Raw genomic sequence first — 140,549 nt, forward strand, 5'->3', positions numbered from 1 at the left:
CCTTCCTCAACACTAAAAACGCAGCATCGTTCAGCCATTTCTTTTTAGAGGTCGTGCACTGCTACAACAGAACTTAATGACACTGTTGCATAGAGCACAGCAAACAGAAACGGGCAGGGGCAAAGATGCTAAGGACCTGGCTGTGCTTGGACGAAAGAAGACGCTGGAGTTTCCACAGTCAATCAACTGAAGAGTGACAAGCTCAAGGTACGAGCGCTGCTGCGATCTAGCCCTTCTCCATGCCTCAGTGTTCTCAGGTATTGCACTAACTGTTTCACCTTTAGAAGAACCCCAGCCTGTTTCAACTCTCCCGCAGCAGATGGTGAGTGTTTTATATCCGTCACCCCGCCACGCGGGCTGGAAACTGATTAAACTTTCATCTTCTATGACTTCAGTGTTCCAGCCTCTCGATTTATGTTTAAACACACGTCCTGCTATCTCTTTCATAAGAGGGGAAAAAAAATACATAAAAAAATTTAGGGCGCATCTTCAATAACAACTTCATGTCATAAAATAAAGCTGCGGCGGTTTCACTTGAGGCTTAGACTCAAGACAGGAAGATTAGAAAGATATTCCTCCTGGATCATATTACAGTCTACATTTTAAAGCAAAAAACTTACTAGGCTGGCTAAAATCCAGCTCTCCAGAGCCTTGAGCCAAACTGGTATCAATTATCCCATAAAGCAAACCATTAGTACGGTGCTGATTTGAAAACAGCTTTGCTACTACGGTTTCCTTAGAGGGAAACAGCACATTTGATGCCCACAGCAATAAATTACATCTGACATTTAATCTAAATACAAACGGACCCAACGTAAGGGCCAAGCCTTTCCATAGTAATAGGAAGGAAACATCAAAGTCTTCATCTGACACCAAAGATTTTGGTAGGTTATCCGTTTACAGGAAGACTTCAGAGATTGCAATCCCATAGCTTGGAGCCTATGCTCATACCACGTCTAAAATCATTCAGGAGCAGAAATGAAGGTAGCAATGAAGCAACAGTTTAAGAACCTAACGAGGCAGCGAAATTAGATAGGCTTATAGAGCTTTAACAACCATCCGAACAGCCCAGAAAGGCACCTCAATTTTTAAGTCACCGATTCTCTCGTTGCTGTGGGCTCTGAAGCCATTTTCTGTCTTTTACTCTGATTTTAAACACAGAGTACGCAGTATTAATAAAAAAACAATACTCAATTTAGGGAAAAACATTAACTTAAATGGGACGAGAAGAACGAGGCGCTTTGTGCTAACAAGGCAACACCAAAACTGTTCTTAAACGCTACAACACACCGCAGCATTTTTGCTTTTTATGCCCCTTTTATGGACCTCCAAGTATCCAAAACAGCTCTTGCATAATCCAATTGCATGCTAAATAAAAAAGAAAGCATAAAACCTTATAGTCGTCTATTCTACTTACCGTGCAAGGACATTTCGTGCTTCTTATGACTCATATCCTGTACACATAAGGAGAAAGTTCACCTCGTTGTTTATTCTCTTTCCATTCCCCACTAAATCGGACGCTGTATGTTCACTGTCAAAAATAATCTGGGGTTTAATTAAGGAAAACCACACTATACCTGGGCTGCACTGGTTGGCTACTGGACAGGAACTGTTCAACTCCAACATATCCACACAACATTCCGTTTCTGAAACCTAAGAAAAAGAAAAATCATCGCAATGTGTTTCCCCACGGTTTTCAAGGTTATACAAATACTGCAGTAAACATCCACAGAGAACACAGGGGACCAAACTTTTGCACGAAGAAGCCATTTCAAAGCCTTTTTCTCAGGACGTAGCGCTTGTTACACAAGTCTCAGACCAGCCGTGAGGACACAGGGTTGGTGGGAAGCAGCAGAACGAGAGAAATATTCACAGTGACTGCTGCCATCGTAGCTGATCACATGGCACTGCTACAACTTCCTGTAACACAAGTGTTGAAGATCCACTTCTAGACAGTTCCCAGATGGCAATAGCCCACTGAGTTGCCCTTGTGCTGAAAGCAGAGGGAACGAGGCTGCGAAAAGTTGAGACAACAGGACACATTTTGAGGGCCAGTCCTTAAGTCCCCTCGTCCCGCTTTGTTGACCAGAGACCCACACAAAGTCCGAGCAGCCGTGCTGTGCCTCCTCTCCCTCGATCTTGAAGAGTTTGATACTGAAACCCTTCACCAAAGTTCTTTAGGACGTTGCCAACATTTCTAACTACAACAGACCCACGGAAGAGAAACGCACCATGTCAGCATTAGGCTGCCACTGCTGTCAGTAAAGCGGCAAAGGCGTTCTCGCACACATGGGAAATCCCAAAAAGAACTCAAAATAGAGACACGCTGTTAGCAACGCGGCTGGCAAAAACCAGTTTTCACTGAACGCCCATATCGCAGCTGAAGATAACATCTACATATGGCAAAGCAATCAGCAGAGATGCAAAAGCTTCTTCCTTCAACATTTAGCATGAGAGTAACTTCACATATCCCGAAGGCAAGAAGAGCTTATTTTTTTCCCGTTGCTTTATATAAAAGCCAATTTCAAAATGATTTACAAATTACAACAAGCTGTGACATAAGCTTAGAGATAGATGGCTGTTATCAGCTCTGCAGTTCTTTTGGCAGAACGTTACTGACGCTCTGTATAGGCTTGGGCACATCCACTCTCCGAGTCTGCGCAAGGAAAATAAGTCCGGTGCCTCTTCAACTTGCCTGGATACATTCCCCTAAAGCATACAGCAAGGCTAATCGGTCTTAAGAAGAGAGGAAGTATTCTTGGTCAAAAGTAACTGGATCCGATCTGTATTCACACATACAAATAACCTGGATGTACCTAACGTAGAACAGTCGGCATTATTCTGCTCGTGGGCAAAAATCCATCAAATCCAGGGGTGGCGAAGATCAAAGCTGTCAGCAGAAACGTTCGGGACATGAAAGTGTAATTAGAAGGCTGACTTAAAACTGTCAGCGCGTCACAAGGGAGGTGAAGAGCCAGAAAACCTACAGATAACCTCCTGGAGACCAGTTTCCCACAAGGCACTGCTGGTAAAAATTCTCCCAAAAGCAGAATTTTGCGTCTGACCTTTTCCTGTGAAACAGAACTGGCTTCACAGCTCCACAGTCATTAGAACACTTCTTGGTATCCGTAGTTTGGAGTTTCTGCAGTGGAACTACCTACCGTGCAGCTTGAAAAGTGTTGTCTCAATCATGGAGGTGTTTTTTCCCTCACAGTGCAAAGCTTTGCCAGTTGCATTCCTGTGAGCCTACGGGCACACGACTGGCATGAATTTAACAGGCGCTCACAGCAAAGTCAACCCCCTGTCAACGCTTCAGTTAATGACCGCCAGCATCACTCATTTCTGTTCAATGACAAAGCCTTCAATAAACCACAACAGGAAGGGAAAATACACTGTTTCTTCTAGGTTTGACAGTCCCCATCACGACAAAAACGCAAAGTACCTACCGAACTTTCAGTAGATTTGCTGGCAACTTCTGCTACAAGTCTGGTTAAGAGAAGGATGTACGGCACCTCCATGCCCAGGAAAGACAACAGTCTAAATAAGAACAAGGAAATGGATCGTTAATGACAGAAGTTAGGCTTTCCCTTTGCTAAGGAACTTTTGCCAGCACACTCCTTTTATTCAAATACGAAGGCCTTTAAATTAAATATGCCAAGGGGAACGGCTTACCTTGGTGCAAGACAGAGATTTGAGACATTCAGAATTTTCCCTCCAGCTGCAGAAGGGCAGGCTCCTGGCTATGGCAGATCGTGGTTGCTAAGAAACAAGGAGCCTTATCAGCCTGCTCCAAACTGGGCCACGCAGAGACTGTTCCACACCCAGCATCTGAAAATCAACGTGATTGCAAGAGAACAGTTACTGCCTGGCACCACTGCTGATAAGCCTCCCCGCAGTCACAGGCTCCTCTGCCTGCAGCGCTGAGCTGTGATGGATCCGTATCAGGGCAGAGAGCACACGCCACTCGAGAAGGCAGCGCTGCAATTAATTTCTCCCATGACAGCGCAATCACGAAGCGTTACTGAAGCCTATCTGCTAATAAGTCTTATTTCTCAACTGCCTAAAATCAGACCTCCGTGAGCAGACCGTGCCACCGGCTATCAGCCTTCCTCCCTCCCCCCCCCCTCCATCCTCCTCATCCAACTCCGCACAGCCTAAGCAAAGTCCACACTTCTTAGGTTGGGTTGTTAGGCTGAACTGCTGAGCCCTACGTCACGCTCCATCCGCATTGCTCAGACACTTCCTCTGTTGGTGCTACAGTGTCTGCCTGGTTTTTGCTCAATAGTGTGGGAAGCCACACCTCACAGCCAGCCTACCTGCAGCCTGGTGCCTTCAGAGTCTTTCCTGTTATAAATAAAACATGGAAGCAGACGAGCTCCTCTAGCTAAAGCGTAACACGAGGAAAGAAAGCCTTTGGCTGTAGGGAAAAGCTCTCCAGTGAGTCATTTCCCCAACTAATTTTGCTAAATAAAACTCCAGTGGATGAATTTCAAATTACTCTAAAAGACATTATCACAACCCCTGGCAAGCTGCTTCTCTGAAAAACAAAACCACTGAATGGTTCCTACGATTAACTTCCACTCTGCTCCCGGAAAAAAGCGCGTGCACAGAACCTGCGGCCTCAAATTCACAGCAAAAACAGTTCAGCTTAGTGGGAAAACGTATGGCTACCCTCTGTTATCAGCTAAAAGCTCCAAGACCAAGGGCTGACAATCCCAAAAACCACACTCCAGTGTTACTGCTACAAGTCATTTGTATGGCTAACGAGGACTTGGACAGAGCAGGAAGAGCTCGCACTGCCACGGATCCTTTTCCATTTAAGCATAACAAGGATGGAGATACGACTCCCAGATCAGTGCCCCCAAGCACAGATGTTACCTTTCTAAGCAGCTGCAGCGGTGACAAGACACCTCACACCAACACCTGCCTTAACAAAGAAGGTGAATTCACCTCAGAAGATGAAAGGAGCAGCTTTCCACAGCGCAGCACGTAGCTCTAGAAGCCAAGAACACCCTGCTCGCAGCTCTGTAGGGAACACTCTCTTCCTCAGCGCATTTCAAGCGAACAGAAGCTACTTGTGACCCAGCAAAGGTCTAACATCAAGGCAGTCTTGAGGACGTGCGTGTGGATGGACGTATTTTCAACAAGCACGCTCACAAAGCTTCCCTGACTGCCTCTCTTCAAAAATCAAACGTTGCTGCTTCTCTTCTGGGGAGGATCATCACAGTCAGTAAAGACATTTGTTGATGAATTTGTCATGCCTTTGGAAACTGCATGGATTTTTTTGTCAATACCTGATCTGTAAGCACTAGAGAAACAGAGACGAACAAGGCATTTGTTTAAACAAGTATATTCTTGTTATCTAGAAAAACACTCAACTTCAGGAACACCTTGTGCTGAACAAGAAAACACTTGGGAAACCGGCCACTGCTAAGAGCCTGATCCTCCTCTTCACAAAAGCTCGACACGGGCTGCATCTCCACTCCTCCAATAAATTAAGATGATAATCGACAACACTGTTGCATTTACGGGCAGTCACTCCCAGCCACTACCGAATGTAACAAACTGGAACATATGTCCTGCAGCTGTTCCAGCAGAACTAGGTCACTGGATCTATTCGCTCTCAAATCATCAGCAACTTAATTTCTTTCATTACATGTCTGTGAGAGAGACACACGCTATGTGAACTTTATATACACACCACTGAACCAGCTTCGGAGGCGTGAAAGCAGACGAACAAATTGCTTTCAAACTCCCAAACGCATCAGACTTCCATTGACTCAATTTACGTTTCGCTCCGAGCTCCAGAACCACTCGTTCACATCCTGCAGGGCTCTTTTTCTGCCAGCGAAATATTAAAGAACATCTGTCTGAATGTGGAGGGGTGGAAATCAAGCCACGAAGGCAATACTGGATATCTACTTGTTGGTTTAGGTTTGCACCCATCGATGGTGCCAAGCATCCTTATTCTTCACTTGTAATAATGTGGAAAAAAAGCATACAGCTTTTTTGAAGAACAAAGTGCAGTACTTCCAATCGAGACAGCGACGTTCAGCAGGGATTTGGACCGTTCATTGGTCCTCACTCGCAAAACTGCAGAACTAATAACTCATTTTATTGCTTTCCAGCCACCAGTCAATCAGAACTGCTCCGTTAGCGACCTGAACTGCATTTTGTGCCACAACTTTATTCTTTTTAGAAAGGGAAAAGCCCTACAGATTTTAAGGCTTCCAGCACACACTCTGACTAACCGTGGCTCAGGATGAGGTAGCTGTGTATTTAAATTAAACGAGAGCTTGATCAGGATGTGACACCCACAGCAAAACAATTTACAAGCTCAAGGAATACGTTTTACGTTTGGCAGCGTTTTCTCTTTGGAGTAAGGAAAAAAAAAAAAAAGATAATGTCACGCACAAGCTGGAGCCCAAATTAGAATGTATTTATGCTTGAGACGCCAACACAGTTAGGAGAACACAGACATTTTAATTAAGACTAGTATTTCACACCAGAACTCCACGTTTGAAAGAAATCTCAAGTTGCTGTCAGCTCGGATCTCAAGTGACACAACACGCATAAGCAGAACGCGTCAACATTCACTGAGTAAATTCTTCCTCTCGCTGCCTTTACAAAAAAAAAAGGCAAGCAACTCACGATAAATACCACGCACTTGAATGCTTTCCTCCCACTCCTGGAATCGAGCGCCCTTTCATTGAACTTTGAGTCTACATTCTGCATGCATACAGCTTTGCATCTCTCACCTCTGTTGCCCCGCCTGCTGCTGGAGCACTGCATCAGGGTATTCCTTCAGCTACATGGAAAAAACCTGCAGCAACACACTGCTAAATTTCAGGTGGTCTTACAATTAGATCAACAGATGGGAGCGGAAAACAGCATCACCCCCATTCCACCGCTTGTTACGCTCTGCCAGGACCTCGATTTGGCCGCAATCAAAGTGGTATCAGAGAGAAATTAAAAGGCAGACTCACGGAGCACAGCCTGCAGACTCCTGGGCTCCTCTCAGCAGCACTGCAGCTCCCCAGGGCCACGCTGGAGGCGGACGGTGTGCAGCTGACTGCTAGTTTCCCATTGACACCGTCTCACAAAGGATCTGAGCAGTAGAACAGCTGCCGGTTAGGGTTAGAAAATACCTCGTGGAAACGAGAGCTGAAGTGGGACTTGTTTTTCCAGCTCTCTTAGCATACACCTGCGAAGAGACCCACTACCCCTGCCCTCGTAAATGACTTTACAGCGATTAACGCCACACGCTGCACGAGGCAGCGAGGCTCTCCGCTCCAGCCTCGGCTCCCTTACACCTCTACGAGCACCCGGAGCACGCCGACACCGTTGTTTACGGCCGTTCGGCCAGCAGACAGGATCGCAGCCTGTTATTATAGCGGGCTTTACGGTCTCACCGCGTAAAGAAACGACGACAGGAGCAATTCGGCCCCGCGGCCCGCAGCGCGCAGCGCACACAGGCAGGGCCGGGCCTGGGCCGCGCCCCGGGGCCTCTCCCCCCACACCTGCCCGAACAACGCGGCTCCTCCCGCGGGCTCCCCTGGCCCTCAGCCGCCGATCCCGCGCCCTCCCGCCCCAGAGGAACCCCGTCACCCCCTGCAGATCTCTCCCCACCTGAGGAAGCGTCCTCCGGCAGCACCGCCGGCAGGTTCCCGTTCGTACCCCCCGCCCTCAGGCGGCGCCCTGCCCGCTCCTTCCCGCGGCGCCCTGGGACTTGTAGTTCTCCCGTCTCTCGCCGGCCCTAGGGGTGCGGCGAACGCACCGCCGCTGCGAACTACAGGTCCCAGCATGCACCGCGCCGCGCCCTACCTGAGCCCTCCTCCCCTCAGGTAAATCCCCTCCCTCAGCCCGCTCCCGCAGCGCCTTCGCCGGCGCCGCTCTGCTGCGCGCGGTGCCTCATGGGAAAGGGAGTCCCGCGCCTCCCGTCACGCCGAGGAAAGGGCGGGTTCCGGCACTACAACTCCCTGCGTGCACCGCGCGGGCGCCGCCATTTTGGGCGTTGCTGGGCGACGCGGACGCCCCAGGAGGAATGGCGGGGGGAGGGGACTGAGGCGCTGAGAGGGGAGTTGGTCACCGAGGGAGAAGTGCCGAAGGGCAGGGGCACGTCCACCTGAGCCTTGTGCTCTACGGGAGTTACTGTGACAAAACGACTGAATGAAGTAGATCTAGTCCCTCCTTGTTGCCACTGCAGTCCTCCCAAAATATGTTTCTGCTCACGAGCACATATTTCTCCGGCACGAATGAGGACATAAATGTGGCTCAGGCACATGTGGCTCAGGCAGATTTCTGTACTGACTCTTCCGATCTGACAGCAGGGAAAAAGTGGGAGATTGTGGAAACTTTCATTGTTTGCGTGAGCAAATGTGAGCTACCGTGACAACTGACCGCATCCAGACACACGATTCATAAATTCTTCTCAGATGCTGTCTCCTGTACCTCAGTACTGCTTTTAATTCAACACAGTAGGAATTAATTCAGTGCCGTAAGAATTATTTTAATCCAGTGTCGCTAGTGATTGCCTGGCTTTCAGCTGTCGGTTGAGGCAGCCACCAAGATTTCCCCTATTGGACGAAGAAGCAAGCTGGCCCAGCTGCTTGAGGAAGGATGCTTTGGTAGCTTTGGTGATGGGGACGAGGCCGAAGGTTACTGCAGAAAGCCGCAGTCCTTGGAGCACAGTCTATTTCTCATTGACCAGCGACATTCTTCAGTGAATACCCTGTCCTTATGGAGGAGCTTGAAAAATGGAATCATATGGAGCAAACACAATCTGTGCCCCTACTGACAAGTTTCCCCAGATCTGCACTATTCTACCTCTAGTAAATTAAAGCATTGCTTCTTACGTGTACTCGATTCTATTCAGACTTCCCCAAATTAGTTGTAATCTTTAATCTCCTTCTCTGGAATGGCACTTTTCAGCTGCTTGCCTCTGTCCCATATATCAGGGTTTCTCTTTACTAAGCAAGAAGCGCTCATTTCGCAGTGACGGTTTTGAAGGTCTGGTTCTGATCAAAGCAGTAACAGGATGGCTTAAGCATTTTCTCTTTCACGTCAGCTTTAAAGCGTAGAAGTCTACTGCTAGATTTGCATTAATATTAAGGACAAGCCTAAAAGCTTTCTGCCTTTAAGAAGAATATACATGTTCTTTGTAAAAAATTTAACAGGATTCAAACAATTCGTACCAGATGGTAAACAATACTCCGTTCCACAAATACATTTGCTCATCTGTGCTTTTCCTGGAAGATTACCTGGGTGAGACACAGCAAGGCACTCAAGCAGAATGTTATAGCTGCGGAGCGGATCTGACCTACATAGCAGAAGTAGAAACATCAGTTGGCTTGTCGGGAGAATCACAGCCAGCAATTGACACGATTTCATGGTCTGCTAATCCACTGGCAATATTTCTGTTAAGTGGGAAAACAGCTCGATGTATCACCGATATATATGGCAGCCCTTTGGGAGAGCTGTGTTTCCAATGGTATCGGATGGATCGGGCAGGTTTTACAGTTAGCACCCTGGGCATACCCAGCCGTTCTTTAAGCAAGAAATACAGAAAGGACTCCCTTCTCATCGTCTGAGTTGTAAGAGGAAAGACCTTTTGAGAAGCACCTCTCAGCCAAGCCAAGAGATATCGCAAGTGTTGGCCATTTGAACTAAAATACATGGGGGTATCTGCTGCCATGCGTGGTGCTCCTATCCAGCAAAAGTCTTTGAGTGGGTAAACTGAAAGGGGGTTATTCCAGGGCAGTTTTCATGGATAGCTTGAATTGAGTGTACTACCACCAAAGCAACGTGTTCTGCTATTTCTTTTAAGGAGGGATTTCAATACCACCAGAACAAACACGTGCAGCGCTTCACTTACCAGCTTTGTTTTAATTGTGAGTTCCCTTTCCACGTTTTTTCCCCTCGAGGTTGTGCTCTGGGATGGAAACTGCAATTGCTTTTTATGAAAAACCCTGAACGTCCATGCAAGAGATTGTGGGAATACAAGAAAAACTGTTCAGAGCAGAAGCTGTGGAGCAAGATAAACAGCAGGAGATGTTCCAGATTTCAGAACAGCAGAACAGATGGGCACGATGGCTCTTTGGTTTAGAGCAGGGGATAAGAGAAATGCTCCGCACACAGCCTGATGATGATCAGAAGACATTACAGATGCTGGGATGGTTCTTCTGGCCAAGCTTGCTACCGATTCTGATAGAAGAACTCACATCCAAATTCACCCCATATTATTTTCCTGCCTATGCTGTCTTGAAAGTACCTTAGATGTGCAATTGAAAAGAGAATTGGGATGATTTCTGACGTTTCTATTAGCTAAACCTTTCAATGCTCTGCAAATTGCATTTGTGCAATTGTAGATGTGGTTCTTCTCTCCCTAGGTGTTCGTCCTTTGTAATGTAACAAAGCCTTCCTATGCAAGAAGTGGGAAGTGGAAAAACATAAATATTCATCATTCTTAATGAACCATTTATTTCCGCACGCTTAGTGGAAGGTAAATTTACCAAATATGCATAGCTAAATGAATTAGTCCTAATAAGGTTTAAATCTTGTTCAATTTCTGAGGCTTAGTCAACATTTTCCATACATTTCTCAGCTGAGAGCAAGGGAGGGAGGGCAAAGAGGTGAGGAGGGAGAAACCAAAATGACTCCCGAGGCTGTTGGTGCGAGAACAAAGATCCGGCATCGACTGTATAAATAAACATGAGAGCGTATGAAAGTGGTAATGATTCTCGTAATGTACAGCTTTAATTACTACCACATTGAGAAGAAATCCTCAGCAATGGATTGACTTCTTCTCGGGCTTTATTAAAAAGTGAATTGCATTCCGCAGTGCAGAGCTCGTATTCCTGAGCAATCCTCCCTTTCTGAACACACAGCGTCGTAAAAACACGTCTACAAAAAGCAGGAAAAAATCGGTCCTTCCAGTTGGTGAAGTGTGTGGTCACACACACGTAGAAACTCATCTTCCCTTTTGCGCCGCGGAATGAGATGCTGGGCAGCCCAGGCACATCTGAGCCCTTATCACAGCAGCACAACCTAAGAAGTGCTGGGGGAAATCCGCTCTCCTCACCTGGAGAGCTTCATTATCTGGGAGATGCGAGCGGCTGCGTTTCCTCGCTGCCGTGTGCGTGGGCACAGCTCAGTGCAATCCTCCTTTATCGGGGCCTTTTTCAGGTTTTCTGTTCACAGAAGGATTGCTGAGCCACGGAATTATCAGCTCCCAGCTCAGTACTTACAGAGCGTGCAAGGAGAGCACCGAGCAAGCATGGCTGTGGCGTTCATCGCCAGCGCCCAAGAGAAAAGCCAAGCAAAGAATAAACCAAGAAACAACAAAACCCCCGCTTCCTCAGCGTTCAAGAGATGGATTGTTTCTGAGAGAAGGAAAAAAAATAAGCTACAGCAAAGGAAGCAACAAGGAAACAGCTTTGCGCAACAGGATTTCCTGCCAGGACCTTTGGGTCACAGCCACTGGATGGGGTGGTCCTGGGGCTCCCTGCTCGCTGACTGTGGGGTTTCTCGCCATTTATGGGGCTGTCCCTGGGGGCTCAGGTTGGCAATGTTGTAAATATCTTTCTCATACTCAGGAAATTCACGGCATACTTCAAAAGGCACGCACGGATCTGCAGGAGGAGGAAGGAGCCTGGTGTGGTTTTTTATTGCCTTTATGAAAGTAAATAGCTGCCATAGTTTGGGGGACTGGCAGCGCATGACCCACAGCCTCACGCCTCTATCTCTGGATCTCTCCATGAACGCCGAGGGCAATTTTGTCTTGGCTGTTCTCACAGCTGAAAGCTTAGCAGAACTCGCCTAGTAAAAGCTATTACCGCTTTGTACAAAGCCTCGCTTTTGTGTTCCCTACAAATTCAACTTCAAGCTGTCATCTCGAATAACAGGGGAAATCCATTGGCTACTGTAAAACTTATATTTTGATTTTAAATGAGTCCAGCTTGTGGCAAGAAAGGCTCATAGAGAACGACCAGCTCGCCAGGTCCAGCCGCACAACACACGTGCCAGCCTGTCAGGTAACACGTCCACGGGCACCTAAATTGTAATTCCAACTGTCCTTCTCCCAGCTTCCACCATATCAATGGCATATCTCCATCTCACCAAGGAAAAAGCATGAAGAAAGAAGAAAAAGAAACCCTTGCTAGCATTGGGCTTGCCTATTTATACTGCAGTCCTCCCAAATTAACACCTACTCAGCGGGCAGGGCTCCAGCAGCACGCTGATCAGAGCTCTGATCTGGAGCGGGTTTAACTCTCTGCCTGCCTTATATGTAGCAGAAGATAGAACAACTTCTTTCCTTTTCCCTCCTTCACTTTTATTTAGCAGCTATTTCATGTCATTCCGTGCCTCCAGTTTTCTGGGTCCCGAAGCAATGTGTCATCCAACACGGAGGCATCCAAGGCCAGGTTGGATGGGATCCTGGGCAGCTTGATTTAGTGGTTGGCAAACCTGCCCGTGGCAGTGAGGTTGGAACTGGGTGATCTTTAAGGACCCCTCCAATCTAAGCTACCCTGTGATGCTATGATCCTTTCAGAGTCCAGAAGCAGTGTGCCATCGTTAATGGGTTGATGGCTGGACTGATGGGTTAATGGTCAGACTGGATGATCTTAGCGATCTTTTCCAACCTTAACGATTCTCTGATTCAATCCTCGAATGTAGCAGTGTTTAAATTGGATTTAGTTCACAGTAAAGACAAGTGAACAAGGGAAAGAAACTGAAAAGGTCATACAATAAAAAGAGGAACGCCAGACCCAGTCAAAAGCATCAACAAGAAGATGGCACATCGGCATAAAGCAACAAAAATTTAAGGAATTCATCTGCCTGCTTACAAAAACAGGTTCTAACCCTTCGGTCAATGAGCAGAATGCTTACCATGGTGTAATTGTCAGCATTCTGCATTCGGTGTATGAGTGACCTGGAATGCAAGCTCTAATCACAGCTGTGCCCAAAGTTCTTCTGTGCCCAAGGCCATCAGATTCCCAGGTGGACCTCAGCACCTCCTGGACCTTCTGGACCTCGGCACCTCCTGGACCTCCTGTTGTGCCACTGTGCCTGATGTGCTCCTGGCACCCTGCTCCATCAGTGCCTGGGAACAGGGTGGGGTGAGGCACTGTGTTTACCCAGGGCTTCATAATGCACAGGAAGTCAGCAGAGGAACCAGCAATTTTCCCAACGTCCACTCATGGCTGTAAAATCTCCACTCTGTAAGCCTGGAGGGCGGTGTTTGCGAGCTCCCGCTTGCTGGAGGCACGTCTCGAGCAGTGGCATGCTGCCTCGACGCTGGCTCACTGGGCCCTCTTGCAGTGGGGTTTACTTTGCTCTCAGGATGAAGTGAGCTCGGTTTTCGTTTCTTGGGGGTGGGTGTTTGGGGGAGAGTGAGCACAGGATCGAAATCTCCAAACCTATGATCTCACGCAAAAAGGGATTTCCTAAACAGAAGATGCACGGAGCCATCGTGTTTGATCTCTCTGTTTATACCCCGGATGGTACTTTTCTTTTCCTTTCTCCTTTGGTGCAAATACTGCAGGGACAAACCAAGACTTTCTGTGTGTTGCATAGACCACCTCTCTGAGCACTACAAAAGTGAAGCTACTGCGCTTTCTCTCCGTTACTAATAATAAGACTAAGTAGGATGTTCTGTAGTTTAAAGAAAAACCATGGAGATGACCTGCCTCTTCTGTCAGATCCTCATCCCTCCTTTCTTAAGCAACGCAGCCAGGCAGTGGGATCTCATCTTTATGACATGGCAGCCTGTTTCCAGGACTGTAGTTCTCCAGGGCTGTGATAGCACAGCGTTGAAGTGCGAAGGAGGAGGTGAGGAGTGCCAGTGTCTGTCATCTGCACTGTGTCGAGAACACTTAAATATAAACGATGCAGGCAGTAAGAAGTACATCACAAACATTTGTCCCAGTAAGTTTTGTTGTAGCTTTCTTTGGTGGCAGAAGAAAGCAAAGAAGCAAGGCTGGAGGCACAGGCTCAATCAGCATCCCTGTGCCCAGAGTTCCCGTGCATGAAAGGTCCTCAGAAGAGTTCAAATATATTCACTGACGTCTTTCAGAGAGACAGAGCAGCGATGGGAGGAATCTCTGGGGCACTCAGTTCCACTGTATATTCAGCAACGAGCGTCCACACGACGTCCCTGCAAACTGAGTGCTGCCCATGAATTCAGAATCAGGTCTCTGGGGGCTGCTACCTAAACTAGAACTCAATCTTTCATCCCGCTAACTAGCTGGAGGTTTTCTATGGAGAATACGCAGCAATTACATTCCTTTACTTCCTAACTTTAAAAGATTTCATTCTTCTGTTGGAGTGCAGTTTGCTTCGAAAGAAAGGCAGGGTATGAGATGTTGAATTTTTCATGGAGCCAAAGGTCTGCTCCTGGAAGCTGCAGAGCATCCTCGCTTTCTTCTGAAGTCAGCGTAAGTAGTGCTGTGTAGCACAGGATTAGGCTTGAAGGAAGCGAGTGTCAAAAAAAAACAATTTGCATTTTCTATGTAAACTAGAGGCAATATCTGTATTGACAGATGGAAAGCGGTCTGCGCTGAGAATACAAATACTGTAATGCACTCTGTGTTTTTGCAAGCATAAAAGATTCTGCAATTCCACTCTGTGGAGAGGGACAAACCCTACAATGCTTGTCAGAGTTCCTTCTCACACTGCGCTGGGACAAGCTCCTGTCCACTAAAGCACAGGGACATCACACACTGAAGGCAGGAGAGCTGCTAACCCCCAGGGATTTTGGATCCTCATTGATAAGAATGGTGAAACCAACTTGTGTCCACTGCACATCTGGGGAGATTCTGCCCAGGTTTGGTCTTTCTGGATGCACTATTATGAAACAGCAGCCCTTGTGTTCTATCCATCCCCGGAGGGAACATCAACAGACTCCGGGCCTGAGGACAGAGATGCTCAGATGTCCTACTTTGCTAAAATAGGATAATGAATACATATGTGGAAAATGGTGGCAGTGAATAAAAGGACATCCCTCGTGATGGCCCCTTCCCTTCAGATCACAAACTGAACTGGTGCCTCTCATTGGAGTGCAAAACGTAGGAGTGTCTCTGCAGCTCAAATCCACGTGTCAGAAAGGATTTGGGGGCAGTCAGGCCTGGAGATGAAACTGTAAATTAAAGTTCTACCAAGTCATAAAAAGCACCCTGATGTTCTTTTTAGATCTCCATATGCAGGTAATGGTGATAACATGCCTGATGCATCAGAAGGGCGTTTTACCCCCGTGCCAACTTTGCCTTATCGCACCGGGACTCGGCACACATCTCCACATCTACTGAGGGCACGTTTTGCATTCTTGCCCCACCGCATTCTTTGGGATCAAAGTACAAATCGTTCTCTTCAGCCCGGGCAAACACAGTTATTTTGTTTACAGTATTTCCAATCACACCTGGCAGACGGTCCTACACCCCTCCTATACTCCCTTAAGCAGTGGAATGATGAACTGCATACAGTAGCAAGACAAATAAATATCCAACTGGAAATACCATTGTGAGAACTAAACCTACGGATCCTCCTGAGTTACCTGCTGGCTGTCGTCGATGTGCAAAAAAGCACTCAGCCACCACGTGGAGCTATCAAACCTCCATCAATACTTGAGATACTAAAGGAGTGCAAAGGAAATACAGACCCCATCTCTAAAATACGGATACAAAATGATCACTCTTTAAAAAGGACAGCTGTGATATCACGTCTCAAGTGCGTCCATTGCACCCGTCGTTTCTACGTTGGGTGGGAGGGTGGAAGATAAGGAACTATTTCTTTCTAGGGCTTTACAGACATTTCACTTCTGCTGTTGCAGGATTATGATAAAGCTCAGGGAGGTGTAATTAAGCTTCTGGGATGGGAAAGGGGACGGTAGGTGGAGTCCTACGGCTGTTCAGTGCAGAAGAATAGAGTGTCATTGAGGCCGAAGAGCACTAGTGCCCAACCCCACTGGGGAGTGACAGATTGCCATGTCTGTCGTTCTGTTTGCCTTGCTGAGCCCTGTGGAGAAGCTCTATTGACCTCTGAGGTTATAAAAAGGGACTGCAGGATTTCATCTGTGAAGATATCAGCACAGATCTCCGAGGGCATCAGCATTCACTGCAGAGGAGCCTGTCCCTCACCACCATCGGCACCTTTCTGCAGTGGCCTGTTGGGGTCCCACGTGCTGAAACTCAGCTCTGGCATGGCGAGACGTCCCTGATCAGGTGCATCAGCCATCTGACAGCTTCTCCTGCTCTGATGGGCACCCGCAGCCCGATGCAGGGTGAGGCATCTCTTCTGCTGTGTGTGTGCAAGTCTGAGCGCAGCTGCGGTGCGGAAGGGAAGGATCCAGGCAGCAGAGGGCAGGAGGTTTATTACATAAGCAAAAGTCATCAGGGAATCGAGATATCCCCGCAAACACTCTGACGTCACACCCTGTTTCCCAAATTCAGCACGTCCCCGAGCAGGGTGGGAAGTGAGTAACCGCAGCACCATCACCTGTGTGGGACAACATGGGGGTGACTCACGGTGCAGCACTGAGAGCACACTGCAGCTGCTCCTCACCTTGTTCCCCCTGGCACCTCTCTCGTCCTGCAGTGGTCCCTCTTCTCTGCTACACGGGGACTGTGGCTGCCTCTAGGCTTGTGACAGCAGCCACCAACCCTAGGTTGATCCCTTTCATCTTCTCCAACAGCATGCCCCCCCTGGCAGCAGGCTGAAACCTGGAGCAGCTCAGCCAGACTTTCCATGCAAATCTCTGTAGGAGGACACAGACATTTGGGACAGCCACAGACTTTGCAGCACGGCCTCATGGATCGCTAGTGATCCTTAAACCACAGTTTATCCATTGATCCCAGTCACTTACCCCTTTAGAATTAAGGGGTGGAACAGAGGACCTGACGTTATGTGCAGGGAATGGTTGCTATTCCTGCTATTCGAGAGTGGCCATGAGTGCCTGAATCACACAGCCCCGAGCTGCTGATCAGCAATGGTCACATGAGGTGTGGGCTATCAGGAAAATTACCACGTTGCCTGTGTGCCTTGTAACGATTATCTAATCGTGGCGCTTTCCTGGTGACTACAGGAAGTGAAGGACGGTGCTAAGGTAGGTGCCAGGTGGATCCAGTGTTTGAGTGTTTGAGTGAGATAAACTATGGGGCAGCTGGTTCCAGAGCGGGACAACTCGAGAAGGGCACTGCTTATAGAACTCTGATGGTGTTTCCTATTCCAGCTCCTGTTTAAAGGCTTCTCCCTGTGCTCTGCCATGCTAAGGTGCATGGCTTCCCCCCGGAGATGCTTCCAATGCATTTCTCAATGCCTTCCCGGTTCCTGTGCACCAGAAAGCTTCCCCTGCAGATAACATCCCTGATAACCATAGTTGCTGGAAGGCTTAGTTACATCCCTAAAGCATCTTGAGACAGCTTGATAGAAGCGGTTACAGAAGGACAAAATATAATCACATCAGAACTATCCCACGGTGAGGTCCTGTCTCACTTATCTGATGATTCACCAAGCTTGTTCCCGACGGGATGGATGACATGCTTTGGAATTCCAATAGCCACAGGTACAACCTGCTGCTGCTGAGGCTCCATCGAATGCCTGGCCAGGCAGCTGGCTACACGTGGAGCCAGGGAAACAGCGCTTCTTCAAGCTGTTTACCACTCTGCAGCAATAATTGCAGGAACACTGTAGGATCACAGAGCAAACCTCACAGGGATGGGTTTTCAGGCAGGAATAATGCTGCACACCTTGGAGCTGTGTCCTGCAAGGTTAAGTCCAGTAATTTCTCAGCCATAATTATTGAGTGGCTTTGATTTATCTAAAGCACCGATAACAAGCCAAGGAAACCAGCTGAAGCCACGCTCAGCAGCCTCTGTTCACCAATCTATGCTATGATTGCTTCTTTTTGCAGCAAGGAGCCCAGCTTGCAAGTCTCTCAAAGGCCACATCCCCATCTAGCTGGCTTCTTACATCCCCTGGAAATAGTACACCCTCAGCACTTCACCTGGGATGAGAAGGGCTGGTGAATGGAGGAGAGCCAACAACAGAAAGCTGCAGCGTTTCAATCAGTACTATTGGGGTGCTGCATGGGTAGGCTTCTGGCTGTGGCCACGGTGATGCTGTGTGACAAGGCACACGGTGTGTCCCAGCCCAGGGAGGGGCTGCAGGGCTGGATTGCTGCACGTCACGCACACAGAGGGTGATGGGAAAGCAAGGGCAGAGAAAATGAGGCTGTGACACAGTCAGAAGGATAAAGGGCTTAAAGCGGGCTTGGGGCTGCCTTGAGAGCATGAAAGAGCACTGATCTCCCTCCTGATGATCAAAGAGGGAATTGCTGTAGCTGCACTGAGTGCATAAGGAGAGATCTTGGCTGTATCCAACCCAGAGCGCTGAATGCAAAGCACCTCTGTGTGTACAGCAGGCCTGAACATCACTAACCTCGAGCCCAGTGCACCGAAATGCCTGTGCAGGTGACTCAGTGGGCAAGACCTCCATGAGCCTGACACACAGCCCTGCTGCTGCATCCTGCCAGGCAGCCACACGCCGTGCTGCCAGCACAGCAGCAATACAAACAGAGGGGCACCGTGAGGGGCTGCGACCCTCCTGCTGTGCAGACCCCCTTGCAGATCTGGGAAAGCCCCATCTTCACCCGCTCTCTATTTCTCAACCATTTTTTAAGGGACTCCCTAAATACCTCCCCGAAAAAATCCAGTCTTTTTTTTTTTTTTTTTTTTTTAAGGAATTGAGCCAAGCAAATAATTATTTGCAATGAATGAGAACTAAACCAAACCGTGAAGGTTTTCCCATCCCTCCTTTCCCCATCTGTTTCCTTATCTGCATGCGAATTTAAAGTTGTTGGCTTGTTTCTCCGAGCCACAGATCAGTGCCCTTTGAACCACAAAGGCTCTGCACTCTGAACAGCATTTCTCTGGGTTAATTACTGCCAAAAGCTGCAAAGAATGAAATCCCTCCTCTTGCATCCCATGCAGTATTATTTCAAAAATCTCTATAGGAAGCAGAGTTATACGGTGCACTGAAAACAAGGTGGCATTGCAAAGAATTATTTTAAGAGGTCCAATCTGGGCAAAAAAAAACTATCAGGACTAACTGGAAAAGGAAGGTGTGCCCCCCTACAGGGGAGACGACCAAAGCAACACCTCCCACCCGCCCTCGGCGTGCCGTCACCACTTATCAGGGCTTCCCAAGAGCTGGCTGCAGTGGAAGAGTGCTGGGAGCCAATGGGTGACGCATGGCTGTGGGCAGGACGGGCGGAGCAGGGAACTCACCTGCAGCCAGGAAGGTATAAGAGGCTGCGGCGTGCGGCCGCGCGGCCACTGATGCAGAGCTGCTCAAACCCAAAGGGAGCCAACGCAACAGGAGAAGGCTGGGAGATACAGAGCCCAGCTGGAGAGAGGACTCGTTGGGGTAGCAAGCAAGAGCCCAGAACATGCTTTTCTCCTTCTACGCTGCTCTTTGAACAGGTATTTATAGCGTTTGACCTGCTGTTCACCTCCTTGATGTCTGCTGCAAGGCACAGCTACGTTGGGAACGGTGTAGTAGGGCTGGCACTGAGCTGTAGGGACTCTCAAGTCTGGTTTTATGGGGTGGGAGGAAGCTTTCTAGAAGTCGTCGGGAAGCATAAAATACTTGGTGGATTTGAGGGAAGCAAAAAGCACTTATCTTGGTAGATTTGAGGCTGGGTGGATGGCTGCCAGTGGGACGGCTGAGCTCAGCTATGGAACGGTTTAGTTGTGGTGCTCCAAAGTTCTGGTTGGCAGCGGTGGAAACAGCTGCAAGGGCTGAGGAAGAGCGCTGTGACCGCAGAGGTCTGAATTGTTTGTGTTAAAATGACCACACGTAGTGAGAGAAATTTGCTACCAAAACAAAAGCAAGGTTGGGCAGTGCAGCGGTGGCATCCAGGAGAAACTTGGTGCTGGCTTTCCCACAAAGCAAACCCAGCGAGCATCACCATCACCTCGAGCAAAGGGAAGATGGGGGCACAGAAGCTCGTATGGTCATCTAAAAGTACCCATTGCAAGCAAACTTCCTCAAGTTTACTCTCAAGACACTGCTGCTCTGCTATGGCTGCGTTAGAGAAAAGTACCAAGCAGCATCTGCCAGCCTCAGTCAGTCTGTCATTCTGTGATCTTTTTCAGATAGGTTATGGAACAGATATCTGTGGAAGTGTAGGGGAGGGGATCTGCAAAACAGAGGATTTGGTAAAAGCAAAGAGAGGGAAAAAAAAAAACAAAAAAAAAAAGCAAAAAAAAGAAGCGCCACAAAGAAAACAACAGAGCGAGGGCTTTCCTGTCTTTGTGCCAGCCGGGTTTGGATTTGTAGTTCTGCAATTCATCAGCATCTGCCAGATAGTGCTAAAATATGCAGGCTGAGCTGCAGCCAGGGAAAGACAGACAACAAATATTACAACTTGCTGAAAAGCTCAGATAAAAAATGCAGACTGAAGATTAACTTGCGGAGAGGCTCCGGTGAGCACCAGAGAAGCAATAGAGGAAGTATTTAAGGCAACACTTTGCATCGAAGGCAAAGTTTCCTCCCGTAGGTGCAGCCTGGCAACTTAAGATTGCTTTTGGTTATGGCAATCAAAAGCTAACCATGATGGGAGATGATGTTCATGCATCACGGAGATACTTCTGTGCAACATTAGGAAAAGGCAGGTCTTTCCTATCCCTTACATCAGCCTTCTTGCTAAGACATGGAGTCTGCAGCCTGCGTTGTCGAACCACTGCAGGACAGACTGCAGGCCTATAATTACCGTTTCTGACTTGTCACTGGTAAATCTCCCAGCACAAAGAATCAAGCCCAGCCAGTTCAGTGATACGCCCTCAAAAAATGCTCCCCAGGCACACAGCAGTGCGGCCGGCGCTGAGAACTTCCTCCAGCCAAACACTTGCTTTCAGGGATAAGCACTCAGTATCTGGAAAGCCGTACACCTGGTATCAGAGTGTGCTCAGAGCCGCGTTCCCAGCCCCAGATAACTGGAATTCAAGGTAATACCCAGATTGCTGGAAGGCTGGAGGAGCTCGGTTGTAAATCAATTTGCTGGAGCTGCCGTATCAGCCGCTTAGCTCAGGGCTCTGCTTGCACAAGGAGAGAAAGCAGAAAGCAGATGGCAGCACACAGCAAGGCTTGGGCTGCGCTGGCGCTCCTCCAGCGCTGAGAATAGGGAAGAGCTGCACTTCCCTGGGGAAAGCAGAGCAATAAGGAAACACTGGCGAATTCCCCCTTGTTCTGGCACAAAAGCCATTTCCTCCAACGATTCCTTTCTTGCTGTGTCACGGTGACAGGATCGAACAGACTTTGTGAGATAACAGTGTTTCCTCACTCCCTCGGTCCCGCTGCTGCATGGAAGCGTTCAGCTCCCACTGTGCACCCACAGCCCCATTGGTGCCACCTGGCAGCCCCAGCGCACAGAGCACCCCGAAGAGCTTCACCCTGCTGCTGCTCCACCACTGAACAGTGTTATCTGTCTCTTAGGCCTCACCATAGTATCTGAGTATACCTCCCAGCCCAATAGACTGCTTTAGGGAGGTCCCTGCTTGACCCCATGGAGTCCTCTGCTCTGCTCCCTGCTCAGGTATTGGGCAGCACCACCCAGGGTAGGTCCTTTATGTTTTCTCTGCCCAGAGCGAGGTTTGGGGAAAGGCTGCAGCCATCTTTAGTGCCAGGGTGACTGTGGTGGAAAGGCTTTGGCTGGATGGCGGATCTCTGGATGGTGGATCTCTGGTGGCTGCTCGCTTTGCAGGTTGGTTACCTTCATCTTCATTGTGCGGCTTCGAACGGTCAGCTCTAGCAGAGGTTTTCCAGCCTCTGGAGGCACTGCAAGCCATGAGCTTGCTCTTCAGTCCTCTTGTGGGGTTAAAGATAGGCCTGGTGATGGGTATCTTCGCACTGTTTAAAGCTAAAGCTATGGTTGTCCTTCTCTTGCAGAGTCTCCCAGGGCTCTATTCATCTCCTCGAGCTCCGTCATGTCGTGCTTCACCCAGCTGTGGCACTCCAGCACACCGGACTCTCCCACCAGCCCGGTCCCTGCATCTCCACATGAAATCCCCATTCCCATCAGCCCTATCGTTATCACCTCTCCGGTGGACAGCAAGAGGAAAGCAAGGTCCCCAACTGACAAACCAGGCTCTCCAAACCCAACATCCCCAAAGCCGGCCTCCCCCGTTGAATGCTCCATCTGCTTCAACACATACGACAACACCTTTAAGACCCCCAAGCTGCTCCAATGCTCGCATGTTTTCTGCCTGGAGTGTGTGGCCCGTCTGAGCAAAGGGCTGCCCCCCAACCACCCCGAGGACCAGCTCCCCTGCCCCTTCTGCAGGCAGCTGACCAGCATCCCGCTGGAAGGTGCCCCAGCCCTGGAGACCAGCAAGGAGCTGCTGGCCACTCTGCCCCCCGAGCTCCAGCAGGAAAAGGTGCTCTGGATGGAAGGCACCAAGCTGTGCTGCCGGCAGGCCTCTGACGACCCCGAGAACCCAGACTCGTGCATCTCCATCGACGTTGCCATGAGCAAACCTGAAAGCCCAGAGGTCCCCCCGACGGGGCTGGCAGGGAGGCTGTCCCGCTGTGACGTGTGTGACGACTGGAAGCGCATCGTCCTGCTCTCTGCTCTCATCATCATCCTCTTCTGCATCATCTTATGGCCGGTGCAGTGCGCGCTGAAGACGGGGAACCTCCGCTGCTTCACCAGGACTGTTGCAATGAGCAGGCCAGAATATCTCCCCTCGAAACACACCACAGCAGCCACGCCTGTGACACAGCTCCCATTCCTGTAGCACCAGGCATAACGTGGCACACCTCCCAAGAGCATCCCTCGGTGTGCTTGCAGACCCCACGGTCCCCGCTCCCGTTCTGTGCCCACACCTGGACGCACACACTCACCTCCAGCAGCCCAGGAATGCTCCCAGGAGCTGCCTCAGTTTCCTGCTGCCAAACTCCATGGAAACCTGAGTCTTCAAAGCTGCTGCAAAGGTGTGACGGGCGACAGATGAGCTTCTGGGACTGTTTGCCCACAGGCTGATACCAGGTGACGGTGGCTGTAGCTCCTTCCAGCTCCTTTGGGGAATAAAGGGCTAGCTTCGTGGCTATTCCTAAGAGGAGCTGAGCTTAGGAAGGTAAGGACATGTTGAAGCTGCAGAAGCAGATGAAAATTAACCTTATTCCACATGCTCAAAACGTTTCCGTTGTGGATTCAGCACAGGAGGTGTGAAATTCTGCCTCCTGCTGACAACACATCGATCCACCCCTGCTCCTCAGCTGAGCCGAGCGCTGCTGAATTTCCAACGGAAAATAAAAGCCACCCTATTGCCGTTTTGTTTTTCTCTCTAAGAAGGTGCTTAAAAAAGAGTAAGCACTCAGCCTTAACCTGGAAAGGAGAGCAAACTCGCCCTGAGCACGGCATCACACTGTCCTCCGTGAGCTTCCTTCCCTCTGCTCCCAGGCCAACTGTTACTGAAGCGGCAGAAGTTCCACTTTCTGACAGCTCTACCCTCCTCATCTTCCAAGGTGTCAGTATTAAGACACAGGCCAGTTGCTTACACTCTCTTTTTATTTAACCCAGTGATCTTCTGACAATGGTTAATAATGGTCTTCGTGAAGAAGGCGGCTTACAATTAAATCTTGTTTATTCAAGCACATGGATGTGAGACAGGATTGTACACAAGTACCATGGATGTATTAAATTATGTTTTATACAATGCAAGGTGTCAGTGTGTAACATTTACTCCCTGTTTCCCCCCTTAAAGGACGCAGCAGCAGCACAGTTGTACTCTTTATCCACTGCCTTCATACTTACTGCCATCCCAGTGATGCCGTCCCAAGCACAACCACCCCTGAAAAAGGAGAAGCTGCAAAGACTGCTCATCTTTTGCTTCTTCCCAGCTGGGTCAAAGATGTCTTCAGTCTCCCTTTGCAGCAAATCTGATCTGAAATACAAAAGGCTGAAGCAACAGCAGAAGTACCCCAAGTCTGTTGCTATGCAAAACTTCTGTAAAGCTTCTGAGTGCGTTCTGTATCTGCACCACCTTTGTTGTCGAGCTGCAGGCTGCTATTATCTGTGCCAGCCACACGGCTGCAGAAATTAGTCCAGGAACTGCAACAGCTTCTGCCAAAGGCCCTGGGCTCGACAGGGATTCTCCCTTGCATCATCCCACCGCTTGCTGCTGTGAAGGATATCTTCACAGCACCAGCTTAAGTGCGTTCTTGGAAAAAGTGGCTCACTGAGACTTAGGGCAGAGAAGGCACTTTCATCCTAAAAGGTGCATTTGAGATTAAGCCCAGCAAACTGGCACTAGCAGGGATGAAGTGTTCTGTCACACTGCTCAATCCCACTGATGAGACCTAAGGGCAGGGGGGAGGGAAACAGCATCTTCAGCCTCATCACACCCATTGTTATGGCTGCTAAACAGTGAGCACAGAGATCTCACAGCTCACAGATGCTCAGGAGGCCCCTTGTCCACACTTTCACTTTCCCAAACCACTTAAAAAGAGAGGGGGGAAAAGAATAAGAAAAGCTTTGAGAATATTCAACGTTTATTAAAAGTGCAATAAAAATAAAACAGTTTTCCTGTCCTGTGAGAAGGGACCAGGAAGACCAGTCAGGAAATACAGCCAAGGGATGCCATCGTGCTTTCATTCAGCCCCTCCTGCTCATTGCTGGCTCTTGGGCACCAAGGTCCCTGACCAGGCAGAGGGGCAGCGACCCAGGAGCACATCAGCACCCTGCATGCTCCAGAAGTCAACACTGGCACTCTGACCCCAATGAATCCTGCAAAAAGGGGGGGGTTCTAATTGCAGACCGAAGGGCTGGAACAGCAAGAAGCCCCAAACAGTCACAAGTCAAGATTCGTCAACAGAGCTGGAACACTCCACTCAGTAACACACTCATCTTCGTGGCACTGGTCAAATCCTAAGTGCTCCTACAGCACCCAATGCAGCACACACAGCACTTGTCATATAGCTGTGGGGGGAAGGAGAGGTCATACAGCAAGGAAACAGCAGAGCTGCATCAAGCTTAGAGGGACCCAGCTCTACAAGTTCAGCTCAGCCCAGCATCCTAGGGTGCGTTACTCACCCAGGGGGGCTGAAAGCACAGTGCACAGTCAAAGCTGCTTTCCTGCTCGTCAGCACACTCCAGCTAGATGGGCTTTCAGGGCTCAATACTCACACCAAAGTGAGGGCGCTCACCTCTGCCTCCCAGCCCTGCCATGACGCTCACACGCAGCTCCAAGCACACGCACACACACACACACACACCTCACCTGTTGTACAGCAGGGTTGCATAGAAAGCTATAACTGCAACAGCCAGAAGTGTGAGGAGAAGAATCAACAGAGGCACAGATACCTGGGTTCCAGGCAGTGCTACTTCCCACCTTCAAGGCAGCAAAGTCAGCCTGGAAATTAGCCTAGAAGCAAACACTTCTAGCTCGGAAATGATTGACCTAACGAATAGACTGAAGTGCACTAATACTCGACTAATGCCCTCCGTGGGCAACCCTGGGAAAGCTCCTAAGCAAATAGGCATTTCCATTCTTAACCATTTACATGTAAAAAATAACAATCTTAAATTAAAAAAGAAAACACAAACACCAACAACAATTAAAACAGCTTCGATGCCCAACGAATGTCCAGAGGCACTTCCACATAAATATCAACCTACTGATACAGGGGAGAGCAGGAGAAGGTCCTTCTCGAGAATAAGTTAGCTCCAGGCGTGTTCTTAAGGCTCTGCTTGCTTCTTAGCTCCTCGCTGAATCCAAGGTGCTCGGGGAAGGCAAAATGGGCAAAAAGCACTGTCCGCAGTTGCAGCATGTGAAAAGGGTGGACGTAAACACTGTAAGTCCTGCAGTCCTAAGCAAGAGGGACAAAAGGGCATGGCTTACGACTGGGAGAAAAGTGCACTGATGGGACACAAAGCTGAGCTACTCCCAGCATCCAAAATCTCTCCTGGTTTATGCAGTTTCTCCCCTACAGCACCGGGCGCACTTTAAAACAAGCATGATCCCATTAACACAGTTCTCCCCGTTCTGCCACACAGCCACATCTTTAGGCTCTGTCCCGTTTCATTACAGCCTATTTGGCTTCCCTGATGCAAGCAGAGCCGTGGAGATCTGCATGCACTGAAGCACACAGGATAAACGCAACGTAAACAGACAGTGGTGACACTCAGCCTAACCGAAGGAAGCATTCCTACCTGCACAGCCTCGCCTCCAGCTCCTCTATCGCCCCGTGTTACTCATCCCTGAAACCTTTGGGCTTTTGATGTTGAGGTTCTCATAGACGGAAGCTGACTCATCATCAGCCCTGTCAAGAAACAAAGCCTTGTTGTGAACAGCCTCGCTGCTCTGGATGTGCTCCCAGAGGCAGGTGGCCGGTCGGAAGCAGGCAGTGGCCTGGCCAAGTTTCCTTTACCCTTCCCCATAGCCTGTAGGGCTCGAGATATCGCAGGCCAGGATCTATTTGCCCTTCCCACAAAAGGAAGGTGGGCTGCTGTCACAGTGCTGGCAGCGTGGTGGGATCACCTGCTTATTTTGAGCCATCCAACAGCCAGGAACTGGTGAGGTTTGAGGAATGGGAGAGGAAGGATAAGTGCTGGGGACCAGGCTCCAGCCGTCCTCCTGCTGCTACAGAAAGTCCTGTTCCCAGCAGACAGACTTACACAGGCTGGGCTCGTGGCGAAGGGGGCTGCCCTTTGGCTCTGCCTTTTTCCACAGGAGGGTATCCAATATTCAAGTAGTCTCGCTCTTTCCTTTTACTTCTCTGAAATAGGAAGCAAATACATTAAAACCCCACTCAGGGCTGACGCAGAAGGAAGCCTTGCAGGACCCCATACGCCAGCAGGGAGCGGTGGCTGTGGGTTCATTCCCATATGTTCAGGGCAGCATTTGGGTTCCAGAATAAAGGAAGTGGTTGCGGTGCCTGGTGTGGGGCAAGATGTGCCCTTGCTCCTCCAACCAAGCTGAACAGGACTCACCTGCTCCTCCTCCAGCCTCTTCTGCTCCGCTTCAATGAACTGCTGGACAGCCATGTAAACGAATTTGTACTGGGCCTCTGTCTGCACCATGCCAGAGCGCTGCCTGCGTACCATCTGGATCGTTTTGGGGATGTCAATGTCGCAGTCCAAACCTGCTCCAAAGCCAGAAAGTGGGAAGTGGCAATGAGGTTGAGAAATTATTCTGGCTTATCACTCCTTCTGCGGTTTAAGAAATAAACACAACCACTGCTGAAAAGGGTCCGCCTGCCTAAATGCTCCCACTAAGAGAACTGAGGGTCCAGACATGCTACAAAAGTCACTCTAACCCCAGGTTTAGGATCAAGCCTGAACCCAAAATGAGACGAACCCACTGCTGGGAGATCACAGACCACTGCTTGCACATGAGCAGGCTTATCTCATAACAAGGCAAACAGTGAGAGTCACAAGACTGACATGGAGACATACCTTGCCTGTGAATAATATCCACCAGAATGTCTATCACTATGATGGTGCCTGTGCGTCCTATTCCAGCACTGGAGAAAGAGAAGGAAGGCTATATTTCCCTATGTGCATACCTGTATCACCTCTGTTTCCCAATTGCCCTCCACCAGACCGTGTGATGAGCCAGTTGTAGGTAACAAAGGGAAGAGACTCCGTTTTTGTTCCCCGTCCCCACGGCAGAGCTGGTTCCTACCTGCAGTGCACTATGATCGGCCCCGTGTCTGGAATGCTTCGCTGCGTGCGGTTCACTTGGTCCAGAAAGCTGAGAACCCCTCCTGGTTCATTGGGCACCCCGTGGTCTGGCCAGCTGAAATACTGGTAGTGCTTCACCACCCTGGGACGCTCATCCTACGTAGAGCAGAGACCCAGCACCCATCAGAAGGAGCACCAGGCTTCCCCTTCATACGTAAAACCATTAAGGTTGGAAAAGACCACTAAGACCAAGTCCAACTGCCAACCCATCACCCGGCGTACCACATCTCCATTCCTTTCCCATCAACAAAACTGGAACAAAACAGCCCAGAACTTCAGCAATGGAACCACGAGGTAAAAAGCAAGAGATGCTCCAGATCCCATTCCCAGGGCCGCGGAACCACCATCAGCTCACCCTGTCCACGTGCAGGATCTCCAGCTCCCGGAGGTAGTAGCCCTGCGCCTCGCGCTCGCTGACGTTTCGCACGCAGATGCACCCATACTCCTTGGCACAGCCCTTGTCTGGCCAGTAGCGGAAACACTTGTTCTGTAGCAACACAGGAGAGCTGCTGTGAGCCAAGAGAGGGGAGCTGGGGGACAGACCCCAGATGTATTCAGCCAGGGATGCTCTGTGGTCAAAGGATGAGCAGCAATAGTGCAAAAAATTTAAGGAGAACCACACATGCAGAGCATTTCCTTGAGCTGGGGCTTGGATAGGCTCTGCAATTACTTTCCTGCTTCCCAGCAGCTTGCAACCTCCTGCTCTGCTTCCCAGCTTGCTGCAAGAAGCCCCTGCCATCGTGGGCAAGGACTTGCAGTTGTCCAAGCAGGATAACACAGTTAGGTTGGTTGCCCAGATTAAATCATCACTGATTCCACTTCACATTTTAACACAAGCCCCTACCGACTCCCCAGCCTTTCATTTCTGAAGGCTTTAAAACTGGTTTGCATCCAGCCTCCCAGGTTGGCACAGGATGCAGGTGACACTGGGGCTTGGCAGCAGCTCTCACCCTGCCCCGCTCCACTTCCTTGGTCGTCATGACAATGACGTGACTGTTCTCCTGGTACACCATGGTCCAGAAGTCATTCACTGTTGTCTGCAGGCAGCCCTGGGTGGCTATGTAGATCTTGCAGTGCTCCGAGTTCCTTCCATCCTCAGGGATGCTCTGAGGAGAGCAAGGGATTGAGAATTGCTTTAGTGCACCCTAAAAGTCTCGCTGTGCAGTGTTTGGGAGCCAGCCGATTTTCCCCTGCTCATCACCCATGGACATGAACTGCTCCCATCACCAGCTTCAACAGAAGCCAACACTGCCAGCAAAATCTGCTTGCTTCCAGGGACCTCTGTAGCACACAGTACTGAGCACAGGCCATGAGGTACCTGCAGAAGTCGCCTGTAAGAAAGCAAGCTTGAAGGTTTTCTAGAGGTTGGTGTGTAAATGCCAGAGTAGCACTGATGGAAACGCAGCTTCGAGCAGCTCTCAGCTTACAGATGGCAATTATAATTTGACCCCTGTGATAATGGGCAATGACAGAGAGACCAGGTCAGTCCCCTGGGACTCCCTGAACTGCTGAGGAAAGCAGGAGATTGAGATAAACTCTTAGATCAAGGCAAACAGAACGTGTCAGAATGATGAGATTCCTGAGGATACAGCAGAAAAAGCCAGTGCTTGGTCTGCAGATGGAGAAACAGAATGGCTCCTGAACTGCTGTTCCCTCAGGGCTGGTCCCATTACTGCACACCCCCACCACAAACACAGCCCCACGTGCCGCCTTCCCTTCCCAAGTACCTTGATGTAGTTGGCATTGATGTAGTCTGAGCCAGGCACGCTCTCATCCACATCTCGGAGTGCCACCCGTGTGGTGTCAACTGAGGGAGAGGAACACAGGGTGAGCACAGAAGGGCAGTGCCATGCACAGGGCCACCCGTGGGCTCTCACGAGGCTCTCAGAGGGAAGAGACACGAGGAGGTACTGCAGAAAAGGGGGCACGATGCTCTCCTAGTGACACATTCTGCCTGGTTCACAGCCACGTTGCCACTCCGGTCACTTGGGTGGATGTTGGTGGTAGGCAGTGCTACAGACTGAGCTCACCAATATTTCCTTTGGAGTTGTGGCTCCGTGTCAGTTCTAAACTACGCTTGAGCATATGTGGATTTTCAGCACAAGGAGAGGATAGCAGTGAACCCGTTTGCTAAGCAAAGGGGAAGGACCAGGTTAAAAAGGGAACAGAGGAGGGCATGAATGAACTGGATCACTCCAACAGGACAGAGTACTCCTCCCTGCAGTTCAGCTGTGATCAGAGAGCTCTTCAAGGTTACCCAGCCTCACACAAGGCTGTAAAAGTCACAGTGAGAAAAAAAGCCCACAATATTCAGCGTCTCCTTACAGGGAAGGATGTTCTTGTAGCGATTCTTCGCCTTGTTCTCAGGTCGCTGCCCCTCCTTCCTGGGGTACAGGAGCTTGCACTCCTGCTGTTGCAGCATCTGTGGGCAAAGCACACAAGAACAAACTGTTCTGGGCACACAAGAGGACGTGGAAGCTCTTATAACGAATTGCTTGGCTTCCCAAGGCTGAGGGAGTGCTGGCAGGATGGGAAGGGGGCAGAGATACAGTTTGGCGAGGGACCTAATTGGTTCCTAATTGGGGGAGAAGGCAAAGAGCCCTGCAGGGAACAACAGGCACACAACAGGCTGGAGGATGAAGGAGAAATACAAGAAAAGACAATGAAAGACGATCAACACAGAAAGCAGGGAAAGGAACGACAGCATTGCAAGGAGATGGAAAACCATGGCGCTCTCATGCAGGGATGACATCGTTCACTTGCAGACACAAGTGGGACAGAGCAGGGCGGCCTCCCATACCTCAAACTCTTCCCAGAACCCTTGCTTGGCCTTCTCGCTGTGATCTGCCATTTTGTTCAGCTCCCTCACTCTGTTCTCAATGTTGGCTGCGTTGATGCGCGTGGCGTTGAACGGCTGAAGGGCAGAGACAGAGCAGAAATCACTTTCAACAGCACAGAGGCTTCCTTTTCCCTTGAAAAACGGGTTCTCAGGGGGTACTGGCAGAAGTTGGATCCTCTTTGGAGGACTGAACCGATCAGCTGTGCACAACAGCAGATCCTACCTGCTTCAGGTGGACCACAGCTCCAGATTTCTCCACCATGGGGTTTTTCTTGTAGTGCTCCACCAGGTCTGTGAGCGTGTCAAACCTCTCTCCTCCCCCCACGTCGTACTTCCCATCTGGCTGCAGGAGAGCGACAGAGGCACGGTGAGGCTCAATGCACAGCTCCCAGCTGGGGCAGCACAGCAGGCGAGCAGGGGCAGCACGTTGCCCACCTGGTAGTGGATCATCACGTGGGTCACGTGTGGTTTGCGGTCCCCTGTCTCCATCTTATCCTCGTTTGTCAGCACTGACAACACGAAATCTCCTGGTTTGCTCTGGCTCTCCCGCACCAAAAAGCTGCCTGGCTTCCCCTTCTCCGTCAGGAGCTTCTCTGCCTCCTTGCCAGTGAGGTGCCCATGGTACCATCTGCAGAAGAAGGCGCAGAGCATCACGTTTAGACAAGAGCTGCACTTCCTGCTTGGGATGATGCTCACAGAGCACTCATCTTTGGGTTCCCAAAACGAGAGGCTTTGGGAATCATTTTTGGAAAGGACTTTGATTTTGGACCTTGCTGTGGTCACTGCTGCCCACTTCCCAGGTCACCTGGAGAGAGCAGGAAGCTGTGCTCAGCTCTTCCAAGCCTTTCTGTGAACAGGAACAAGCTGTTCCACCTTCCATGGTAGCATACGGCTTGCACTCACACACTCGTGTCCTCCATCTCATCTCTCCTAATCCATCCCCTTACACTTACACCACAGCCTTAGAGAAACGTAGGCTGCCTTTGAAGATGCTGGCCTGCCAGCCAGGAGCTCAAAATACTTTTCCAGGGGCAGTGAGGTGGCATCTCAGATACTCTGGCCTAGAGAACCAAGCCGAGGCTTTTAAATCCCCCTCCCAGCCACTCCAAGCCATACTGGGTAGACGTCTAAAGAGCAAAATCCCTTCCTCCAGGTTGGAGAAAAAACCAGCATCACTGGTCTGTGTGAGCTATAGTGGAAAGTAGGACAGGGCAGCACGGAGAAGCTCAGCACTGCTTACAGCACTGCTGCTCAAGGCCAGGTCCCAGAAATGCTGCGATCCTGACGCACCCTGCTATATTCTGACACCACCGTCACTTCTTATATTTAGAGGACCTGGGCCCTTTTCCCTCTCCTCTCCGTGGTGCAGCTAGATGTGTGGTCTGGAACACAGGCTCTTACAGAACTCCTCTGCCAAGCCAGACTGTTCTTGGCGGCAGAGCAGGGGGAAACCCAGCCGGAGGGGCTTTCCACTTCTCCAGAAATGCTAACAGGAGCGGCCGCTCATCCCGTGCTGCAATGTGGTACGAGTGGCAAAACCTCACGAGAGGGGCTTCCCAGAGCTGCAGCTGGCACAGCAGCACCCATTGGGCTCAGCTTACCTCTCCGAGGTCGGGTCCTGGCAGTTCAGGGGGTATTTCAGCTCGATGACATTGCTGTTCTTCTCCCGCAGCAGCCCCTGCTGCTCAGTGTAGTACTGCACCAGCTCTGCGAGGGTGGCAAACTTCTCCCCTCCATACAAGTCATAGTAATCCCCTGTGTTCTGGATCTTAATGTGCGTCACCTCATCGTTCCTCCTGGGGAAGAAAGGCAGATGGGACTGTCAGTGGGGCAGAATGGGCACTCAGCTAGCCTCCCTATCCAGGACGCCTGTCCAAGACGCAGGGCAATTGCATTTTAAATGCACTCAGCAGCAGCTCCACCAAGCCTAGCAGATGTGGCTGGAAGTCCAAGGCTTGGTAGACAGCTGGGTCAGAGAGATTTGTAAATCTGGGCAAATTTCTCTCTCTTTTTGTTTTTGTTTTTGATTTTTTTTTTACTGTGCTGAGCTGCTCCCAGCCTCTCTCAATTTGTTGCTAAAGCAACCACGACAGCGAAATGCAGGAGACCCAAGGTGCTGTAAAGCTGCATATCAGGTCAGACAAAAAAGCCATTTCACGGAGCGTGAAATTAGAAATGCTACATCGCTCTGTGCATGAGGTTAAGTGGGAGGAAGAGCTCTCAGCTGCGGTGCTGCTCCATTCCCAAAGCAAGGCACAGCCCTAAGCAGGACAGGCAATCGTAGAAAAACATTTCTGATAGCATCAGGCTAGTCCCAGCTCCACAAAACCACCTCCTGATAGATAGCAGGACTGTGGGATGAATGGGGAGGGACACAGCAGCCCCTGGCAGTGATGGAATGGCCGAACCACCCCTGGGATGCACTCACATCACCCAGAGCTGTGGTAACCTCTAGGTAAAACCTGCAGTTGCAGATACCTGCCTTGGTGATTTTAACAGCAATCACTTTGGGCTTTTGAGAGGTTTGGGGGGAGGACATGAGGACAAGCAGCCAGCTGTCCAATGAGGTGTGCTAGAGTAATGCCCTCAGTCTGTGGATGTGGATGAGACAAGAGGAGGGCAGAGCAGAGCTGGGCAATGAGGTCTGTGTGTGCCACACTTCCAAGAGCCCCCAGAAGCTGGGCAGCAGTGGGCGAACAGCCTTGTGTACCCTCTTCTGGGCTTCCTTTAGCAGGGACTCTGCCTCAGTGCCCACATGCCGTGAGGTGCTGCCCAAAGCGCTGCCCTGACAGATGGCTGCAACCCTGCGTGCTCCATCCCAGCTCCTGGCAGGGAGCTCGTCAAGGCAGAATCCATAATTGCAGGTTGTGCTCACACAGCTCTTCTCGGATGCTCCGCCTGGCTTGGGTCGGGCACTGAGGTGATTTCCAATTAGAGCCAACCCAGAGGAAACAACCACGGCATCCACTGCCATCCCCCTGCACCAACAGGGGAGCACAAGGCTGACTGCCAGGCCTGAGCCGTGAAAACCTGCTGCTGCCATTCCAGCCACCCCACGGACAGCGTTCATTTTGGGGGCACGAGCAGAGACGGAAATGAGAGCAGGCTGTGAGCAAAGCTGGGTCCCGGTGGCCGTGCCCCTGCAAGCTGCTGCCAGCAGCTGGACACGAGGAGCCCTCCCACCCCAGGGAAGGCAGAGGATGAAGCTGTGCTTTGGCCATTTGGCTCGAGGCTCCGCAGTTCCCTTCTCACCGCACGTCTCAGTCTGTAAGCCTACAAAAGGCTCCGTTGACGGAGCCACCGCCATCCCATGGAGCTCTTTGGGGATGAAAAGCAGCAAAATAATGGGGATCATTCATCCCCTCGGCCCCCAAGGTCAGGCTGAACATAAAGGGCATTGATCCATTCCTTTCTCCCTTCTTTTCTTCTCACAGAGTTTGCGTCACCTCGGCAGCACATTGCTGGGGCAGGGCTGGGTTCCATGCGAGCCCATCCATGGAACTGTGCCCTCAGCATGCTGGCTGCTGACATAAAGCACAAAGAGGCACCCAAAGAGGCTCTGTAGCCCCATGCCCGAGGGCTCAGCTGCTTCGACAGCTTCACTCTTCATGCAGAAGGCAATCTCTGACCCCAGAGAGAGACAGGAGGGCTCGTGCGAGGTCCCAGTGAGCAGCAAGAAAAAATGGAACCTGGAAAAACCCAGGGACAACTTGAGTATTCAGGAGCGAGTTTGCATTGCATTCGGGATAATTCAGAAAAAGCAATTTGCTGCCAGGCAGCATCACGATTTCTGCAATGAATACTGATCCCCAACCCATCCAGAGCACAATTTAAATACAAAATGAGGATGTTTGTTGAATTGTTGCCTTTCGTTTACGGCAAGCATCGGAGCGGTTATTCCTGGCGCTGTGAAAAACGGTTCTTATTTCCACCAACAGCACGGCTGCCTCGCTGGATAGACAGCAGGGTTTCCTGATCCAAAATAACCCAACTTGCGAATCTCAGCCCCGTGTTTTCAGTCCACACTGCACTGACAGCCAACGCGGATACAACCTGCTCTTCTCTGCAATGGAGATGAGAAGAGCATGCAAAAAAACCCACCACACACATAGCAAAATAACCAAACCCAATAAAATCCAACTCAGCTCCAGAAAACAAGACAGAGCCTTTCTTTTTTTTGTCATTGAAAGCAAAGATCTGCTTTAAACATCAGAAATACAGTTCTCTCTTGCATCCCATAGTCTCTTCTTAAGTTATGTGCTTTTCCTGCTTGCATCAGACAGAAAAAACCTGGAGTTTCACAGCGTGCATGTATGACCCCTCTGACAAGCTGCAAAAAACAACCCCAAAAACCCCCAGAGGCTCTCGATGCAAAGCTGGAAGGTTTTCCCACGGGGCTTAGAAACTTTGCTGAACGTTTGGTTTCAATCAGACGACAGCTTGGGCTCTCAGATGAAACTCACTACCCTCCAACAAGTGACATTTCCACGCTATCTCAGAGATGCAGCCAAGTAGATTCCAGGGATGAGGTACGGTTTTGAGCTCTGCACACCTGCATCAGCCCTGCTGAAGGTCTGCATTCCCTACAGCACAGCAGCAACATCCAGGCATCAAGCTTGGAAAAAGCAGGACTAAACCTATCCTTCACTACCAGCTTGTATTCAGGGCCTTACAAAGGCTGGGAGGTGTTATTACAGTGACCCAAGGTTTTGAAAAAGAGGCTGAAAGGATATGCAGAGGTAAAGAAAGGAATGGGGAGCAGAAATAGAATTTCATGGAAAACTTGTAACTTCTGCAGTGTTATTTCCCAGCTCCTCTTCAGGGAAATGGATCTGGATGCACACCAGCATGTAGGTCACCTGGTGTGTGGTCTGGTCAGCCAGAACTCCATCGCTTGCTTTCCTTGCATCCCACATCCTCTCTGTAATTAAACAGAGCTGCCTTTCCTTTCACTGTCTCTCAGAAACCCTAGAAGAAGCTGGAAAGAGGGCAAGAGAAGAGAAATAGGTTTCGCTTGTTCTAAAGGAATCTATTCATCGTGTGTTCTAATTCCCCAAAGCATTTATGGCCATGGTTTGGGGGGGACAAGAGCATGCTGTTCAGATAAAGTAGAAGCAGAACCCAACCCGGGACCACATCTGAGCAAATCTTCCATGCTCAGGAATCCTATAGAGACAGAGAGATGGGACGAAGCAGGCAGAGATGAGGACTGATAGATAAAAGCAGTCCATGCGGAGGATTCTTCCCCTGTCTTCAGTTCAAGATGCTTCTCTGCTGGTGTGTCATGGCTCATGTGCTTTCCTGGAAACACGGTACATGTCACAGCCTTGGTTTCCTTTTGGTCAGACTTTCCACTGAGTGGGCTGTGCGGTGCTGCTCGGCACCATCACACCAAGGCACGCCGTGCTGCTCTGCTCTTGACACACACAGCACTGCTCATGATTGAAGGGCATTTCCAGACCTTACGAGCAAAATAATGCTTACTGCACTCGATGCTGGAGGCAGCGGTTCAGCCCCCTCCAATAAACTGCTGCAGAGAGGGGCACAGAGGTAACAGCAATGACAAAACTGCCCTGGGACCACACAGGGCAGGCAGGGAACCAGGAGACAGCGAAGGCACCGAACTGCAAACAGCAGCAGAGCACGGGGCAGAGCCAAGGCAGGGTAACGACACCAAATCTCAGCGTGACTCCGCAGCCCGAGTGCAGTAATGCAGGTGTGGGCACGACTCTCATAGCAAAGCCATTCCCTGCTAATTCAGGGCGATGACACTGCAGGTTGGGCATCTTTCCACATCACGACACTGCTGCACAGACACGACCTGCGTCTGCTTGCACAGTGCCCGGCTCAACAGGTGCTGCCAGGACTTTGCTGTACAGTCAGGCAACATCCTGACTCACAGCCCTACGTGAGAAGAGACACTGAGCTCACGTGAAGCCCAACCCTGTCTCACATGCATCCCCTCGTTGTCATTGCTTGCTCCAGGCAGCTCTCTGGCTTTATTTCCCGTTCTAATTAGGCAGCACTTCCACCTCCCTCATTAACTCTCAGCCACTTTTTATTGCGAGAGGATGGATGAGCTAGTGGAGCTGGATCCCTGCCCTGCCAGAACACCATAAAAGCTGCAAAGCTCCGTGCCCCAATGGCCAGAGCTGGGAGAAACAGGCAGCATTCCCTGCCACAAAAGGCAGCATGTACAAAGCAAGGCAGCTGCAAATTCCTGCAGGAGGAGGAACGCAGGTTCAAGCACAGAGAGGTCTGCAAGGGGGGGGGAAGAAATAAAGAAATTCTCATTCCTTCTGTCATTTGCACAAAGTTTCTCTAAACACAGCGCTGGTGCGAGGATGTATAAAGTCACTGGAGTTTCCTAAACAAAATGAGAGTTGTTTAAACTGAACAGAAATCACTATTTCTACACTACAAGGGCCTGCAGGAAGCTCTGCTGAGCTCTCCCCCCGCAGGGCACCAGCTGGGTGGTTCTCATGGGAGGGGGTCACAGCACATCCTCCTCCCCTTTTCCTCTTATAAGGGGACTTTAAGGGAACTTGCTGGGTCAACGTCACTCTTTCCCTCTTCTTCCCCTATGGACCCAAACTGAATCCCTCCCACAGGCAGCTTCATGATGTTCCACTGAAGCAGGGATGAGATGACTCACATTCAGGCTGGGATGGAAGATGCTCTCCCTAGAAACTCACGTCATCTTCCTGCTCTGTACCAATGGCTCCGGCAGGATGTGCCATGAGTGGTACCCAGAGAGGTCAGCTCTGTGCAGAGCCACCTCCTGCCAATGGGAGCAGGATGGACAGCCCCCTCCTCACACCTTCTGCTTCCTTACCTGACAGAGAGAGTGAAGTCTCCAGGGTTGCTCTTGCTGGGCCGAGCCAGAAAGCTGCCATGGACCCCCCTGGTCAGGAGCAGCTTCTCTGCCTCGATGCCACTGATGTTGGGATGAAACCACCTGCAAAGTGCAAATGTGACATGTGAAAGGGCAACGACAGCCCCTGGGTGCCAGTTCTGACCCCCACCCAGCATGCTGCAGGGGCAGCTCTCGCTCAGAAGCCCCCACCTGTATGTTGTGGTGGCAAAAGGAAAGCTCCACTACCAAAGCACTAAGCCTCTCATTCTCTCAAGCAAGAATACAAGCCTCAGCCCTTCACCGTCTCCACTTAACTCCTCTTCCAAAGGAGGTCCTGCCCTGGTTGGATGGCAGAAAGATGTCCCTTTCAAACCCCATCAGGAGGAAAACCACGCTCTGGTTGGCAACATGAAGCAATTAGTGTACTTACGTAATGGGACGTATAAGGACAGGGAAAAACAGGCAGCTGACCCACAGGGAAAGATGTTTCATCATATAGCGCGCTGCTTCAATGCAATCTTTGTGTTTTAAGTGACATCAAACTACCCATTGATCTCATTTCTGATGCTATCACTTTTTGATCAAGAGCTTTTGATGAAATCACAAGGGGTGTTTCTCCAGGCTTTAACATGTGCTAAATATGCATACCAGGCTAACAATTTCCCTCGCGGCGCCACTTCTGTGGCTCAACGTTTCAGAAGCCACCGAAAATCCACTTTCTAAATGCCAGGCTCTTTTGAGTAATCTCAGGCATCACACAAAGAGCATCCTGAGCGAGATGCTCCCGTTTTAGCTCATGCACCAGCAGACATCACGGCACAAAACTGCACAAGCCAGCATCTCGCTGAGAGCCTGCCTTGGGAAACACAACCAAAGACCGAATCTACAAACATGAGAGCGTGTTTGTCTCAGAGATACACACTGAAAAGGTCAAGAAATGTCACCGTCTCCTCCACAATTCGAGATTTCCTCCCTCACACCACAACCCAAACAGTTTTGTTTAAAGTTCTGCAGGAAGGCGGCTCTATTAGGAAAGGGCCACGCAAACAAATGGTAAACAGGAATCCCACCGTTTCCAAGCCTCGTATTCCTGACATCACCAGTGACACCCTTTTATAAACCCACCCTGTGCAGGGCCAGCACTTAGCTGTTGTGCAGAACTCCTCCTGGCATGAGGACCGAGCCTCTAATGGAGCTTAATGGAGCTCAGGGACAAGGCGAAGCCGCCAAGGGCCACGCATCGTGGTTTGTTCTGAATGCCTAATAGTGGCAATAAAAACAGCTGAGAACGCAGCAGGAGAAAACAAAGACAACATCTTGGGGACCGGGAGCAGTGGGCTGTGCGTCCCACGTCTCTCCAAATTGATGGTTGGGTGGATGGCAACGGAGGGAAGTGACCCACAGCACTCTCCCTTCTTTCTCGCAGCTGCTCTGAGCAGAGCTGCTAAATCAACTCGCGCCAACCCCACCCAGCATCTTTTTCTCTGCAAAACACTGCATGGGAATAAGCAGGATTCTCCCTGCAGACAACAAGGAGTGGGGCAGCACAGCCCGACGAGAGGCAGGGAAAGAGCCTACAGGATCACATCTGAGGGCCCATCGACTCTGCTGCTCTGTTTGTGCCACCCAACAGAAAGCCAAACGCTAAGTGCCTTTTCCCTCGTCACTCCCACTGCTTGGACACGAACCAATTCACACAAGCACACACAGGCTGCTTGTTATTTCGCTTGCAAAAAAGCACAAACAACGAGCTGGGGAGGAAACCTCCACAGCCCTCACAAGCAGGAGAAAGCAGGCAGGCAACTGCCAAACTCAGAAGTGAAATAAGAAAGGGGGGGGGGAGGGGGGAAGAGAAAAAACCCTTTGCAAACAGAAGTTTGCACCTCTCCCATGGATTCCTACACCAAAACAAACCTCACCACATTGGGCTTGGACTACAAGGGAGGTCACAGCCATCACAGCTGGAGGACCTTCACCAACACAACTGACTCCACTCCAACCTGGAACAAGTTGTGCTTGCACAAGGCATCTTCAGAGCTGTTTTTCACGCTAGGCTTTTACTGAAGTACGTTTGTTGGTAAGCAGAACCAACCCACAACACAGCAAGGGAGAAGAAAGCACCCACCCACACATCCCTCACTGCACCAGGGCATCACAGCCTGCAAACTGCCTCCCACAAACCAGCCTGGAGGAGCAGCACTGTGTGCTCACAGCTGTTTATTGGGAGGTCTGCAGTATTTATAGGAGGAAAGCAAATAAAGAGAATCCAGACTAGAGCTCTAGCCTAGGAGAGGGAGAGAAAAAAGCCAATCATTATTGAAATCATGCTGTTGTTTCATGCTCATTCCCATGTACTGCTATGCTTTTTCTGCTGGAAATGCATCCTCGTGCCTTGGGATAAAAATGAAATGTGGCAGTAGGGATGCTGGCACCCAGCATCCTGCCCCATCAGCAGATGGGCCACTGGAAATGCCTGAGGGACCTGAGGGACAGAGCTCTGCCCCGGCACTGCTCACCACCTTAAAGCCATTGCTGTGAGCTGGGATGTGCTCTTCCACTGCACTCACTCCTGTCTGCGATGTCCATCGGGTCTGAAGGGCAGTTATGCCACTGCGAGTAGGAGAAAGTGGAGTGTTTTAATGGTAACTTGCCTCTGTCAGGCTTGGAGAGGATCAGAGCTGATCTGGCTCAAGAGACGACGCCTACACGCATGGTGTGTGGAGAAGGGGGACAAAGGGACAAAGGCCACCAACCCTGGGCACCTGCCAAAACCACCCACCTCCCGGCCCGCATCCAGGGCAGGATGCACTCAGGAGCCAAGTGAATAAACAGAGGCTTCTTACAGAAGAGAAATAAGCGAGGTGTGCCTTAACTCTACAGCAAAACTGCTTTTGTTTCCATGATGCTTCCATGCTAAAATCATTAGAGTTTACATCTTCGTTGAAGGCTGTTCTACACAGGCACGCCTGCACGTACAGCATCTCAAACCCACAGCAGCATCCTTTGTTGTCTCTAGCCTGGTTCGATGCAAATCCCATCAGAAGAGTCATTACAGCAGGCACAGCCCCAAGGGAATGTTCTAAATAAACACCCCCTGCAAACCTCCTCAGCTCTACATACAGGTAAACATTTTCATTTTCCCAAAGCAATTAGCACCATGACAGCTCGCCGCCACCGTGCCCAACATCTAATATCCCCCAGGACTTCTGTTAACAACTGGAAAACATCTCCCAAAAACTTACTGCATTCTAAAAATCAGCATAACCATTCCCATAGAAGGCACACAACCTGCCTTGCGCTCTCTGGGGTGCAACTCCTATGGAAACCTGCTTGCTGTCAATCTCACGCTCAGGTGAGAATCACAGAATGGTTGGGTTCACCCATTCCCAACCTCCAATGGATTCTTACTCTCTCTGAGTGAGTACACACACAAACTCTGCCAAATTCCACCCCTCACATGGGTAGGACGGGGCACTTTTGGGCTCTTCCATGCCCCTTTGCCAACAGCCACCCCAAAGAAAGCCTCCAGTAGACGTGGGATGGAGAAGCGCAGAAGCAGCCACACTTCTTCATGGGATATCACTGAGGTTCCTAATGAGCCCTTCAGCACCAGCAGCAGAGGAACTGCTGGACCTTTGTGTAATTGGATAAGCAAGATAAAATGGCTTAGGCATGGATACCCAGCTCCTTGCACCATAGCTGGAGAGTGGTTGAACGACCAAAAAAGCAAAACACAAAGCAGGCAAGAGGACAAGACACACTGCTTTGGAAGAAGACAAACAGCCTTCTGCTGCAAAGCAGAAGTCAAGCTGTGTTTCAGAAGGAGCAGATCACGAACCACCAGCAACCCCAGCTTCTAGCAGGCGGCCAGGATGCACATCTCCAGCTAAAACCTCCTCGAGAAAGGCCAGCTTTCCACCAACGCCCTGCACAAAGAGCTTGGCTTTTGTTCAACATTTTGTCGCTTTTTCTTTTTTTCCATTCAGTTTTAAGGCACACAGTCAGTGAGAGTGTGCACACACAGGGACTTCCCCAGAGAAAACCCCAGCAGAACAACGCAGACGCTGTGCCAGAAGAGGAGAGAGGGGGGCAAAGCAACCCAGCAGGGGCTCAGCAATTGGACACAGATGGCTTTGCACCGTAAGGATGGGGTGCTGATCGCTCTGACCACCTGCAGCTCACAGGGGGGTCTCATCCTGCCCCTGTGCAGCAGCCCAGCAATGAACCCACAGCGCTGTGCTGGGCACTGCAACAAAAGCCTGGCAGTGGTTTCCATAGACGTCATCGCAAGACAGAGCACAGGGCAGAGCGGTTTCAGGCAAAGAAATTGACTGGCGCTGGAGCCTCATTAAGTGTTAATTAATATAAATCCACATCTGTCCTATCTCCCTGACACATGCAGGAGTCTGTGCTCATCTACTCTGTCTGATTCAATCCCTTTATCTGCATTATTCAGTCCCCATTATTCCAGTCCATGCTTGCTGTTGGCACATCCTCCTTCCCTCCCCCCCCAAACCCCACACACACCATCCCATTCTTTCTCCTTCCATACCACCTCCTAAAAGCAGCAACACAGCTCACCAGCTGCAACAGCCTCTCAACAGAGAGTTTCAAGTCGGTTAGGTTGGTTTAGGTGCCTGAAGCAACCCAGCAGCTCCTTGAATCTGCCCAACACCAGGACACAGAGACATCACACCGTGCAGCTGAGGCACAGATGTCACAGGAAGGTCCCAGAGGGGCGAGCCCTGCACCAAGAGCTCATGATGTGACGTCTGGAAAGGAGAATGTGGGAGAGGACCCAGGGCAGTGTGGGCTGCTGACGTCCGCCCAGCGCTTTGCGCTCTTTTTCAATGCTATCTTCAAAGATGAGAAGGGTCCAAATGCAATTATGTGGTCACCTGTTCACTCCCTGAGGGAAATCCAAGGCTGTTGCTCAGCTCAGCAGCTCAGAAATAGCGGTTTCCAGAAGAAAAGCCAGAAGAGAAATTAAAAAAGAAGCAGAAAAGCCTGCAAATGCAGACCCCTCCTTTTGTGATGGATGCGTTTTTCATCACTGGGTGATCCTTATGGACCAAAGGCCTTGCTCTGCTCCTAGAAGCAGTGTGACAGCATTGCTATGGGGACTGAGAATGAAAAGGAAGAGTCATGCTCATGCTCTTCCCTTTGACCCAAGCAGAGGATGGGACATGGAGCAGCACAGCCCCTCCCACACAGGGAAAACATCCTTCAGCATCCAGCCTGGCACCCTGCAGATAAAGGCTGACAGCGAGCAGGAGAGGAAACCACGGATAAAATTAAGACCCGTGGCACAACAATACATCCTCTGCAGATGAAGATGAGGGTCTGCTCTGCAGGGTGAGAGTGCACGAGCCCGTGACAGGGCCTTCCCCTGCAGCCAGAAGCAGGGTTGCCTCAGCACTGCATGGCTGCGTAGGGGATGTGAGAGAGACCAGCACCTGCTGCCTTCTCCTCGCCTCATTGCAGCGAGCAGCTCTGACCCTGAGCACAGCAGCTTGCACAGACCTGAGCGCATGCACTGCTTGAGCTCAGGGATATTTATTGCACAGTGAGCATCGGGTCAAAGCAGGGGGGGATAGGGGATAAGTAGTGTGCACCAAGCATCTTCCCATCTTGCCATCCCCTTCCCAGCATCCCACTGATCTCACTGTGGGATGAGGGCCCAATGCCCCAAGGACACTTGAGATAGTTTGGGTTTGCCTTTAAAGAAAGCAGAAAAACGCCTTATGGGATCCACACAGCAAGAGAGGAATCACAACATGGGACTGAAACTGCTGGGAAAAAAAAGGTACAAATTGTGCTTCTTCCCCATTTCCAGAGTGGGAGAGGCAGACCTGGCTCCATCTGGCCAGCACGCATTCCCACACCCAGCTCTGCTCCCCGCAGGAAGCTGGGGCTCTTCCAACTTGCCCAGAGGACTTTTACACCCATGTTCCCTTAATTAAAAAAGGTGTAGCGAGTGCCTGGAGCTCCTTTGAATCCATCAGTCCCAAAGGTGTGGGAGGGTATTATTCTCAGCTGCAGTTTCCACTCTTTCTGAATTAACTCTCCAAACTGAACTTACGGTTGGATCAGCCTCAGTGTGCATTCTGCTGTTGGGACCACCAGAAACTGCACAGTTTAACCATGGCCAGGCTCTGCCTGTTGGTCTCCAAGAGTTCATGACAGCTTTCTGCTGTCTATTGCAGATGTTTCTGTTCTCATTAAACAAGCTAAAATTACACTGCTGCCCACCTGCCAGACTGCTGGGGCATTACAAATAAATACGTCGCAGCAGGCAGGAAAGAAAGCAGCCCAGCTGCTGTCTGAGCCATGGGCTTCCTCCTGGAGCAGCAGAGCCGATGGTTAGGTCTGTGCCACCATCCCACAAAGCACAACACATCGAGGGCAGAGGCAAGGGAAGGAGAAACCATCACTCCTATAAGATGGGATGGAGCAACGTTGGAAGGAGAGTGAGCAGAAAGGCCTTGGGATGCTCGTTATCAGCATGGCAAAGCGTGCTCTGCTAAGCAAACGGGGAGATAAGCAGCCATTAATGCAGCACTGCTAACAAAGTAATGCGAGATACAGATCTAATAACAAGCCATAAATAACATTCTGTTCCCAGCAGGGATAACCCCTCCTGGGCTGTGCTCAGCACTGCCAGCCTCACCGTAGCCACTTTAATAATCACATTAATGAAACTGCCAACACAGTGTTTCCCAGCGCAAGGAGAAAGTCACCGTCATCACTGCAGAGGCAGGTGAGGGGTAATTTCCACTGGAGAATGTTACACTTCTGCAGAAATACTGCTAATAAGCATTGCTAATCACTATTCCCACTCCAACAGCACCAACACCTTTGTAGCTCACATCTCCCGTCGCAGCAACAGAACCTTTCTTGGCCTCCGTGCCTTCTCCCCTTTGTCAAAGGCAGAGCAGACGTCCTACCTCACCATCACTTCTCGGTGCTCCTGGGTGTGCAGAGAGGTTCGTTAGTCCACGGAAACCACAGGAGAGCTCGAAGGCAGCCAGGTCTGTAGGATGCAGGAGGTGGGAGCTTGTTCTAGGATGTGGCAGGCAGCGTGGTGCCCAGCAGGAACATCCCTACCCAAAGTGGTGGAGCATGGGACGCTCCGAGCGGAGAGGTGACAGCTGGTTCTGTACCAAAAAGCACAGTTACTGTGGACGGGAGAGGGGGTGGAGAGAAGAAAAGGAAGTCATCTCATCCTCTTATCTACACAGCCCCAGCAGCTGTGAGCTGGGTGTAGAGAAGGGGACCAGCAGGGTAAGCACGGCACAGTGTGCACTGCCAGGGACAGAGCAGCCATCTGGCTCATGGCAACGTTACATGCCACGGAGCTCCTGCATCCCAACCATGCTCCCCATTAAGTCTTCCTCCTCCAGAATTCTGCTCCAGAGCTGAGTGAGAGCTGAAGCAGCAATTGCCCTTGGGAAGAACGAGGTTTTCAAGTGCTCCAAAGCATCTTTTGCTTTTGGGGTTTTCTAAGGTATCCTTAAGCAGTCATCCCCAAGTTGGTTCTGCAATCGAAAGTGGGATTCACAACACTGGTGTGCCCCATTTCTGCCCTGGTCCCTCGCCAAGCAACACATCCTGCTTGGAACCAAAGGTGGCTGAGCCTCCACGAGGAGCACAACCCAAGCCAACCCTTGGACAGCTGGAAGGACATGGAAACCCCATCCCAGCTGGAGTCCTGCATCCTTATCCATGGAGAGAAACAGGCACTTCCTGAGAGCGGTGCAGAGCAGAGCCTAATTCTCCCCACTGACTGCAGGAAGAAGAGCACAAACCCAATCCCAGCAAACCCAGGACCATGACAGCCCTGCAGCTGGACAGCTGGCCACGGCACCCCTGCACAAGCAGCCTCCTACAGCAGGAGGAGCGAAACCTCAGAAGGCTGTGGGCTGGCACAAAGCTGCACACACATCAATCAAGGCATTAAATGGCTGGGAATGCGGCTGCTGCTGCAATCCAGAGTATTTAGTCCATTACCCCGCAGACACTCAGCACAATTATGGTTGCTTTGTGGCTAGCCCTTAATGTGCCAGCAGAGCAGCTGAGGCACAGAGGAGATTAGGGATCAGCAACAGGCTCAGTGTGGAGCACTGCCTTCTTTAACCCAGTTCAATCCTGGCCCCATCTGTTGTGACGGCCAACACGAGGCACCCAGGCCAGGGAATCGTGGAGGCATCATTCCATGGCTGAAGGCAACGTTGGAAATCCAACCACACTGCCAGGGAAGGGCTGAACTGTTGGCTAACAACCCAGAGCACCTCCATCTCCAGTACAGGGCTTTCCTTTGGTTGCTACCAGCACTTCTGTGCAAACCTGTGCTTTGTAATAACCACCACTTCCCTACTTGCACTCAATGCACCGTGCTCAGTGCTGCAGGTGGGCGGACAGCAGCATGGGTGAGAACTAGAGATGCTGGAGATAAAAGCTGTGATGACACAGCAAAAAAGAGGGGAACAGGAGGTTGTGCCAGCCCTCCTTGGAGCTGTGCCTTCCCTTCCTCCAGGACCATCCCTGAACATGGTTAGGAACATCAACCAAACTTGAGGTCTAAGATTTGGAGAAGCCTCTTCAAATCGTAGATGTACCACATCCCTCTTCTTCCTTTCTTCAGGAGGGTCATTGAAACCTGCTGATTTCCAACCTGAACGCTTCAAAGTCATGATTTCCTCACTAACTGTGATTCTCAAAGCGTGCCAGTTTCTATTAGCGTTGAATACCGAGGCGACAACACCGAAAGTTTCCACTGCTGCAACAGCAACAAGCTCTGGCCCCAACCCCCATGGGAGCATGACTGAAACTCCTTGCTGAGCTACAGGTGCAGCTCAAACCCCATTGCTGATGCAGCACAAGTTGGAGAAAGCTCCAATTAAAAACACTCCACAGGGTAGGAAAACTGCAATCTGTTGGGAACTCAATGGCCAATGGGTGAGGAGTGGGCTCATGGTGAATGCATGCTTGCAGCCCCCTCTCACCACGCCACACCAGGACAACCCCATGCTCTGCCCTGCATGGGGAGGTTGGGGGAAGGAAGCAACACAGTGTGAGGCATAGGGACTGCACAACAGCGGTGGCCCAATAGCACACCCTGGCCAAAGTGTTGGCCAAGTTGTTCAGAGGTCCTTTGCTCCATCTGGTGGCAAGAAGGTTTTCAGAAGCTTTGTGATGCACTGCCTCTGTGTGCTGCGTGTTTGGGGTCCAGTACCCACTGCTTGATGGGAGGAAGGTGATGCTTTCCTAAGCTTAAGCATCCAGACCCAAACGGTGGGAAAACCAACATGCTCCATTCACCCAGGAGTGAGAAAAGGCTCCTTGTTCGGATCATTATAATTAAAAAAGACCTCTCAGATCCCCCCATGACCAACCCACCCACCCATGCCCACTGACCACATCCCTCAGTGCCACATCTACATGGCTCTGTTCAACCTCCAAGGCAACCCAGATGGCCAAGGAGTTCTCACTCAACAGATTCCTCCCCAGGTACCAAAAAAAAAGTCAAGGCAATGAGGAAGAAAGGCAAGAGCAGAGCCCAGGGAAGAAGAACCAGGTGATGGCCTCATCTTGTCTTCCCCACTTGGCACCAAGGCTGCTCCGTCCCCACCGCGACATCACGCGTGCTTCTGCTGAGCCCTGAAATCCTCAGCTTTCAGGATTATATAACCTGGCGAGCTAATTAAAAACGAGGAGGTCTATTTTGGACCCGGGCAGGGTGTCAAGATGAAAATATAGCCCATAACAGGCCCACGTCCCCTTTGAAGAGTCGCCAAGGCTATTTTTTACCTTGATACATCATGAAGAATTGGAGGGAGAAAAAATACCAGGGCTATATTTAGAATTTAATCAGTGGTGGGGCTCGTTACACTTCTTAGAGAGGAGAGAGATGGAAATAGTTCAGGAGGGTGGGAGGAAGGATGGGGGAGAACAACGACAACAAAAAAACACCCCCGCTTCCAAGTAAACCAAACAAAAAGCCACGAAAGCAAATAAATTAATAAACAAACCAAGGCCAAAACCAGCCTTGGAATCCCCCTTACATAGAAAGGATGTGGCTCAGAGGTAGGAAGGGGCTCGGTCTGCTCAGTCCCCATCAGCTCACAGCTCTTCCACCAGCTCAGGGCCAGGAGGAGAAGAAGGGGGATACGAGCAGGGACCAAAGCCGTGCGCCACCCTGCACAGAAAGGGAACCAACCACCTCCACCAGCCCTCAGCCCAGAGATGGAAGGAGCAGCAGTTCTCTTGATAGCCAACTGGAACCTCCAGCTGACCAAAAAGGGAACTTTCAAACCTATCTTTCCGCAGAGAGGAAGGAGAGAAACAAACAAAAAACCCCAACACTGTGGCACTGCAGGAGAGAGCAGCAGCACTGAAAGGAAACCCCATGGGCAGCACGGGCACGGTGATGGCAGCAGCTCTGGTCCTGCTCAGGCTGTGCAGGAGCTGTGCACCAGGCTGTGTGCATCTCTCCTCATTGCTTGGTGCCTTTTTTCTCCCAGGCCAGCCAGTAGCCTGTGGATCAGCTTGCATTTCACTGGGGAAGATGAAGAGCAGAGGCCAAGCAGCACGCAGCCAGCTGGTGTGCAGGAAGCCTTGGGCAGACACTTGCCATGACATGGGCTCTTTGCCTGATAATGCAATCAGGGCAGTCACAGCGAGCCCCAGCCCAGCACAAAGCTCAGCTCACCTCTTCCTCCCCCACTGTTGCTTTCACCACTGAGATAAGCAGAATCGCTGCTTGCTGAGCTGCTCCAGCTCCTGCGTATGGATAGCAGGGATCACTGCTGCCCTGTGCGTGCACACTGCTGCACCAGGGGCCATTCTGCTCCAGGATGGAGGCACCAAGCCCATCCCATCCCATCCGTGCCTCAAAGATGCAGCAGGTGCCTGGGAACATCTGCAAGTGGATGCAGAAAACCTCCTCCAGCAGATCCCAAACTCACAGTCACCCCCTGGCAGACCACCTGCTGCAGCTGGAGCAGCACCTGCACATGGGGACATGTGTGCAGCACCAGCTGAGGAGGAGATGCTGAAGCGCACATCTCCGCCAGCTACACCCACTGCGAGCAATTGAGACCTTTGGAAAGCACTATGGATACAACAGCAGCAGGAGCTATTTGCATGAACAGAACACATATACAGGAAAGGCACAGTTCCTGCTTTCCAGCTTGGGTTAATGTGAAGAATTTCCTCCTTCCCCTCAGCCCTGTGCAGGAAGCCTGCAAGCACAGCAGCCCCATCATCTGATTAGGCCCCGTCCTATGCGTGCTTCCTGAAGCACAGCACAGGGCTATAGGGGCTGTGCTCATCCCTCCCATTGCATCCCACGGGGCAGAGGTGCCCAAGCACTGCTTCTGCCCAGGGTGCTGCCAAAGCAATGGGACAACTCCATGCTGACTGCAGGGAGTGGACTGAAGCAGTGCTTGCAGAGCCACTCGTGTGCACACCTGGAATGCCCAGCAGCTCCTGGAGCACAAAGCTGCCATTCATCCCATCCCTGGGAAGAAACACCTCCTAGGAGCCCAGTAATTCGAACCTCATTGGAAGGAGCTGCGAGCAGCTCCAGAACCGCAGAGGAAGCTCACCCTGAGCCTGCAGGAGCTGGAACACTGGCTTCCCCACTGCAGACGGCGAGGAATTCTGCTTGGCAGCCCACAGGAGATACAGCTGCATCCCAGGAACGTGTTTCAGGGCTGAGAGCACTACATTTGTCTTGGGACCGTAACAAGAACGGCTCGCTGCCCTGGGGAAGCCATGGGATGCTAGAAAATCACCCAGGGCCCAATCCAAAGCCCTCTCCTTGGCAATAGCAGCTCTGCTTCTCTGAGCTGGGCCATTAACTGTTCTTATTCCCTTGCTGGAAAAGGCATAGGAATCAGAATGTTTGTGCTTCCTGCACCAGGAATCACCACCTCCCTCCTGCACTCAAAGGCCAAAGTAAGCAGCTCTTGCAAATACTTCAGCTTAATATTGACATTTGCAGTCGGGGCAGGAAGCATGCGTTTTCTCACTGGTAATGGCAGCAGATGAAGGAAGCTGGGCAGCATGAAAGCTTTCGGGATGCAGCTGATGCACAACGCTGAAACCACAGCATCAGGACTGAGGAGCAGGGACCTCTGCAGCTCACAGCATGGGCTCCACCAAGCAGCCAATCCTGCAGACCCAGGGCAAGCCCTACTCTGGAAGAAGACGCCAGAAAGTGACATTTCCTCATTTCCTCCAGACTTTTCCTTCCTCCCAGCCACAGCATCTCAGGAAACAGGGCCCTGCAGACAAGGGCAAGGCACCAGCTGCCATTCAGCCTATGCTCCAGATGCCGTGTTGCTGATGGCACTGCTGCAGCAGGGCTTGGTTCTCCCTCACTCACTCACCAACACTGATACAAGGCCCTAAGAAGGCCATAAGGATGGGACAGTTGTAGCAAACGGGGCACCCAGGCTCACAGCAGCTCCACGCCATCCATCAGCCTATAAAGCCAAAGCGCCCTTAATTCCAAGGGATCCCACGTGAGCCTGGAGGAGAGGATGGAGGTGCAATGCTGACAATGCACAAAGGATTGATGCCAGCACTTTGGCTGGGCCTTGTAGAGAGCATTCCTTTCCAGGAGCCGCTCCCAGCAGCACAGGTGGAAGCTCAGAGGGTGCACCTGGGTTCAACCAGAGGGAGAAGGGCATTGTCCAAATGCAAAAAGAGAACGATTCCATCCCACGTGGGCTGGTACACAATGTGATGCTGCTGGGAGAAAGGACCTGAGCGGGGCTGCAGGCCCAGGAGCAACACATTCAGCATGTGGGTGGGAGGAACAGGGGCAAAAGATGATGGCAACAGCACAAGAGCTGCTCCACACAGCTCCAAGCCCTCGACAGAGCAGGGATGCTCACAAAACACCACTCGGCACCTGTTGCATCCAAAGCTGGATGGCAGAGAGACCCAAAAGTCCCATAAATCATCCAAGACCCCGAATCACAGCGCTGTATAAATGTGTCCAAGGAGGACCTGGGGTTATCAGATGTTCCAGAGACCCCCAGCTCATGTCCTGCCCAAATCCCATCCCCAAAAAAGCACTCCCTGCCTGTAAGCAACCCTCACTGCGAGGCGCCCATCAGCTCTACTCCCATCCTAGGGGTCTCCAAACCACAGTTGACTTCTGACAGCAGAATCGGCCCCTGCAGTTCACCCTGTGCCCTGAGAGCTAACGAGAAGGACTGGCCCCATGGCAGCAATAGGGAACCACGTCCTGCTGCTCTCAGCTCCTATGGCAAAGGGACAATAGAGCAGACGATGCATCGGGTGGGTGGGTGCCCTTCCCGGAGGCAGAGCAGGGAGGGAGGAACAGGGGACTGATGCCCTCGTGCTGTATGGGCTCCTGCTGCCACCGCATTAAAGAGAGCAAAGCTATGAAACAGAAACGCCGGCACCGCTCCGGATGCTCCAAGTGCCTCATTGCAAACGAACACCCCTCCCAAAGCAAGTCAGTAAGTTTGCTCCCACCACCGCACAGCACCACGCGCTACAAGGCAACGGCACGCGGGACAGGAGCAGCAAAAGGGAGAAAACACTTCATATGGGGCATCGGGGGGCAGCAAAGCCTCACTCCCAACACCGACCCCCAAACTGCCCGGCAACGAAGGGGGAGAAAAGGAGGGCCGGGGGCAGCCGTCAGCCCTTACCTGCGGGAGGTCATGGCTCCGCACGGCTCCGCACCGACTGCCGCGCTGCCACCGCACCCGGCGGGCGGGAGCCCCGCGAGCGGGGAAACCCCTCCCAGTGACATCCCGCTGGCCACGCCCCCCCTTTTAGCCACGCCCCTTTAGCCACGCCCGCACGTTGATCGCGCCCCCATTTGACCACGCCCCCTAAGTTGACCACGCCCCCCCCCCGGCTTCCTCCTGCGATCTCAGCTCGGCGCTGCTTTGGGGCTGAAGCCATCGAGATGAAGAGCTGCTGGCCAGACTTAACAGCGCCCAGTGCCAGCACTGAGCTGCTCCCCAACCCCAATTCGAGGGGTCTCTTCCCCCCTCCCACCCCGTGTCCGTGGTGATGGATGCACACAAACCACGATGTCCGAATTTTCGGCTGGGCTGACCCAGGTGTGCCGTGGGATTTGTGCCCGTTTCGCCGTCGGAAGCGTCAGTTTGGGTCTTTGAGGAGCTCGTGTCAAATAATTGGCATCACTTCTCACAAAAGGCAGCGACCAACCCGAACGAATGATCTGAATCTGGCACCTCCCATGAATGCAGGGTGAGGAAACAAAGCCAGCTGTCCCCTCCCGCTCCCCCCCCCCCCTTCCTCCCCCCAAACCCAGCCCGCTCACGGTGGCAAAAATAGCACTTTTATAACTATAATAAGACTCAGCGAATTCCGTGTCTATTCGGGGAATACCCGGCAGCTGGCGGAGCAGCAGCTCATGGCTCAGTGGGGTCACACAGATGCGCTGCGGGGCAATGGGGGCCAAGCAGCAACCCCAGTAACAATGCGCCCTGTGCTCTCCTTCCTCGTTCCCCCCCCTTTGCCCAGGATGTAGTGGCTGCCACAGCACTGAGACTGCACTGTGAGGGACCACATTGTGGCTTCTGTGTGTGTGAGATGGCTGTGACCCCCCCTGCTCCGTCCTGTGCTCTGTCTCAGTTGGAGTTTTTCATGCCCTGTGTCATAGAAGCATAGAGTGTGGCTCAGGCTGTCCACAGCAGCATGGGTCACTCATCCCTGGAGGTGCCCAAGCCTGGGCTGGATGGGGCCCTGAGCAGCATGGTGTGATGGGGTGCACTCAGCCCACAGCAGGGGTTGGGACTGGGTGGGCTGTAAGGTCCCTTCCAACCCCAGCCATCCTGTGATTCTATGGAAGGGACCTTAAAAATTACCCAGTGCCTGGGTTGCCCTCTGGGTTAGGGCACTGATTCTGCAGCAAGCATCTCTGGGTTTGTCCTGAGAACCAAAGCCCCTTTCCAAGCACAACAGTTAACTAGAGGAGCACTGAGTGCTGCTCAAAGCCATCTGAGCTTCACTCCTGACCCCAGGTGTCACCGGCTGGACACAGTGGCACCCAAGTCCCCTCACTCCCACTACAGGCTGGGTGTTGGCTGGGGGGCTGCCAGAAGCACAGCCAAGCCCTTCCCTGAATCACGCCTGCTGCCTGCCCAAGCGTGCCCCCAACTCGGCTCTTCCCCTTCTTTCCTTCCTCTTTCCACTCCCAAAGAGTTTTTCCAGCATGCAGTTAAAAAAAAAAACAGAACAGAAAACCAACACATCCAGCTGTCAGAGCTCAGCTTTTCATTCTGGCCAAGACAATGACAGCTTTTTCTCCTATTGCTTTGCAGCGAGCTGGCAGAGAGCCCGTGAAAGAGGTACTGACTTTGCAAGCCCGTGCCTGTTGTAGCATAATAAGGTCATTGTCAAGAAGACGCGGCACCGGGAGGCTGATCTTGAGCAAAACATGGCCCCGGTTGTGCGTTGTGCAACCCCTGTGGCTGCTCCAACAGTGGCCCCATTGTTTCCCATTGTGAGGCCACGGCGTCTCGTTATCCAGCGCAGAGCCGGCTCACGCTGGGCTGGCGCAGACGCTGCTCCATCATGCATCACTGCTGAGTGTCAGAAGGACGGCGTGTGCTGAATTAGCTGCCTCCCGAATGGCACGATGTGATGTTCTCACTTTGCACCACCCGTGTGAGCTCTTGGCTGAATAGAATTCTTCCCTACCAGCCGCCTTATCTTGCAGAACAGCTCAACGTGGAAAGGCTTTGGGAGGAAAACCCGTTTGGAGCAGGTAATCAGACTGTGGAACATCTCCCCGACCACATCCACGGCTCCCATGTTGGAGAAGATGAACTGCTGCCCTTGGTGAGATGCAGGGCATGGGGCATCACGTAGGTGGTGCTGATATGGTGCCAATGGGATGCAGAGCTGCTGCTGAAAGCCAGGAGGAAGTGATGGCAAGGAAGGAAAAGAAATGGATCATCCTGAGGGGAAGAAAAGACACCAAGTCTTCCAAGTTCGAGGTTGGCATCCATAGGAAAATATAACACCCACATGAGCCACTATGGGAGAGCTTGGTTGGATTCCACCCAGGAGGCAAATGGAAACCAGTGGGCAAGTGAGGCACGCAGCAGCAGAAAGAATAAAGAAAGCAACAGGCCCCTTAAAAACATACTTAATCGTTTCCAAACTTTATTTCATGGTGATTGACGAAAGACACAAGTTAGTAATGGTTATATCATGCTGCTCCTCTACTGTGCATTGCCCTTCAGAATTCATACAGCAGTTCACAACAGTCATTAATTTACCCTATAAATGAAGCCACATGGACATTATTAAAAAAAAAAAAAAAAAAGAAAAAAAAAAGAAAACCCAAACCTCAATGTCGTTATTTTTTGTTGTTGTACACACATGTTATAAATGCTATTAAAAATAAAGCCGAGGTTGAGTGCATGGCCCCTAGGGAGCACTGCAGGATCCGACCCAGGCTCGACAATGAGGACACGGCGTCCTGTTTTAAGGCATTTCCAAGCCCCAGCAAAAGCAGACAGAGTTCTTGTTGCATTTTTTTTTTCCTCTTTTTTTTTTTTTTTTCCTTTTTTTTTCTTTCTTTCTTTTTTTTTTTGTTTTTTTTTTTTTTTTTTTGCAGTGACCCTGGCTTCATTTCAGTGGCATTCTGGAAATTGAGCAGCTTCCTCCATGGTGCCCTTTTCCCACTGGAGCTGGCACGCTCCCTGTTGGTCTCTGTGGGGTGGCCGTGTCATCCAGCTGAAAGCCCCAACGCAGTCATCACCCCCAGGACCCACACTTTATATACAGCAGCCACTCAACACATGCTGTTGCCACACACACAAACACTGGAGCCTCCGATTCTCAACAGTCTTCCCTGAAATGTGTAACCATTGGGATTTTAGGTTCATGACAACAGATCAGGCATCGACTTGCATGGGTGAAGGTGGACAATGGGATTCTTCTTGGCTTGGCAAGAAGCAAAAAGCAGCCCAAGTCGTTTGCCATGGTGCTCTCCCCATTATTAGGTCTGCATTCAGGGCCTGCTCTCAGAAAAGCCCTCTGACTTCTCTGAAAGCATCTTGGAAGGGAAGGGTACACCAGAAGGTGAGATAGGAATCGGGGCAAAACCACCAACCGACAGCCCCTGGGATACCAGGGAACCTTCCAACCCATTCTGAATGCTCCGTAAGGCAGCTGGCCACAAAGCACTGCCAGCTGCCTTCACAGGGTGGGATGGGGACACTGCGGTGGCCCAGTGGTGACAGATGCCACGTGGCAGCAGGGAGCTCTTCCCATGGAGAAGGAACCTGAGTCACGGCGCTCAGAGCTGCGATCCCTTTGTTTTTGCTTCGGGGAGCCCCAGTGTTTGCACACATCCACACACACACACACATGCACACAGTGGCTGCACAGCTGGCACTTTGCTTTCAAGACTCGAATGGAGGAAGACAAGACTTCAAAGACGGTAAAGACAACACTTTAAAAAACCCCCTCCCCAGCTCTCCCATCTGGCCACTTGGTTCCCAGCCCAGCCCACCCTGCTGGAGCCATTGCTGATGGCACCGGAGGAGCTCTGATTGTGGCATGGAAGAGCCTGCGTTGCACCGGGTGCTGCAAAAGCTTGAAGACAAAGGTAAAACGGTGAGCATTTGCCATGGCATGGGTTCTAACATCAGCTTACAGAGATGCGCTGCAACCGTCCTCACGGTAGGCAGAGGGCAGGTCGTGCCAGGAGGCTGGAAAATGGATGTGGGTGAAGGCAGGACGGGTCCAAGAGGTTTCTTTAAAGCAGAAGACCCAATCCCATGCCCTTGTAGCCAGTGCTGGAAGGAGGGACCCCCAGCTCCCGAGGACGTGTTGCAAGTTGTCAGTGGTGCACGGTTTGGGGCACAGAAGCTCTCGCAAGAGCAGCCAGGGTAAGCAGGTGGTGAGGACAAGTCTGGGTCAACACAAAGCATGGAAATGAGGTTTCACAGCTGCTTCTGCATGTGTCCAAGAGGAGGAGGAGGAGGAGAGCCAACAGAGAAACCGACACTTCTCCCCTCCCCTCCAGCCCCTCTCAGTCCAGCAAACAGGCATAAGACAACCAAAGAGCAATGCTTTTCTGCCTGCTCAGAGCAGACCTTGGTCTCTCTTCCAGTGCATGGCATCCCTGATTTAACAGAGCACAAAGGAGAAAAGCACTTGAGATCCTTACACACATAAATTATAGTGAGAGGAAGGGGGGAGGAGGGAGACGGGGTGAACACAGGGGCCTGAGATAGGCGAGTGGTGAACCCACAAAGGCCACAGGGCTTGCCAGCACCAGCATCCTTTATCCCCCCACGGTGTGAATGGCAACCCAAGAACACAAGTAAGGAGGGGAAAATAAACAAACCCCAAAAGAAGCTTCAAGTATGAGTGAGATTTACAACACGGGTGCAATGGGGAAGTTCTTCTGTCACTTCTTGGAGACTTGGTTCAAGGTTTGTTCTTTGTTGCTGCTGCTCGATTAGAGTCTGACTGACCTGGATATACTGCAACCGAACAAAATAACCCAACAGAAACGGTGGTTCCTCCCCTCCCTTTCCCCCCTCCCCCCAAAATATAAAAAGCAATAAGTTTACAAAAATAGAAAATAATTACAGCAATAGGCAGGAGGAAGGGAAGGAGAAGGAAGGGTCCCTGGGGGTCTATTTGGCTGAGCAGTGTAATATCGTGGGGTTGTTTAAAGCGTCCTCCACCAGATGCAGTTCCTGGCGGTCGACAATCACGTCCCTTATACAGCCAATAAAGCCAGTGCTGTAGGCCTTGGGCAGCTTGTGAGCCACGCTGAGCCGCTCCATTCCCCCTGCAAGAGAGAACAGGGATGTCAAAAGACACATTGCCGTGCTCCGGCACCCTGCCCGCCAGCATTGCACACACATCCTTACTCAGAAACCTCTTTCCTGGCCAGAATTTGTGTTAGATGTTTGGAATTAATTTACACAGAGGGTACAGAGGCAGCAGAACAGGTTGCCTGAAGAAGTCGTGGCTGCCCCGTCCTTGGAGGTGTTCAAGGATGGGGCATTGGGCAGCCTGACCTGGTGGGTGGCAACCCATTCCATGGCATGGGGTTGGAACCTGATGGTCTTTAAGATCCCTTCCAACCTAAGCCATACTGTGATTCTTTGTCTTCTCAGAGGCAAAATGACGTTACTTGGATGTGAAGTCTTTGTAAGATGGGTTAGACCTGAAGCTACCAGCTTAGAGAAGGAAGAGATGCTTCTGGGAGGCCAAACTTGTCCGAAGCACTTGCATGCAAAGGCATTGCACATCCCCAGCCACGGGTGCATGAGGTTTTCACTCTGCCCAAGCCCTTACCCAGCCACAGGGCCCCGTCCGTGTCCAGCTGTGTGGCACCCAGCGGCGAGGAGCCAGTGATGGGAGCTTCGTTGCCGACCTGCAGGGAGCCTTCTCTCTGTACTCTGCTCCATCGGGGAAGGAGGAAGGGATAGAATTAAAACCCTTGGAGGAGACGCCCAGGGCTGCCCCCACGGCAATCCATGGCACGCCAACCACGCCGCTCTCGCCGCTCCCTGACCGCCCAAACACGGGGACAGCAGAATGTCAAACCTTCTGCTGGCCAAACTAAAAGGCATGAACCTTTCCTTTAGCCTTTCCCTTTGGCATTTCCCAGAATGGAGGACAGGCGTGTCGCAGAACGCACCCCATTGCCCACATGCCTCTCCTCTATTCTTATCCAAGGACGGGAGTGACCCCTGGGGGCCTCGCTCTTGACCCCGTGTCACCGCTTGCCCATCCCAAAGTAGTCCAGCCCAACCCCACTCTTGCCCCCTTCCCACCTGTATGCTTTGATGTGGGTCCAGTGGTTGGTGTTGATGGGGACTGTGGACCGCAGGACGACTGGCTTGGAGCCCAGGTCATACATCATCTGGACGAAGCCATCCACGATGGCGAGGGCGATGTAGTCGGATCGCTCCAGCCCCTTCCCACTCCACAGGATCAGGCCCTGGGTGGCTTCTGTTTTGATGCTCAGCTCAAAGTGGTTGGATTGCAAAGCCTTCTCGCTACATCAGGAGAGCACAGAGCAGTGTTAAAACACGGCTGTGAAAGCAACAGGTCCCCAACCCAGCTCCTGCTCCCAGCAAGGCCATCACCAGAGATAGATAGGGTCATCTGGGCTCTGGCACCTGAGCTTGCCCATAGAGGCAGCAAAACCATCTCCATCCCAGACACAGCCGTTTTTCCAGGGGAGGAATGCTTCCAGGACAGCGTTTTCCCCACACTGCTGTTTCCATCTTTCTCATACAGAGTCACCATCCACCCTCCAAAACACGTGCACACAGACAGGACAACACAGACAGCTTTTTGTTTCCAAAGGACACCACACTCAGAGAGCTGGACAGGAGCAAAACGCCCACTGTGCTCCCAGGGTAGAACCACAGAATCTCTGAAGTTGGGAAAGACCTCTAAGATCCCCAACTCCAGCCGTCACCACGCCTGCTGACCGTGTCCCTCAGTACCACATCTCCATGTTCTCAACAGGGACAGAGACTCTCTCACCTCCCTGGGCAGCTTGTGCCCGTGCCTCACCACTCTCTGGGAGAAGTTTTTCCTAATATCCAACCTTTAGCTCTGTTTCCCTTTCACCCACTGCCAAAAAAAAGGCCCCAAGGAGCAAGGGACAGAGCTGCTGCTCATCTGCTGGAGCTTCCTTTGTGTGTTTGCCCTCACCACCTGCAGAGCTGCATCCTTTACAAACAAAAAGCCCAGAGTACAGCATACAGAAGGAGCATGGAGACGTGGACACGCAGAGGCAGGGAGAGCAGAGCACGGAGCACGAGAAGCCTGGCACGACTCACCTGGGCTCAGCAGGGTAGTCCAGTGCGTCAGGACTTAGATGCAGGAAGAAAGGGGAGCATGCAGTAAGCACAAGGCAGCAGAGGAGACCCTGCCCTCCCACCCGGCCCAGCCTCAGCAGTTCTTGGGCTGAGCTTCCAACAAGACAAGTGTGCACGTTGCTGCTGTCCCAGAGCCCTGTCCCAGGGTTGGGATTGCTCGTGTTCCTGCTGATCCCTCATGCTAAAATGTTGGGGTGTGCAGCCAGGCAGCTTGGATGGGCACTGCTGGGGAAGGGGTGTTTTGGGGAAGGGACCTTCTGGGGAAGGCCCCATGCAAGGAGCACTTCATGGCCAGCCACCTGCCAGCCTTTGGGATGGGGAATGGGAGCTGCACGGTCACGTAAGGCTGCTCTGAGTCAGCCTCAGGGCACTTGGGCGTGCACAGAGAAGGGGAAACCCAGGAGTACAGCTGTCTTGCTGGCACTGCTGGGTGCATTAGGGGCTCCAGCTCCAGAGATATGTACGTATCACAAGGTATGTTCAAAACAAAATGTACGGGCATGTCGTGGCCAGCAGAGCCATGTAGAGAAGCAACTGGAGTGCCGGTCCTGCCCCAGGCACACCCGATATCTGTCTGCAGGAAGGAGAAGTGACTTTTTATGGGCAACCCAACGAGCCCTTGAGGCCTGCTGAGAGCCGCTGCCAAATCCCAGCTGAGGGATTTGGGGAGAAGTGCTAAGCTCCCTTTGCAGGATGGGGCACGCACAGCCCAAACGGGCACGGGCTGGCTCAGGTGGGGAGGTGGCTGGGGAGGGTGACCTTCCCCTTGCGGGTGCTGGCAGAGGCAAGACATGAAGGCAGCAGCTTTCTGCTCCTCCGCAGGGATGTGGTTCATCAGTGCTGCTTGTCCACTTACTTTACTTCCGTGTTTAATACTTTGCTGCTGATGGGAGAGACTCATACTGGGACCTTTCCTGCTCTGCGCTCGTCCCTTTGAACTAAAGCTAAGTTGCAGCAAGCAACATCTGCCTGCAGCAAAGCCAAACAGCAGCCCTGGCGAGTCACCAGAGCTGTGCCATCCTTGCCATGGGCTGGAAGTGCCACCCGTGGAAGCCCCAGGCAAATGTCCCCATGCCTGTCCCCATCCTGTCCCACGGGTGGGCTGCAGGGAGGGCTGTACTTACGCAGGGATCTCATTGCTCAGGTGGCTTGAAAACAAAGAAACAACGACACTGAGAAGAGACGGACAGACAGAGAGACAGACAACAAACAGAAGGCAGACGCTCTCCTCAGGCAGGAATTTAGTGCAAGAGGGGTCAGAGGAAAGTGCAAAGAGGAAATGGATGGAGCGTAACATCAGTGTCACCCCACCCCAGCACCCAGACCTGGCACTGTGGGGAACCCCTCCATCAAGAAGGCAGTTTTTGAGGTATGGGCTGGAAGTGAAGGTTCACAGCCTCTCTCTGGACACTGGTTTTTAGGCTTCTTTGCCCCTGTCTCTCCAACTCCTCGTTTTGATCACAGCTCATCTCCACAGCCAAGTTACCTCTTTGTCACGGCGTTGTGGTACTCCATGTACGTCCTACCATCAAATGCAATGGCCTCTGCATCTCCAGCTGCCTTCTCAATGATCACTAAAGGTGGGAAAAAGAAGAGCTGTCAGGCAACACAGCACAGCCTGTCTGTCCTTGGGGATCAGGAAGATCCTCCTTTATCCAAGAAGGAGGGAGGCAGGCACAGACATGGCAGCACAGCAACCCTGAGCCCTGACTTTACGGGCAGAGCATAGGCCAGCTTCCACTTTTGCAGCCAACTGACATGAAATCTGCAGCTTTTGTGGTTTCTTGGCTAAAGTCAGGGAGGAACCTGGGCTTGGTGATGGTCCTGACCACCCATCTGCAGGAGACTGCCAACCAGCCAACACCCTGTGCTTCCCCAGCACAACAAGAAGATGGAACTGGTGGGGGTTCCTGCCATGACAGCCTCACCTTTCTCGCAGTGAGCCCCAGAGAAGCCCCTCTGGCACACACACTCGTAGCTCTCCATCCGGGGGCTGCAGGTGCCTCCGTTCTGGCATGGGTTGGGCTTTTGGGTGCAGGGGTGGGCACGGAATGGGGAGATTTCAACGGCGCTGCGGATGTGCTGCTCCTTCAGCAAGGGAACCCCTTTGATGGAGACCTGGAAGGTGAGGAAGGACAAGAGTCAACCTTTGTATCCTGTAACTATGAGCCCTGAGCCCCACATGTCCTCATGACACGTCCTTGTGCACAGGGACCCGTGTGCTGGGGATGTCCTCATGGAGACTGGCACCTCTGGCACCAGGCTTACCCTCTGCACAGCTCCATAGAAGCTGGTGGAGATGGCTGCAGCTCGAGCCAGCTTGCTGAAATCGGGGGCTCCCCCCACGTAGAATGGCTCCTTCAGGTTCAGGAAGGCATGAGGCACCTGGCAAGGAGGGGAGATGGAAGGAGAGCAGCATTCAGATGCTGCAGCAAACCTGATCTAGCAAGTGGCATCCTTGCCCTGCCAACCCAAGCCATTCCATGACTCTATCGGCCATTTCAGTGATAAAAAGGAGGTTCTCCTCTAACTCCAATGATTTGGGAACCTGGGTCATGGCAGCAGGACCAGGATGCAGCTACATGAGTCACTAGCTAATGCTTTGTGGAGTTAACACAAGAAAAATGACCAGATTAATTGTAATGCTTCCGAAACAAAAATGCAACAACTGGCTGGAAATTAATGAAGAGGAAACGAGTGTCTCTAATCTACAGAGATCCTAAAGCTGCTTGGTCAGATGGGAAGGGGAGCAGGTGAGACACTGAGATCTGGATGGAAAACAGAAGAACAACGTGCCAATGGCAGATGAGATGGAGGTGCAGTGGGTCATACTTATCTGTACCTTACGGGATTTCTGGGATCCAGACAGCAGGGGAGGGAAAAATACAAATGCAAATCAAAGGGAGAGAGAAAGAGAGAGAGAAATGGAAGATCAGTGGGTAACATCACAACATGCAGGGTTGCAAGAGCAAGGAGCGTGCAGCGGCTGTCCCACAGCATCCTCAGCTCCCAGGTCTCGCCCACTCCTCCTCCACCCTCCATGCACCTCCAGGATTAAAAGCCCACAAGTCTGGTGTCTCAGCTGGTTTCACACAGGAGGGGAGCAAGGTTGGAAGCCCGGAGAGCTCTGGGCAGCTTGCTTTGGCCTGTCAACGTACCGGTGACTCTCCCATCACCCTCTCGCCGTTGTTGATCCTCATTACCCCTTTGCGCCCACTCCTCTCCAACAAAACGCTTATCCAGGTGTTGAGGGGAATTGGCTCTTTGCTCCTGGTGGTGGGAAGGGAGGAGAAGACGTACAGTGAGAGCTCTGCAATGAGCCCCTGTGAATACCCACTCCACCTGTACAGGCACAGCCCACAGGACAGGCCCCAATCACAGCCAACAGGAGCCACTGCTGCCAGCATGGGACCTTCCCTGCATCCGTCCTGGGGATGGAGCTCCAGCCAGCACTGGGCAGTGGAGTAGTAGTCCCCTGTAGTCACCACCATCCTGCTTCCAGCCCTACCTAAGCACGGCTGCCCCTTTGCCCAGGTCGTATCGATACTCCAGGTAGCCATCGTGCAAAGCCAGAGACACAAAGTCTCCTTTGCCATCTGTCTTCTGCCCATTGTAGAAGATCATGCCGCTGGGACTCTTGGCCAGGAACACCACTTCCATGGACATTTTGTCCCTGAGGAGAGAAGGATGACAAATACCCTTCAAACCAGCTGCCCACAGCCTCTTCTACCACCCTTGTGCAAAGGGCCCTGGAGACAACTGCCTGCCTGATCCCACAGATCTCTTAGGGATGCCACCCACTGACCCGACAGGCAGAACTGCCGTGTAGGAGAGACATATGCCACCTTCAGGATGCCAGCCTGCAGTGCTCACACAGCCCACTGCAGCACAAGGCACCTTGGCACATCACTGCCGCAGCCTGGCAACAGCAATTCCAGCAATCCCAGTCCCTCTAGATAAAATCTCCAAGGTTTTGCCATTGGCAACATGCTCTTGAGCACTTACTGCAGGTCAGGAACAAAGGTCTGCAACCCGTTCAGCTCCAGGTAGGAAAAGCCATTGAACTCTGGGAGGAAGGGCATGGTGTGGTCCTGCTCCGTCACTGGGCACAAATGAGGGAATGGTGAGGAACAGGAGGCAGAGCAGCTTCAGCATCAAACAGGGGCTCCTAGTCATGCAAGCTGAGGACACTTGCAGCTCCAGCCCTCCCCAGCCCCAACACACCTCGCTCACAGAATTCTCCTTCCCGTCCCATGGGACAGGCACACATGGCACCTCCCTCTGGCAGCACCAGGCAGGTGGCAGAGATGTGGCACGGCGTCGGGTCGCATGGGTTCCTCTCATCAGCACACGTTGGACCTGCAGCAGAAGAGCAAGATGGTCACATAGGCGTTCTAACAGCCAGCAGGCACGATTTGGCCAGACACAACCCTGCTCTGGGGTGGACAGAGGATGGCATGTCCCCTAATGGCCCTGCCAGCCCTTCTGTCCCACCTCAGGTTGGGCTCACATGGCCCAAGGACTCCCTGCAATGGACCCCACAAAAGGACGGGTGATGCCCACACATGGCTCTGCCCTCAAATACACAGATCCTGTCCGTTGTCTCACGCACGTATGGTGAGATCTGAAATTGATTCTGTCTCCAATGGGCACGGCTTCATCCTACACTTCTTGGAGGTGCTGCCAAAGCTCCCCACTGCATCTTCCCCTCTGCCACCCCAAAGGCTTTCGGACCCCTCAGGACCACCCAGCAGGACCAGGAGCCCCAGCAAATGCCCTGCCCCGTACCGGTGTAGGAATGAAGACACTCGCAGTGGAACATCTCAGCCTCCTTGACGTGGCAGATGCCCCCATGGTGGCAGGGGTTGGGATGGCAGGGGTCGTTGCCGCACTCTCCCACCCCACTGCCATACAGCACATCGCTGCCTTTCTCCCGCAGGTCGTACATCTGGTTGTTCACATCCAGGAGGCGGATGCAGCCCTTCAGGCCAGCCGTAGCCGCGGTACGCTCTGCCACTCTGAAGGGACAAAGGACACGATGGGCGGGGGAGAAAAACACCAGCGCATGGAAATCTTGTTTTCACGGCCACCCCATCGGGACGCCGCGGCGCCTTTACTCACACAGCCATTTGGTCCTCAGGAGCTCCTCCAACAAAGAGGTCGGTGTCGAGGTTGAGCCCGTCGGTGCCCGTGGGGCTCTCCCCGCTGACGTGGGGCTCCCCATCCACAGCCAGCATGCCGCTGCGGCGGTTGCGGTTCACCACCAGCTGGTGCCATTTGCCAGGCTCCACGCGCACCTTGCTGGTGATGACGCCTGTGCCGGAGCCCGTGTTAAACCTGGAGCAGAAGATGGGGAGGCTGACAGCCGTGCCGCCTCGCAGAGAGGTTGCATGCACTGTAAGGGCAGCTGCGCCCCAGGCTGAAGCTGGGAACTTGAATCTCTGCCTTTTTGGAAAGGTAAAAATAATTCCACCTTGGGTTTCTGGGGCTTTTCTCTCCCTCTACTCCCCCCTACGCTTCTTTTTACAGTGTAAGAACAGCGCCAAAAAAAGAGCTCAGAAAAAAAAAATCAACTTCCCACACCTTCTAGCTTTTTAAAATTCAAACCGAGCGACACGAATTAATCAAAGTGCCACAGGGAAATACGCTGCAAAAACTGCTCCCCCTCTTCTCCATTTGCTCCTACCACTCCCTCATGTAGAAGCCTGCACCTGGGGCACCCACCTGAGCTCCACGAAGCCGCCCACCAGTGCCAGGGAGATGAAGTCCTTGCCACGATTCTGCCCGTTGTAGAGCAGCAGCCCGCTGAGCTCCGTGGCCCTGAATTCCATGGCGATGCGCACAGTGTGGTACGCCTTCATCATCTTGAAGGCCAGGTAGGACTTGCCACCAAAGCTGGGGATGAAGTACCTGATGGCTGCAAGAGGCAGGGAGGGAAAAGAGCAAGCCCCGTTAGAAGGAACAGGATTCAGCATCCACATCCAGAAGCAGCTTCAGCTTAGAGCTTCAGGGACACCGCTTTCCAGGAATCAGCACTGGGAGCCACCCAGAGCTCTGCTGTGACAGTGGGAGCTCACAGTGCGTAACAGCAGCTCTGGGTGAGCATGATGTGCACGAGGCTGTTTGCTAAGCAGCTCTGAGCATGGGGGAATAGCACCTGAATCATCAGCAAAAGACAGCACCGGTCTCTCTGCGCTCAGTAACTTCAGGAGCCGCAGGCAATGCCGTGAGATACAAAAGCAGAAGCTCACAATCCCCATGCTCTAGGGCACTGATGCAGCACAGCCAGCAAGAAATTGCTGCTGCCACCTTCTTCCCCTGCAGCTTTGCCTCTTACTACTTACAGTGCTTGCACAGCCTGCTGACGGCTGGAGTACAGAGGTTACACTGACCCTTGCAGCACTAGCATTCAGTACAGGGCTGGGTTTGCTCTCTATCCCCATTCAGCCAGTGCACATCACGGTGCTTGGGGAGAGCATGCAGCAGAATGGATGACTGGAGATCACTTTCCCACTTGTATCCTCTTAGCATCCTCGGTTGGAACATGAGTTTGGAACCAAAAGCCCCAAGAGATCCCCTTCCCACGACTTTGCTGTCCCCAGTTTTCATAGAATCACAGGACCATTTGAATTGGAAGGGACCTTTAAAGGTTCTAACTCCCTTGTCCCTTGCCATCCAATGGCCACGAGCTCCATCACCTCTAGGCAAACCAGAGGCCACCTACGTTTCTCACACACAGCTCCTCCTTTGCCCGCTGGGCAGCTGCAGGTGAACTCTTTCCCATCGTCCTCACAGGTGCCACCGTGCAGGCAGGGGTGTGAGTCGCAGGGTCGCGAGGGCTTCTTGGTGGTGCTGGGGGGCTGGCGAGTGGGCTTGCGCCGGGCGGTGGTGGGCAGGGTGGAAGTGGGCCTCCTGGTGCTCACGGGTGCTGCCAGCTTGGCACTGGGGTGGCCGGCGACGTCCTGGTGCAGGACGTGGGCTGTGGTGGCAGCAGAGGCCGTGGTGTGCCTCCGTGTGGTTGCAGGTGCCATGGTGGTGGCTGTGGTGGTGGTGACGGTGGTGGTGAAGAGCCTGGGGATCCAGTCTGGAAGGCAGCAACGCGCGGGGTGAGGCTGGTGCTTTGCAGGTGTCTTTGCAAAGAGGAAAGGAGCTCGGGTTTTGGAGGGAGGCTCAGCGAGACTGCTGTGTGCACCAAAGCATGAGAGCCCTCTCCCCTAACCCAAGTGCCCAACCCAAGGGACTGGGGTTTGGCCATAGACAGACAGAGCGCTCACCAAAGTCCATGAATTTGACGTGCTCCTGTTGGGGCTTCTTCACCAGGATGGTCCTCTTCTTGGAGGCTCTGATCTGCTTCAGCAGAGCCGCCTGGACGTCAGCTGCCGTGTAGGAAGTGGCTGATCACAGCCAGGAGAAAGACAAGTGTGAAACACAACCCCAGCAAGCAGTTTTCCCTTCACAAGCTCCCTCTGATGCATCTCAATCACTCCCTGCCCCACCAGAACGCTTCCAGCCTTCCATGCACCAGCTCAGGTTGCAGCTCCTCCCAGCACTTCCTGATTTTGTCGGACAAAGGGCAAATCCCTGACAAATTCCAAGGTTTGCTGGTTTCTCAGCACTGGAACAGCTCTTACCTGGGTCAAAGTGGGACTCCACAATGACACGGACAGCACTGCTCTGCCCCAGGTCTCGGACACGGATGCTCTTGAAATCTTTCTTAACGTCGGAATTTCGGAAAAGCTCATCCAGCTAACGGATTGGAGGTGGAGGAGGAAAGGCAAACAAATTGGTTAATGGGGAGATCAGGCACATGGGGTCAGGGTCCTTCAGCAAAAGGTGTTAGGTCTCAGCGAGTCTCTTGCTTTCAACCCAGTTAGGTTTGCTTCAAAACCTCTGCAAGAAATCCCACCAACGCATGCAGAGCACAGCGCTCCTTTGGGTAGGGATAATTTGGGAAGGTCCCTATTCGTTATGGCCTGAATTCAAAGGTTAGAACAGGACCAAGGCAACGTGGGGAAAGTGCAGAGGAGATCTCCATGGAGGAGATGTGTGCAGACCAGAGACACCTTGCAGTTCATATAAGGATTTGCTATTGTGTGGCGTCTAAGTCTTACTGATCTCTTCTAAATCTGGATAAACCTGCTTATGCGCTTTGGAAAATCCCGTAAGGCTCCATTCTGCATCTCTAAGCACATGAATGCCTTCTAAAAGCTGCCTCTCAGACGCTGCAGGATTTGTCTGAAGTCACACGAATGAGACAGTGATAGTCCAACCACTTAGACACAGTCAGGGCTTCATCACCCTGCTAGCAGCCTGCCAGCCTCGTGTGGGACTGGTACCACTGCAGCTGGTGGGCACCACTTCCTTCCCTTGGCTTCAAGGCAAAGACAGAAGAAATAACTTAAAACTGGACCCGTGCCACAGTCACCCCCATGAATTTGGGCACCGTTGTCTTAGAGGAGCAAAGGAGAGCACATCAGGTATGTGATGTCCTACGGGCCAGTGCTGTGTTGTTTCCTCATCCCTGGGAGAACACAACCCAGTCAAGCCTTCTGTGTCCTCAGTGGGGAGAACAGAAGAGCCAGTGAATGAAGCCTCATGTGTGTGGGTTTGGATCCTCAGCTAAAAGCCACTATTGTATTGGGAAATATTGCTTTTGTGATGCAGAACTGAATGAACCATACGGTCCATATGCCAGGCACACATCTGCTTATATGACTGTACCGAGGGCTTGCCAGCTTCTGAGTGCAGCTTGGAAGCAGCTCTAAATATGCTAATCTCCTTGCAAAGATGCTTTGTGTTTGCTGTGCCACACTGCGGGCTGTGTTACAGTGCTCTTACCCCACCAATATTTCCTTGGCACGTCTTTATGTACACATTACTACGAAAGCCCACCTGCTCCAAGAGCTGGCAATACAGGGGGCTTATCTTTAAGTGTGGGAGAGTGGATTTCCAAAAGCTGCATAGCTGAACAGGAGGAGCAAAGGGATCTGGGACACGTTTTTGCCTATGGGCTTTTCAAGGAGACGCAGGTGCTTTGGGAAATCCAAGAAATTAAAGAAGACTCTCTCATCTGAACAGCCCCATCACCAAAAAGGTCTTTTGAATCTTCATGATTCTGTGATTCTAGGAAAGCACCTGGCCCCTGTCCTAGTGGGGTGGGTGTATGGGGTCCTTTTTTCTTCCAAAGCAAGAAATGCACTAGCTGGACTTCCAGTCAAGTGCAAAGGACTCACCGCGCTCTCAATGCTCCTGGCCGTCTCCCCGAAGAGCTCTGACTTGGGGTCAGCCATCTCAGGTGTGTAAAACAGCTCCTGGCCTTCCACCTCCTCCAAGATGAGGACTCCTTGGAAGACTTTGGTAGCTGCAGGAGGGAGGGCAGACAAGATAAACTCCTTGAGTTGGCTCACGGGGATGGGGGGCAGGCATCTGGCTGACCCGTGAGGAGCGTTCGGTTCCCTAGGGGGGGAAAGGGTGATGGCAGTGTGCGGGTAGTGCCAGTGTTGGGGTTAGTCTGGATGGGTCTGGGAGAGCGCCATGGAGGATTAGTATCAGAGGGTGCTGGAGCAGATGGCAAAGACCAGGCTGAAGATGGCAGCTTTTACCATACAGTTTCCTCTGAGCTCCGGCCCGGAGAGCAGCCCCCCTGCACCGGCTGAGTAACAAGAGAAAGACGTTAGCCAGAGCAGCACAGTCAACACGGTCGGATCAGACATGGGCATGCAACAGGGGCACAGCAGGGCCACGTGTGGCTGTGGGCAAGGAGAAAAACCTGTGCTGGGTGAACTGAGTAAAGATGCTGTGAGGAGGCTGGGATCAGCCTGGCAAAACTGCAGCGGGAACCCAAAGCGTGGTTCCCTTCCAGGAAAGCTTTGGGAGCTATGGAGATCCCTGCTGTTGGTAACCATGTGGAGAGTCCATAACTTATATTCTTTTGTGTGTTAAAAAGGGGAATGTGGTGTCCAGAACAAAGAGGGGGTGACACACTGAGAGCCCAGGCCCAGGCTGGGATCAAGGCAGGGCTCACTGCCAACACTTGCCCTGCTCTGTGCCCTGCAAGGACTCTGTCCATCTCCTGGCCACCAAAACAGATGGACTCACCCGGACAGTTGCTCCCTTCTGCATCAGCAGCTGCAGTCTTGCCATCAGAGCAGCACCCGAGCGGGGTGTTGTAGCACGTTGCCCTCTCAATGGCTGGAGTTGGGGTTACCTGGCTTTCCTCCACCTCCTCTTCCCCTGCAAGGAAGTATTAACAGGGGTAGAGCCTCATTCCTGTTAGACCATGAGGCTGGGACACAGCCTCATCTCTTTCATTAAGACCCCAGGTGACTTCCCAAGCAATGCTCACCAGCAGAGCCTGCCCCACTGGATTCCTGGTCCCCACTGATGCTCATCTCCTGGTCCCCACTGCCTTCTGCGCTGCCCGATTCAGCGAAGGCAGGCTGAGTGGTGGCCAGGACCACTGGAGAGGTGGAGAGCGGGCGGACGGTGGTCTTCAGCACCCCATGGGTCATCCATGGTGTGGTGGCAGGTCGGGTTGTCGTGACACGCCTTGTTGTAGGGTGACTTCTTGCAGTGGGGCTGGCTTCCATCAGCAGAGAGCTAGTGGCCAGCTCGGTGGTTTCTGTAGCCCGGGTGGTCAGCTGCAGTGGTGGGGGTATGATGAGCTTGTCCAAGGGCAAGGTGGGCAGAGGGGTGGGTGGCATCGCGTGGCTCGTGTGAGTGATGGACTCTACAAGGAGCAGCAAGGGAGGGAAGTTAAGGGTCTGGTCTGGGAAAGGGTGCCCATGGTGCTGGGAAGCACAGTGCAAGCCATGGGCAGGGCATGAGGAGGTGCAGGAGGCACTCACCGTGGCATTGCCCCACATGCTTCACTGTGATGAGCTGTCCCTGCCGGCACGCAATGGTCTTCAGCTGGCACTGGTCCCCATAGGTGACACCATCAGAGCCACACACCTGGGAGAAGAAATGATACAAGATATGAGCTGTATCTGTCCTCCAAAACAAGCCTCAGGCAAAATAAACCTGTCCTCAAACTGAGCAGAGCAGCTCAGAGGCATCAGTGATGCACAATGCTCTGTGTTGGGGACGCTCATGGCAGGCACATTCCTGCCCCATGCACCAAAGACAGTGACCTGGTGAGCAGGAGCTGAACTCCAAGCCTGGCAGGACCAAGCTGGCCACATGTACCTGTGCCCAAAGCCCAGCTCAGTCCCTAGTGCTCCCCCAGACCTTGGTCATGTTGGCCTCTGAGCAGAGTGGGGACGGGCACTCGCAGTGGGCAAAGCCGTTGACCTCCACGCATGAGGCCCCGAACTCGCAGCTCATTTCCTCACAGGATTTTGGAGCTGATGGGTCTAGGGTAGGGAGAGAAGGGGGAAGAGATGAACAAAACACACACCAAGCATAAAAAATAACAAAACCCAAGAGCCAACGTCAAATCCAAATCCCCCTCCTCAGGTCTCAGCTCTCCCAGGGACTTGGTAGAGCAGCATTTCTGTGTGCCACACACCTCCCCCTCACCTTTTTCACAGCCAGCCATGCCCATCTTGCTGCCATTGGGACACTGGTTGCACTTCATGCCAGTGATACCAGTCTTGCAGGAGCAGAGCCCAGTCATCTGCTCACAGTCATCACGCACTGAGCCCACCGGGTCGCAGTTACAAGCTGAGCAAGGAGGGGGAAAAAAGAAATCATTCAATTGGTGCAGTAGTGCAAATTTTGCAGCAACAGCCACCGAATTTGGCTCACAACAGGAGCAGCATTGGGGTTCCTAGCTGGAAATGGCACAGCAACCAGCACTCACGTGTGCAGCCGCTCTTGCTGTCGGTGACGATGCCACGGAAGTTCCAGAAGCCAGGCTCACAGCGGTCACACTTGAGCCCCCCAACGCCTGGCTTGCAGGAGCACTGCCCTGTGGCAGGGTCGCAGGCTCCTCCGTAGGAGCCATAGGGGTTGCACTGGCAGGTGCCTGCGAACCAACAGAGAGCACAGGGTGAGTCCTGGCCAAGTAGGATGAATCATAAAGGTTGGAAACGGCCTCTAAGATCATCAAATCCAACCATCAACCCATCACCACTGTGCCCACCACCTCCTCCAGCTCCAAGGCAGGGCTGATCTCCAGGGATTAACCCGCTTGCTCTGCTCTCATCTACAGCTCCTCACTCACTGACATCAAAGAGAGAGGAAGCTATTAGGAGTTTATTATTAATTCATTAATTAGGAAGTTGATGGAGGGAAGTGATCCAAAGATAGATGGTGAAATGCTCCCTTAGCCCCTGGGGAGCAGTGGGAAGGGGATGTGGGTCAGAGCTGGAGAGCAAAGGAGACCCTGGGAGCAGATAGAGGCAGGGAGATGGTGTGTCCAGGGCAGGAATCTGCACTAGGGGTTCAAGTGGGGATTATCTCCTGGTGTATGCTTGTTGCCAGCACATACAGGACAGAAACCAGTGGGATACAGGATTCCATAGTGAGGAAGAAGCTCTTCCCATGGCTGGACGATCTGTGGAACATCACTTTGACCATCACCATCAGGGTGATGCTAAAGCAAGACGCTCCACCTCCTTCCTAGAGTCCCCCTGACCAACTCCTGCCATCTCAGCCAGCTCCAGGAAGAGACGCTGGCTGAATACTGCTGCTTTTTAAATTATATGGTACATTAAGCAGCACTACATCCTCATCACACAGGCATTAGCCAGGCCCAAGTATGGCGTGAGGTGTGTCTCCATGGGGTGATGGGTTTCCCTAACAGGCAGTCACAGCCTCAGCTGTTAACAGCGTGCTAATGCCTTTCAAAATGCACCTTCTGCTGAAGTGCTGACTCTGACAATGATTTAGTAAATATTAATGAAACTAGCCAGCTAACTGAGGAACTGGGACCGTCCTTTCTCTCCCCAGAGCACAACCCCAAGCATCCCCCCCAGATGGAGACCATCACTCACTCGGGCACCCGGCTGCACCCACTCCAAGTGCCAGGGTCATGTTGTCCGGGCAGCACCCATAGATGGTCTGACTGCAGTGCACAACTGGGAGAGGCGGTGGGGTCGTGGTGAGGGCTGTGGAGCAAGGCAGAGAGGCACAGGGGCGTTATGGCCAACGCAGAGATTGAGCAGCATTTCTCAAAACCACGCGGGTTCTTGCAGAGATGCTGGGGTAGGTGATGGAGTGAGGCCCTAGCTTTGGCCAGGCATGAAACAGGAATGTCAGGGCACCAGGATGGGGATGGCACGTGCCACAGGGACTCGCTCACCACGGCAGGCTCCTTGGCTGGTGACAAAGAGGTCCTGGCGTTTTTCACACCTCGTCTTCTTCAGCTCACACTCATTGGCGTAGGTCACATCATCAGAGCCGCAGACCTGTCAAGACGGCGAGGGGAGCTCTCAGAGCAGGTTTCCTGCCGATGGGATGCCCCAGGAAGAGTGTGGCAAGGCCACCAGGCTGAAGGGAGCAAGGACAGCAGCCCAGGAATGCTTCATGTGCTTACCGGGCTGCGTGGCACTGCCAGGCAGGTGAAGTCACACACACAACGGTCGTCCTCTGCATCCTCATCCCACCAGCCCCCATAGTGCCGGCATCGGTCCTGCTCACACTCACTGCCATCACCAGAGCCTGAGCCTCCTGAGCCACATTCTGGATGGAGGAGAAGCGTGGTGAGAGGGGGTCCTGGCAGGACCAGGGAAAAGCAGATGGCTCAAGCAGGGCCGCCTTGCCCAGAAGCATATCCAGACAGCTCCTGAATATCTCCAGCATGAATATCTCCTGGGCCGACATGCCATAGAATCACAGAATGGCGTGGGTTGGAAGAGACCTTAAAGATCATCCAGTTCCATCCCCTCTGCTGTGGGCAGGGTTGTTAACCATTGGATCAGGTTGCCCATATGTTAGGATGCTCCTGCCTGTACCACAGAGAAGATCTCCTCCCCTGCAGAAAGCAAGTTCTCCCATCACTACAATAATAAGTTAAGCAATGCAAAAGGCATAGGGATGCCTTAGGAGCTGACCGGAGGCCTTCTTGCCCAGCCTATAAATGCTGTGCTTTGCCTGGCTGCCTCTCTATAAGGTGCCCAGAGCTCCAGCAGCAAGAATAGAGATGTTGCTGATTTCAAAGGCTCCTTTAATTAAAAGGATAAAAAAAAAAAAAAGGGGGAAAAAAAAAAGAGAAGCAAAAAAGGAAAACCTGCCCCTTTTTATTGAGTGATCAAAGGCTGGGAGTTGGCATTACACAGAGAATTATTTAAGATCTTTTCCCAGAGGGACATCAACCTGAAATTCCCAAAGGAGGACTGTGATCAAACACCATGTTCTGCCTTGCCCTATCCCCGAGCTCTGCCACATACTGACATCCTTCCCAGCGCAGCGAGCTGGGGAATGGCAGCATCACAGCAGTGAGGTTTGGGGGAGGTCTGTGCTCTCAGCCTGCATTAACCCATGGCTTCACCCCATAGAGAGGGGAGCTCAGGAGGCTCCTGGTGTCTGACCACCAGCAAGGCAAGGCTGAGAGATCCCAGCCTGCTTCCAGAGGGATGCTGAGCTGCTTTACCTAAGTACCTAAAGATAATTAAAAGATGCTATTGAGGAGAGTGGGATCATGGCTAGCAATGGGGGATGCTGCATCCTACAGATGAGTGCCTCCCTCCCCAACACTCTGGAAAGGGTCAGGAAGAGCAGCCTCGTGCTGCCCAGACCCATTGGCGTTGTTCCTGCAGACAGAGCCAAGTGGGAACCATCAGGGAGCAGCACCATGGAACAACCCTGGGCATCCTCATGGAGCATCTCCACCCAGAGCAACCCCCGGGCACCTCAACCACTCCCCTTCCTCCAGAATAAGTGCAACATAAGGCATGCAATTCACGCAGCAATGCAACTCCCCTGCCAAGGGAAGAGCAACAACAACCCACCATCCTCACACGGCCCCATCTTGGCCACCTCGATGCTCTTCTGCTGCTGGCAGGAGGCTGCTCGGAGCTCGCAGCGGTTGTCATAGGTGAGGCCATCGGTGCCACAAACCTGGGCCAGGGGCTGCTGCTCACAGCGGGGACACACGCACTGCCCACCCACACAGGTGCTGCCAAAGGAGCACACCGTGCTGCCGCAGGATTCTGCAAGGACACCAGCAAGAAATTCCATTTACTCTCATTCCGGCTCCTGAGAGTCGCTCCCCATTACTCTTTTCTCCCAGTTTTAGAGAGGATACCCATGCACTGCCCAGCCCTGGAACACCAGACCAGCTGGACTGGTTTTATGGGGCTCAAGTGTCATTTGTTCTAACTACAAAAAAAAAAAAACAAAAAAAAAACTGAGGCAAGGCTTTTAATTCATTGAGAAATCAGCACAGAGGGTTTCCTGTGCTGAGAACACACACAAGCAGGGAGGAATCCCCCCCTGGGGATGGAACCCCTCCCATTTTGATGGCAGCCCACTTCCTTTGCTCGGCCCCACACATCCCCACCCTCAGGTTACTCCGGTGCCTCCCCCAGCACACAAACACCCCCAGGGCCTCGAAGGGCCCCGGGTGAGCAGGGGGATGCTGAGCATCCGCTCCTCAAAACGCCACTGAAAGGAGCAAGAAGAGGGAAGAAGGGGACCTTGCCAGACTCACTGCAGTCGCCTTGGGCAGCCACCAGAATGTTCTTCTGCTGCGTGCACGCTCGGACGTGGAGCTCACACTCGCTGCTGTAGGTGTTGCCATCTGTGCCACAGACGGGCTGGGAGGAGGGCACACACTCCGTGGGGCACACGCACCGCCCCGTCTCTGCTTCACAGATGGCCCCAAACTGACACTTGCCACAGCGGTCTGCAGGGGCGAGGAACAAAAAAGCAGTGGGTTAAATCAGCAGGGCGAGCATTGCTTTGTATGGAAGTGCCAGAGCTGAAATCTAACCCTGCTGCAACCTCATCCCTTGTGCTAAGCCCTGCAGGACCGGAGCTCCAGCGGAGGCGAGGCTGCAGGAGGGAGGAGAGAGACTGCATGGCAATAACTGCTTGTAAAAGCCATCAGGGCCAGGAGTAATTGCAATGAAATGTCACTGGAGCTGTGAGCTGTTACAGCTAAATGGGATGCAGAGAGTATGAGGCTGAGTGTCGTTATGGGGAGCAATAAATCAGTGCCGGCCACGAGAGGATGAGTGCAGCACTGGGTGCAAAGCACCTGCTGCCCAGCCTGAAGATTTAAGGGCAGAACAGCAGTATTTGGACAAAACTGCATGAGCCCAGCAGATTGCACAAAGGAGCACGAGCAACCAGCTTGGGCTCTGCCTGTGTGCAAACACTTCCCGCCTGGCAAAGCTGTGCTGGCACAAGCAGTGAGCCTGCAGATGGGAGAGCTGCACACGGCTCTGAGTTGCGTTTGCACTGAGGGCTCATGTTAAGAAAGAAAACCTCCGCAGGAGAGATCACTGCATCCATGCCAGGCAGCGTCCCCCCGGGGTAAGGATGCACAACGGCGCCGTGCTCCCCTCCCTCCCTTTGCATGTGAGCAGCCCCACCACGAGCACCAGGCTGGCTGTCTCCTTACCGCAGGGCCCCTTGTGCTTCACCCTGATCTCTCTCTTGAGGACGCAGGCCATGGCGTTGAGCTCGCAGGGGTTGCCATAGGTGCGGTTGTCGCTGCCGCAGACGGGGTCATAGCGGCCCTGGCACACCTGCTGGCATTCGCACACGGGCTCCCGGTTCTTCACCACGCAGGTGGCCCCAAAAGTACACTCCACACTCAGGCAGGGGCTGGGAGTACCCAGGTCTGCAGAGGGGGCATAGGAAATGGGTGGCAGGGTGAGCTCCGCTGCCTGCTGAGCATCCCCAGGCACGGTGCACAGCGAGGCATGCCGGCGGCTGCAGCCTGCCTCCCCCAAGCCGTGGCAATGCACAGAGCTCCCGGCCTTGCATCATCCCCTACCCCCCAGCGTAGCATCTCCCCCATGCTCAGCGGAGGTTTGGGTTGGGAAGCAGGCACGAGATCTCCTCCCTGCACGCTTGTTCCTCTGTCCCGTGCACCTCATGGGACTCTGATCAGCCCATAGTTTTTGTACAGACGTCTGCAAAAAGCCCCGTTTGGGTTCCCAGCCAACACCACAAGGCATCGTACTGATGGAGGACAACTTTCCTTTGCCAGAAGCCCACAGCTCTCATCCCATGCAGCAGCGATGCCACCAGCCTCTGACAATGGAAATGATGCCTGGCTTCACCACACCCTGTGACTTCCCCTCCTGGTGGGGCAGGATGAAGAGCCACTGTCCTTACATCATCCCAGTCCTCCAGCACCTGGCTCAGGGAGCAGAGCCCTGAGGATGCCCCACTGCATGGGCTGCGGGCTGAGAGGCAGCCATGCCCTCTGCTCTCATAATGGAGCTACTCCATCAAAGTCAGCCGAGCAGCTGGCATCCTTCCCCACAAGATGCCCAGTAGTGAGAAGGTGAGCAGCCAACCCTTCTGGTGGCTGGCAGCAAAAAGGCAATGCTGAGCCTCCTGGCAGAGTTCTGCAAGGCTCTGGGGGAAATCCCCCATGTTCCATTACCCTTCATCCACCGTGGGCAGCCAAAAGCCAGCAGTGCCCCAGCACTGCCCAGAAACCCGTTCCTGTGATTCATCACAAAAGCCCCGAGGACCCAGAGCAAGGAAAGGACATCAATGTAACACATGCTGGACACGGACAAGGACACATCAACAAGAAGGATGTGGGAACAGACAGGGTGGCTGAGTTGAGATGGATGCAGCAGAAGATGCAGCACAGCCCCAGTGGGCAGCACAGGGGGTAGGAAGGGGCAACACTCTGCCTTCCTCCTCTGCAAGGACCAATGTGATGCAGCTGCAGAACGGGATCAAAGCTTGAGCCCTCAGGAGCTTGGCTGCACGCTGTGAACCAACGAGAGAACAGTCCAAAACTTGGGCATAAACAGGTCAGAATTTGGGGTCTGGCCCTTTGGGAAGTCCCTGCCAACTCAAAGCTCAGAGCCAAGAGGCTGCAAAGGAACAGGAGAGCAATTGAGACATGTGGTTACTGCTCTCACCCGGCCCTTCCCTGCCTGTCCTCAACTTCCCTGTGGCTGAAGGGTTTACAAGCAGCTCCCAAGGAGCAGGAACTGCTCCCCACAGTGCTTCGCCCTGTGGTGCTGCTCACATCTCCTGCTTGTGTTCAACACAAAACACAACACACGTACCATAACCATATCCCCAAACACACAAAGGCAGCATGCTTGTATGGAGAGAGAAACCCAAAATGCAGCCCTGGGCACCTGCAGAAGTCAGTGGGGGGTTCTGGCACCAATTTTGATGAGTGGATATAATGAGGAGAGAGCAAGCAAGGACCTTTGGCTATGCTATAATCAAGCCCTGCTGTCATCCCTTCTCCATCCTGCAGGCAGGGAAATTGAGGCATGGAAGAAGCACACTGCTTGTTACGCATCCTGGCTGATGCAAGGGCTGGGGAAGCAGGAGGCAGGGAAGGGAGTGGGTTAGTCAGGGGTGAAAGGAGAGGTGAGAGCAACTGGGAGCAGTCCAGAGGTATCGGCTCACAGAGGAGTGGGGTCTCGTACCACCCACCTCTCCTCCCACTCTCATCTGCCTCTAAGGATCAAGGCACAGTCAGCATCCTCCATTCCGGCAGGAAGCGTGCGGGTCAAGGGGATGGGAGCAGAACAGGGGAAACCTCTCTGTTCCAGGACTCTTAAGGAAAACTGGAGAGGAAGGGAGCAATGGGGAGAGGCCAGGGCTGGCACTGGCTATGGAGAAGGGGAGAAAGCCGACCTCCTAGCAGAGATGTCCAGGTAGGGAGTAGAAGGGTGCTGCGAGGACACAACTCCTTCCTCCAAACAGGCAACACTGTAAAACACAAGACAGACGAAAAAGGAAAGAGAGAGAGAGCGGAGGGGGAGAGAAAGAGAGCAAAAAGAGGCAGGGAGGAAAAGACAGATGCAACTACAGCCACCTTCCCTCCACCTCCTGGCATGTCATCCCAGCCCTCCTTTCTCAGCTGTCCCATCGTGGTATGAAAGCAGAGAAAGATTAAAACCAGGGTCTGAGCTGTTTTGTTTGGCTTTGCCTCCTTTGCCCTGCTGCTGGAAAAGAGCTGTGTGTGAGGTTAAAATGTTGCTGCTGTGTTCACAGCCTGCCCTCTGGAAAGCACTGACCCAGAGGGAGAGGATCTGAGAGGGGGGATGAAATAACAGAGAATACGACGGAGAGGGAATGGACAGGTGCACAGGGAGCACATCCCACTGTGCTCACTTCATGGGTGCAGTGGGAAGGATGGCAGCCTGGCAGCAGGGCAGCTCTCAGCAATAGCTCTCCGCTTGCCCTGGAAATTTGGGATGCCATGGGAAATTTGGTCCTTGATTGTCCCCATCCTCCTCTCCCTCCCACATCCAGGGCAGCTGGCATCCCCAGCAGCTTCCAGGGACACAGGAGGTGAAGGACTGAGAAGTGCTTTTCCTGCCCAGAAAGGACTTGGGGATCTGACTCGTTATCATCCAGCAGCCAGAAGCACACTGAAGTGGGTGATTAAAAATAACAGTTGTCATTATATTAAGTGTGATTTTGGGAGCCTGACAAATGATTTTCCAGCAGCTGAGCCTGGCAGGATTAAAACCTACCGCAGGAGCACAAAACCAACCCAACAAACCCAATGCACCAGGCTGAATTTCCAAGCATTTCAGAAGGTCTGAAGCACCCAACACCTTATAAAACATCAGCTTAAAACAGGACACAGTTCTGTGCCTCCAGTAAAAACAAATCCAAGCTGAAACAACCGGTCCTCCAACTCAATTCAATGACTGCGTTCAACTTCCTTCAGGTGCCATGCAGTCATTTTAAGACGGAATGTTCCCAACATCCCAAGGACCCCTTCTGGCACATACAAAAGCTTCTCCCAGAGATGAGACAAAGCCACGGCGAGTCCTCTGGAGAGCGTTCCTGCTGGAGGACCTGGAGCTGAGAGGGGTGGGCATGGAAGGGAAGCATGGCAGGAGCAGGGGCTGGCACTACCCTGGGAGGGGAATGAGTGGTGATGGAGAGGAGCTGATGGGCACCACAGCTATGTCACGTGCTCAACACACACGGTTGCTCCCCACTGTAGCGAGAACATCAGACAGAGACAAGACACAGACATACATAAGACTGTCGACTGCTGGAAGGAAAAAGAGCACGAGGAGCAGGCACTGGGTTGGCTGTAAAATTGAGATCCTGGGGCTCGCTGCGAGGTGGGAACCCAACCACCACTTACCTGCGGGCTTCCCAGCTGAGCCTGCGTGGGACGGACGCAGGCTGGGTGCAAGAGGAGGAGAGGTGCAGGCTTACCACAGGGTCCGCTGTGCTTCACTGGGATGGCAGTTTTCTGGTGGCACTCGGCTTTCTGCCGCTCGCAGTCGTTGCTGTAGGTGCGGCTGTCGCGGGCGCAGACAGGCCGGTAGGCGCCATCGCAAGTGATGCGGTCGCAGGAGCAGCGCGCCGCGCCACGGCGGTTCAGGCAGACAGCATTGAACTTGCATTCATCTTTGCATTTGTCTGGGAAAGGAATAGAGAGATGTGTCGCATCCCCGGCGATGTGTCCCTCAGAAAATCACAGAATCACAGAATTGTAGGGGCTGGAAGGGACCTCCAGAGATCATCGAGTCCAACCCCCTGCCAAAGCAGGTTCCCTACACCAGGTAGCACAGGTCGGCATCCAGGCAGGTCTTGAACATCTCCAGAGAAGGAGACTCCACCACCTCCCTGGGCAACCTGTTCCAGTGCTCCATCACCTCACTGTAAAGAAGTTCTTGTGCACATTGGTGCAGAACTTCCTATGCTGCAGTTTCTGGCCATTTCCCCTTGTCCTGTCTCCACTCACCACTGAAAAGAGTCCGGCCTCACCATTCTGCCCCCCACACCTCAGATATTTATAGACCTGGATCAGGTCCCCTCTCAGTCTCCTTTTCTCAAGGCTGAACAGACCCAGTTCACTCAGCCTTTCCTCATAGGGGAGATGCTCCAGGCCCTTCACCATCTTCGTGGCCCTCCGCTGGACTCTTTCCAAGAGATCCCTGTCTTTTTTGTACTGGGGAGCCCAGAACTGGACGCAGTGCTCCAGATGAGGCCTTACCAAGGCAGAGTAGAGGGGGAGGATCACCTCCCTCGACCTGAAAGGGACGCTCTCCTTTCTGTGAGCATAGAGGGAAAAAAAAACCAAACCAGGAGGTTTTTCAAAACTCACCCTGGTGCTGGCACTGCCCGGAGCGAACCTTCTGGATCTCCAGCCCCCGGATGGCCCCCGTGCGCCCCATCACACACTCGCTGGCGTACGTCACCCCGTCGTCACCGCACACTGGCTCCCGCTTCGAGGGACAGTTCTCGGGGCGGGAGAGCAGCTCCACCCGGCGCGTGCGGGGATTCACCCGGCACACGCGGTTCATGTCGTTGAGGATGCCCTTACAGGGGTCTAATAGAGCAATGGGAGGAGGAGAGAGGAGTCAGCGAACATCCTGCCTAGGCAGCGCTTCCAAATCACACTGTCCCACTCTTTGTGTCCCCGTCAGGGCTCAGGGGGTGCTGGGCCCCCCTTTAGGACTGACTCGTATCGCAGAGCTGCCTGCCCTTTCCAAGGCAACCATCAGATAGGAGGAGCACTTCATTTTTCCGAGCGTTTCCACTCTTTAATCCTGCTATCTGAAATCCCTGCATTTACCAGAGAGTCGGGCTGACAAAGAGAAGCAACGATGCCATCCCTTCCTGGAAGAGGGAGGAGGCTGCAGTGGACAGGGTTGCAGATGAAGCCTTTTGCTTTGCCTATCTCAGCACGTGCAGCAATCATGGAAATGAAGGAGCTCCCGCAGGACCTGCCCTATCCATCTCCTGTTTCCCTTCTGGCAAATGCTGCCAGGGCTCACTGCTGTTCTGAATCGCAGCAGGGATGTGTAACCCCTGCTGAGACCTCTACAAACCCAACAAAAACACCAGAATGCTTTGTGTAGAGCCAAAACGCTGCAGGTAAGTGAGGGATGTGGTCTGGCTGAGGAGATGAGACAACACAGTGGGGTGGGGAGCTGCACAGACATCATCCTGGGGACTGCACAGCATTTCAGATATCTCTGAGTGCTGCCCAAAGCCTCCCCTCTGCCCTAGAAAAGAGGAGCACCCAACATGACGCTCCTGACCTGTGCCCATCTCACCCCACTTGGGGCTGAGTGGCGAATGCACAACTCATGCTCTTCCAGCTCTGCAGCCTTCCCAAGCACACACTCACACTCCTTCCCCCAGGGACAAACAAGGGCCTGGCACGTGTCCTGGCTGATCTCATGGCTTTCCTAATGAATACAGTTGCTTTTAATTACAAGCATCCACAGTCATCACAAGACATCCTTGGAGTGGCTGAGCTTTTCCCCCCAGCCCTTCCCATTTCCACTTGTCCCGACGCAAGAACCACTTGCCATGCGACACCCACTGGGGACCAGGGCACTCACCACAGGCTCCATCAAACTTCTTGAAGACGTTCTCCTGCTTGTCACAGGCGTGCTTGTTGAGGTCACACTCGCTGCGGTAGTCCTTGCCGTCGCTGCCGCAGACGATGCTCTCTGCCACCCCGCTGCAGGATGCAGGGCACACGCACCTGGCCGTCTGGCCGTCTGCAGAACGGACACATGTGCTGCCAAAGCTGCACGTCACCTCTGCACAGGGGTCCTTGGAGCCTGAGGAGAGGGTGCATAGTGAAAGCGTTGCCTCCAGCAGCAGCGGTGACCCAGCACCATCCTGCCCTTGGCTTCGGTGGGTGCTGCCGTCCACTGCTGATGTTGAAGCAGCCAGTTGCATCCAACCCAAAGTGTGCAAAACTCAGCCTTAACCACAGTGCGTGGGGAAGGGGAGCTCCCCCCACACTGGCTGCACCCCCCGGCTCCTCACTGCCAGCATCTCTTTAAGCAGAATGAGGGTCCTTAAGGCACCTCCTGCAAACTGTAATTAGAGGAAGAGCTTAAGGAGCAATTTCCTCTCTGACAGGGCAGGGCTATGGTGTATTTGCCAGCTTTTTTTTTATTTTCCCCCCCCCCCCTTCTTAATTTGTCACTTTTTTATGATGATTATTTTAAATAAGTCACTCGGCGCTCTCCCCTCTCTGCTGAAAGCCCCAGCAGGGAAGCCGGGTGCAGATTTATTGCAAGCCAGCGCACTGCATGCGAGAAAGGTCAAGTTAATTTACTCTGAGACGAGGAGACTGGGTCTCATTTACACAGCTCCTTGCTCCCAGCTGGTGAATGCCAGGCTGGGAAAGGGCTTTCATCAGCCCATCCTGCCTGTGCTTGCAGCCGCAGGGCTGAGTCACGGTGGGGAAGTGGAGATGGATGAGAGGGGGCTGCTCCCCCGAGTCTGCCCTGCATCTCTGCAAAGCCCTCAGGCCATCAGCCTGCCTGCTTATTATTAAGCACTGCTGGTGGTTCTCTCCTTGTCCCTTCCCGTCAGCTTTGTCCTCGGAGCATCTCCAGCCCCAGACGATGCTGTGGGATTTGGAGGAGCACCCCCAGCCTTGCACATCCATCTGCAAGAGGGGACGCAGCCCCGCTTTGTGCTCACCGCATGGTCCCTTGCTGATGACCTTGATCCGCCTCTGCTGGTTGCACTGGGCTTTCTCCAGCTCACACTCGTTGCTGTAGGTGGAATAGTCGGAGCCACAGACAGGAGCCACCACCACAGGGCAAGCTGTCTTCTTGCAGACACAGGAGGCTTGGGAGGGGTCGGTGGGGCTGCGCTCGCACACCGCCCCAAACCCACACAGCATCCCTCGGCAGGCTGGGGACAGAGATAGGGGACACCTGAGCCACGGGACACCCAAGATAGGGGGCAGAGCCTGGCTCGGGGGGCTGCAGCTCACAAAGTTTCAGTCGTAGAGGACGATGGCACAGGGAGGAGGAGGGTGCCATCTTCAGATGTCACCTTGTCAACTGGTAGGAGAAAGGAGAACCAAGGAACGGTCCCCGCGTGGGACAGGTCGTCCCGCACACGCCGCTTTATTCGTTGTCATTTATGCAAAGCAACTGAATCACGTGGCTGGAGGCCCTCCAGGAGGAGATGCTCGAATCTCTTTATCGCATCCACTAATCAGAGCAGCCAGCACAGACCAGTTCAGCATCTGAATTGCTAATGCAGGAAGGAATGCAAATTTTACATTCAGGGGAGGAATGGACAGGATGGATGTCCCCAAACTCAGCTGACGCAGGTGAGACAGAGGGAGCAAGAGATGCTGGAGCTTTCTGCCAGTACCGGGCAGCCTGTGTGTCTCACCACCGCGTACACAGCGTACATTAGAGATAGAGATTGACCTACATAATGGCAGAACAAGAAATCATAAAAGGCAAAATAAAATGAGCTCGACAGTGGCTCATTTACACTTCAATTCCCGGGCGTTTGCCTTGGACTGCCTTGAGATTTCGAGCTCATATGCACAGCAACAATGTGCCACTAAGAGACTAATATCATCAAATAAAAAAGAACTCTCTTTCTCTCCTGCCCAATATCTAAAAGCAATTTATCATTTTTACGAAGCGCTCTGGATAGTCTCTCCTGCTCTTTCATTGCTGCTCTTTCTCTCCCTCTTCCGTTCTTACAACTGCTGATAAGCCTGTTGAGCTTTGAGATTAGAGGATGCAGGGGAGGATGGTAAGCAAGGAATGGGAACAGCAGGACAAGTGGTGACTCCTCCAACCCCTTCCTGTGGTGCTGGGTGTGCAGGGCAGGAAAACACCAGAGGGCAAAGAGGCCCCTTCCCATAGACCCAGGCCACAAGTTTTGCACAGCAAGTCATAGAACTGCAGAATTATTCGAGTTGGAAGAGGCCTTTAAAGGTCCCCCAGTCCAGCTCATGCATCCGTCTCGCTTTGCCCTCCATGCCTGCAGCCAACTGGACAACAACGCCAATTAAGCCACAACTCCACGAGTGGTCTTGACCCATCTCCAAGGGAATTTTTAACACGGTTGTTCAGATCTGGTGCCACGCTTGGTTGGACCACTTTTAAAGCAACCTGCTTTGTACTCGTGTTGCCCGCTGTATTTGAGAATGTCTCAATTTCAAGTGGTAAAAGAAATGGCAAATGACAAAAAGGCAACAAGGCATTGCAAAGTTAAATGAGTCAGGCTACATAATGAACACTGGTATTTTATCAGAATTGAAGTCTGTCTATTCTTCTGTCTAGAACTCCGTAAACACACCAGGAATATCAGAGGCCACCATACAAACAAAAGACATAGTGAAGAACATCCATTTATCTCCAAGCACAAAGAGGAAGGTAAATATCCCAGCAAGCTCCATCAGTGCACAGCATGGGCAGCCAGGCACACAGGGGATAAGGACCCTGCATCACTGATCAGTCCAAGAAGCAAAGCAAGATGCGCAAACACTTCAAACCAGAAACAAACTGTGACAGGCAAATTGCTTGTTTAAGTTCCTTTCACTTCTAATCACCACCATTGCTACCAGTGAGGAAGCCTATTTGTTTCCAGCAGATGGATTTAAACCTCACCCACCCCACGCTGCGGTGCGTTTGGATGATATGAGCTCAGAACCCATCAGAATAAAACCAACTGCCTTAATTCCCCTGCCAGACGCGGGAGGTGGAACAGACTGAGATTCAGAGGCAGCCTCCTCCTTCCCAAGCACCTCTCTAATTTTATCTGGGAGGATGCAAGAAGCGTGACCATAACTGATGTGAGAGGAGGAAGAGTGGGAAATCAAGCACCCCATGCCTGCTCCCCAGCTCACTAAAAGAAATGCCTTGGCTCATTGATATGCAAAAGAACCTAAATGATAACAATCACCAGGTCCCTGGTGTCAATAGGTAAACAGCTCAACAAAAGCAGTAGGGATAAGAAACAAGCTGGCTTTGTCAAATGGTTCAAGATCTCGAGGTAAAAAGCTCTACCTAATAAGCCCAAAGCATTCACGTTGTAGTTATGATCATTGCCATTACAGAGAAGAAACGTCCCAATACCCAAATCCCAAACTAACTAAATAAAAAACAACACTGGAGCCGCATCATGAAGCAGATTGCCTCTTCACCTCAGGGCCACAGGGGGCTGCGTCCCACCTACCACCATTCCCACCTTCTCCCCAAGGATGGGGAGCTCACCATGGTGGCTTGTCATGTCCCAAATACAGCCATCACAGCTGGATCCCTCCATGAAAGTGGTGAAGCCAGCACCATGGGGCAGTCAGGAAGCTGGTTGTGGTGGGCAGCACTCCTGGAGGAAGGGCAAATTTCTTCATGGAGAGGGTATGGATGGGGGAATTTCTTCATGGAAAAGGCAAGGATGGGGGAATTTCTTCATGGAAAAGGCAAGGATGGGGGAATTTCTTCATGCAAAAGGCAAGGAGCAAACTTTCTTCATGTAAAGGGTATGGATGAGCAAATTTCTTCTTGAAAGGGGTAAGGATAAGTTACTTTTTTCATGGAAGGGGTAAGGATGAGCAAATTTCATCATGGAAAGGGTAACGATGACCAAATTTCTTCATGGAGAGAATAAAGATGGGCAAATCTCTTCATGCCAAGGGTGAGGAGTGAATTTCTTCCATGGAAAGGGAGCAGGCGTGTAAATTTCTTCACAAAATAGTACAGATAAGCAAATTTCTTCATGGAAAGGGTAAGGATGAGCACAAGAGGATGGCTGAGCCTTGCAATCTACCCGAGGCAGCGGAACCCCAGCCCTGAGGCATTTCGGACACATGGATGCAGCACAAACGGATGCGGCTCAGTGATGACATTCAGCAAGCCAGGCTGGCAGTAGGGCTTGGTGCTCCTGGAGGCTTTTCTCAACCTCAACCATCAGGCCGAGGAGCAGCGGTGCATCAGGACAGCGCGGCTGACATGAATTCTGCATGAGCCTGATGCGCGTTGCCATGGAGACGCGCGAGGCCCGCGCTCCCGCCGAGGCCCGTCTGAGCGCATCGCCTGCTCCGGGCCCACCCTCCTTGCCATCAATATTAATTACTTGCTTGGCGAGACAGCGGAGCCGCCTGCCCCATCACCACAGCACGACAACATTCACACCGCCCAGAATTGGCAGGGCCGCGCTTAACCCGGCGGGTCTGGGCTCTGAGATGGGGCTGGCAGGCAGCATCACCCAACCCTGCTTGGGAACGCCTATGCTGAACGCCTGGGATGCTCTGGGGCGCAACCCTACCGGCTCCAGCCTTCCCCGGTCACAGCCATGGGGAGCCCCTTGAAGCTCCCCATCCTAAAACCCATCCCATCCCTTCCTAAAACCACCAGGATCCGAATCTGAGCGAAGCACCTCAGCCCCAGCTCCCACCTGGAGCACACAGCCCAGCCCCTGCAGCAGAGCAGGGCTGCCTTCGTGTTTCTATAATTAAGACAAGCGAAAGCTGATCGTTTGGAAGATCTGAAAGCAAAATCTTGTGGCTGGAGGCGGTGGTGAGCAAGGTGAAGGTGGTGCCGGGGGCGGACAGGGCAGAGGGAGGTGAAAGCATCACCTCCTTGGGCTCTGAGACATCAAAGCTGCTCTTGTGAATCAAACACCATCTTAAAAGGCTCCCTCATTAATCTGTCAGAGCCCCGCTGTGAGTGCGGCTCGCAGCAAGATGTCGTGGCTCCGAATCACTGGGAGGATTCATCAGGGAGGGGAGCGTGATGGGAAGGAGCCCCAGCAGCGGGGTTCTGCCTGACCCAGTGCACTGAGAGCACACAGGCTCCCCTGGGGAGCAGGCTCTGCCCCAGCACAGCAGCAAAACCCAAAGCTTGATGGCAGCCGGCGCCCGCCCAGCTGGGATGCAGCCTGCACCAAGAGGCGAGGGGAAAACACCCATGCATCATTCCAAGCTTCTCCCACCAGCTCTGTACTGCAGAGCGGGGTGTTTACAAAGCAGGAAGATGAGGAGCAGCCAGCTGGGTGCCCGCAGGGAACACAGCTCCTCCCCAGCTGCAGCGGGTCCGTAGCCCATCCCCATCTGTGCTGACAGGCCAACACAGCACGCTGCCCTTTGCTGCCCTTTGCTGCCCTTTCCCAAGGCTGCACGGCAGAGCCTTTCTGCAAGGTTTGCTCATGCTGGCTGCAAGGATCTCACCCAAACCTCAAGTGTGGCATCCAGCTGGCTGCCCACAAGCATCGCCCTGCACACCTACAGCTTCTGCTCTTGACAAACACCTCTCCATCACCAAAACAGTGACGCTGTGCCACCGTGACACTGGGACACACTCCTACAAAAGCAGCATTCACTGGTCAGCACAACCTCTTGCAAAGCACAGAGCCTGGCAGTGTTTCCTAAGTTGGCAGCTTGCAGTGATGCAAGCTTCATGCAACAACTTCAGTACAGCACGGCCAAGGGGAAGAAAAGATGAAGCCCTATTTGATGCCGCTGCTTTGTCACAAGGCTCCAATGCTAAATGCTTTGTCTTGAGAGACATGGGGCACAGATGTGGGGGCAACAAGGTAAGGCTCAAAGACTGCAATCTCATCAAGGACTTTATGCACGGAAAAGCAGGAACACCTTTGCAGGTCCCCCATCTGCTTCTCCTCTAACACTTAAGCCACATTACATGAAAGAACATAAATTGATCCCCAAGAGAAAGCTCAAGCCTCACTGTAAATGGAGAGGAAAATGCTCTCAAGAGATCAAAAGTGGTGTCTAATAACTGCTGCTACCTTATCTACTGCTCAGCTTTTTTTGAAGAGCTATGTTTAGCTTCTCTCCTCTCTCCAGAGCAACCCTGCGCCACTCCAAACTGGCTCAGCCACCAGCAGAGCCCTGCTGTTCCAAAGGGATGGTTCAGCTCTTCTCTTCCCGTCCCCTCCCTCTCCTCCACACTGAGCAGGTAAAGAACACCAGTGCTCCAACATGGGGCACGAATCTCCCCCTGCTCCCCATCACACCAAGGATGGAAGACCTTCCCCTGCTCCCAGCTGGGATCAGCCCCGCTGCCAATTCATTCTGTGGGATCCAAGTCTCACATTGGCTCCTGTCAAGAGAGGACTAGGCTAGGATTAGCAGCCAAAACCAGCAGGGTGTTCCAGTGCTGCCAGGCACAAAGGGAATAGGATTGAAGAGACTGTTTTATTTTAAGTTAGATTTGTATGGCTTGTCTCCCAGGCTAGCTGAGCATTTCCTTCCCTGTCCCCTTGAGCAGGTGCAGAACTGCCTGGAGAGCCACCTGCCTCTGAGAAAAGAGGAGCTCAAGGCTTTATCCCCATGCCTGACCATACCTTAGGGCAAGGCAAAGTCAGCCCACAGCCAAGGCTCTCCCCACCTCCCCTCCTTTTACAGCCTCCCACCAGCCAAGGGCCCTGCACCTGCACCAGTGAGTTCCAGTGCAAGTGGAGGTGACACTAGGTGACAAGTGATAAGACACGAGGAAGCAGTCTCAGGCTGCACCAGAGGAGTTTAGACAGAACATAAGGAAGGACCTCATGGAGACAATGGCTGAGCATTGGAAAGGGTTCCAGTGCCCGGGGCAGTGATGAAGACCCTGTGCATGGAGGAACTGCAGAGCAACCAAGGGGAGGTGAGCACCTGATGCGACTTCCAAGCCCAAAGCAATTATTTCCCAACATCTGTTCTCCAGAGCCAGAAGAAGACAATATCCAGGATTGAGAGCACTAACCAGCTGATTGCCTAAGCCAGTACAGAAAGCCACCTGCACCAGCATTTCCCTGCCTAGCTCCATGTCTGGGACCAGTCAAGCTCTGCTCTGCAAACCCTGTATTTATGTCCCCATCTCATGTGTCACTGCTGCTTTTATGCATCCATAAATAAGCATCAAGAGCTGCTCCCAGGCCTGGCATGTTGGGCCAACATCACTCCATTCCCAGTCGCCAAAACAAAATGGGTGTTCAACCCTCTCTGCCTTCTGGGATGCATCCAAGCCTAACAGGGATGGGACCTGAGCCTTTCCCACAGCTGGTCGGTACCATAAGCAAACTACCAGCAAGAGATGGCACCCCAAGCAAGCCATCACAGCTTTCCCATCCACAAGGGCTGCTCAGTAGAACAGCTCCATCATATTCCTCACTGGAACAGGAGCAGAGCGTGCACGGGCATGGTGCGAGCACAGCAAACACAAACCTCCACATCTCCTGCATGCAGCTCCACCGAGGGATGCTGCAAACAAACAGAGCTCCAACCACTCATCACAGACGCTGGAAGAACACCCACTGAATCCTCCCTCTCGGTTCATCTCGCTCCAGGGGGTGCAGAAAGGTGCAGCCCACCCTGTGCTGCACCTGCCCAAGCAGTGCTGCCCTGGGGGGGGGCATGGGAGGTGTTTGCAAGCACCTGGAGGAGGCACTTTGCCTGGCACAGCACCAACCGTGGTACTTTTCCATCTCCCATGGGGACCAGAGATCTTTGGGAGTATGTCATCTGGATGGGCAGGGCTGCTCATATTTTGGAGCCCTAAGCTAGGAGTTACACCTACGTTCGTTTTTATTTTTGCTTTAGATATCTTCTCTGGTCCAATTATAGATTAATCACATTTTATCTAGCATCCGTTTCTCCCCCGCCTCCTTCCCCACCCCCCATCAGAGAAGGAAAGAAAGAAACAAACGTGTTATTAATTGGCTGCAGTTTTTCTGCTGGGTTCTTCTCTGTGCACATGAGATGAGGGAGGATGGGGAAGGTGGCTGGGGAAGGAGCCTGCCAGCAGAAAGCAGGGCAGTAGAAGCCTGATTTTCAAAGAAAACACGGCTCATATGATGACATTATCTGAGCACATGCTTGCCTGCCAGCAGCTTTTAAACCCATTGGCTGCCAGAAAGCGAAGTTCTACAAATGTGTGGATCTGGCATGGCCACATGCCACAGGTACATGTGCCACTTGCTTTGCTTTTTGCTCCCTGCCTGCAGAACTTCTGCACCTCCATCTTCCCAGTTCCTTTTCCCAAAATCCACACGGCACAGCCACCGAGCTCAGCGCTGCTGCTTTCTAAGGTCCCTTTCTTTCTCCAGCCCCCACAACCTCAGCAGACGAATCAGCAACGCTGCCAGAGCACAGCAGAGGCCCCATCTGCTCCTCCAGCCTTTCCCCACTTCCAGAACGCATCACACAAGCAGCAGAAGGGCAGAGGCTCTGCCCTCCCTCCTTACGCAGGGATAAATGCATCCCCAGGGAGGGCGAGCGGCGAGCTGCTCTGCTCTGAGCACAGACAGATCACAAAATAGATCACTGGGTCAGGGAGGCTCCAGCAATTCGCCTTCATGGGAGCAAGCTGCAGGAAGCAGGGGTGTACTTACCATCTCGAGGGGTCGGCGGAGTCTGGGTAAAATAACTATTGGGCTTATCTGCAAAGAAAAACAAAACAAGGAGCTATCAGCAGTGTTATTGCACACACTCCTCCTCCCCCACAGCTTCTCTCCCTCGTGGATTTGGGGCCATGGAGCACCTGCAGTGAGCAGGGAACAGCAGGAGCAGCCCCAGGAGCCTGGCTCTCCTGCTGGCATCACTGAGCATCTCTGGCTGCAGCCCTCCTCTGCGCCATTTGGCCACGGTCGCAGTGCAAATCCCACTGTGGAGCCCATTGCTTGGGACAGGGACAGCACCGGGGGAGCCCAGAAAAGAAGAGGGGACAAAGAAGCACAGGCAGACAGAATATCAAGAGCATAGGACTGTGAGGCACAGCCCTGCTGTCAGCCAGCTCTTTGCATTTGGAAAAGCAGAAGAGTTTCACTCAGGAGCAGCCCATAGCCGGTGTCAAGCTGCCACCTAGTAAGCAATGCACCCATGGCAGCAGAGGGGACACGTTGCTTCCTTACCACCCCTCCATTCCCCTCCCATTGCCTCTGCCCTTCTCTGGGCAGTACTTTGGCAATGTATTCACACCTTTTACCAGTTGTCCAAGCACACACACCCAGGGAAGCTGTGCACCCCAAAGCTGGAGGACCCACCCATCCCCTGAAGGCTTTCCTCCCTGCAGGTGCATTCCAGCATCAAGGAGGTCAATGACACCATTGCAAGGAGTGTGCCTGGAGAAAAGCTGGTGCAAGGATGAGGCCACAGAGCAGCCAGCAACACGTGGCTGCGTGCAATATGCTCAGCCACACCAGAAGCAGACTGGCATCCCGAGCACTGAAGAAGGACTTCCACCTCTCCCCAGCCTTCTCCTGCTTCCCCTCCCCTGCCCTGCTCCTCCCACGCCCCCGGGGAGCACCTACAGTTATTGAGGAAGAGCAGCACAGCAAATCCCAGCGTGGAGGTGGCCAGGAGGATGAGGCAAATGTTGCACGGGATCATGAAGTAGCGCACCACCAAGGAGACCTTGTGCTGGTACAGCCGGTCCCGTTCCAAGGCCCCCGGTGCCATGGGGTACTGGCAAGCCGTCATGCTGTGCTTAAAGTTCAACCTGCTGGTGATCCATCCAAGGCAGAGCGGCCACGAGGCTCACACAGATGCCCTCTGTTCCCCTTTTTTCGGCAGCAGCAAGACCCCAGTTTTCCCAGCGGTTCCCATCCTCTAGGGAACAGGAGGGCAGCGCAGGTTGGTGGCACCTTCAGGACCAAGAGTTTATCTCCACGTCTGCCATCATGGGTCTGAGCATTTTCCGGAGAGACCCCCACAGCCCCGTGCTCAGCAATGCCCCTTCCAGCCAGGGAGACGTCAATCCGTGTGTGCCAGCAGAGAGCGGGCAAAGAAACCACGAGCAAAAGTGCTGAGAGCTCAACTCCTGCCTCCAAGCCCACAGGAATGGTGACAAGTATGCTGGGGGGCCACCGCAGCACCCCCACACCCCGGTGCCTGCGAGCAGGGCTGGCAGAGGGGCAGCAGGAAGGGGACCAGCATGAGACCCCTCTCTCAGCCTCCACGTCCTCTCAATGGCTCCGGGGATGCCGCTGCTCCCTCCACGCTCCTCGCACCTCCTGCAGCCGCGGCTCCTTGGGATGAGTTCTCCCAATCCCGTACCCCACAGGCAGGGCTGGGGAGGACCCCCACAAACCGCAGCCCCTCTCACAGCGACCGCAAATCCAAATCCATCCCCGCTCTGCTGGTGCTCAGCTCCTCTCCCCCGCCGCCTCGCCAGCTCTCCGGCACCCTCCCAGCCCTCGGGCCAGCAGCAAGGGGCCACCGCCTCGCTCGTCCCCCTCTGCGAGCTGTCACCTCGCCGGCAGGGAGCACGCTGCCAGCTGTCACCTGCGTGGTGGCTGGGATGGGCCAGCTCCCCTTCTCACACTGCTGTGACATGCCAGTCCGTCCCAAAGCGGTCCCCGTCCCTCGCCGAGCCGGGCATCAAGAGAGCGACGGTGGGAGCGATGCTCGCGATGTGACAGCGCTCAGCCCTCATCCACCCGCGGGCGGTCAGAGGGCTGAGCGGCACCAGACAATAAAATGACAAGGGAAAAGGAAGAAAAAAGCCAAGCAACCGCGTGTCCCCGCCTGCCCCACGCCCCGAAGTTTCTCCGCCTCGTTCAGCTCCGGTGTCCCGGTCCCTCCGGAGAGGAACGGCAGCCGACAATAGGGATGAGAAAGGAGGATGAGGAAGGACGCCGGGTCGTTCGCTTCGCCCGCGCCCGTGATGGGAGCAGGAACGGCTGTGAACAAAGGCAGCGGGCAGCGCTCTGCCCCAACGCTCGAGGAGCACAAAGGCAGCGGGAGCTCAGCTCGGCTCCTCGCCCCTCGTCCCCACGCCGCAGCCACCTGCGAGCATCCCCGCCAGCATCCCGCTGCTCCCGGCGAGACGGAGCGCGGGGTCCTCCTCGCCCTGCTCCCTCGGGAGAGCACGGGAAGGGGAAAAAAAAAAATCCCTCTCCTCCGCCTCTTCCCCCCACCCCCTTCGCCTTTTCATTCGTGAACTAAAGATGTTGGGAGAGGCGGGGACTGCACTGTCAAAACTCATTATGCCTCCCCCGGCAGCGCCTCTGCCCGTGCCCCCTCCCCGCTCCGCCCGCCCGGGCCGGGACCCCCAGGAGCCAAACGGAGCGGAGCATGAAAACCAGCGATAAAAAAACCATAACAACCGTTTTAAAGATACGTATTAGAGAGAGAGCGAGGTGTAATGACACCTTCTGGTACGCTCGGAGCTGGGGAGGTAAGGAAGAAACCCATGCCTAGGTAAAATGCTGCCCTACGGGAGCAGAAAATTCTCCCTGGGAATTTCGGCAGCATCATAAAAGGGTGCGGAGTGCTCCGGCCCTCTCCTCCTCTTGGTCACCACCAAGCAGGTGACAAAATCCTTCACCCAAGCTTGGAATCCTTCTGCATCTCCCACACACGCAGGTGCCCGGAGCCTGCAGCACGGCAATGCCCAGCCCATGGCCTCAATGCTCCCTTCGGGTCAGGGTCTCACTGGAAACTCAGTTCCCCCCCCTCCCCAGCAAGGCTTGGCTTCCCATAAAGAAGAAAAACAAAATCCCAAAGCAAAGCGAGGCCATTTGCATCCCCCGGTGCATGTTTACACATGCAAATCAGCCTGGCACAGTCTTCCCTTTCTTCTCGGGGCTGCAGGACTTGCACCCCCCCTTTTCTCCCCCCCAACCCCGGCCATTGGGGGCCACTCGTAGGGGCAGCTCTGCAGGAGCTCCCTATGCACGTCCTGGGGGAGGCAGGTTCCAGCTCCAGCCCACTGCACCCTCAAAGAGCACAACATCCACACCTTTGCCCCCTGTGTATTTCGGATGAGGTTTTACAGTCAGAGGAGCCACCTGCATTGGGGATACATCACATTTGCCAGGTCCACGTGGACCATCAGTTTGTTATCCCCAGCACACACTCTTCACGCTTTGGGCACCGTGAAACACCAGACAGAAGAATATAACAGAGCCACCGTGGTGACAAACCACCTCAGGCTTCCCAAACCTGGCTCACAAGAGCTGCCCAGCCTCAGGCACAGCTGCTACTCCTCTATGACGGGGAAGAAAACATTATCTTTGTGTACATCCATCCTTCCCCCGCCCATTTCTCCAAATGAAAGCGTTCGATGCATTAAGGCCTCCGTGTGGTCACCAGCCACTGGAAAGGCTGGTGCTGTTAATGGGTTTATTGCTGGGATTTCACAGCCAGGAGGTCACAGCTGCTGGCAGCATGCAGCCGATGGGCAGAAGGGGCTGGGTGAGGTGGGGTCCCCAAGCCCATAGCTGCAGATGCAGGCTCCATCTCTGGTCCAAGCACATCCCACAGATGGGGGAACACTCACGTGCGTTTTTTGCAGGACACCAACCTCAAACTGGGAAGAAAACACCAACCAGCAGACGCCCATTTCGTTCCCTTCGCCCCTTCGTTTCTCCTCACCAAATGCCACGTACCAACCTGAGCCCAAAACGCAGTGATGCTCGGGGGTGGGACTGACAGCTGTCAATCTGTCCCTCCTTGCTGAGCCCCTGCAGACCCCCCCCCCCCCCTCAGCTCCTGCTGCTGCCAGGCTGATTCCCCACCTGGCTCCCTTCTCGCTAATCCTGTTTGGCAGGGAGCTAATTGGGATTTATGTGACAGCACCCAGTGCCTGGAGAGCCATTTCGCACTCCCTCCTGGGGAGGAGGAGGAGGAGGGAGCCCGCAGAAGGTGCTTACACGTTCTCCCTTCCCCATCCCCTCCTGCAGTTTTACAGGCTAATTACCAGCATTACAGCAGAGAGGAGAGGGAGGGGGAGAAAGTGGGGATTTTAATTATTTCATTTAACACTTGGCAGGACCCAGCTCGACTCCTGCTGAGCACTGCCTAGAAATAAAGAGCTTTAAAACCCTGCCAATGGGAGATGGGGGAGAGAGGGTCACAGCCACTTTCCGTGTGCAAGTCCCATCCATGCACACCCTGCATGTAGGCAGGAACCTGCTCCTCTGCTATCCCAAAGTCACAGCGTGGAGCCCACACCTCATCTACCTTGTCCCACTATGCAGCAGCGAATGGGTTTTATGTCTGCTACCCCTCTTAATTAAAAATAAAATACATATAAAGGCAATTCTTTAGAACAAGAGTAGCACACAGCAATCCGTGCGCTGCTATAAGGATGAGGCTGCTGCCCCGAAGTGGTCACACAGCAAACCAAAATCAACCCAGGGAGGGAGGTGGTGCAGTTTGATGCTAAATCCATGCTGCTGCCCAGTGCTGTGCCCAGGGACCCGTGGCAGCCTCTGGTCACACTGCTGTCCTTTGGCTTGTTGGGCTGCCAGGACAATTCCCTATTGCAGGACAAGGGCTGCAGAGCAGGGCTGAAGCCAAGCTGATGAGACAAAGACCCTCAAAGCTCATCCCTCTCTTGTGATCACCATTACTCCAGATAGGCAGCACTCCTGCCCTAACCCTAATGCAGGACAAAGGTCTGGAAGCTCACCCCAAAACCAGCGCCGTTCACAGCCAGCCAACAGCCCCGACACAGCACAGCACAGCCTGCTCCTCCTGTGGTCTCACACTGCCATCTGCTGCTCTCACTGCAAACGTTCGGATGCGAGGAGCTCCAGCCAGGCTGGGAGCATCGCACTGGGGCCACTCGCTGCATTATGTCATGAGAGCAGCATGGAGGGGATCACAGAACCTGTCAGGTTGGAAAAGACCTCTAAGATTACCCACCTTGCCCACTAACCACGACCCTCAGCCCAGCAGTGCAGCCTGCCCAGGTCCCTCTGCAGAGCCTTCCTTACCCTCAGGCAGATCAACACAGCCTCCCAACTTGCTGCCCCCAGCAAACTTACTGAGGGTGCACTCAATCCCCTCAACCAGACTGTCACAAAGCTATTAATCAGAGCTGAGCCCACTACCAATCCTAGGCAACACCACTTATGACCGGACAGCAGCTGGATGCAACTCCATTCATCACCACTCTCCGGTCCAGTTTTTATACCCAACAAACCCATCTGCCCAAGCCGTGGGCTGCCAGGATGATCCTACAGCAACACAGCAGGGTGAACAACCAGCTCAACAACCTCACGGATCAACCAGTGGGGAAATCCATCCTGCTAGCAAGAAGCAGCCACGCAAAGCAAAGCCATCAGAGCTGGACTCGATGATCCTTCATGGGTCATTTTCAATTTGGGACGTTCTAAGCCCTGCTCAGGAGCTTGAAGGGAGCACCAAAGGAAGCCCTTTATCCCCTCACCACCAGCAGCATCTTACAGCTAAGGAGCAGGATGCCAGCAGGGGATGCTGTCGGCTCAGCTAGCACTGCTCCCAGCTATGCTGCTCCCAGAGAAGCCCAGGGTCCAAGCAAGCAGCTCTCAATAAAACTTTTATATCCCTCTGTTCCCCATTCAGCATGTTTTACAGTGAAAGCACGTGGCCAAGCCAGCCTGTGCTCCATGCTCCATCCCACCCCACATCCCACCCCAACACCACCTGGAGCAATGCTGCTCTCCTCCCCACCCCTCCCCAGGAAGGCAATGAAGGGCTGAGGATGGAGAGGGACATGAGACAGGTGAGAGGTGGCCTTAGATCACAGTTTGCACGTTTTGCAAGGACGGTGGCAATCCAGCTGAGCCCACCGACGTCAGGCTGAGAGGATACTGGCAGAAAGAACAGGCAGCTCTTCAAACTGTGATCTAAAGGCAATAGATGCCCCTGAGGTGAGTGCAGCCAGCAGGCCATGGGGATGGGCGTGCTGTCCCCACCTCTGGAAGGGCCCTATTGCTCCAGCATGTCCTGGGTGGATGGAAACATGAGGGAGACTAACCAGTGAGTTTGACAGTGGATGGGAAAAAGAATACATGGTATTTTTTTGCATGACACACCACCACTTACCAGCAAGAAGCTTCCTATGTTCTTTAGAAAGCGAGGGGAAGAGAAAAAGGAGAGAACAACAGTTAGAACAAGAGAACAGGCAGCTCACCCAGCTCTCTCCGGCCCCCAGATCCCTCCTCCTGCCCCCCTCGCAGGGGCACCCCTGGCCCTGCAGCCCCACGTTGCACAGAGGAAGCAGACAGAGGAGATGCCATGCAGCAGAGGCATTTTCCCATGGGTTGCAGAAGTCCCACCTTGTCCTGCAGCACAGGAAGATGTCAGCTCTGACCGATAACCACTGGCACTGCAGCACACAATGGCTAACAAAGGTCCTGCAGAGGGCAACGAGTGCAGCCAAAGAGCCAGAAGGCAGCAAGCAGCACTAGGATTGCCTTGTCAATATTCCAAAATGTTTTCCGAAACCGAGCTCATGCTTTGGAAGCATTCAGGAGCTCAGCCTGGAGGCCGCCCCAATTTCCCCATGCATCTCCCAAGGACCAGCTGCTTCCCATTCACTTTGAAGGAGCACATCCTGCACTGATTCCTCCTATCCAAAAGCATCACCTGGGCAGGAAACCAGAGCACAAGAGGTCCCCTGCCAGCTCTGCATCCCACCAGGATGAGGAGATGCAACTTCAACACAACTCCAAAGCTCTGCTCCTCCACTTTGACACCCGACCTGTGGGGGCACAGAGGGCTCCCCAATGCAGCGTCAGCATCAGCTCCCACAATGAGCTGTGGGACATGAGTAATGTGACCCTGCAAAGAGCCCTGACAGCTCACCCAGACTATGAGGGGAAAAAAACAAAGTGAGCATTGAGGGCTGGAGAAGGCCCCATGCCAAGGAAGTGACGTGTAGCTTTCTCCATTGGCAACCGGGAGCCCGCTCGGCTCGGAGCTGCTGGGAGATGCAGGGAAGAAAGGAAGAGGGGGGAAAAACAGCTTAAAAATATCCCAGAGCAGCACGGTTATTTTGGGATTTTGATTTATTAAAGACAAAAAAAGGCAGAAATGAAAGCCAAAGTACTATGGCTGGCTCTGGAGGAGATGAAACATCAGCGTCTGGCTGCTGTGCTCCTTCCCTGGCTTCCCATTCAAATGACATGGGCTGTGCCATCCTCAGCACTTGGCAGGTCTTCTGTGCTCCTGGACAGAGTGGCCTGGAGTTGGTGGAGGGAACAGACCCAGGAGCATTTGGGTCCAGGAGCCTTGGGATGAGCTGGGCTGGGGTTGCCACAGAGCTGTGTACCTGCTGTATTTTAGGGGATTCAAGTTGGCTGCTGCCATTGCCAAGGGAAAGAAGGGTTGACAGCACAGATGGCTGTTGGGTGTTGCACGTTCTGGGATGCTTCTGATGAGCAGGGATTTGTCTGAGATGACTGGGAGAGAAAATGTGGAAGAGGTCCATTGGGGCACCAGGACCAGAGGTGCAGGGGCTGCTCTGGGTCTGAATCCCAGCCCAAGGCACACATCTTTCCCTCAGTTAGAACCAAAGTGTGATTGAGACAAGAAGCCCCAGAGCCCAGGCTGCCTTCCAACTCAACAAAATCCACCGTGCTTTGATTTCCCCTTCATCATTTTGCAGCAAAGCGAAGCAGCAGTTAGCATCAAAAGGGGAAAACAAGTTTGTTTCACTAGATATTAAACAAACCAGAAAGGAAGGGAGGGCCAGAGGATGTGTTCCAAGGTCAGGCACTTAGCTCTGGAAAGTTTCCCCATGCAAAATGAGCAGGGGAATGCACCCAAATTCTGCAAAGGGGCAACACCGAGTGCTGATGCTGCACCCAAGGAGCACAGATCAGCGTGCAGCCAGACCTGGAGCAAAGCAGAGCCAATTTCCAAGAGCTCTCCAACAACTCATCTCCTGATGCTCAAGCAACGCCCATCCCAGAGCATTGCCATGCCACTGGTGGATCCCAGGAAGCCACCAACGTGGTGCTGGCTCTGGTGAGCCCACGTCGTGCTGCCTCATTCCCAAGGAAACCAGCCAAGGGTTCCCACGCCACCTTCCTGCTGCTCACTGCATAAAAGCGACACAGACTTCCTGAAATCCCTCTCTCCCCGACCCTCCCTACTGTTCCTCTGCATCCTGCTCCAAGGCCACACTCTGCAGTGAGATAACAAGGCGCTCTGCTGCCAAAAACAGCAGCCAGAGGGGCCCATGATCCACACAAATCTGCATCCAAACAAAGACCCGATTTGAATGGTCAGCCAGTGGAGATGAAGCCTTTTCTCTTGGCTTCCCCCCATTGATGTAAGGCCAGCGTGGGATCTCTGGATGAGCTCCAAGGCTGGTACCAAGCCCAAACCCAGCAGTGGGGCAGGGGATGGGCAGGACAGGTGCCACCTAGGCTGGAGAACACCCAGAAGCATTAATTGTCCCTGCTTGGCATTGGAAATAAGAGTGGCACCTGGGCAGGAGGGCAGCAGGAGCTTTCTCACCTTCCCCGCTGCCGAGCTGGGAAGAACAGTCCCCGACACACAGCCAGAATTGAAACCAGATGTGTAGGAAGTGTCTCATTAGCAGTAATTGCTTTGCAAGGATTTGAGGTTTCCCCTTCGTGCCACCACCAAGCACACTTTTCAGAAGCAGCCGTGTGTCGGGCACCGGAGGGAGAGGGGAGAGGAAAAAACAGTGAGGGCAGAGCCTCGGCTACACTAACATTTTCATTGAAGCCAGGAGAAGTTTACTCAGGCCAGACTGGCTGTAGAGGATCGCTGCTGCAGGGGATTAGGCTCTAAAAACTCAGCCTAATCTAACAAGGCCCCTTGTGGCCAAACGGTTTGGGAAGCAGCACCCAGGTAGCAGCGTGGCCATCCCTCCTTCCTCACCCCTAACATTACCCAGGCAGTGCTTTAGCCCGGGTCACAGGGCTGAACACACAATGACACAAAGCCAAGGGCAGCATCCCTGCATGCTCTCGCATTTCTCCTGTTTGTTCTTCCATCCCAGTGAGGATTACAGAGCTGTGCACAGGGGGATGCTGCAGGCGCGCAGCTCCCAGCTGGCTGCCACTGCTCTGTCCCCTGCAGTCCCTATGGGCACACCTGGAGGAGACCCTCGCTGCAGGACCACTCTTCCAGCTGCTTTCCATCCTCTGCAACACAAAGGATCTGCTTTACGCAGGACTGAAACCAACCCTGGCATCCCAGTGACAGGGATTCAAAGGAGCTGTGCCTTATTCAGGGGGAGATGAGCACACCAGACCCTACAAACCTCTCTCCCTCCCTCCTTGGGTTCTTTCCTGCAGCCTGGCTCCCTCCCGGCCCCAGCAGAGCTCGGATCGCCGTCTCCAGGGCTGAGACAATAGCTGCTTATGTTCTGAAGCAGCGCAGCTTTCTGGGCCGGCAGCCAGGGCTGGCAGCTCTCAGCAGCGGGGAATAAAAGGCGCATTTGTGCCGCGCAGCCCCTCTGCACCAGTGGGGCACCCTCAAAGGGAGGGAGGCAAGGCATCAGCCTGCTGGGGAGCAGGCACAGAAAGACAGACAGATGCCCTGGGCTTAGCGAGAGGGAGAAAGGCAGCAGGGCAGAGAGCTTGTTCCAAGCTGCTCACTCCGAGATGCTCAGCATCCCTTGCCAAGAGAGCATCGGGAGCTGGGGATGCTCTGGGCACCCCGTGCAAGATTTAAGGCTGTGGCTCAGCACCCTGTGCCAGCAGCCAGAGCTGGGGACATCTGCACCGATGTCCCCAAGCAGAGGGATGCCTGCTGGATGCCACCTGTCCTCCTGCTGCCAGCAGAGGCATGGCCCCCAGTTGGTGCAATCTCCCCAATTTGCTGGTGCAGCAGCCAGCTTGCAGCACCCCATGCAGCCCAGCAGGTGCAACACCCCACAGGCTGCAAGCACAGCACTGCGCCCCACTGGGCTGTTATTACAGCTCTAGGCAGTACATCATTCATTCTGGTACCCCTCCTCCTCAGCACTGCTGTCAGGTGCAATAGCCAACAGCACAGCCTTTAAGATGCCCGCGTTCTACTACAAAGTGCCAATCAATTAATCTAAAAAATATATATTTATGCATCAAACTGGCCACTTTTATTTTTTTTTTCCTCCCCTTTTCTTCTTATGAAGCTTTAAAGTCGCTTTCCAACTGTCCTGAATAATTGAAGTTAACATGAAAATTTAAAGTCTTTCAAGATGTCATTAAAATTCATTCCCTCTCCCCTTGGAGAATTGTCATTGCTGGAGTCCCACGTCGGGCAGACAGCACACACACAGCTGCCTCCGGTCTCAGCATTTAACTCCCTTCTCTCTGGCTAAAGAAAACTCACTTGAATGGAGATGCTGAAATAGCATCCTGCATTGCACCAGAGGATATCTCCCCCTGCCACCACCTCCCAGACCAGGAGGAGCAAACCATGAGGACCTGTCTTTTGCAAGCACACCATCACACAAAGCATCCCCGTGTGCCCCAGCCTCCCTTGCCCCACTTCCAGTCCAAGAACAGAGATAAATGCTGTTCTTACCTAGTAATGAATAATCCAGAAGCCACGGGGGAGAGGGCAGCACATGCAAAAGAAAACAGAGCAAAAGCAGTTGGTGAGAGCAAAGCAAAACCCTGCTGCTGGTGGGAGGCTGGAGCACTTCTGTACCCATTTCCCAGGGAGATGCCCACCACAACCCAAGCAAACAACACATCTGGTGGCAGGGAGGCAATCAGGATGTAGCATGAAGCTGCAAAAGGAAAGGAAGGATTCATCTGCCCAAGAAACCCTCAGAAGCATTTAGAAGGAGCCCTGCCAGGACTGAAGGGCAATGCCTTTCACCCTCCTCTTCCCCTGCAAACCCCACGGCATCAGATCTCTTCTCTGCCAGAAGGGATGCACCCACAATTCCCCATGGAGAGAAGTAAGACTGTGGCAAGAATCCCACGCTGAGGGCTGGGATCAGGTAAGAGAGCTCAGGAGATCCAAGGGAGGGTCAGCCCTGCAGCAGCCAGAGGGGCTGGCAGCCAGCAAGCAGCTCTGCTGCAGCACTCTCATTTCCTAATGGCATGCTTTAATCTCCTAATTGGGCTGCAGCACCACTCCCAGCATGGGGTTAAGTCACCTGGATGGTTCAGGAAGGGGCTGGGCGAGCGGCCAGGGCCGGAAAATCCCAACACCTCCACCAGGGTCTCCAGCACACAGCCCTGAGATCGCTCTGCTTAAACCAGGGGAGAAATCACAGCGGGGCACTGAGAGCCTGAGGATGCTGAGAGACACCCAAGAGGGGAGAAACAAAGGGATTCAGGGCAGCAGGCTGCAGGGAAAGGGGTGCGTGCCACGGTGGGGACGGAACGGGCACGGCCAAAAGGGCAGCGAGTGCCCAACGGAGCCGCAGCAGGCAGCTGCTGCCACCCGCCCGGGGTTGCCAAGGCGGCTGGGCTCTGTATATGTAGCAACAAGCTTTGAAGTCAGGGCAGAGGAATGCATCCCTATCCGTTCGGCCAAGGCAGGGCACACGGCCACCGCCGTGCTGGGTGAGCTGCAGGCACGGAGCATCCCGCCGAGCCAAGAGCTGCAGGACCGCAAGGCTCGGCACCACCAGATCCCTCGATTTGAGCCGGCCCCTCTGCTCACATCCCCGCGTTGCTGATGGATGCCCTGCACTCCGTCTGTACAAACTCCGTTGAATTTTGGGTGTTGATTCGCACGTAGGCAGCTTGCTGCCTGCAAACAATGAGCGCTGTGTGCTGACACCCCCGGCGCGTTGCCGACCATCTGTCCCAACTGGGGGCTGCCATGAGCTCAGCAGCAGAGTTGGCACCAGGATGGGTGTGAAGCTGCCACCTCCCCCCTCTCCCCCTACGAGGCACCCACAGGGTTGAAGACGCGGTCAAAACGGACTCACAGAGCCAATTATCCATCCTCTATGCTCATTAAGCACCGTGCAGAGCCCACGTATTCAGCAGGCAGCTCCCAAACTTCCACACTGCGGAACCAAGAGATGCCCACGTCTCCCATCCCATCACACTTCTATGGCACTAATCATCAATTCAATGATTCTGTGGTGTCTACGGGCACAGCTCCTCTCACAGGACAGCATTCCTGTTTCCAGCCCTGCTCCAAAGCAAAAATGCACCATGCTAACACATAAGACACGCCAGATTCAGCGTGAAAGGAAAGCCTTTAATCTGAGGCAGGCTCCAAGCAAGTGCCAGCTCCTTTCAACCCTGTCCTCCTGTAAACATCAGCTGTGATGGGGTCACCAAGCAGGACGGGGTAGGGAGCATCTGAGCGCATAGGCGTGAAGGAGCCGGACCCTGCTAGGGCAGTAGGAGGCCAGAGCAATACTTTCCCTTACTGTGAAAGTGGCTGAGGGCTCCCCAGGGCCTGCACTCACTGCTTGGGTTCACAGGGCAGAGCTGCAGCCCACGCTGCCGCTTCCCATCATCCGCCTGCAGGAGAATATGGGATTTCCGGGGACTGTTCCAAGGGTTCCCACGCCTGGGCTGGGCATGGCACAGCTTCTGCCACCATCCTGCCCTGTTCCTTCTGCATCTCAGTGCAGACGTTGTAAGCAGAGCCCCCAGCTGCATCCCCGCTACCGACATGCAGATCTGCAGGGCGTCTGCAGAAGCACCGCTTGCAGCAGCGCTGTGCAGTTTAGAAGAGATTCCCTTGAGCAAAGAAAGTGCAAGTCCAGCTGGCTAGGAGTCTAACAGAGCTGTCTGGGAGGAATTATCAGTCTAAAAAAAACAATCCCAGCCCGGGTTTCTTTAGATTCCCTCCTGTTTCGGTGCCTGGGAACTGGGTTCCAGCCAACAGCCCTGAGAGCGGCTAGCGAGGTTTCTCATGAGCACGAGGCACATCAACCAGCAGTGAGGGTGTCTGGAACAGGGCAGAGAGGCTGTGAGCACCCAATGCAGCCCCAGAGCTCTGCACATCACTCTGAGCATCGCCAGACCTCCAGCACTGCAGTTACCCGCCAGCTGCTGAGCTGTGCTGCACGTAGGCAGCCTGCAAACACACTTCTACAAGAGGTCCCAGTGCTGTTATTTAAACAGAACACCCCAGGCTTGCAGCAATGGCACTGCCAGCAAAGCAGCACTGAGCAGGCAGCACATCTTGGTGCTGCATCCAAGCGCAGGGTGCCCCTGCCATGATATGCATGGGTGCAGCCCCTGGGCTCAGCTCTGCTGTGTACTTCCCCATCTAAAAATGGGTGGGAGAAGCTTTGATGTTCCACTGCGCAGCTCCACAGCAAAGATGGACTATGGGAGATAAAAGAAAACCAACAAACTTCACAACAGGATACATCCTGGAGATAAAGAGGGAAAGAATTTCATTTCCATGGAAGGGATGGCATGTGGTCCATGGAATCACCACGCAGATGATGTTTTCCACTGCTGCCCTTTGTGGCACCACAGCAGCACATTACAGATGGGTGGGACAGGCTGCCCCAGTTTGAAAATGCCATCTGGAATCCAGCACCGCTGCTCACATGGTTTCCAAAAAGCAGAAACAACAACAAACCAGCACAGGAGCTGAAAAAGCTGGGCTCCATCTCCCAGCAGCAACCACAACACTCAGGGAAGCCACCAGCACTGCATCCATCCCAAGGCAAGCACCTGAGCTGCCAAACCTCCAAGATTCAGCCCCAGCAGAGCATCCCCAGAGGATGAGCTGTAAGCAGAGCTGGCATCAGAAAACTGCTTGCGTGGAAATGCCCCTGGGGACATGCAGCATCCCTTGGCATCCTCCAAGGGAAAACATCCCAGCTGTACTGCTTGCTTCCCCTCAGCAACACAGGGCTTGTTTGAGGGTCTAGGTGCCCAAGGGGTGCTGGGGAACCCCAGCAATAGGGCTGCAGGAAGCCAAATGGTATCCCAGCATCTGTCCTCTAAGAATAACTTTGCTGCCCAGGAGCGCATCACAAGAATTAGCTCCTGATGCTGCACAAGAGCCAGCAACATGCAGGCATGGAGTGAGCACGGATCAACAGGGCAGCCCAGCACTCCCTCAAGTGGAAAAAAACTTTTTTGGATGGGATGAGGCGTTTTATCTAGGCAGGAAGCTGGGGTGCAGAGAAGCGCTGTGCCTGGTGCTATCCCACCTGGTTACCAGTGGAAAATAACACTAGAAAGAGATTAAAACCCTTTCATATGAACAACAAGCTGCAAAGAGATGGAACAGGAACTCTAAACCAGCAGAATCAGGACGGCAGAGTTGAATTTTCCACGGCACTGCTGCAATCCTGCTCCAGAACCCCTATCCTATCCTTCTCCACTGCAAAGCCCGAACGCTTCGCAACCCCAGCGCAAGTTCCCACAAGCAGCACAGCGGGGCGGGCAGCTGCTCCCCGGCAGCCTTCCCCACACCCTCACGGAGAGGTGCTGCCTTCGTGGCCCTTCCCCACCCTCCCAGACGTGCTCTGGCGGTGTCCGAGCGCTCCTGCTGCACGCGGGGATGCATTGCTGGCATTCCAGCCTGGCAGCGCTCCGCCGCACGGCAGACACCTGACCACGGCGCGTGCCATGGCAGGTTGCAAAATGGGAGAGCATACAGCACACGGAGGAGGAGGAGGAGCTGCACTTGCCCTGGGTGCATTCCTCATACCCCCCCGCCTTCCCTTCCGTGAGTTGGGGTCCAAGCAATCCATCCTCCTGCTGCATTCTGCTTTGTCCTCTTGGCAGGACGGCCCTGCACCTACCTGAGCACCCAACAGCCCTGGGGCACTCTGCACCTATCAAGGAGAATGCAAACCAACAGCTGGCAGCGAGGGGTTTGGTTCTGATCTATGGCTATGCACCATGTGTTGGTAGCTCCTATCTTGGCCAAAAAGGAGTGTTGCAGCCAAACAACAGCTCAAGGTGCAGCCCATGCTTCTGGGGGGAACAGATTGACAGAGGCAGAGCGGGGCTGGCAGTGCTAAGCAGACCAGGCACAGATGCACGTTTGCTATTTGGCCCTTCCCTCCCCATTTCCTCTGCAGGGATGAAGCTTCCCAACATCTCCCCATCTGCTTTGACAAAGGCTCTTGCAGCCAGCCTCATCCTGCCCAACCGCTGTGCCTACAGCCAGCAACACCAGGCAGCATAGGCACAACTGAAAGGGGGAAAAGGAAGAAAGAAAAGAAAAAAAAAAGGAAAAAGAATAAAAATAATAATAATAATAATAATAATAAAAGCAGCTTCTCAGGCAAGTTAGTGCAGCACAGCAGCCTGCCCAGCCCCGTGCTGGGGAAGCCATGCACCCACCCTGCAAAGAAGGAAGCATGCAAGCACAGGCGGGCGTGCAGCCGTCGCACTCCCCACTGCACACCAGCATATCCCAAAAGGATGAGAATGGGGATATTTGCAAGAACCCAGCTTTGTGCCCACCTCCCACCACGCACGGAGCACGCAAATGTGGGTGCTGCTGCTTAATTTCCCCCTGCAAGCCTTAGGGAACGAGGCTGGAAGACCAAAGTCTGCCTGGGTTGCATCCTGCTGCCCGCAGCAGATGTTTAAGGAGTGTCAGAGCTGATCAAGGGCTGAGCTCGCCTCCAACACAAGCACACCTCCCCCGGGTCTGGACACCAGCTCTCCAAACTTCAGTGTCTCCATACAGCAAGCAGACATTTCCCTCCCCCATCCCATGCATCCCCCATGCAGGAATTTGGCACCCAGGATGGGGACTTACCCAAAGGGCACAGGAACACGCCCCAGAGAACCGATGCAACCTATGGGGAGAGGTCTCTCCCTGGCCAGGGCTACGTCACCGGGTGACAAAGTGTCCCCGTGCCATTGCTTTCAGGCAACCTCACTGCCCAGGAATGCAGCGGTGCTGGGAATAGCGGGGACGGGATGCTCACCTTCATGGGGCTGGAGCTGCTCCCCAGGGCCGAGCCTCCCTGCACTGCTGCCAGGCGCTGCCGCTGATCCCACTTTATCTCTTAGATAAACAGCATCAGTTCAAACAATTTGCTCAGGGATTTTATTGCTGCATAAACAGGCAGCCCAGCGCTACAAGGGAGGCTGCGAGAAGCAGGAGATGGATACATTAAGCAGAGAAATAACTCCCCGAGAGCATGGCTGCCCCAAATGCAGCCTCTTGCCAAACCCAAATTGCTCCTACAGCCCAACCAACACCATTTGCACGGGCAACAACCAAGAACTCACTTCTGACCCTATACTGTCAGAAGCCTCTATGGGGTCAAGCCACCCTCTTACCCCCAGCACCCAAAGGTCAGGGTAGTGGTTTTGACCCAAGAACCCCACCATAAAGACTGAGCTCTGGAGGGACCCAGCAGAGGACTCACAGCCACCACCCCACGCTGCCACTGTCCCCCAGCACCACAGGCCCATGGCACTGACCCCACACGCTCCCAAGCCCCCATCCCTATGCTGCTCCCCCCGCACCCAGCAGCTTATCCGGGCGTACCTGGCTGAGCTATGAGCGGAATGCTGGCCCTGGCTGCCCGCCCAGGGCTGGGAGAGGATTAAGGTTTATTGAGCAGAAAGGTGTAAGGGGGGGGGGGGAGGCACCCAGGGGACAGCTTTGGGACAGAGGTGCCACAGGAAGGGGCACAGAAAGCCCCATTCCCCACACGCCGCAGTGCCCTGGGGCAGCTCCCAGGCTTTGCCATCCTGGGACAGCACAAAGCTGGCAGCTCCAGAGCACCGATTCAATTTCAGTGCCCGTCGTTGCCAGCTGCTCCCTGAGCCATGCAAATAGGGGCTGTTTGTTAAATGGGGGAGGGGGAGATTGCTCACCTGGGGAAGCACAGTTACCAACTCCGAAAGGTAACCCTGGGACACCTTCTGCAAAGTGCAGCTCTGGAAGTGTTTTGACAACAGTGGTTGGTAGAAACGCTCTCTGCAGCCCGTGATCAACTGGCTGTGCTGCAGCCTGCAGGATCAGCCCAATGGATTGCAAGCAGCCCACAGCAGGGCGAGGTGCTGCAAGCAGGAAGGCATTCAGGGTGCCCATCCAGATCTCTTCTATCCCGTCCCACACACCAGTGCTTCCCCAGTGGAGCAGCCATCCCTTGATTTTACAGAGGTACCTGCACTCCAGGCCCCAGAGCATGGATTTTATCCCAGAAACAGAGGGAGATAGGGCACTTCTTGGCTGCAGAGTGCAGTGCCAAAGCCAAGGCAATCACAGCTTGGCAGGAGGATGGAGCTGGCAGGCAGTGCTGTGCCTAAACCCACACCCCCAGGGATGCTGCTCTGCAGGCTAGGGGTTCAGAGTGCTGGGGGTACCAGGATGCTGCAGGACATCCTGGCCCATGAGGGGCTGAGCACCAGAAGGGATGAGCTGCACTGCAGGATTGATGCTAGGTGGTGTGAACTCGCTCTAGCCATGCTCTGAGAGAAATCAGCCCCTCAGCATCTCTGTTCCCCTTGCTTTAATTGGTTATCACCCACAAATCAACGAGGCTGTGGCACAGCCAGCCCTCCACTCACTTCAGCTAATTGACATCCCTGCAAACCAGAGAGCAGCACTCCAACATCAGAGAGAAAGCACACTCAGAGCCCATCAGGACAGCATTGCATCCTCTGGGGAGTGCAGTTCATTCCCAACCTCCACATCCAGGGAGAAAAATGGGGAGAAAGAGTAGAAGCATCAAAGAAGTGGGAAGAGGAAATGGGTTCAGGCTGTGCCCACCTCACCGTGCTGGTAAGGTTTGCCATGGTCTGCAAGGTGGGTGAGCAGGAGCCAGGCAGCTGCAGGACACACAGGGAGTAAGAATTAGGAGCAAATTAAAAGAATTGCTTCTGTAGGCTGCGCTGCAGCCAGACTGAAATCAGCTGAATTAGGTATAAATTATTGAAAGCACTCTGGCCCCGTTTCTTTTACTAATCAAAGAAAGCGATTCCAGGGGGCTGGAAGTGCAGGAAAGGGTGATTTGCCTGGACCCCAAGGGGACTGCTCCCAGCTGTAGGAAGCAGCAAAGCACTCCAAAGCATGGCACAGCACTAGGAGCACACAGCCAGGGCCCAAAGCGCAGAAGGAAGATGCTGCTGCCCAGACACCCACAGAGCAATGCAGCAGGACGTGCTCAGAGCAGGGCCGGAGCCTTCCCAGAGCAGTAGCCTCCCACACCAGATTAAAATTCCATTGGAATTTGCTAAACAAATCGACTCCCTTGGCTACTGCCATAAACCCAAGGGATGTTTCGCCTTACTATCACGCAGTGCCCTGTTCTTAGGCATTGGGACAGCATCGTGCTCCATATGTTCCCATCACCAGGACTCAGCCCATCCTGCAGTCCCCTCTCCAGGGGTCAGCAGGAGCCCCACTGTTTTGCAGCGCTGTGTTCTCCCCTCTCTGTTTCCTGCACTCTTAACAGCTGCTGGAGAACTTCCTCGCCCCGAGATGGAGGTGTTGATGCTGTTCTCGTTATCTTCAATTCAAAACAGAGCCAAGAAGAGAGGAGAGGAAAGAAAAAAAAAGAACACAAACCCACACACCGAGCCTCCCAGCTCCCTCCTTGCACAAACAGTGCCAGGGATGGATTGAAAAGAAATAGGCACAGGGTGGGGAAGTGCTGCAATGAGACCAGAGCATGGGAAGAGACCACAGCCCGCATCACCTAACGCAGAGCCGTGCCAGCAGTTCCCCACTGTGCACTGCTTACAGCCCCTGGAAGGATCCTGAAAAGGGAATTTTGCATGGGCTGCTTTACAAGAACAAAACGTCTCAGTTCTGCAGAGCTAGAAAAGAAAGGGAGGGCAGAATAGGAGTGAGCAGAAAGATGACAAAACGGAGTGGGCAATGTTGCTTTGAGAGGGGCTTTCCAAGCAGCCCTGCTCCCAAGCCCAGCAGAAACCTCTGAGCACAGAACAAAGTGGAGGAGAAGCACAGCAACTGTGGGATTTGCCATGGAGAGAAGAAGGCTGGAAGAGAGGAGATGAAATCCATGCAGGCTGAGGGTCCCCCCAGCCCATGGTGGGATTCCACCCCATAAAGCACATGGGGGAATACGTACATTACAGGAACAAAGAGGGGAAGGAAAGCAAAAACGAGTTATCCCAGGGTGAAAACATGCGAGAGCTGAGTCTGGATGCAGTTCTTCAATGGGAGTAATTAATGGGGTTGCCACAGAGATGAAAAGTCGGGAGAGTTCTGGCCTGGCTATAATAAGAATTTTAATAAGAGCTAAGTGACATTTTTAAACATATGGAGCATCTGCAGCACGCTGCAATCTTGAACGTGTGCCAGAGCAGCCAGTGTGATTACAAGCATCTGCATAGGGGGGGAAAACAGAGGGATGCACCCATAGATACCACACAGCAGCACTGGGACACCCAGGTGGGATGTGGGATACGCTGAGGGTCACCAGTGCTGGGATAACTCCTATTGGGAGGCCCAGCATCGCCCATCATTGGGATTTCTCCTATTGGGAGGCCCAGCATTGCCCATTGGTGAGATATCTCCCATTGTGAGGCCCAGCATCATCCACTGTTGGGATATCTCCTGTTGCAGCATCACCCATCGCTGGGATATCTCCTGTTGGGAAGCACAGCACTGCCCATCGCTGGGATATCTCCCCTTGGGAGGCACAGCATTGCCCATCGCTGGGATATCTCCCATTGTGAGGCACAGCATCATCCACTGTTGGGATATCTCCCGTTGGGAGGCACAGCACTGCCCATCGCTGGGATATCTCCCATTGGGAGGCCCAGCATCACCAACAGGCTGCCTCACCACGAGGGATGGATCCACCCCAACCACAAGGCTCAACAAAACCCCACTTTGTGGCCCCTTTTCTCCCCTCTGAGGCTCAATGCAAGGAGTTTCTCACCCCACGTGCCGCCTGGAACCAGGCATGGGACGTCCTCCTGCAGCCACGTGGGCTCCAAGGCTATCAGCTTCCACCCCACACCCCGTCACACATGGCTTTTCCCAGGAGGTTCAAGGTCCACCCAGCACTCGGAACAAAACAATCCTCACCGGGGCAATCGCACCCGGGTTCATGCAAACCGCGCCGCGAGCAAGGCGCTGTTTAAAAAGCAGCCCTGGGTTCTCATTAACCAGGGCCCTAACACGGCTTTAATCTGCACTTCCTTCCACCCAGACAGCTCAGCGTGGAGTCAGCACCACCCCTCCCACACCATGCACACCGATCTTCATTTCCTCAACGCTGAGCTGCGATCAAAGCAACGCACGGCACTGCCTTAACTCCAACCTGAGCTGCAGCCCAGAGGTGCCCCGGTTTGAACTCCCCTTTTTAAGGCTTTAAGCAAGATTTTGATCTCGAGGATTTTTCCAGGCTGAAGCAACAGGAGATGAAGATTCTCAAAACATTTGTGTTTTTTTCCGTTCAGCTGCCGCCATTCCTCCAATTCTTTCTGCAAAAGCACTCCAAGGTTTGTTTTTTTGACTCAGAGCAGCGTTGCTTTGAACCTTCCTGTGGGGAGCTGATGGGAAACAAGTCCCGGAGCTAAATCCTCAGCTTGAGAGCTCTGAGATGGTTCCCAGGGTGATGGGAACAGGTTCTCATGGCTGGTTTTGCACCTATCTAGTCAAGAAGAATTTTCACAGACCAAAAGAGGTCATAGGTTTGGGTACAGCTTGCAGAAAACCAAGTTTTTGCAAGGGTTGATCTGTCCTAGGCTGTCTACAGCCAAGCTGCTGGCACCCATGCAATGACCAAGACTTGGAGAATGGGTCTGACCAGAACAATGGCTTCACTGAAGCACTGAAACACAAAAATTGCTGCATCTCCTCTCATGCGACCCATCTCGACCAACCTGAGCCATCAATAGCTGCAGGTTGCCTTGGGGTTGCCCCCTTCCCACCAGCACTTTGAGCAGATCTCCACCATGCTGGGTTCAACAGGCACGGTGAGATGCCCACAGCATCCCCTTTCCACAGCATCCCACTGAGCCATCATCCTTAATTAAAGGAAGCAAAATGTCGGGCCATCTTCAGAGAGAAGGGGATTCCCAGGAGGAATTTCGGCCTCTCATCAGGACAGTTTGTCAGCATCACAGGGAGGAAGGACAAACCCACCTCTCACACCATGGTCATTTCAGCACACAGCAAGGAGAAAGTTCAAACAAGCAGCTCTGGCACCTTCAGCCCACTTGCACAACAGGTCATGGAGCAAATTCTTCCTGAGGTGTTGCATCAGAGGACACGGTATAGACAGACAGATCAATCTGGGACACCTGCATGGCTGCAGGGAATGGGCAGCCCCTCATCCTATAAGAAGGGCTGAGGGATGTGCCTCCACGATGGGGATGCAACCAGCACCACGTCGATGAGGAGCAACTCAGAGCCTTCCCCCACGGAAGGAGGAAGCAGGCACGGGTCCCAGATAAATTTGGCGTCGAGTGTTAAGAGGAGAAATCAGATCATTCATCTCCCAGGGGCCTGAAGGGACAGCATCCTTCAGCAGAAATGGGAAGCACCGAGCTCAGCCAGCCCAGCACGGCGGCGCATGCAGTGTTTGCAAAGAGAGCGTGCCAAAGAACACAGACTGCTAGGTGAGGGCAAAATTCCTCCAAAAGTTTGCTCAGGTTTAACAAAAACAAAAAACCAACAAAACACAACACACCACACACACGCTCTTCTTTCTCCTCCCACCCCCTCCACTAGAGCTGATGCCTTTCAAGTGCAATACTAAACACATCTCTGGCTAGAAAGCCTCCAGCACATCAACCTCTTGCAAAAGCCACTTGAGACAGTGCCTCTTGGAGCCCCTCTGCTGAAGCAGCTCCTTCCCAGCCTCAGCTCGGTCGTTCACCTCTGTGTGCATTCACAGCTGGAGGAAGGGGTTACGGCCTCTGCTCTGCACATCCCGAGAGGAGGAGGGAGACCGCCTGTGTTTATTTGTTGTCTGTGCAGAATTCCTGCATTCCTTCCCTTGTTTACTCATCTGCTCGCAGGACGTGCTCGGACCCCAAAGGGCTTTTGGGGCACTGTGTTCCCCCCAAGCCCGGAGCTCATTGCTGGAACAGGATGAGCACAAGGGGAGGAAACAAGAAGCCAGCAGATGAGATGTTGTAGAAGTGCTTTCATGCCCTCTCCGTGGAAGCCTTATTCCACACCACAATACCAAAGCACAACTCATGCCCCAGATTGCTCAGCTTAGCCATGACTTGGCTTCACCATGGAGCAGCAAGGAGACCTTGCTTCAGCCCCAGGAGAACGCAGCTGGCTCCTCACATCCCTTTGCAAAGGGCACCAAGAACCGACATTCAATCTGGAGCAAAAACAACGTGAATCAACCTTGTTTGGCCGCAGCACTTCTGGCAACAAGGCCAACACCACGCACCGCCCCAAAGGCGACGAGTTGGACCCAATGACCTTTAAGGGTCCCTTCCAACCCAACGATTCTACCATTCAACAAGAACAAGCACAGCCAATCCACGTGGCCACCAGCAGCACCGTGACCCATCGTTTGAGGGCTGCAGCAGAGCCTCACCTTCCACGCAGTGCTCCACCTCCTCCAGGTTGCGCAGCGTGATCCGCATCAGGCTGGAGTTGAGCATCAGCTCGTTGCGGTGGGCAGGCCACATGTACTGTGGGGCAGGGTTGACGAAGAAAATCCGTGTGTCCCCGGTTGACACTTGGTTGTCACAGATTAAGGGGTCCCCGAAGCCACCGATGACCACTTTGTTCCCACCATCCAGGAGGATCTCGTGGGTGACGATGTCTTTGCCTTTCAGGTAACGCCACACTCTCACCTTGAAGAAGAGGGAGAAAGAGCATTTGAGATCTTGCCCTGGGACTGCTGGCACCTTCTGGGTTGGTTTTTACCACGCCACCGTGGGATGCTCAGGGACAATTCAGGCTGGCTGAATCTTCCAGCAGAGCCAATGTCATCAACACGTGGATAAGGCTAAAGCACATCTTACTTCTGCCCAAATCACACCCAGCTCCCCAACCCATCGCCCTTTCCATCACCCAATGGCTCCCTTATGGATTCTCCAGCTCCCTTCCACTTTCCCCACCCTCAATGCAAACACACCCGAGGACCCCAGCACAAAGGACACCATGGGCTGGCCCCTTCCCTTCCCTTAGGGCTGGCTGTATCAATACCCCTCCCTTATCAGGGCTCCAGATAAGCTGCTGCTTCCCAGCAAACCCTTGAGGGTCATCACAGACAACCACTGAGATTGGAAAACACTACTAAGATCAAACAGTCCAACCCACCCCACCGTGCCCACTGACCCTCCAGTGCCACATCTCCACATCTCTTGAACACCTCCAGGGACAGTAACTCCACCCCACCCCCAGACAGCCTGCGCCGATGCCTGACCACTCTTTCTGAGAAGAAATACTTCTTAATATCCAACCTGAACCTCCCCTGCTGCATCTTGAGGCCATTAAAGCCCTCACCCATAGGGAGCAGCATAAGGAATGCCCGAGTGTTTCCCTTGCAGGAGCAGAAACCTGCAGTTTTGAGCAGGAAGAGGTTGATCTAATAACCAAGAGATGTGTCCCCATTCATTCCCAATGGGTAGGAAAGCCTCAGGTGCTCTAACAGCCACCACCTCCCCTCCATGCATCCCCGGGGCCCCACATTCCCCAGCTGCCCAGAAAGCACTTCAAGCCCAGCACAGCATGCCAGACACGGGGCAGGGGAGGCGCTGAGTGCTAAAGAGACTCTCCAGCCTCTTCAGAGGAGACACGCAGGTATGCACTTGAAAGTAACTGCAGAAAGAAGGCGAGGAGCAGAAGGGTTGCTGCATTGCACACCTCCAAGGAACCCATGCAGGGACAACTGCAGTGATGGCACCTCGGGTGATGCAGGGTGCTGGAAGCACAGCAGGCTTGCAAGCCACCTTCTCCCCTCCTGCCTGCCCGCAGCAGCTCGGCTCCCCGTGGTTGCTCTTCGCCCCACAGTCAAGTCAAGACACCTTCCTCCCAGCCCCACCTCCTCTTCCTCCGCAGCAGCCGCGGGGCACGCTCAGGCTGCAACAAGGCGAGGTGCAGAAAGAAGCAGCCGGGGCGAAAACCCGGGGAACACGAAGGAAACAAAAAGGGAAAGAAAGGAAGAAAAGAGAGGCAGGCGGAGAGCGCGCCCCGAGGCTCCTGCGTGCAGCCGGGAGCTTTCGCAGCCAGGTCTATGGGGAAGAAGGGCTGAAGCCGAGCCCCTCTTGCGAAGCAGATGGTAATTGGAGTTAATTAGCGAGGTTGTTGTAGTCAGAGCTCGCAGAGCCAGGCTGCAGCGTTCGCAAGCAACATCAGAGTCCACCAGCTCTCTCCGCACCCTCATCCTCTGTAATGAATGGATGTGAAGGCACCAAAGCCCGAGTGATTACCTGTAGGGCATCCCATTCATCATCACACGCAATTAAGACCTTGTTATACCGGTGACTCACTGGCTACATCAAGGATGGGGGAAGAAAAGGGAGAGAGAAGAGAGGAGGCTGGAGCCGGGTTCCAGAAGGTCCCTTCCCTGTGGCAGGCTGCTCACTCTTTCACCGAAGAGCACATAAAACAGTGGATTAAGGCTGTTTTACGAGACTCCTGGCAGCTGCAGGGAGGTAGAGTGAGAACAGGGAAGACTTTATTCAGGCAGATCTTTGCACAAGTGTGTTTTGAGCGTGGTTCAGAACCAGGGAGGCAAAGGATTTTCCAATTTGAAATGGGGTCCATCCCCCAGCAGGGCATGGGACCGCCTGCACAGGCGAGTGCAAGGTGAGAAATGCCAGCTAAAGGCTCCTAGGGAAGATAGGAAGGTGAGAAGTGCCCTTGGAAGAGAGCTTCCAGTCCTGGGTCCAAAGCAGAAAGGTCCACTGTGGGTCTCAGCAGCTTTCTGCAGGAGCTAACAGAGCACTGAGGCTGCCAACCCCATCCGCATCCCTCCATCCTCCCCCAAAAGACAAGCTCCATTGTTCCAAACAGGATCCACATCCTCCCCAGCACTTCCAGTTATAGCAGGTGGAGGACCCGTGCTCACCCCATAAATGGGAGCAAACTTCACAGACATCACATCAAAGGCTGGAAGTGAGTGGCTGCAGCGAGGAGCAAAGCTCTGCTGCCGTGCCAAGCCCATCCCTGGGTGAAGGGGCACATTAGCGAGCTTCAGCTGGAGGAAGAGGAGACTAACAGAACTCCTAATTATTAATCTCCTCTGCTAGCAACTGAATGGCTGGTAGCTATTTTGGGGTGTTTATCTAACATTAGCCTCACATTTCTCCTCCGAGTTGTAATGTGCTTATCTTCATATATCAAAGGCTTCAGCTGGGAGGGTTTAGAGTTTAACTAGGAAGAACAAGGCACTAATGCAGCCTGACGGGGCTGTGCCTGCTGCTCACAGACCACCCAGCCCCAGTGGGATCCCAGCGCACGCCTGGCCCTTGTGTTTCCCGTGCAGATAAAGGAGAACCTGACAGCAGATAGCTGTGGTATTTGGAGGCAATCTGAGGGTCTGAAGAGCAGTCAGCAGTGTGACATCCTCCCCAGGCACACCGCTTAGAGGGATGGCCATTTATCCATTCACCAGCTCCTCGTGCCACCCCGAATCCCATTTCAGAGCACTTGTAAGGAAAAGCTTCGTGAGCACGCCATTAAAACACGACACGGGGATGAGCAACGCCGTCGCTAAGTGAGGAACCACTGCTTTAAGGAAATCACCAACGTCACAGCGCGACCGGCAGAGCGCTGCCACCGCGATGGGATGGGCACCTTCACAGATGGCAGGAGGCTTTTCTCCTTTCAGTTTCTTTTTCAGGAAAGGCGTTTGGGGCTGAGCTCCAGCCTTCGGGCACTGCTGTGACCCCAACAAAACCCTAGGCTTAGCCTTGGGTTAACAGCACGGAGCTCAGCAGCATCCTGCAGGAAGATGGGCACACAACCTCTGCCCATGCTGAGTGCTGGGTTTCCCCATGCAGCCCCCACCAGCCTTCTGCTTTTCCCCCATAAAGCAGAGCAGGAGCACAGAACAATCTCCCCACACCCAGACCAAGCCCGGATTTCACACCAGACAGACACCTTGCTGGAGAGCAGGAGGAGGAGAGCAACCTCTCAGCTGAGCAACTCCTGCCTCCATGCATGGCAGCCCAGCATCAGGTGGCTGCAGTCAGCCGGCCATATGCGCCCCAAGCTGCTCACAGCAGCTTATTCATTCTCCACGTAGCACCCAGGATGTGCCAGACACTTTGCAAACATACGGTCTTGGGGGGGGAGGGAAGGTTGTGAGCTAATTTACAGGAATACAGATTGTCCCCTGCAGCAGAGTGGCAAGGGACAGAGCCGTGCAAGCAAAGCAGCGAGCAGCAGCAGGCACCAGCTGGACAGAGAGAAGCTTTTCAACTAGTTTCTAAAGCCGAGAGGTCCTCCAGAATAAAGGCTAATTCCCTGTTTTGAAGTTAACCCAGCCCGGAGCTCTCCCAGCAGCTGGGCATCGCCCCAAAGCTCCCCATAGGGTTGGCTGCGGGGTGGAACCGCAGCACGTTTTAGGATGGCAAAAAGGGAAAGGGAGGTGAGAGCAAAACCACGCAGCACAGCGGCAAGTCCTGCCCGGGGAAGGGTTAAACCACGCAGCACGTTTTCTGACAGGCAGGCGGATGGTATTTCAGGTTGTTCAGTACTTCATCGACTCTCGGCTTGGAGGGGGGGCGGTGGAAAAACCATAGCCAGAGGCCAGAGCCGTGGTTAAACAATAGCTGGAGCCGGAGGAACTCGGGATGCTGCAGCAGCAGCCGGGGAGCCGAGTTCCCAACGCCGGCACCTTCCCGCAGCACGAAGCTGGGAATGGGCTCCGCATCGCTGAACTGAGGGAAATGCCCATAAAAAGCAACCCTGAGTGATTCCCCTCGAAACAGCTGGCGGGGCCGCGCCGGGGCGAGCCTCCCGCAGTCTAAAAATACCTAATTACACCCCAAAGCTCTCATTTAGACAATAAAAACCACATGCTCCCGCACGCGAACGAGCCCAAAGTTTTCCCCCGAGCTTCGTCGGAGGGGTTTGGGGGTGGGGGGGAGGACGACGGACAAACCCCCTCCACCACACGACCCCCCACCCCGCAAAACCCCTCACCTTGCACGAGTAGGTGTGGTGCACGGGATCCACGTTCATGATTTCCTCCACCGTTCCTGTAAGCACCACGTTGGCCTCCTCCTCCCGGCGTTGCAGCTCCCGTTCGGGGCAGTTCGCCCACCCTCCCAGGGCCAATCCCAGCGCCAAACCTAACGCCAGGATCGCGGCCGCCCCCGACCCCCCCATCGCCCGCAGCCCCCCGAGTCCCCGCTGCACAAAGCGGGTCGGGCCGAGCACGGAGAGAAGGGCTACTTTTGTTCCAGGAGGTGAAAAGGAGGAAAGAAAGAGAGAGAGAGAGAGAGAGGGAGGCGGGGAGGAAAATCCCGAGAGGAGGAGGAGGAGGTGGAGAAGAAGGAGGAGATATCTCTCCCTCTCTCTCTCTTTCCCTCTCCCCCCTCCTCCGAAGCAGCGATCGGGGAGAAACGCTGTGTCCCCTGCCTTGCCCCTGTAAGAAAGCCCAGAGATTTGCATGCAATCTGAATTGCTGATAAGGGAGGCAGAAGGGGGGTAGGGGAGCGGAGCCGAGCCGGGGGGAGCTGCCGCTGTGGGGCCGGGAGCTGCGCGCACGCCCTCCCCCGGCCCGGGGGCTCACGGCAGGTTAATGGCTAACCGGCCCGGCACGGAGAGGGGGGGGGCTGGGAAAGGTGCACGGAACCGGATCTGTCCTGGCAGGGTGCTGGGAGCAGCCTATGGAAGCTGCCCGCTCCGCCAGGCTCTCCCCACGGCACCGACCCCCCCCTCCACCCCCCCCCCACCCAGCGCTGCGATCCCATTCTGGTGACATTTCCTTTTTTTCCCATCTGAAGGCTGGCAGAGCCACCCCTTAACCCCCCCCCCCCCCCCTCCTCCCCATTCCCATCCAGCCCCCACAATGGCAGGCAGCGCGGTCCGGTGGAGGGGAGGGGGGCCACCGCGCCGTGCTTTGCCCCAGCAGCACTGTGACCCTCTGCCCTGCCCTCCCCCGGGGACCGCGGGGCAACCTTCCCAGATGTCGCCTGCAATTACGGCAAATATAAAATGAAAAGTTAAGTGGCACCGAGGGAGGGATATTGTTTCCCCCCTCCATAAATTAGCCGTCCCCTGGGGCATTTTACACGCCTGTTTTCCTTGCTGGACCTAAACAAGCGGTGTCCGTGAGTCCTGCAGGTGAAGTTTAACCGTGGTGCAGGGTTTGCATCCCACACCATAGGGCTGTGCAAGCGACCAACCCTCCTCTGCATCCCCCGAGTGCTGCGAGTGCTGCTCCCTCAGCCCTGCAGTCTGTGTGTGTGCCAATCCTTTATCTCCTCTGGACCATGAGCACAAATTCGCTGAAGATAGGAACAAATGAATCACATTGAGCATTCAGAGCGCCGTCCGAGCCTACCAAAATACCAGAGGTCCCATAAATCTGTCTGAGTGCGGCACAAAAGTGGTTTTATAGGGTCTGTTGGGTCCGTCTCAAACCGTGCTCCTCAGAGCTGCCTTCAGCCCCAACTTCTTGGCTTCTGCTAAATCCCTCCAGCTCTTCTTCTGCTCCCAAACCTCAGCTTCCATCCTGTAAACCAACACCTCAACACCCAAGAAAGGCCGCCCCTTGATTGTGCCTTATAATGACTTTGGGGATGCAATTATCCGAAGGAAGCGGCCCACAGCAGAGCTGGTTTTGGGGAAGGATGCTCAGCACGGTGGGAAGAGCTCAACCTCCACCCCCCCTTATGGCCCTGGGATCCCAACCTCTGCGCAGCATCCTTTATGGATGCCTCCATGGCATTCTGCTCCCGTTGCCCCCCAGCCAAATACATTTCAGCACCCAGCAGATTGTTTTCGTCATTCCAATTAACGATTTGCATCGCGCTCCTCTAAATCACAGCGACGACCTCAGCTTGAGGTGGGAGAAAGCAACGGTGATGTTCTCCTCCCAAACCTCACAAAGGGGAGAGGGGAAGCATTATGGATGCTGCGTTTGGATTCTTTTCTGTTTGCTCGCTCCCTCCCAGCTCCACCCCACCATCTGCTTCCAAAGAGAAAAATGGATGTGTGAGCTTTTGGGGTGGGTTTGCCCCTCTCCTTCAAGCAGAACACATCAAACTTGTAGGCTTTGGGCACAGGGACCGATGGAGTGCAGGCCATGGGTGGAGAGGAGTTGGCTTTCCAAAGGAGAGCACTGAGCCTTTCTGCTCCTTGCTCTGCTGGCGCCGTTGGCTGAGCGACTGTGGGAAAAGCGAAACAAAATATTTGGCAAATCAACGCACAAAATAAATAAACCGTGTCGCTGACAAAAGTGTGTAAATCACCAGCTTGGTTCAGACGCTTTACGAGACAGCTATTGTAAACCTGGGGCTTGCAAAACCTCCAGTGAATCAAGCAAAGTGTGGCATTCAGCTTCTGAATGGGTGGGAGAACGGGAAGGGATGGATGCTGTGTGTGCTGCCCCACACCTCTGGGTGTCTTTGCTTTGTGTCTCCAAGATTTTCTTGCAGGAGGGGCCTGGATTTGCAGGGAGAGGAGAAAGAAGCGAAGCAAAGCAATGTGGTGCTTACAGAGCAGTGGTGACAGGCCAGCAATGCACAGATCCTCACTGCTAGGAGCCCATTGCTGGGCTGGATGACAGCAGCCCATCACCTGCTCAGCTTCCAGCCCTGGCTGCACTTTGGTGATGCCCGCGTTGTGTCTCACCCATCCCAGTGCCCAACACATCTCTGCCTCCTCACCTCCTCCCTCCAGCTGTCACCTTTGAAACAAGGCACTCATTTTGCAGATCCTTTGAAGACGGTTTTGGTTTTGGTTGTGTTTTCTTTTTTTTTTTTTCTTTCCCATTTTAAACATTGGCAAACTTGCTCCTTTCTGGCCGGGCTGAGTAACCCAGCCAAGGTCTCTCATTTATTGCAAGTTATTGCCTCTGTGTGATGACTGTGCAGCCACTCCCGCTGCGCTCAGCACTTCCACACCAGCATCTCGCTGCTGTTTGACCCTGAAGCACTTCCCTCTTATTGCCCCACTGTCAGACTTTCATTTCTTTCACTGCCACGGGAGCAGCACCTCCAAAATCACAGGGCTGCTCACCTCTCCCTGCCCCTCTGCGCTCCCATAGTGTAGGAAACCCTACCAGGAAGCCCTCAAGGCCAAGCCCTCAAAGCAAATAGAAGAGCTGCGTGAGCTCCCAGCCAAGCAGAACCCCGACCTCAATCACAGCCAGCCACTCTCCCCATCCCATTTGTTGTCCCCTGCTTTCTCTGCCATTCGTTTGCCTCTGTGCTCTGAAGCTCCCCATCTCTGATAAGCTCTAAGACGTGTTTTAATGTGTTTTTATCCCCCCTCCACCACCACTTTTCTCTTTCAAGTTAATCCCTCTCGGTGTTTTCTGACGTTGTCAAATGGCTTTTGTGTTCTGTCAGAAAACCTCTTGATGTAGCTACGGAGCAGCTGCTAACAAGTCGCCCCTGGGATCCTCTATCTATGAGGCTGTCTGCCTGGATAATGATTTTCAAATAAGGAAATCTATTAATGAGGTCTCGAAGGGAGAGGGGTGAGGGTCCCTATGGCCAAGGGAGAGTTGGGTGCTCATCACTGGGGATGAGGTCCCCATGTGGCAGAAGGGGACACGAGCACGGTACGATGGCAGCAACCTGCACAGTCCTTCCCCTTCCTTCTGGGGGAAAGGCAGAGAGCAATCTGGGATCTAGGTAAAATTCAAAAGGGGAACTAAAAATTATTCTTCTCCCCATGTCAGGATGTTGGCTGTTCTATAACCGTTCTTTGGGTTTGTCAGCTTTGGGGTTGGTAGCACCCAAGGTTTAGGAGCAGCTGGGTGGATGTGGCACTGAGGGATGTGGTGGGATGGGCTGGTGTTGGGCTTGGGGGTCTCAGTGGTCTTTCCAGCCTTCACGATTCCATGGTTCATTGGATCTGAGATCCAAGCTTTCCTCAACAACATGACCTCAAAACATTGACCTTGGGAGAGGAAAAGCATGCTGAGACGTGCTGACTTCATGCATGGCTTCACACATCACCTGCACACCTGACTTTGGGAGACGGGAGGCAAAACCCAACCCCGTTGCCCATCAGAAGCATTGCAGTATGGCCGTGGGTTGGGCAGAAGCCAACATCCACATGCACAGTGCCCACCCCACCGTGCCCTCCCACAGCAGCTGCTTTACTCTCATAGAATCACAGCATGGCTTGGGTTGGAAAGGACCCCAAAGATCATCAAGATCCAACCCCTCTACCACCAGGGAGGGCCACCAACCTCCAGGTCTGGTAGTAGACTGGATTGCCCAGGGTCCCATCCAACGTGGTCTCAACACCTCCAGGAACAGAGCATCCACAGCCTCTCCTGGTGATGAGCGCACGGAGGCGTCACCCCGCTGGGATGTGTTGGTGCGGTTTGGGAGTGGGGAGGAAGCATCCTATGAACCACGGTGACTCTTAATTAAAAGAGATTTTAGAGGAAACAGAGAGAAGATTCGGTGTGAACTTCAGGCCAAGCATTCCTCCATTATCAAAGCCCATCTTAAAAGACGAGCGCGAGGCTAATTGAATCACCCTCGCGGGGTTTCTCTGCGGCCATGAAGGCTTCTTAATGTGGATTGATGGCATAAATCTGTTCTCCATTGAGGAAAAAGCCAACGCTGGCCCCGACATCTATCTTTCTCTCCAGAAAACCCATCTTGCTGGCTGCTTCCCTCGACCCCTCCCCAGGGAAGATGTCTCTATCCATTACCCCCAGCACGCAGTGAGAAGGGATGGAGGTCCGCTCACATCCCATTACTCCCCCTCCTGGATTTATGACGATCATGCTGGGATTAATTGAGAAAGTAAAAATGCTTCGTCGGGCGATCAATCTCCTCCGAGTTACTTACCTTGTCACCCTCTAATCACTGTAAAATAAAAGTGGCCCCTCTTCTCTGCATCTCAGCAAATGGGTTTCTGTAATACATCGCGAGGAATCTTTAAGAGGCATTTGAAAGCAGTAAGGAGACAAATTGGATTAGCTGCGGAGAAAGTGCAAACCCAAGCAATTTTTTGTCCCTATAAGCACAAATTTCCCCTCTCCGGCGCTGCAGGTAGCGGGGCAGCTGCTCCCATTTGGGTCCGAGAAATACATCCCATTTTCCTCCTGCAACAAACTCCTTCAAAAGGGAAGGCATTAACATTCAGGGCATGCAGGAATGGGGCTTTTTCCTTTTTTTTCCCCCCATTTCTCAAGGTTTTAGTGCTCTGGAGGAGGGCACTTGGCAACGCCTGCAGAGCTGCTCCGCTCCCTCCTGCGCAGGGACATGCACAAAGCATCTGCATGGAGCAGGGCTGCAGAGGGATGGAGCATCCCGGCCCCACACCACCCCAACCCCATTTTATCAGCTCCAAAGATTTCCTTTTCTGTCTGAAAATCAGTTCCCCAGTGCAGATCCATAGGGTAACTAGGAATTATTCCATCCTCCCAGCACCGATGCTCAGAGCAATGCTTGCTGCATCTCACGGGCGCTCCCCTCTGCATTCATTATTCTGTGCACACACACATGGAGCAGGGATCTGGGCTGGGTTAACCTCTTCCTTCCCAGCCCTCCCTGCAAAGCAAAGAAATGGTGCTGTGACAGAGTACAACACCCCACTGCAGCCTGCAGGATCCCCTGGCCACCCATGCCATGGCCCATAGGATGTCACCTCCCTTCCTTTCCACATGCACTGGGGAAAATGGAAGTGGTGTCAGTGATGGATGGATGCAGCAGCAATCCTGCATCCCCAGCATGTGATGATTTGCACAGCCTGCCCAAAGCAACCCCCACTCCTGCAGTATTGCACTGCTTGGGAGCTGAGTTGCCTGCAACACTGCTCTCTGAACAACTGCTCCACTCAGCTTCTGCACAGGGGATCGTGCTCTTATCAGGAAGCATTGCTGGGCATTGCAAAGGGAAAAACCTGCAACCTGTGCCACAGACCAGAGCTCAGTGTTGCATCCAGCTGTCAGCAGGCAGCTGCCTTCCACCAGCAAGGCAAAAGCACAAGCTGGAGGATGCACAAGGAAGATGCATGGGCACACGCACCAGGGGATGCACAGGGGGGTGCACAGGAGGATCCACAGCCCTGGAACCACTGCAGCAAAAGGCTGGATGTGAGGCACAGCCTTCTGCAGGGCCACTCAGCTTGCTGCAGGGATCGGGAGGAGAGCCAAGATGCAAGCACAGCAGGGCTGGGGACAGAGCTGCCATGCATTGTGTCATCTACTCGGCCCGTCAAAGAAGCACATTCCAGCTCCCCTTGGCAGCTATCAGCAGAGTCTTTCAATTAAAGAAAGTGCCCGGGTGAATTGCTGCCTCATCCATTAGGCTCATCTGAGTCAGGCGCTCGCAGACTTGTCTGCTTTCTGCTGCTCTTCATTTGGGAAATTAGTTTCTTCTCAGAAAAGCAGGAAGGGAGAAGGAAGGATGAGGTTTGGGCAAAGGGAAAGGAATGACCACATGGTGATGAACCAAATCGTGCAGCAGGGGTGGAGTGGGGCGGGCAGTGCAATGCTCTGGGCAATGGGAGTGGATGGAGGCTGCAGGGAGGGCGATGCGATGCCCTCACACTCAGCACCACCTGCAGGTGTGCAGACACACTGGAGGGGCAGCTCATGGTGCACACGGTGGGACTGGTGCTTCTGAGCCACACTGCTCCCAAATCATAGCACTGCTCCAGAGAAAAAAGCAATTCCTGCTCCTGAAAGCCACAGTGATGGAGGATTCATCTTCCCGTCCCCTTTGTGGGGGCTGCCATGGGCTCAGCCAGCACTGCATTTGATCTTTTCCTTCCTGGAAGAAAATCAAGGCTGAATTTGCAAAAAAAGAAAGAAAGAAAGTGAGAGAAGAGAATAATGTTCAATTAAAGCCACGCTAAGAGCAGGGCTGACCCAGGAGGATGAACGCAGTTAAAGTAAAAGGAAAGGATGGAGAGCTCTGGCAGCTGGAAGGCTCTGAAATGAAATGCCATAAAGCTTTACCAAGCGGTGGTGCCAAGATGCAGAGCTTGGATATGACTCACACCAATTGGGTTATCGACTGGCTGCTGCAGGAATGAGGAAATCAGGCCCTGAGTAATTAATATGGCTCTGTGGTGTCACAGGTAAGAGGAGGAGCCAGGATGTGTGGTTTTGGGCACTGCACTCTGTGGCAGAGCAGACCTCACCCCCAGGTGCCCATGGAGCTGCACATAGCAGCAACAGGCCCTGATTTTGCCAAGCAGGACAGCTGCTCAGGGATGAATAAGAAAAGCTGCAGGGCTGGTGGGGCAGTCAGAGTGATGCTGGAGTTGCATTGCTGGGTCTCATACTGGGGTTGCATTGCTGGGTCCCACAACAGGGTTGCATTGCGGGATGTCACACTGTGGTTGCATTGATGGATGCCATACTGGGGTTGCATTGCTGGGTCCCATGCTGGGGTTGCATTGCTGGATGCCACACTGGAGTGGGTTGCATTGCTGGGTCTCATACTGGGGTTGCATTGCTGGGTCTTGCATTGGGGTTGCATTGCTGGGGCTCACATTGGGGTTGCATTGCTGGGTCTCATACTGGGGTTGCATTGCTGGGTCTTGCATTGGGGTTGCATTGCTGGGGCTCACATTGGGGTTGCATTGCTGGATCCCACACCAGTGCTGCACTGCTGGGTCCCAGGACGGAGCTGAAGCAGCTGTGCTTGGGACCATTTGCCCTTCCAATCCACCACTCTGGCTCTGTTGCATCCCAGCTCAAACTTTTGCTGCGGTGCAAGAAGCCCTTCTAAAGACAAACCCAACTTCTTTACGGGCTGGAAGCGGCGTCAGAGCATCCCTCCGTGGGTTCATCCCTCAGGGGGCACAGCTTCTAAGCGGTCGCACGAAGTTGGGATGAAGCAGAAAGGCACGAAGGGAGCGGCTCGGTACGGCTGCAGGTGGCCTCTGGTGGCCTCTGGTGGCCTCGAACAGCCGTGCAGCTCAGGTCGCAATGCTGCCCGGCAGAGGGCACGCGTGGGCCGCGGAACGCGTCGGGGACACGGCGGGGGGGGACACGGGGGGACACGGGCAGCCCCCAGCACCGACGGCATCCGGCACAAATTCAGCGTCTCCAAACTGGGTGGCTTGGCGTATGCAGGATCCAGCTCGGCCCCGGTGGCTGCTGCTTTATTAAAACATCAGCAAGGACAGCAGACAGCAGCAGACCCCCGGTGGGGTCAATGAGCCGCGCTGCCAGGACAGCTCCTGCTGAGCATCTCCCCCCCCCTGCAGTGCTTTGTGCGGGACGGAGCTCCATCCAGCTCAGCTCAGAGGGAAAGAACATCTGAGCACTCTGCTAAGTGATGTTTTAGTCCTGTCCAGCACAACAGGGCTCTGGGAAGGAGCTGCTGCTGCCACTGGACACCTCCACAACGCTGCAGGTTGCACCAGGGGAGCCAGCACAGCCCAGGAGCATTCTCCCATCTGTTTCCATTCTCCGGTCCCAAACTGTGCCCTGTACCTCTGAGCCCAGGGCAGACGTGCAGCTCACCTCACACCCCCAGGAACACAGCAGCAGAGCTGGTTAATGAGCACCTCTCACAAGACAACATCACAGCACTGCCCACCCCTCCCCAGGGCGCACGAGGCACAAAACAAACACAGCCATGCTGCAAAACATCAACACCTGGGCGGCACCGAGAGGCACTTTGCTTCTCCCTTCCCTAACGCAGGGAAGAACGACTGCCATCCATCCTATCAGGGGGGCGACGCGATGGGAAGAGCCCTCGCGATGCAGCCTGGCCCCACTATTGTGGCGGGGAGAGAGAAGAGCAGGCCTGGAGCAGATTTCATTCTGCTGGCAAAGATCCATCACGGCGCTGCTTCGCTCCACGGCCATAGAGTCATCAAAGCGTCCGTCAGAGCTAAGCGGCACTGACAGCCGCGCAGCGGGAACAAAGGGGCCATAACACTTATTAATCATATCCCTCCCCGGTGAGCCCAGCCCATCAATCAGTCACCGTGGCCTTGTGCTTTGCATTCCCAGAGCAGCCGATCCCATGGCCGTCACGCTGCGGGATGCACCGTTGCTGGGACGACGCTCGCTGCCGTTTCCTGTTCCCCCAGATGTCGGCCATGTGTTTCCCATAAGCACTGGGATTGTCCCCAGGGCAGATGGAGCTGCGGGGCTCTTTCAGGCTTATCGAGGCAGCTCTGTGCACAGATGTTGCCCTGCGCTGCTGTTCTGAGTCCTGGTGGCTCTTCCCAGGTGCACAACGATCGCAGAAGGTTGGAAAAGAGCTCTAAGTTCCCCATCCCACCCCCATCCCATCCCCACTGACCTTGTCTCTCAGTGCTACATCCACATCTCCTCCATACCCCGAGTCAGGAGATGGTCCTCTTACACCCAAACGTACCTTGGCTGTATCTCATGTTGGGAAAGTGCCAGGGATCCCCAAAAAACCATCCCCAAAAGATCTCCATCTTTAGGGTAATGCCCTCTGCCCAATGCAGGGATGGAGAAATGACCGTGAGAGCGAGGCACAGCTTGGTTCCATCTCCAAATCCTTGTTCCATTTGTGGGAAGCAGATTCATGGAGCAGACACATCCTTGTGCTCAGACCCCTTCCATACCACGCACTGCCTGCCCTTCCCCACCCCCACCCCCCATTCCCACCCCTCAGCCCCTGCTGTGTGGGTCAGAGCAAACAAAACCCACAGCAGAACACGCCGCCACCCAAACCCACCGCCCCATATTCCCCGATGCCATGGGGATGTGACAGCAGTGGCACCCGGATGCAGCATCACCATATGGCCACCAAAATGGCACGTACCTGGTTGTGCCATGGCGAGCCAGAGCACAGCCTGGGAGAAGCTCTGAGCACGAGAGCTGGGGGGCTGAGTTTCATTACAAAAGTTCAAAAAGCAAAGGCAAAGACAAGCGTTACACCCCTTCCTCATTTACCTTTATTCCCACCCCAACCCAAACCAGAAAGTCTAAATTATGATTATTCTAGGCTCTGAAGCAGCAATAAGGCCCAGTTTTAGGGTGCTGAGCACTCAGCCACGTGCACAGATCCCAGTGGGGCTGACAGGAGGGGCTCCTCCACCCGTTTTGCACCTCCACCGTTTCACCTGCTGGTGAGAGCAGCATCTCAGTTGGGCTCTCTCTGCAATTGACCATGCCTGAAGTCGCTGCAGCCGATGCCAGGTTGTACACCCACACCCGATGCTCCTCTCTCTGGGGCTGGGGGCACTTTTCCCACCCACAAACCCCATCCCGTGTGGGCAGCAGCAGCAGGATGCACCTTGCAGCTCTGCGCCATCTCCCCCTGCCGTGCACCGCGTTCCCACACTCTGGTTTTATGCTCCTTTCTCCCCCCTCCCACCCCATCCCTTAATAAGATTAACCAAGAATAAATTACGCAGAGCCCACCCCTCTCTCCTCACCCCCCTCCCCACTCCCAGGAGGTTTCCCTGCGTGCTTTCTAATTAGCATCATTAATAGGGGTGGGGGGCAGCCCCGCTGCCACAATCGGAGCTGTCAGCGCTGTTCAAGCATCCCAGGGCTTTGTTCGTGGGCAGAAGGGAGCCTAGGGCTTAAGGCCACTCTCCTTTTGTGTGGGGCTGGGGGTGGGGGGGGGGGGGGGGAATGGGGGGGTCTCCTTTTCCACCCTGATTTATCCCTAGGACCACCAGGAGAGGCGATGCCCCCGCAGCCCCTCACTCTGGACAGGTGATGGTGCTCCTCTTTCTCTCCCCATTGATTCATCCATGGGATTTCGAGCTGCTCCCAAAGGATGGATCCAAACAGGTGGCCGTCCCCAGTGCCACCACAGCCCCCTAACGATGGGCTGGGGGGGGAGGGAGGGGAAAAGAAGGAGGAGAAAAAGGGGGGGGGGGGGGAGCGGATGTGTTAACGGTTTCTGGTTCAGCGGAGGGAAAAATCCCCACAAAGGAAGGTGTACAAATATTGTGGGAAATCTATTGGCCCCATCATATTTGATGCCATTCAGGCGGGGTGAATTCCACGGCGAGGTCTCATTCAGGCGGCGTCAATGGGAAACTTTTAATTGAGAGGCACTTCATTCAGGGCCGGGGGTCATTCAGCTCCAGGGGCTTTCAGCAGAACAGAGGGGCCTTTCCAAACTCGAGCCAGAAGAAAAGCTGCTGTTTCCTGCACCCTGAGCCTGAATGCTGAAGGCTTTAATCCTCCTGGAAGGGAAAAGGGATTCTTAGCTTTATCTTTCTTTAATAATAATAATAAAAAAATCATTTCTCAAGGAGGGGAAAAAGAAGGGAGGATAAAAAGGGAGGCTGGGCAGCTCCCGAGCATCACCTTCACTGCAGCACAGAATCACAAGGTTGGAAAGGACCTCCAAGATTATCCGATCCAACCGTGCACCCATCACCACTATTTCTCCACTGAACCCCTCAGGACAACAGCTACGAGTGCATCCCACAGCTCTTCCCTTGGAGTGCATTGGGATGTTCCATTTTAACACACCATTTCGGTGTCGTACAAGGGGAAAAGAATGAGAACGAGGTGGGAACACCCATCTTTTCCCCATCTGACATTGGGTCAGGGGGTCTGCGTCACCCCTCCCTGACACCCCCCCCAACCCATCCCATATAGCATCTGCCCTATAACAGCACTCAATGCAGCTATGTGCCACAGGCTGGGCTGAAGGGATGGATACCCCACATTCCCTGATGGGGAGGGAAAAAAAAAAGGAGAGAGATGGAGAAGAAGGAATTAAAGAGCAGCAGGAGGGCTGGGATGCTGGTTTCCAGGGAGACAGCTCCATCCCTCCATCCTTCCCATCCCACATGGAGTGTGGCTGCAGCTCTGCCCCTGCTCCATCCCATCCTGGTCCCCTATGGTGAAAAGAGAGCTGCAGTGCAATGTGTTGTCGGATTTCCCCCCTGGAGCAGAGCACTGACTTTTCTCTTGGTCCCCTTCTGTGCCTCAATCAACCCACCCACCAAACCTCATGCACAGGGGCCCAATGAAGTACCCACATACGCACCTGATTCATTCTTGCACCAACACCCAATTCATTCACGTTTCACTGCTCCATTACATCCTGCTCGAGCAGCCAACGGGTTCACATCAGAGCTGCCAGCTCTGCCCCAGCTCCCAACCACCACATGCACGAGTGAACCTTCGCAGCACAGCCGAGCACCCGATTTGCTCACGCATCAGCACCTGGCAGCATCACATCCCCAGCGAGCACCCTGCTGCTCATCGCACGAGCAAAGAGCTCTTGCATGCATGACACTGGAGCACCGTGCGTTGGATGTAGGGTTTCGGGGAAGCAGGAGCTGCCTTTTGCAGATGGCAGCTGTGAGATGCATGCAACGTCCCAGTGCCTGCAGGAAGCTCAGCCCTGCAGGGCAGCGGTGGCAGAGAGGGGAGGATGCGCAGACATACAGGGGGTGCAGAAGGGGATGGATGCGTGGGATGAAGCAGGTATCTACAGCACGGCCCCGGCTTTCCCAGCTTGTTCCCCTCCCCTCACAAAGGCCGAGAAGGAGGAGAATGCCACAGAATAGCGCAGGGCCCATGAAAGCCCCCCGACAAACCCCATTGAAGCGGCGGTCCCGTTCCCATCTGTCAGAGGCCGCCCGGTGAATGGATGCGGGGGGGGGTTGGGGGCTGCCACAAAGAGGAAGAGACTGATTATGCTGTTATTTCTCCACTTTCAAACCCCATTAGGGGGACACGCCGGGCTTTTCTCAGGGTCTTTGGGATGCTTAAGCTGCCCATTTAGCAGCGGGAACGGTCCAATTAAAAGAAAGACAAAAGAGGAGCCCGGCCTATCTTAATTGAAATGGGTTTCAGTCTAATGAGGATTAGGTTCAAGAACAGACCTAAGGGAGCAATCCAATACCCATTACCCTCCCGGGCTGTACCACCACCAAAGCCGAGAGCCCTTCAGCCAGCGAGGGGCAGTGGGAGCTTCTGCAGCCCCGGGCCCACGAGGAGGCTCCCACCGTTTCCATTTGCCTCTTTATTTAGTAGCAAACCTCTCTGCAAAGGCCTGCCTGCAGCCCTGCCCTTCTCCCCAGCTCACCCTCTTCACACCGATCCCTTTGCTGTGCTCTCTGCCCTGCAGACACCCACCCTGCATCGTTAAGAAAGCCCTCTGTGGCTCGGGGTGCAACGTGCACAGCTCTGCTTTGCTTTGCAGCTTGCTGAAGTAGGAACATCCTGCACCGTGTCCACGGGAGTGATGTGGAACGAGGTTACAGATAACCAAGAAGTTGGACTTGATCTTCGTAGGAACTTCCAACTCTTCTGTTCTACTCTATTCTATCCTACTTTTTGTATTTCATCCCACTCCACTCCATTTCAACCCATCCCACCCCATCTTGCTCCACCCCATCCCACTCTATCTCATCTCATTCCATCTGTTTTCACCCCATCCCATCCCATTCCACCCCATCCCATTTCATTCCATCTCATTTCACCCCATCCCATCCCACCCCACCCCATCCCATCCCATCCCATTCCACTCCATCCCATTTCATTCCATCTCATTTCACCCCATCCCATCCCATTCCATCCCATCCCATTCCACTCCATCTCACCCCACCCCATCCCATTTCACTCCATCCCATCCCATCCCACCCCATCCCATCCCATCCCATCCCATCCCATCCCACCCCATCCCACCCCATCCCACCCCATCCCATCCCATCCCATCCCATCCCATCCCATCCCATCCCATCCCATCCCATCCCATCCCATCCCATCCCATCCCATCCCATCCAACAGCTTTAGCATCACCTGAACTAGTCCAGATTTTCACAGGGCTGCTAAAAGCCACAGCTCTGTCACGGGGCTTTTCCTCCTTCCTCTCTCCCGTCCCACCGCCAAGTTGCATTGTGCTGAAACAGAACAAGAGAAAAAAAAAAAACATCCATTTTATTTTATTTTATTTTGTTTTATTTTACATCTGTGCAAAAACTGTTCAGCAACCCGGAGTTGACGCAGCGCCCGGTGCCACCAGAGGGCAGCGCGCACCCGTCGGGCCCGCGGATCTGGCACTGCTGGGATGTTGGGACACCGCTGTTGGCACGGCTGGGATTTTGGGACGTTGCTGCCGGCAGCTGAGCCGCTTCTTGCCAACCCTCCCCTCCATTCTGCAGCCGGACCATTCCCCAGCGCAGCTCCAACCCGAGCAGCGGAGCCGCTGCTCACCTCTCCCACCCAGATCCTTCCTCTTTCAGCATCTCTCCTCGCCCCCCTCCCAGCCCCACGGATCCTTCCAAGCAAAACTTCCTGGATCATCTGGATTCCTGCAGCTCTCAGCTGCCAGGAGCCGGGAGGGAGGGAGGGAGCAGCACGCAGCCTGGGAGGCAGCTGGGATGAGAGACGCACGATTTTTTCTTTCTTTTTTTTTTTCTTTCCATTTTCTCATCTGAATTACGAGCTCCAATAAATAAGGCTGGAAATCTCACGCAGCGCCGGCCTCCTCCCAGGTATCCCACGCTCGGAGCCAGCGGAGGTGGCAGCGGGTGGTGCTCACGATTTATCACATCGTTTTTTTTTTTTGTTTGGAGGGGGGATTTCTGGCGGTGACTGACAGTGGTTCCTTTCTGTTCTCATCTCCTCCAGCCCTCGCTTTGATAAGCGCTGCTCAGCCTGCCCGCCTCCCCCCGTTGTTAATCACGCTTAGAGATGCTGCCCACGCCGCTGCTGGTTTCACCGGGTCGTGAAACTCTCATCCCGCCCACCTGCAGCAACCCAGCGCCAGCCTCAGCCTCCGGCAGAGCCGTGCGGGGCTCTGCTGGATGGAGAAAACCCCGCTGCTCATTAAGCCTGGCTGTTCATTAACCCCCATTGCTTATCTGCAGCTCCCCTTTCCCTCCCCTCCCAAGAGTGATGCACTGGGGGGCACAGCTTCCCCAGGGATCTGTCCCATTTCTCCCATCCAATCCCATCTCATCCCACTCCACTCCATTCCATTCCATCCTGTTTCATCTCATTTCACTCCATCCCACCCCATCCCACCCCACCCCATCCCATCCCATCCCATCCCATCCCATCCCATCCCATCCCATCCCACTCCATCCCACCCCATTCCACCCCATTCCACCCCATCCCATCCCACCCCATCCCATCCCATTCCACCCCATTCCACCCCATCCCATCCCACTCCATCCCACCCCATTCCACCCCATTCCACCCCATCCCATCCCACCCCATCCCATCCACCCCATCCCACCCCATTCCACCCCATCCCATCCCACTCCATCCCACCCCATCCCACCCCATTCCACCCCATCCCATCCCATCCCATCCCAGGGGCTCCAGAGGCTGCCAGGTTGCAGGAGATTGGGGTGAAGCTATTCTGAGCCTCACTTCCCTCCTGTTCTCCTCTTCCTGGTGTGGAGATCAGGGGCTGTGAGGGGAGGGAAGAGTTACATGGATGGATCTGGGGTCGGTGCACAGCACCTGTGCCAGTGGGAAAAACCCCAGGTCACAGATGTGAGCAGTGTGCTCAGGCACACACACTCTGTGCACAGCCCCTGTGCTCATCTCTGTGCCCTTGGTTTGCAGTGACTGTGCAGCTCCCTATTGCTCCACCATGGGCAAATGGCACTGTATCAGGAGAGCTCTCACCTGGACCCGGGCCCCAGTGTGGTCTGGAGGCTGGAAAAGGAGATTAAACACAGTGATTTGTTTCTCCACGCTGGGAGCAAAATAGGGCCGAGGGATTAGCATGGGGCGAATGCGTCCCGCCGCGGTGAGAAGTGCTCCCATCCCATCTCTGGTTGCAGACTCTATCTATCTGGCTGCAGCATCACATTCCCAAGCACAGGAGAATGTCTCTTCCCAAAGGGGGTATCAGGCTTTGCGGTACAATGCAGCCAGAAGCTGAGGAAGGGCAATAAAAGAAGACAAATGACATGCAGGTGCTGGCGGGGATCCCCTGGAATGAGCAGCACTCAGACCTCTCACCATCCCACATGCTTTTCCCACCGGCTCCCATTGCAGGGTGGTTTTCTTTTTTTTTCCTCCTGATGTGTGTGGTTCACGTGCACCGAACGTGCTGGGAATTTCTGCTCCCCAGGTAATGGATCCAGCTGCAAAGCTGCTGTGCTTTCTGGCCCAGGGTTTGCTCACTCAGGTCTGTCTCGTATTTTGAGGTTAAACCAAGTAAAATGTGACAGATTTAAGAGCAAAGCTGGGCGGGGGAGGGCCTGGGGAGGGAGAGGAGGGTTGAAAGCTGAGTGGGAAGCAAACAGAGCTGTAAAGCTGAGGTTGGCCTCTACAAAAGCCTCCCTTCCCCCCATGAACTGCCTCAACTTCCAAACCACTGCTGGTTGTGGTCCCTAAATTACAGCATGGTTTGATACCTGTAGGAGCAGCACCAGAGCCATCAGAGGGTGAGCTTGGCAGTGTTACAGCCACCTGGCTGCACCCCCAGCCCTTAGGACTTGCTCTGCCTTGCAGAAAGAAGCAGGTCCTGCTCTGGGCTGGAGCAGCAGCACGGAGTCCCTGTGCCCTCACCAACTGGACTTTCACAACTCATCTCTGCAGGGAAGCTAAACCCAGTGCCTTTGGATGTTGCCCTCCATGAGGGTGCTCAGCATGGATGGGGATGGCGTGATGATGGGAATGCTGTGATGCTGGGGGTGCTGTGATGTTTGGGATGCTGTGATGTTGGGGATGCCGTAGTTACGGGGATGCTGTGGTTCTGGGGATGCTGCAATGTTTGGGATGCTGCAAGACTGGGGATGCTGTGATGCTGAGGATGCTACAGTGATGAGGATGCAGCGATGTTTGGGATCATGCAATGATAGGGATGCCGTGATGTTTGGGATGCTGTTGTATGGGATGCTGCAATACTGGGAATGCTGTGCTGTTGAGGATGCTACAGTGACAGGGATGCTGTGATGTTTGGGAAGCTGCTCCGTCCCCATATCTCACCAGCAGCAGCCCCATCCCTGGTCTCCTTCCAGGCAGGGAGGGCGTGCTGGGCTGACTCAGCAGCTGGATGGAGCCTGATAACACCGCGTTATCAGCAGCCGTGGGGTTGATGGTTGCCTTGGGTGCTTTCCAGATCTCGATCCCTGCGGAGCCGCGGTGACTCACGGGGCGGGCCGGGAGGAGGGCACGCTTCCACGGCAGCGATTCGGAGCGGGCCGCCCCCGTTTCGGCAAATGAGGAAATCAGATTTGTGCCAAAGGAGCGTGGCCGCCTGACGGAGGCGTTTCGCAGTTGCTGCTGACACGATCCCATCTTTCAAACCGCACTGCGGGCGCCGGGGGATCCAGAAGCCACATCCCCGCTGCCAGCGGTGGTGCTGTGGAGGCGGGGATGCTGCGTGCGTCCCCGTGTGACATTTGTCACACTGCTGGGAGCCTGCTGGGGTGAGCCGAGCGGGCTGGAAGCGCTGCAGCTGGGAGAGCACCGGGCTGACTCACTGCAGTGTCAGGTTTGATGGCAAATGGGTTTTTCTGCACCTGCTGGCAAAGGGCAATGCTTCCCTCCAGGCCTGGCTCATCCTTGCAGCTTTTGCTGCCCGTCAGCCTGCTTCTCTGGCTCCTGTTGTGCATCCCCTGGGATGCTGCGTGCAGGCATCAGCAAGGAGAGCTTTCCAGGAAGGCTGCTGCTCACAGCCCCCTCCCTCTCACAGGGCGAGATCTGAAGACGTGCTTTGGTTGTTTTTTTCACATGTGCTGAGCACGCTCCTGCCATTTCCTTATCAAATTTCATTGCATCGATCTGAGGCACGGCTGTGAGCCAGACTCAGTTCCTTCTTAATGCATTTCTGGTGGGTACAAACATCCTAACAGCATCCCAGCAGGGTTTCCTTGGCTCTGCCTTCGGCTCCCAGCCCTGCTGCCCCACATCCTGCACGCTCCAGGCTCATCCCTGGATCGGAGCCCATCACATCTGAGCACCCCGTGCTCGTTGTCCTCACGGGTGCAGACCTGCTGCTGGCCATCCCTCGGCCACGTCCCCACGTGGTGGCTGTCCTTGTGGAGCTGGTGACAGCCAGACGTCGTCGTGACAGCCGGGTTCACACAGAGGCGAAGGGCAGAGCTCAGCTCCCACTCTGACTCACCAGCACAAGCAGCTCATTTAGCTAGTGCCCTATTGAGACATCTCAGCAGCCTCATCCAGAGCAGTAAAAGCCACAGACAGGACGTGGGGCCGGGTGTGGGGCTGAGCCCTGCTGCTGGCAGATCCTCCTGGAGCCGACAGGCAGCTCTGTCGATTGCAAAGGTGCTGCAGCAGCAGATTGGGTTTTGCTGAGGTAGGGATGGAGCAAAGCATCCCCCCACGGGGACAGCCCACCTGCCAGATAGCCACGGCTGTGTGGGGATGGGAGCTTGGAGCCCACAGCATCCGTGATGGGAAATGCGAACCAGATTTAGGAAAGGGTTGTTTGTGCATCTGGCATTGCAGGGCAGGCATCATTAGCAAAGAGTGTGAGACAGATGTTGGGACAACAGCTGGGGACTGTCTGTCTGCAGAGCACTTCTGGTGAGCAAAATGCTTCGGAAAGAACAGGGAAGGGGAAAGGGGGGCTGATGGGGTGGGCTGGTTGCCCTTAGCTCCTTGTCAGTGCTGACTGCATGAAAGCAGCCTTATTGCAAGGTGAGGAACACGTGCTGGGCCGTTCACAGCAGTGTGGGTGTTGCTGGGAGCATCGTGTCCCAGCTGTAATTGCTGGGCTGCAGGAGTTTCTCCCTGTTCTCCCGTGCCCAGACCTGCTCCTGCAGCAGCAGCCCTGCAGATAAGCAGGTGTCAGGATGGGGATTAGAGCCTATTTACCACCTCGCTGCCCAGACATGCAAAATAACAAAAGCAATTAGGAAAAGGTGGTGAGGACAGCAGTGCTAAACTGCTGGAGCAGGTTTGCATTTCTGTGCCCAGGGTAAGAGGGGTGACTGCAGCCCAAAGCACTGAAGGAAAGGGCCAATGGCAAAGTGTGAGTCGCTAATTTGCTCCCGGTGGTGCAGCCACGGAAGGAATCCAGCCTGAATAAAGTCCTTTCTGCTCTGATTAATTGTCCCCCCCTGGTTATGAACAATGCAGAGCAACACAGGGATAATATTCACGCGGGGGAAATGGGGAAGACGGGCACCCAAACGCTGCCTTTAACGAGGCTAAATAGCCAAGGCTGGCCCTGAACGCATTAAAGTGGCGGAGGGAGCCCTGGGAGGAAGGAATGTCCCCTATTAGCCGAGCCCCGAGTGGCCCTGCCACCACAATAGGGCCGAGCTGCCTTGCTCTGCACTGCCTGCTGCTGCCCTGGGTTCAGTTCAATGTCAGCCCAGCATCCACAAGCTGCAAATTACCAGAGGGCGTTGAGGCTCTTTCAGCCCCACTGAACCCTATCCACGGGGAAGTAATCCCACTGCACATTGGGGAGTTCCTTCCAGCACTGCAGCTCGGTTGTAGCCACAGCACGAAGGTTTTACAGATGGAGAGCTTTGGGGTTTCTTGCCAGCCACCCGTGGGGGAGGAATGCAGGGAGAGCTGCAAAGCTTGGCTGTATTCCTCTGGGTTCCCTGCAGGCTCAGTGTTGCCCTGGGCTGGGAACCCACTGCTGTTGACATCTTTGCATCCCCAAGAAGTGAGTGGTGCAGGAATACCAAAGCAATGGGAACCATCCCAGCGGTGCAACGGGGGACAGCTGTGCTCCAGCTGTGAGTCTCCCCCCCAGGTAACCCGTGGCTCAGCAGTTAATTGCTTTCCCTTTAAAGCAGGGAAATAAATGTGCTGGGTTTACTGGGCAGCCTGGGCACGTTTTATGGTTGCCACCCACCGCAGTCCGGACCCAACGCCGCCTTCAGGCAACGACCTCCGTGGCAGCAGAAGCACTGGGAGCAGTTGAAATGTGGCAGTCAGGATTTGGCTTCATCCTTAACCGCTGCCTTTCAGCACGTCATCCTTCATCCCTCTCTCAGCCTGCTGCTCCCCCAGCCAGCCCCGCTCCCATTGTTCCTCTGGGTTTATTTGTTTTGAAGAGCTGCATTTCCAGCTGATCGCTAGCATTTCTGGGGGAGTTTGTTGTTCATTTTTGTAGAAGAGCCCCCAAAAGGCACCGAGCTTCGCTGCTGTGGGGTGAGCCTCATCCAACCCCACCTCTGTGCTGCACCCCAGCTCGCAGGGCGCAGTGTGGACACTGTGGGTTTGCTGTGTGTGGCATCACCCGTAGGTGTGGGGCTGAGGGTATGTGGGATGTGACAGCCCCAGGGGCTGCAGGAGGCAGGATGGATGTCCCTGGTGCTCTGGCGGAGGTGGCAATGGGATACAAAGCACTGTGAGCAAGTCCCAAAGGCGCCTTCACTTCCCTTCTGCAGTGCGCTATGGAAGTCCCTAAAGACCTCAGACCTATATGGGATGCCCTGTAGGGGATGCTGGCAAAAAGAAGCCAAGCAAGTAGCAGCTTTGCTGACTGTTTCCAGTTGGAAAGGGAAGGGTTTGTGGCTGTTTCCTGTTGGGAAGGGAATGGTCTGTGGTTATTCCCCGTTGGGAAGGGTTCGTGGCTGTTTCCAATTGGGAAGGGAAGGGTTTGTGGCTGTTCTCAGTTGGGATGGGAAGGGCTCAGGGTTATTCCCCATTGGCAAGGGTTCGTGGCTGTCCCCAGTTGGGAAGGGAAGGGTTTGTGGTTTATTCTCCATTGGGAAGGGGTTGTGGTGATGCCACAGGCTCAGCCCAGGGTCCCTGCTCCTGCCCGTGTCGAGGCATTCCCATGAGAACAAATTCCTGTGCCCAGCCACCTCCACCTCCCCTCCTCTTCCCCCTGCTTAATTGCTTTGCAAATGTTAAATGTTTTGGCTCAGCATCCAGACCCCTGTCTGGCTCCTGCAGATACAGCCTAACCCTAGGGGAGCGCCGGGGCACCGGCCCCTCCGGTCCCCTCTTTGCCATAGCAGCGAGCCCCCGCCAGGATGGCCATTGTGTCCCCCTCCCCTGGACGGAGCACCTGGAGACCTCCTTGTAAAAACTTCATTTGCTGGGGAAAGCTTTGATTAAAGCTGCCTGGCAGGGGGCTGCCCCACTCCCGAGTCAATATTGGTTTTGGAGCAGATGGGGGTGAGATGGGGGCTGCGGGCTCGGGGCCGGGGGATGCCTTGGGGGCCCACGGCAGCGCTGCTGAGATCAAAGGGGGGCAGACCCGGCGAGGTGGGGCAGCCCCGCACGCTGGAAACCTCTGGGAACAAAAGCATCAAAGTAAATCAAATGAAACTAATTGAAGAGCTTTAGCATTAAATAACGAGGGAGAGGCTTTCATGAAACGCCAGCTTCTTCCCGTCAAAAAAAAAAATCAGGGGGACTCGCTTCCAAGAAACCCAACGCGACCGTCCTTCACAACAACAATCCCTAAACCCAAACAGCGTGCACAAAAGGGAGAGATCAGGATGGATGTGTGAGCCCAGGGAGGGAGGTGGGCACCCCAAGCACGTTTTCCCATATCGCTCCAGGCCCTGGGATGCGGGCAAGTTGTGATGCAGGCACACAGGGATGCTCAGAGCATCGCTGCACTCGTCCAGCTCCAGCTCCCAAAGCACCATGCCTGCCCTGTCTGCACCAGCTGGGCCATAGGAGGTGTTTGCCCATTGCCACCAATGGCACTTTCTCATCCTTTGGGTTTAACCCACTCTTGGCCGGGCGTGAGGTCAGTTTTCCATCCCAAAACGGAGTGGGAGCAGTGATGGGATCGACACACAGCCCCGCACCCCCCTGCCAGCCCCGCCTGGGAAATGAAAGCAGAGAGAAGCGGGGATGGTTTTCCCTGTGAGAAGGAAAGCCATTGAAATGTCCTCGTTAGCCGCTGGCTAAACCGGATTGTGGCCATGATGAAAGAAACCCACATGAAGACAATTAGACTAAATTATGTCCAGTCACAGAAGACAAGTTAACAGCGAAATGCGAGGCAGTCCGACTCCAGCCAGGCTCGATGTCTGGCTTACCCCATCGCTGCCACTCATACATCACCGATCAAGGGAAGCCCCTGCAGGTTGTTTTAAACCAGGGCCAGCAGGAGGTTGGGCTAATGAGTAAAATCTGAACATTCCTCAAATTTCCCATCCATCCCAGGGTGAGGGGAGGGTGGGGAAAGGGGGATGGGGACAGAGTGGCTCACGGCGGAGTGACAAAGCGCTGGGAGCAGAGAGATGCCAACCCCACATGGAGCTGAGCTGTGCCAGCCTGGAGGAGAAGCCCTCCACCAAAGCATCCACCTCTCTGCCCATCCCAATAGGATGAAATGAAGCTGGGGTGATTAATGGCGTGGTTGCTGCCGTGGTTGGGCTGGGTTTATCCAGTGAAACATCCTTCTGTGGGGTATGTAGGGATGTGGGTGCTGGGGGCACAGCTGACACAAGGGATGCTCAGAGCAGTGCGGGGCTGCTCAGCCCCCAGCGTTCCCGCAGTGACAACCCAAGAGCCCACTCAACTCCCAGCCTCATCCATAGCAAAGCCAATAAATAAATAAACCTCGCTCACCTCTTTGGGGTTCTTTAGCAGGGGTGTGTGGAGGAGGGGAAAGGTAATTAAAAGACATCAAAGAGAGGGCAGGAAGAAAAAAGGCATTTTCAAGAGGGAAGAAGAGGGGAAGCAGCCACTGCTGATCGATACAATTGCAGTGCTTGAAGGCACTGAGCAACTCACCCATGGGACACCCCAAGGACCCTCCCCAGGAGCGAGACCCCAGCAGAGTCCCCTCCTTTAGCATCCCTGTGATGATGAAGGTGATTTTGGCTTCTTGATGTTGACAATGGCCAACTCTTTCTGCAAGGGAGCAGCGTGGGGATGTGGGGTACCAATGGGATGTGCAGCCATGGGGAGTGGGGTGGATGGATGCAGAGCCCACTGGGTTGAGCACGCGCAGCAAGTCAGGGCATAGGATTTTACTCATCCTTCGAGCCTTAAACCCATGAAATTAACAAAAAAAAAATGCAATTAGAAGAGAGGAAAAGATGGGAATTAATCAGTAATCAACTTTTACCCTTTCTCTTCGTTAATGAAACCAGCATATGGTCCCCATCCCGAAGACCAGCCGCCTCCTGCTCGTGGCTCCTCTCCCTCTGCCACGCTCGTTCCCTCCACCTCGTCCCCGTCTCCATCGCCCTCTCCCTGGGATTTTAATTACATTCATCTATTTCCACTCACTAGGTCTGTCACTTTGCAGCAGGGCCGCTGTAATTATGCTGTGGGAAGCAGAGCTCACTTCGCCGAACCCTGAGCGGATTAAGGATCCTCCGTGCCTTTTCCCACCCCTCTCTGCCAGGTACCTGCACAAAGATGACAGATGGTCAGGGACCATTTATTTCCCCTAATGAGCTGGTACAAAAGGAGATGGCTCCCAAAACGCGTGTATATTTTCGGTTAACTCAAAATGCCCCAAACTCCCGTGGCTTTGGTTGGGAGATTGGGAAGGGTCTGAACCTGGAGCGTGCCAATAAAATGGGGATTTGGGACTTCTGTGTGTGGGAAATAGGGTTGAGGGACGTTAAAAGTTTCAGCACATGCTCAGCTCAGCCAGAAGCCAACACAACCGTGAGGCTTAGGGCTGCTGATGGGCGCTGGGGGTTGCCAAAGGATGAGGAAGATAATTCCAACGTGCAGAGATTATGGCATGAAAAGGGTGCAGGGATGTGGAGCCTGAGCTGATGTAAAGCACCAGAGCTTGGAGGATCTACACAGATTTGTGCCAGCGGACGGCTAATCCACGCAACTTTGGGGTTTAATCTCCATGAGCACCTTTTTCCCATGCTGCCTTACACCAGGCATGGGCGCCCACCTCCAGCCTGCAGCCCCCAGC

General features: G+C 53.6%; 4 protein-coding genes and 1 long non-coding RNA gene across 12 annotated transcripts in view; 2 read left to right on the top strand and 3 right to left on the bottom strand.

Moving 5' to 3' along the window:
• C21H1orf159 (chromosome 21 C1orf159 homolog) overlaps positions 1-7,920 on the bottom strand; it is a 15,223-nt gene extending 7,303 nt beyond the window's left edge. The window contains exons 1-5 of one of the 4 annotated variants that reach the window (XM_048967810.1): positions 7,825-7,920; positions 6,987-7,108; positions 3,673-3,828; positions 3,447-3,537; positions 1,578-1,653 (exon numbers count right to left, since the gene is read on the bottom strand). In XM_048967810.1, coding sequence (XP_048823767.1) covers positions 1,578-1,653; positions 3,447-3,518 — 148 coding nt within the window. In that variant the 5' untranslated portion in view covers positions 3,519-3,537; positions 3,673-3,828; positions 6,987-7,108; positions 7,825-7,920. The other 3 variants (XM_048967809.1, XM_048967812.1, XM_048967811.1) reach the window with 3 other exon arrangements.
• A 13,639-nt stretch (positions 7,921-21,559) lies between these two features.
• Positions 21,560-24,409, top strand: RNF223 (ring finger protein 223). Its single transcript, XM_048967730.1, has 2 exons — positions 21,560-21,611; positions 21,943-24,409. The coding sequence occupies exons 1-2, from the start codon at positions 21,560-21,562 to the stop codon at positions 22,788-22,790; spliced, it is 900 nt and encodes a 299-aa protein (XP_048823687.1). The 3' UTR covers positions 22,791-24,409.
• A 119-nt stretch (positions 24,410-24,528) lies between these two features.
• On the bottom strand, positions 24,529-51,235 carry LOC125703357 (tyrosine-protein phosphatase non-receptor type 11-like). Its single transcript, XM_048967729.1, has 16 exons — positions 51,129-51,235; positions 37,414-37,536; positions 32,180-32,374; positions 31,014-31,206; positions 30,802-30,921; positions 30,540-30,653; positions 30,065-30,161; positions 29,467-29,546; positions 28,690-28,845; positions 28,095-28,226; positions 27,681-27,835; positions 27,452-27,519; positions 26,987-27,138; positions 26,672-26,772; positions 26,207-26,316; positions 24,529-25,863 (listed from the first exon to the last, which is right to left on the bottom strand). Exons 1-15 carry the CDS (start codon positions 51,230-51,232, stop codon positions 26,232-26,234), a joined length of 1,875 nt encoding a protein of 624 aa, XP_048823686.1. The 5' UTR covers positions 51,233-51,235; the 3' UTR covers positions 24,529-25,863; positions 26,207-26,231.
• A 148-nt stretch (positions 51,236-51,383) lies between these two features.
• LOC125703265 (uncharacterized) lies at positions 51,384-53,801 on the top strand. Its single transcript, XR_007380820.1, has 2 exons — positions 51,384-51,699; positions 52,776-53,801. It is a non-coding gene; the product is annotated as an uncharacterized LOC125703265 (long non-coding RNA).
• AGRN (agrin) lies at positions 53,767-117,392 on the bottom strand. 5 transcript variants are annotated; one of them, XM_048967495.1, is made up of 38 exons: positions 116,827-117,392; positions 112,262-112,523; positions 95,938-95,958; positions 89,514-89,561; positions 81,852-82,067; positions 80,750-80,974; positions 79,504-79,728; positions 78,609-78,815; positions 74,836-75,057; positions 73,921-74,115; positions 73,220-73,420; positions 71,806-71,951; positions 71,572-71,677; positions 71,264-71,377; positions 70,129-70,293; positions 69,846-69,989; positions 69,555-69,679; positions 69,173-69,278; positions 68,671-69,054; positions 68,424-68,558; positions 67,559-67,686; positions 65,957-66,071; positions 65,600-65,719; positions 65,050-65,409; positions 64,050-64,242; positions 63,447-63,662; positions 63,114-63,343; positions 62,550-62,684; positions 62,331-62,427; positions 61,834-61,998; positions 61,484-61,595; positions 61,168-61,179; positions 60,594-60,710; positions 60,254-60,443; positions 59,812-59,899; positions 57,267-57,491; positions 56,785-56,888; positions 53,767-56,272 (listed from the first exon to the last, which is right to left on the bottom strand). In XM_048967495.1, the coding sequence occupies exons 1-38, from the start codon at positions 117,295-117,297 to the stop codon at positions 56,115-56,117; spliced, it is 6,483 nt and encodes a 2,160-aa protein (XP_048823452.1). In that variant the 5' UTR covers positions 117,298-117,392; the 3' UTR covers positions 53,767-56,114. The 5 variants fall into 5 exon arrangements, with proteins under 5 accessions (XP_048823452.1, XP_048823455.1, XP_048823454.1 ...); XM_048967498.1 differs by lacking the exon at positions 95,938-95,958; XM_048967497.1 differs by lacking the exon at positions 61,168-61,179.
• Between the last annotated feature and the right edge of the window lie 23,157 nt (positions 117,393-140,549).

Source organism: Lagopus muta, chromosome 21 (genome assembly GCF_023343835.1).
Source record: "Lagopus muta isolate bLagMut1 chromosome 21, bLagMut1 primary, whole genome shotgun sequence".
NCBI lineage: Eukaryota > Metazoa > Chordata > Aves > Galliformes > Phasianidae > Lagopus > Lagopus muta.

Bases quoted from the DNA above. Each gene is read 5' to 3' on its own strand.
- RNF223 (XM_048967730.1), top strand. From the start codon at position 21,560: ATGGAGTCCTCTGCTCTGCTCCCTGCTCAGGTATTGGGCAGCACCACC. The intron at 21,612-21,942 runs GTAGGTCCTTTA...CTTCTCTTGCAG, and splicing joins ATTGGGCAGCACCACCCAGG to AGTCTCCCAGGGCTCTATTC.
- LOC125703357 (XM_048967729.1), bottom strand. From the start codon at position 51,232: ATGTCACTGGGAGGGGTTTCCCCGCTCGCGGGGCTCCCGCCCGCCGGG. The intron at 37,537-51,128 runs GTAAGGGCTGAC...TGCACTTTGCAG, and splicing joins GGAGCCATGACCTCCCGCAG to GTGGTTTCATCCCAACATCA. The intron at 26,773-26,986 runs GTGAGTCCTGTT...TTCCTATTTCAG, and splicing joins AGAGGCTGGAGGAGGAGCAG to AGAAGTAAAAGGAAAGAGCG.
- AGRN (XM_048967495.1), bottom strand. From the start codon at position 117,297: ATGCAAATCTCTGGGCTTTCTTACAGGGGCAAGGCAGGGGACACAGCG. The intron at 66,072-67,558 runs GTGAGTCCTTTG...CCAATCCGTTAG, and splicing joins CCAGGAGCATTGAGAGCGCG to CTGGATGAGCTTTTCCGAAA. The intron at 63,344-63,446 runs GTGAGTAAAGGC...TTGTCCCTTCAG, and splicing joins CCTGAGGACCAAATGGCTGT to AGTGGCAGAGCGTACCGCGG.